The sequence below is a fragment of the Notolepis coatsorum genome, assembly GCF_963971535.1.
Source record: "Notolepis coatsorum genome assembly, chromosome: 6".
Lineage (NCBI taxonomy): Eukaryota > Metazoa > Chordata > Actinopteri > Aulopiformes > Paralepididae > Notolepis > Notolepis coatsorum.
Genome location: NC_140170.1, coordinates 175,883,436 through 176,027,614, shown reverse-complemented (window position 1 = coordinate 176,027,614; position 144,179 = coordinate 175,883,436). Strand labels below are relative to the sequence as shown.

General features: G+C 44.3%; 3 protein-coding genes across 6 annotated transcripts in view; all 3 read left to right on the top strand.

Moving 5' to 3' along the window:
• The window catches only part of pxk (PX domain containing serine/threonine kinase), a 71,481-nt gene extending 71,111 nt beyond the window's left edge, over positions 1–370 (top strand). For both annotated transcript variants that reach the window (XM_084316337.1, XM_084316338.1), the window contains exon 18: positions 1–370. This exon is cut by the window's left edge. The gene's annotated coding sequence lies outside the window, so the exon portion shown is untranslated.
• A 16,207-nt stretch (positions 371–16,577) lies between these two features.
• pdhb (pyruvate dehydrogenase E1 subunit beta) lies at positions 16,578–41,091 on the top strand. The gene is made up of 11 exons (XM_084316419.1): positions 16,578–16,634; positions 16,729–16,788; positions 19,051–19,158; positions 19,917–19,979; positions 20,118–20,153; positions 23,879–24,069; positions 27,172–27,266; positions 29,010–29,120; positions 30,579–30,670; positions 32,390–32,531; positions 39,505–41,091. The coding sequence occupies exons 1-11, from the start codon at positions 16,599–16,601 to the stop codon at positions 39,648–39,650; spliced, it is 1,080 nt and encodes a 359-aa protein (XP_084172545.1). The 5' UTR covers positions 16,578–16,598; the 3' UTR covers positions 39,651–41,091.
• Positions 41,092–63,543: 22,452 nt separating this feature from the next.
• kctd6a (potassium channel tetramerization domain containing 6a) lies at positions 63,544–132,849 on the top strand. Of its 3 annotated transcripts, none has more exons than XM_084316148.1 (6): positions 63,544–63,681; positions 64,063–64,189; positions 69,414–69,583; positions 96,300–96,552; positions 124,924–125,082; positions 132,015–132,849. In XM_084316148.1, exons 2-6 carry the CDS (start codon positions 64,187–64,189, stop codon positions 132,123–132,125), a joined length of 696 nt encoding a protein of 231 aa, XP_084172274.1. In that variant the 5' UTR covers positions 63,544–63,681; positions 64,063–64,186; the 3' UTR covers positions 132,126–132,849. The 3 variants fall into 3 exon arrangements, with proteins under 3 accessions (XP_084172274.1, XP_084172275.1, XP_084172273.1); XM_084316149.1 differs by having other exon boundaries at positions 64,063–64,206; positions 124,924–125,040; XM_084316147.1 differs by having other exon boundaries at positions 64,063–64,206.
• The last annotated feature ends 11,330 nt before the right edge of the window (positions 132,850–144,179 follow it).

The window sequence follows — 144,179 nt, the reverse complement described above, 5'->3', positions numbered from 1 at the left end:
GGGAGGGTTAAACGGAGGCCCAGGTGTCCAGCTGCTGGGGCGACTGGCTGCTGACTGGTTTATACAGGCCGGGCTGACTGGTTTATACAGGCCGGGCTGACTGGTTTATACTGGCCGGGCTGACTGGTTTATACAGGCCGGGCTGACTGGTTTATACAGGCCGGGCTGACTGGTTTATACAGGCCGGGCTGACTGGTTTATACAGGCCGGGCTGACTGGTTTATACAGGCCGGCACAAAGATGGATGGATGTATGGATGGACATGTTGATAAGCCACACCAGAAACTCTGCTCTGAATATAAATATTTTAGCTTTCCTGTGTTTTTAATGCCCTTGATGTTGCTGTACCAATCAAGAGACTGAGAGCAACGGGGGGTGAAGACTGACCCGCAGGGTCTGGGAGGGAGGGGGGGGGGGGGTGGGGGGCTGGCAGAAGATCACATCAGTGTCCACATGTCACCTCTCGTGTGACCCTCTGTTCTGTCCCTCTGTTCTGTTCTGTCCGTCTGGTGTCTTCATGCCGGTAACGTTGCAGAGTTGGAGGGACGAGGACGTCGGACTACAAGTCAACGGGTGGTCGCTAGCGGACAGATAAACGGTCGTACCGGTAGCCCCGACACACGGGAGAACGACCGGGTTCTTTAAACCCACAGAGGTCGAGCACCCTTTCCTCTGGCGTAGGAAGAGGGCCTGGATCCCAGGGAGTCACTTCACTTCTCAGTTTGAGTCCCGGGCAGAGAAGAGTTCAGAATGATGCTCCTGGACTGTAATGAGGCCGTCCCAGACTCTGAGCACTGAAGGATCTGGGCTGGACTTCTGTAGATTCTCTTTTAAAAGTATACTTTGTATACTATTTATGTATTCAGAAAGTATACAAAAGTTGTGTTAAATTGAAAACCACTTAAGTTGTACTTAGTGTGTTATTGCGTTGTACTTAAGATGTGCTTAAATTTATTGAAATTATACTTGTGTATTTTTGGTTACTTATGCTTACCAAAATAGTACACTTTTAAGTACAACTTAAGTTTGGTAAACATCTCAATTTTTTTTTTTTTTAATAAGTGTACTTAGATTACACTTACAACATATGAGTGACTACATGTGGTACTGTGCTACTTGCCATGTACCACCTGGACGTCAGTTGACCGGTCTGTGCTGCTTGCTATATGTACAGAAAATACTTTAGTGACCAGACTGTTGAGATGCATCAGTCGCATACTGTCCATCACGACTAAAACACACAAGTACGTTTCACATCCTGTCCAACCAACAAGCCCGACGGACTGCAGACTCCTTCCCAGTACCGTTGTGATGAGAGTATTAACTCTTTCAATACCACACTACAGAAGGTTAACCTTTCACTACCACACTACAGACGGTTAACCTTTCACTACCACACTACAGAAGGTTAACCGTCTGTAGTGTGGTAGTGAAAGGGTCAACATTCTCTAGTGTGGTAGTGAAAGGGTTAATGGTGCAGTCAGGCTCGGGCAGCTCAGATTAGTCACAGTCATTCGTTTTTACCAGTTTGGGAAATCTATTCTCGTGTCTGATATTGTCAAATCTGAAATCTATATTTGGGAAGCACTGCAGTACCCCCCCGCCCCCCAACCCCAGTACTATGATGTATATGTGATTGTTTTAATTCCGGCCGTTCTAATGTATTCTCTTCTTTGGTTGTTATTCTGTTGTGTTTTAGTGTTTGCGTTCTTCAAATTGAAGATCTTTCACGATACGTTCTGGACAGCCTGCGTGCCATTATGTATCTTTACGCGTGCCTAGACGTCAGAGGGAGAGCGATGGTCATACAGTATGTATCTACGTGTGCCTAGACGTCGGAGGAAGAGCGATGGTCATATGTATCTTTACGTGTGCCTAGACGTCAGAGGAAGAGAGATGGTCAGCGATTACGGCCATTATTGCTTGGGCGATGAACATGGAATTGTACATTTGAATGTTCAGAAGTGTTTCTGGTTTGCTTTGCAGTGCCACGCTTAAGATTTTTATTTCCTTTTCGTTTTTTGTGCAATCATTGTCAAATCAAATGCAATGGTGTTTTACATTTTTTTTTTTTTTTTTTTTAGAGTTCAAATGTGTCAAAGGATTTTGCCAGTTTCTCTGCAGCACTTTAAAGGAAAACCTTGACATTTAGATTAGACTCTTATTGTTTCTCCAACGGGCACTTGTGGTGAAAATGTTTGTATTGGTTTACTTCAGCCAATCAAACATCACTATAGCATTCGTCGTGCTCACAAGCTGTTTTTATTGTACATTTTGTTTAGTTTTTTTTGCCCCCAGAACCCAGATTGATAAAAAATATATATTCTCCTATTCTGGTCATATAGGGACCTAAAGGTAATGCATAACTAAATATCAAATGAAGAAACATTCACACAATATCATACACGATATGATACACATATGATACAAAAATCCAAAATGTCAAACCATCTCTTTAAGCTTTTAGACAGTTTGGGTGGCCTAGCGGAGATTGCGCTCGTCACCAATGCAAGAGACTCCGGTCTCGACTCCCGGTGTCAGCATTGCCTTCGGCTTGGGCCAGTCGTCATACTATCTCAATTGGCAGAGGTAGCGGGTGGAAGTCGATGGGTGCGGATTGGACGTTGTGGACAGCGACTCCTACAGGTCGGTTGGGTAACGCCTGTACAGCAGAGACAGGAAGTGTCGGGGGCAGCGTGAGCCTCCCACGCGCTACTCCTCGCCACTCAGTCTGCGCTGTCTGGTGAAAAGATGCGACAGGCTGCCTCCTCGTGTACCAGAGGGGACACGTGATGCAAGGCCTCTATCCTCACTACAACCGACCAGTGGGGGGCATAGTCTAGCAACGTTCAAGACGGGAGGGGAGAATTGGCAACACGAAATTGGGATGGGAGAAAAAATAGAAAATTAGGAGAAAAAGTGGATAAAAAAAAAAGCTTTTAGACAGTTTGAAGTGAGTAGTACCCTGAGAGAGAGAGGAGGGGGGGTACTGTAATCATGGCAGCCCCTGTTCAGCGTTTAGATGACGGTATTCATGGAAGCCACTGTTCAGCGTTTAGCTGACGGTATTCATGGAAGCTACTGTTCAGCGTTTAGCTGACGGTATTCATGGAAGCTACTGTTCAGCGTTTAGCTGACGGTATTCATGGAAGCTAATGTTCAGCGTTTAGCTGGCGGTATTCATGGAAGCTACTGTTCAGTTAGCGTTTAGCTGACAGTATTCTTGGAAGCTACTGTTCAGTTAGCGTTTAGCTGACAGTATTCATGGAAGCTAATGTTCAGCGTTTAGCTGACGGTATTCATGGAAGCTACTGTTCAGCATTTAGCTGACGGTATTCATGGAAGCTACTGTTCAGCATTTAGCTGACGGTATTCATGGAAGCTACTGTTCAGGTAGCTTTCAGTTGGCTCTACTCGCGAGCACACCTGCTTTTGCAGGGAAACACAGACGCAGTCCTGTAGATTGCTATTGTATTTGGTCGGCAAGACCCTTAACATTTTCAAAGACGTTTGTTTAGTTACTGCATCAAGTTATGTGAAGCAATTACACACAGTGCAGAATGACACGCAATGCTGATGGCACACAGTGCTGATTGACACGCAGTGCTGATTGACATACAGTGCTGATTGGCACACAGTGCTGATTGACATACAGTGCTGATTGACATACAGTGCTGATTGACATGCAGTGCTGATTGGCACGCAGTGCTGATTGGCACGCAGTGCTCTACTAACCCTTTAATACCTTCCCATCGGCTTCTGAAGACAACATTCTCAACAACAGATGGAAGGAACTAAACCCATTGGGGTCAATAAGAGTTCTATCTCTATTGACGTCCCCATAGTGCGTTTATAAAAGCAATGTTACAATCATCAGCCTCCTTTGCTTTGTAAGCTATATTTATAAAACTGCTCAGTTCATGGTCCCTCGGTCACTTCGGTTCTGGAAATGGCCTGAGAGCCATAAGGAAGAAACCTGTGTTTTATTTTTGAAGAATCATTTGTATTTCCATTTTATTTGCACACTCTTATCCAATTTTGCTTGACTTCTGTTTTTCATTAAAAGAACACCTTGCCATTCTGAACTTTAGTTAGCTTCTTCACAAGACACTTGCCACAGTGTGGGGGAGTTTTCCTGACTCCAAAATAGGGATTGTTAGCATTTCCCGCATAAGCCAATATACTAGTCGCAAGCTAGTCACAAGAATTAAGACAATTCTAGCCATGCTAAAAAAGAAAAATAATAATTGCCAATGCAGAATGTTTTTCCCCATATATGTGATAAGTGCTTTGTGAAGACGAAGAACAGAATGATTTCCTACAGAGTAAACGTTGTACTTTGTCTGTAAAAAGTGTTATTGGTGCCGTTCCGAAAGGAAGGAATACCTACAGACTGAATGTTATTCCAGTGAATTTTACCTGCACTACGTTCCCTGTAGACATTCCTCCCATTCTAGTCAGCAGGAATTGTAGCTGCAATTGACCCCAACATGTATACACTCAAATAATGTGTGTAGTAAAAAAAATCTATCTATAGACCCTTTTATTGTTTGTAAACAGTGCAGAGGGTTTGGGAAGTGTCCTGGGACGGTCTGGATGAAACCATGTGACCCGTCTGTGTTTTCATCCAGAATGTCTCTGGAGTCGACATTGGCAACAACAAAAAAAACTATAACCTTATTCAAGCTGCAATCAAAGATCAGGCCTTTAATGTAACCCTACACTGTTCCCATCTGTCCACTGCACCAATGTTTTTTGGGAGATGCATGCACTATCTTCTGAAGACAACAATACCAAACTAAGGTGGGTTGCACCAACAAGGATTCTCTTTTAAACTACATTAAATCCTGGTTTCTCACTTAATTCTGTTGCACCAAATTTTAAACTTGGTTTAAAACTAAGCAGTATTACATTTAAACCTCTTTTTAAATCTCAGTTTCGTTGTTTACTCTAAGCAAAGATTAATCTTACTTCTGTTCCTCCAAAACATTAGACTCTAATTTAAAAGTTGATCAGGGATTCACTTTAAAGTTTAAACCGATACTTGAGGTGGTTTAACTTTTGTAATGGCTGCAGAAAGATGAGACAGACTCGGCACAATTTAGTTTTACGATGGCGATGAGAATTTGTCATTTGGTGCAACCCACTGTAAGGTTCCTAATGGCACGGTGTCTCTATTGTGACTGACTGGCTGTAACTGACAGCTTGTTTGTTTGAAGCTCTGAGTTGATCTTAACCCTTTCACTGCTGCACTACCAAATGGTTAACCCTTTCACTGTGACGATACATAAGGTTAACCCTTTCACTGCCACACGACACAGGGTTAAACCGTCTGTAGTGTGATAGTAAACGGTTAACCTTCTGTACTGTGGTAGTGAAAGGGTTAACTAAATGTTCTGCTCCACTATGTTTGAAAACTCATGATGTACCTATATATAAATTTATTCCAATTACGAGATCATTGTGTCGTTTCTTTTTTTCCATCTATCTATTCCATTCTATGTCATGACAAACTTCACACTTTTGGAACACTGAAAATAAAGGAGGAAAGATATACATGGAACATGGAAAACAAGCAAAGGATCGGAAGCTTTCTGGTAAATTCCCTAAAACTTTCCATGAGAAGTTAAGCTCGGGAATTTGGAAATCTTGCCCAATTTCAATCAAAAAGCGTAGTTTATAATAATGACAGGGTTCCCACGGTACATGGAAAACATGGAATTTATTTTTTCATTTTCCAGGTATGGAAAAGTCATGGAAACTGAGCAAAAGTTACACTTACATGGAAATTGAAACAGTTGTCCTGGAAAATATTATTGGATGATGTGTAAAATAGTAATCAAATGAAACTATTGAGCACATAATTAAGATGAGTTTATAAAAACCCTTTACATGTGAACAGCTTTTAGAGCATGCTCTTGGCATCATATCTGGTACATTGGATGTTGGAATTGATGCAGGCAACCTGGTGATATGGACTTTAAAAGTATAGTTTCGGATTGGTGGACTTCCGGAATAATAACCGAGAACCGTTACTCGCGATCTCAATAGAACGGTCAAATACATGCATTTCCCAGCCAACACAGGAGCCTTGACATCTACAGTGAAACTTCTTATGCAAGTAGCTGTGTTTTAACTGTGTGGTAAACCTGGGTGTATCAACGTTAGTTAGTAAGCAGTGCAATCTTGCTAGCTAGCAGCTTACGCTAGAATTGTTGAGGTCATTTTTACCTTGCTTTTAAAATACTAGAACTATGTTTGATCCCCATATGTACTATTTCACTCATTGACTTTTCCTAAAACCGTGTTATTCACCACATTTAGGGGAGTTTGTTTTGAATTTGGATTCATTAATGATGGTTAGCAAACACATGCAGTACAATCTTGCTAGCCAACATTCAGCTTGCTAACTAACTAGCTAGTGTTGGCTAGCTTGCATTGCTAGCTAACTACCAATACATTTTCACATTAGGCTGTGACATTACTTCTATACTAGTTGACATGACCAGTCATAACCAAATATTAATAACCCTTTCCGGGATCTTCACAGAAAAAAAAAGAGTCAGGAAATAAATAATAACACTATTAATGAAATAAATAACACTTTATGAAATAAATATACAGTACCTACAGACCACCTAGCTCTAGCTCTGTACTATTTAAAAGCACAGTGCAGGACACACTCAAAGGTTATCGCACCTCAGAGATGGCAGTGGACATGTATGACAGGACAAAGGCCATATGTAATGGCCTTGGGATTGAGGAACATACTACCAGCCAAAGGAGGAAGCAGAAAAGGATGGACGAGTATGTAGTTGAGTCATCTTGTGGCACAAGCTCAGACCTCAGCTCAGGAGATCAGCTGAGACAGAGACTGTTCTATCCAGTCGTCGACAGAATGCTGCAAGAGCTTGAGAGCAGGTTCTCATGAGTTGGAGAACAACTTATGAGAGGCATACAGGCATGCATGTTATCCAGCGTCAGACCAGTTTCTCTCAGTGGAATTGCTGCAACCCCTCGCCACACATTACAATATCCAACTACTGCCAGAGGAGATCACAGTTGCAAAGTGTTTCCTGGCCAGGACAGGCAGAGATGCAGTCCCTACTATCCAAAGTGTCTTTCCCTCCTGGATGATAATAATAATAATGCATTTTATTTATAAGGCGCTTTTCAGGACACTAAAAAAAAAGTCCTCAAATCGGTGAATGAAAAATGTATAGGATCAAATGAAAACTACTACTTACTAAAAATGGATATTTAAAAGTACTAAAAACCAAAAAACATAAATCAAACGCTAACAAACATTCAGCACCGACAATGGGGATGCTGCCATCTTAAACAAAAAAAATCGTTATTTTTATAAAAGAAATGTAAAGCTCCGGGGCTCTAGGGGGCCGGGCCAAATGTGGAGGCGGGCCGGATTAGGCCTGCGGGCCGTAGTTTGGGGACCACTGATCTACAGCTTGTTGCATTATTTCATGCATTGATATTATCAATAAGACATCATCTCTAAGCATTTACAATGTAGCCTTGACTGGCACATCTTTTAAATCAAGTAAGTAGTCAGGTGTCCTAGGGGGTTGTGTGTGTGAGGGGAGGGGGCGCGGATGGGGGCGGAAAGCTTCAGGGGCCTATAGATCATCACTTAATATGGTACCTGGAAAATCAGGAGGTAGCATGGAAAATGTTTTCAAGGCAAGCGTGGGAACCCTGAATTAACTTGTTTTTTGGGGGGGACGGGGGGTAATCCTAATAATAGGCAATATTCTGGTTAAATATCCCCATTTAATGTTAATTCCAGCTCTACTGTGCATTCAATGTGCAGCACATTCTCCCATCACATGTACAGAGCGCACCTCTATCACATGTACAGAACCCTCTATCACATGGGAAGAACCCTCTATTACATGTGCAGAACCCTCTATTACATGTGCAGAACACTCCTCCATCACATGTGCAGAACCCTCTATCACCTGGGAGCCTTCCTAGGTCCTCTGGGTTGGTGTCTCTTCACCTGGGAGTCTTACTGAGTCCAGCAGGTTGGTGTCTCTCCACCTGAGAGCCTTCCTGAGTCCAGCAGGTTGGTGTCTCTTCACCTGGGAGTCTTACTGAGTCCAGCAGGTTGGTGTCTCTTCACCTGAGAGCCTTCCTGAGTCCAGCAGGTTGGTGTCTCTTCACCTGAGAGCCTTCCTGAGTCCAGCAGGTTGGTGTCTCTTCACCTGGGAGTCTTACTGAGTCCAGCAGGTTGGTGTCTCTTCACCTGGGAGCCTTCCTGAGTCCAGCAGGTTGGTGTCTCTTCACCTGAGAGCCTTCCTGAGTCCAGCAGGTTGGTGTCTCTTCACCTGAGAGCCTTCCTGAGTCCAGCAGGTTGGTGTCTCTCCACCTGGGAGCCTTCCTGAGTCCAGCAGGTTGGTGTCTCTCCACCTGGGAGCCTTCCTGAGTCCAGCAGGTTGGTGTCTCCACCTGGGAGCTTTCCTGGGAAGGATATCTTTTTATAAATGTTTTGGTAAATTGTAAAAAAAAAAAAAAATAATAATAATAATAATAAAAACATTCAGTCATACCAATTGATATATCAAGAAGAATAAAGGTAATTTTGGTGATAGGCTTCTTCAGACAAAAATAGTACATTATAGTACAAAAGAGTGCATTTGAATTTCTGACGTGCATGTTTTTTTATTATATATATTTATTTTTGCATTAACATTACAACATACATCCACATTCGCACACATTGAACCTGCAGTAAAAAAAAATTGTGATTATAAAGATGAAAGTGTATATTATATTTAAACAGTATTGTGATGAGGGATTCACCAGGCCATCGAGCCCCACAGCAGAGAGCTGGGGCGTGGCAATCAGCACCCACAGCTGGTGGCCAATCACCCACACCAGGAACTCATCAGGCCTCATCAGCAGCCACACAAAAGGAGGCTTCTGAGAGCACATGGGCAGTTAGTCTGACTCACCTCAAACCAGAGCTCACACGTTTGTCCTTTTGCCCTGCTTAGATGGAGAAGATTGACCGGATGCCCCACCAAGCGTGACGACCGCTGGGACACCACGCCTCTACCCTCCCGCCTGCACCGGCTGCTCCTCGCTCCCCCCACTCCCCCACACAGACTTCCTTGGGGTTCACCACGGGCCAGGCAGCCATGAGCCACCCCTATCACTCAGTCTTCTCCCTCCCTCTGGATTCCAACAAAGATGGTGTTTTCCCCTTAAATACGATGTCCGGCTTGTTGTGTTGCCCAAGCGGCGTTTCCCCAACGCCACAATATATATTATACACATATCTATGATGTTCAGCTCCCATTTGAGGTCATGGGAGATGATAGTTCCCAGGAAGCAGAAGGACTCCACAGTGTCCACTGGGGAGTCACACAGGGTGATGCGGTTTAGTGGGGCTGGGGTCCTTCTGTAATCCACAACCATCTCCAGTGTCTTGAGAGCGTTGAGCTCCAGATTGTTCTCGCTGCACCAGGTCACCAGATGGTCAATCTCCCACCTGTCGGCGGAGTCCAATGAGGGTGGTGTCGTCCGGGAACTTCAGGAGCTTGACGGACTGGTGACTGGAGGTGCAGCTGTTGGTGTAAAGGGAGAAGAGGAGGGGAAATAACACAGCCTTGGGGGGAACCTGTGCTGATGGTCTGGGAGTCTGAGGTGTGTTTTCCCAGTCTCACGTGCTGCTTCCTGTCAGACAGGAAGTCTGTGATCCACCTGCAGGTGGAGTCGGGCACGCCCAGCTGGGAGAGCTTGTCCTGTAGCAGGGCTGGGATTACTGTATTAACACTTTGGTTGCCACTGGTTAAGATGGTAAAACATGGTTGAATGCCACCACCCACTTCAATGATAGCGCTCTAAACGCATAATCTATGTCTTAAATTATGGGTATGTGTCTAATCTGCCCGTCGCTTATCAATGACTTGTTTGCAGTCAACATTGTCGAAACGGATTGTTTTTTAATCGGTTCATTTCCGTTTTATAGCATTTTGAAAAGCCCTCGTTTTCTTGAAAGTTTCAGGAAAATGTATAGATTCCGTGATAAACGGCATTTACTGGAATATTCTGGAATACACAAAAAACGTAATTTTTTTTTAGTTTTCAAATAAACGCTAGATTATCGATAGTATATGTGTACTTATGCACGCTAGAGAAGCGGGCCGAAAAATATATTCTCTCATTTCCTGATCAGCACACACACACACACACACACACACATGGGGCAAACGCTGATATATAGGTGAAAACAGATCCGATTACCCCAAGACTGGTAAAATAAATTGCTTACCTCAGATCAGATGTTCTCCAAAAAGATTATTCCAATTCCTGATCGCCATTCCAAATATCGATCGTGTTTATTGATTCAGCGCTGGGTACTGTAAATATGTATTCCACGTTGTTTTCCGGCTCGCCAATCACTTCGGTCTCTTCAGATGGCTCACCGGATAAGTAAAATCAGGAAACTGGACCCCCCCCCCCCCTCCCCATCAGTCTAATCCAATGGGGTGCAGTTACACAGGGAGAGACGATAGGGGGCGGTATTTTCCCAATGGAGCTCAGAGAGAGTCTGCAGCACTAGCGTGAGGCTCGATTGATGAAATATGAATTCAAATCGCTAATAAAAAAAAAAGACAAACAAACGCTATATAGCGTTGCTGGCATTCAACTGGCGGCATGAACTAACAACAAAAAGCGTCCGTGGCACTCAAAGTGTTAAAAGCAGAGCTGAAATCCACAAACAGGATCCTGGCCCGTAGGTTCCTGCAGAATCCAGGTGCTGGAGGACAAAGTGGAGTGCCATGTTCACGGTGTCGTCTACAGACCTGTTGGCTCTGTAGGCGAACTGCAGGGGGTCCAGGAGAGGGTCTGTGATAGATGTAAGGTGTGTAAGTGTGACCGATCGTATGCTACTCCTTCTGCGTTGTGTTAAATGTCGATGCCCCGAGGGAGTTTCGAAGCCATTGAGCCTGCGTAGCCCAAGGTTGGGTGCTATGTGGTGGTGAAGGAGGACATTTCCCCACCCTACATTGTGGGGAGCGCTTTGAGTGTCTATAAAGCGCTATATAAATGTAATGAATTATTATTATTATGATTTACCGGGCTCCAGCCCCAGCCATCTCGGCAGCATGCTGGCAACAAATTCCAGGTAAGCTATAGCCGCTTGATGCCTGAGTTAATTGCTGCTTCTGTGCTTTCAAGTGTGTTTTTTACCTTGTGTATACGGCTCTCAGCTTCGCCGATGCGTGTCGTGTTAGATGAAACCATGTTTTACTGCAGACGTGTGTCGATACCATCCGGCTTTATTCCGAAGTCTGTTCGAAGTGATTTTATCTTGTGAAGAACTTCAGCCATGCTAGCTATGTAGCCCACGTTAGCTTCCTTGTCTCTCGGTGGACTTGGCGAGGGTGTTGAAGCAATATTCTTGCGTCCCGAGAAAAAAGATCACGCGGTTTGTTTGCCTGAGGTTTCTACATAGTGGTGCTGTAGTTTTATCTAAGTAGTTAGCATTAAATATACAGGTTTTTTATTTAAATCGTTCACGGTTGTTGGGAGCCTTTTCACTAAGCTGCCATCTTGGTTTCGGCACCGTTGATCCCCACTGACATGCATTTCTTGTATGTATGCATATGTTGTACATCTTGTATGTACAGTATGTGTTTGTCCCCCAATATACCCAGACAATTAAAATAACCTCTCCCATGGTACTGTGTGAGGGAGAGAGGTCAGTTTTACTGTACAAAAGTACATTGCCCTTTACAGACAAATGTACTTTTGTACAGTAAAACTGAACAAGAGATTAACATTGGAGTCCATTCAGTTGGATTTGTGACACTGTTTTGATTCCACATAGTAGAAGGGGATGTTTTTGTGACCCTTTATTTTCCCAATGTGAGGTTGGACACGATGACATTGTGTGATTTGCTTTAGAAGTGCAAGGGACCCAGGGAATGATTTTTGAGTAATGGAACATTTAGCTCACCAATGTAGCCTACCTGTTGTACAATGTGTGTGTTGTTACGATGCATTGAGGTCCATCGTTTGGTTTCAATGCTTAAAAAACAGGGTACGTTGATCTGCGAGACAATACACTATCCAGAATAGATTATGTCTTTGCATCACAGAGACTATTTGATAATTATGAAGTGGAAATGATACCCAACGCACTATCAGATCACTGTTATTTACTCCTTAAAGGTACATTTGGTATACTATCCTCCCGAGCCCCAAGATGGCGATTTAACTCGTTGCTGCTTAATAACAAGGAATTCATTACACAACTCAAAGAAGCTCTTATAGTATTCCAACGGGAGAATGCAAACTCGGTGCAAGACCCCAGAATAATATGGATGTCGGTAAAGGGAATGATCAAAGATTTCACGGATAGCTTTTCCTCCAAAATGCGCAAGAATCAATGCACAAAACTGGCTGAGCTGGAAACGCTTTACTCAACGTTATTTAATTCTCTAAAATACAACAACTCAACTCGACTAGAGAATCAAGTTAACATACTAAAAATAGAGAACAATGCCATATACAGACAACAATCGGAAATACAAATACGCAGCACAAGACAACAGCAGTACTCCCATGGTTCCAAACCCAGCCACCTATTAGCCATGCGATTAAGAATTAATGCAAAATTTGCAGATATAACTACCATTAGAGCACAACAAGTACTTGTAACAGATCCTGTAAAAATAAACGATACATTCAAAGAATTCTACTCCGACTTATATAAATCAGAAACGACCTTCGATCAAAACAAAATGGACACATTTCTTAATCAAATTATTCTCCCTAAACTTTCAGAGGATGACGCTAAACAGTTAGAAACACCGATCACACTAGAGGAACTCAAGACGGCCATAACCGCAATGCAAAGTGGTAAGGCTCCTGGAAGAGACGGTTTCCCATCAGAAATGTACCTTTCTTGTTGGGACATAATTGGCCCCTTATTACTAAATATGATCTTATACTCAGTCAAGGAGGGTAACTTCCATAAGAATGACAATATTGCACTCATAACAGTCCTCCTTAAAAAAGACAAAGACCCCAACGAGTGCGGTAGTTATAGACCTTTAAGCCTCCTCGGAACCGATATCAAACTGTACTCTAAGGTATTAGCCATCAGATTACAAAAGCATATGACGTCTTTAGTTCACCCGGACCAAACTGGCTTCATAGGAGGCCGCCTGATCACTGAAAACATAAGACGAATACTGCACGTACTTTATGCCGACAAGGAGGACACCATACCTAAGGCGATGCTGTCCCTGGATGCTATGAAAGCCTTTGACAGGCTGGAATGGTCGTATCTATGGGCAGTACTAGAAAGGATGGGGTTAGGAAAAGGATTCATCGATATGATTAAAGTATTATACAAAGACCCATCGGCCATGATTACAACAGGCACAATCATCTCCAAAATCTTTCCGGTATCACGCTCTGCCAGACAGGGTTGTCCTCTTAGTCCCGGACTGTTCAATCTATCATTAGAGCCTTTAGCACAATATATAAGACAATCCCAATCCATAGAACCAATCGTAATCAAGGGCACACAACAAAAAATTAGTTTATATGCGGACGACGTAATATTGTTCATGCAAAACCCCAACACCACACTGCCTCATCTGCTCAAGTTGATTGAGGACTTTGGTGATTTATCAGGATTTAAGATAAATTGGCCGAAGTCGGCTTTCCTTCCACTTAACACCCCTGCAAAAAAAGATACAACCCTCCCAGGAGAGATACCGATGGTAAAACATTTCAGATGCTTGGGAGTGGAAATATTCCCCACCATAAGACAAACGGTGAAGCACAACTACACAAAAATCCAAAACAAAATCAAAGACGACATTGATAGATGGGCAAAACTTAAAAACACAGTACAAGCACGGATATCAATAGTTAAGATGGATGTACTACCTAGAATCAACTTCTTCAGTTCAATGCTACCGTTACCCCCTCCAGAGGGTTACTGGAAAAGATTACACTCCTCCACATACAAATTTATTTGGAATAACAAACCACCACGTATAAAAAGATCCACCGCACAGAGAAATAATGCAGATGGTGGCATGGCATTTCCAGATTTTTTCCTATATTTTAAGGCGTACACATTAAGTCCATTGACAACATGGTTTGACCCCCAAGCATTAGTATCCTGGAGAAAATTAGAAGAAAACATAGTAGCCCCACATAGACTGAAGGACATAGCATACACTAAACTACCAATCAAGCACTGTGAACGAAAATTTGGCCCCATAATTACTCATGCGATCCGGATATGGCGTGAATCACAAAAAGAAAATCCTAACCCACAAAAATGGCACAATCATACTCCCTTATTCAATAACAATGCACTCTTAATTGGAAAACGACCTATAAGATTCCCTATATGGGAAGAGCAAGGCATACACTCATTAGGGGATGTTTTTAACAAACAGGGTTTTTGTAGTGATAAAGAAATACGCAAAAAATGTAATCTCACCAAGTCCACATGGCTTTTTTACAAACAGTTACAGCTATGTTTGAAGTCTCACGGTGTTCCATTAGACAGACCAATTGAACACCACAGATACCACAAATTCTTCTACGAAAGAGAGACATCGAGAGGTTTTGTTTCAGAATTTGATCATCAATTACTAACGTCCTCGTATGAAACCCTCCAACTAGACTCTGTCTGGAGGAGGGATATACCAGACCTGGAAAATGACTTTGATTGGCAAGGAGCCTGGGCAAATGTCCGACTTACATCAAGGAACCCGGATCATCAACAAATCAATCTTAACTATATTCACAGGACATACTTGACTCCTATAAGACTGTGCCGAATGGGGCTTAAACAAGACTCCAAATGCTCCCAATGTACAAATGGGGACGAAGGGACATTTATGCACATGTATTGGGACTGCTCACCAGTTAAGGCATTCTGGAAAGATGTGACCCAACAAATATCAAAACTCGTATCTTGGAATATACCTGTACACCCCTCGGTATTACTATTGAATGATGTTTTTGAGTTTGCAGTGAATCCATAGCTAAAGAGATTGGTTATATCGGGTATCACAGTAGCTAAAAAGCTGATCGCATCACGCTGGTTTCAACCGGAAAAAAATGTGCCGTAAAGTTTGGTTTCTTACATATCTCGATGTAATTTACCAAGAAATATCTACAGCAAGAATTCTGGGTCTCAATGAATCCAAAATGTCAATGTGGTTAGAAGTGGTGGAGAGAATAAAAGCTAGCTTAGTGTCTGGTTAGGTGCGAGGGATAGTGGAGGTACTTCTCAAGGTGGGGTCCGGGAGGGGGGGGTTCGAGCTGGAGCATATGTGTGTAGGTTTTTTAGATAACAGGTATTAGGGGTATATCTTACTATAAGACAATTAACTAAAATGTGATCTCATTGGATGTGCCCTGACAATTAATGCTTGTATATCTTATCGTGTGTTGTCATGTTTGTTTATGTGTTTGTTTAAAAAATAATAAAAAAATAAAATACAAAAAAAAACAGGGTACGTTTAATTGAACCTTTATAAGAGTAAAGTTGCACACTACATTGTGTGAGTACTCATATTACTGAGTAATGTTACGTTTACAGAACATATTGCTGACGCTGTTGCGTCCCCGGCGAAGATGGACAGGAGTACCTGGATTGGTCCCTGGGCCCATGCCGCAGCCCATGTCTGCTCCCGGCTGCCCTTGAGGCCCTTGGGGGGCTGCAGGACGACGGGATGGGAAGTGCAGAGAACATTTCACCACGACTCAGTGCATGTGTGTGTGTTCCTGTGTGGGTCGCCCATCTCGCGAGTGTGTGTGTTAATCTGACATGACAATTAAAGACTTCTTAGTCTTATTTTTAAATTAAGTTATTCTTCTTCTTAAATTAAGCAGGTCAATATGGCCATCTGTTGTTGACTATTAGGCTTTGCCATGTTATGATTATTTGTAGCATATTTATTTTATGCTAAATGCAGTACCTGCTACCTTGAATGCTATTTGTAATTTTGATTATTTATTTTATTTATTTATCATATCTGCAATCATATTATCTGCCCACTCCCATGTTGATAAGAGTATTAAACACTTGAAATATATCCCTTTTTAGGTACATTTTGAACAGATAAGAAATGTACGATTAATATGTGATTAATCACAGTTAACTAATGGACAATCATGCGATTAATTGGAATTACATAATTTTTTATCGATTGACAGCCCTAATAATATATATATATATATATATATATTTTTTTTTTGCTAATTGTTGTCCATCCTACCCTGAGTAAGAAAATACAGATTTTTATTTCCCAACATGCAAAGGGACAGAGGTATTGAAGATAATAAATGGAATATGTGAATAACCCACATTAAACCAACAGTAATATACAGTAGTATTGATGCTGGCACTGGCTGCTTGCCCTTGGATGTTACAACTTGAGTTCTTCCGCCTCGCTCAACCAGTGAACCGTCGCGATTGGCTGTCCTCGATGACACGCATTGGGCAAAACACCAAACGTATTTCTGATTGGCTGAACCCCCCTTGGTCACTTGTAAGCCCCTCCCACTCAGCAGCAGAGGACAGGTCAAACATGGCGTCGCTGAGGTGTTTTGCTCGCTCTGGGAGGGTAAGTAAAAACACCAGTACAGCTTTACATTACAAATACAGCGTATTTACAGATGACATGCCAGCAATAACCGTGTCTCTATGTGTCTTTACAGAATGCTGTTTCGGCGGTTCTTCGGCGGGAGTTTCACAAAACGTCGCCGGCCTCCGCGCAGGTCTGTCCCAGGTCGCAGCTGACGTTAGCATGCTAACCGTAGCTAACTAGCCTCTTCACGTCCACAGCACGGTGTAAACTCATGCTACATTAGCAGGCTATGCTAACGTCATTTAGCTTAGCTGCTGTCATTCACACCAATGTTATGTCAAAGACGGCGTTTTTAACGCAATTTCATGAGCCAACTTCTACCTACTTCTCGCAGATAGATGCTATTGATTAGGCAGGTGTCACTGTACTGGGGATGTCATAAGTGCATTTATCTGGATGCAAGTTGTGAAGATGAGTACAGGATGGGTGGTGGTGACAGCTTGCTTGGCTAAAGGCAGTGTTGGACAGTGTCCAGGGCAGGCACTCGCCTCAGCCTTGTTACTTTAATCAGGACCAGGAATATGAAAATGGTGTTTTTCTATATTAGTCCATTGTTTATCAGAGGTGTCAATGTAAAGTTACCCATAATGCTAGAGCTGTGAGTATTATGGAAATGTGACTTGATGTCAGAGACGCACCAAAGCGTTGTGAAGCGCCTTCCTTGTGCCAAAGGGAGCCTGGCGCTTCACACCAGATGCCACCAGGTCAACAAGAGATTATGCTCCAGTCACATCATGTAGAGGTGCTTGTGGTTTGTGGATAGAATAGACCACGAAACTATGGTTGAAGATTGTGAGCTGGCCGCTGCACAGCTGGTCTCAACTGTACAGTCGGTTAACCCTTTCACTGCCGCACTACCAAACGGTTAACCCTTTCACTGCAACAATACACAGAAGGTTAACCCTTTGATTGATTGATTGAAAACTTTATTAACAGATTGCAGAATGGGTACAATACAGTACAGCTCAATACACACAATTGTTAAGGGGATGCAGACCAGAGAAAGACTTTCGTCTTGTTTACATCAGGGTCCCCCATTTTCAATTCATCAGGACCATTTCACTGCCACACGACAGCCGGTTAACCCATTTCCGTCGGTTGTGTGATAGTAAAGGGTTAACATGAGCGCTGAAAGAAAAACTGGCTGGTCTTCCTGGTGCTTCTGGAGCACTTTGTGGTGCCTCAGGGTGCCGTGCTTTGCAGTGTTTCAAGGTGTGTTTTGGGGTGCTTCCAGGTGGTTCTGCATGCTTTGGGATGCTATTGGTGTGCTTCAGGGTTCTTGGTGCCGCGTGCTTCATGGTGCTTCGGCATGCTTTGGGGTGCTTTGGTGTCTGGTGTGTTCCTGGCGTCAAGCCTCTTGAGGGACTATCTTCCTGGTTTGTCGTCATAACCATTTCAGAGCCAATTTAGTCCCTGAAAAGATTACATCATCTGCTCTGTTACCCTGATTGGCCCATCACTGTAGAGGTCAGTTGCCAGTAAAGGATATTGGCTCGCTAGTCCACAAACAAGTAATGCAACTGGTTTGCTACACTTTAGTTAATGTAAGTGGTTAAAAAACATCCACAGCAACTGTGACAATTTATTTATCACATGCTATCACAGCAGGTTAGACTATCTTAATCTCCCATACCAACCATTCACACTGGTCCCATGAATTTGTTTACATTTGAAAGCTTCATGTTATGATACTAACTTGACATCTTCCTGAGAGCCACGCCCCCCTCAACATACTGAGGGTTGGCTGTGCTCAGAGATGGTGCACTAAGCCACGCCCCCCTCAACATACTGAGGGTTGGCTGTGCTCAGAGAGGGTGCACTAAGCCACGCCCCCCTCAACATACTGAGGGTTGGCTGTGCTCAGAGACGGTGCACTAAGCCACGCCCCCCTCAACATACTGAGGGTTGGCTGTGCTCAGAGAGGGTGCACTAAGCCACGCCCCCCTCAACATACTGAGGGTTGGCTGTGCTCAGAGACGGTGCACTAAGCCACGCCCCCCTCAACATACTGAGGGTTGGCTGTGCTCAGAGAGGGTGCACTAAGCCACGCCCCCCTCAACATACTGAGGGTTGGCTGTGCTCAGAGAGGGTGACCCAAAACAGTTATAATTATAACAAATCAAATGATTTGTTACACCCGAAGCTGAAGAAATGACACTCCTGGCATTAATATTCCACTAAGCTTTTTCTGACTGCATTAACATTGTACAGGTTCTTTAAATATCATGTTGCACATTGGAACATCTTGTTGCAAGGAAACAATGGAATATATTATTGACCCTGTGTCTACGACGTTGCTGGGTGTGTTGCCCATTGACATTGCTTAATCTTTGTTTTGTTCTATGGTCAACTGTGGTATAATGTATGAATAATCATGTGTTGTTCCTCCCAGATCACTGTGCGTGATGCTCTGAACCAGGCCATGGACGAGGAACTGGAGAGAGATGACCGGGTGTACCTGCTGGGAGAGGAGGTGGCTCAGTACGATGGAGCATACAAGGTCAGTAGAATAAAATAGAATAGAGCCCCAGTAGAATAGAACAGACGTTTATTCTTTAAAATTATTAAGTCCAATGGGGGACTCTAGCTTCAAATCAAAAGGCCAAAAGAGACAACATAAAACATATGTGTTTGTTCACTGGGGGGAACTATTTATGGTCCACTATAGCAATGAGCACCCATTCTAGTTTAATAAGCACTAGAGAGGTCATTAATAAGCATGGATTAAAATCACAATTATTTATGAATTCATCACATATTACTACAAATTATGTTCAGCACAAAGGGAGCAATGTTACTTATAACAATTTTAAGTGATTGGGGTAAATGGAGCGGTTAAAAGTGTCTTTAATCATGATTTTCGCATAAATTACACATATATTTGCATAGAGTTCTTTAGTAAGCATTAGAGGTATTTCTGTATCAACACATTATTATCAGAAGTACAATGATTGGGTGGTTTTACCCCCCAAAAATGGTTTTACAGATTGGTTAGTTCTGGTTGGTTAGTCAATGAAATCAGTCGAGTTCAGTTGAATTAGCATTACTTCTTGCGATCGCAAAATGACAGTTTCCTGCAGGGACTGGTTTGTGTGTGACACTGTAATGACATAATGACCCACATCAACCGCTGTGCAGGTGAGCACAGGGTTTGTGCTGTTTTTAATGACATAATGAATGACCCACATCAACCGCTGTGCAGGTGAGCACAGGGTTTGTGCTGTTTTTTAACCATCTCTATTGTACACATTTCATTAGGTGAGCAGAGGTCTGTGGAAGAAATATGGAGACAAACGCATCATGGACACTCCAATCACAGAGGTGAGGCTTACTGGAGCTGTTCAGAAAAACATTTCAATGGGATTTCTTTTATTTCATGATTTTTATACCAGTTACTGTGGTCGTTCCTTTGGCTGCTAGGACTCGTTTGATTTCTCTCTCTCTCTTCTGTCCCTCTAGATGGGTTTCGCTGGAATTGCTGTGGGATCTGCCATGGTGAGTAGAAACACACATTTATGCACACGTAGAGTTAAAAAAAAAAACACAACAAAAGACCGGCGCAAAGGATAAATGTGGACGAGCTTGTATAGAAAAAAACATGAAGAATACTAAACACTACGTACATGACCAACAGCACACGGCTGAAAAACTGTGTGGCTTCCCAAAATGAAAGTCCTTTATTCCATACACCTGTGATCCCCTTTTGTCTGCGAGTACTACTGTGATTACCTGCCTACGCCCTCTAGTGTGCAGGTGGAGTAACAACAACAACAACATTCTTTAATTAAAAACCAAGCCAACACTGAATAACTAAACTAGACATATTAATCTTATCATAGGAAATGCTGTACCATCAAACTAAGTTCCGATCAAACTGTCAAACTAGGCATTGCAGATCAAATTATGAATCGAGATCCAGAATCATATCATATATATATCATATCAAACTTACCATTAACCCATTCCCTGCCACCACTTTGATCATCTTATACCATTCTCTGCCAGTACTGTAAGTCTATGGAGATGTTCACCTTCTTTGCAGGGCTATAACTTTTTAAATTGTATAGCTAAATTGACATTACTATGGCCCATTCAACATCGATTATATATAGTTCGATATATCGAGGGGGGGGGGGGGGTCGTTTATAATTCCGTGACCGACGTTAAATGATTTATGTAGTATGGGTGATATATAGATCAGAGCAGTTTGTATCGAAAATGATAAAGAAAAACACTGAAACTCACGGCAGCTTCCTCGTAGCGTTGGGCGATGAGAGTGGAGCAAACAGATCCCAGTTATGTGATGTGGATCGAGGCGATCCAGTTCCGGTTTGTATAATACTAATATACGCCCAAATCATGTGGATTATTGAGTTATGGCAAAGATCCATATCCAGGGTGTGTGTCTTGAGTCCAGGGACGATAAACGAGTGGCCGGACAGAATAGGGAGACGCACCGGGATCACAAGAGATCCACTTCCGGTTGCAACTCGCCGATCAGCCACCAGGTGGCAGTATTGAAGCGTTGCAGAGTTGTGCTGAGTCCCGCAGCATAGTTTCAAGTTCAAGTTTCTTTAATAGTTGTCATACAGAAGTACAGAATACTTTCATACAAAATGCTTCTTACTGTTACGCTCCAGAGACTGTGCTAGACAAGATAGTATCAAATAACATAGTATAGCATGTAATTTAGAAGAAGAAAATGAGGTCACAGTGTTCGGTATAGACCAGGGTTAGAAATTAACATTTTTTTTCAAGGGCTTTTTTTGCCCCCCTTAATTGATTTTCGGGGGCTTTTTTTTGTATTTCGGGGGCACAACATTTTTATAATGAAAATTAACATAAAGATTATAAAACATTGTTGACACTTTTTTTTACAGTCTTCGTCCCTATGTTTGATAACGTAATGTTAATGTCTCCATATATAGGGCTCTACGCTAACCTTTTTCCCAAGGAGCACATGTGCTCCTAAATAAAATGTTAATAAATAAAATCTAAATACAAATTTAGGAGCACACAGAAATTTAGGAGCACAGTGACAATTGTTCAAGTAACACACACACACACGATGTGTGACATCATGGCTTGGTTTCATGTTTTGAGGTACCTTCAATTATCTGTAAATAATACATACATACTCTTATCTAAATAGATTAAATATTATTGTCCCTGAGGGCAAGTTGTGTTGTTGTCTTGATATATCTACAAATAGCAGACGAATAACCGGTTGCCTCTGGATCAATGAATGTCTAATATTGAATAATATTATTAGATTTTTAACATCCCTAATTCCAACAGTCAAGAGGCTTGTTTCAAATTGATGAAAAACCCCACACACGCAACGTTTGTGAGTATAGGCTCTGGCCAGATCGATCAATGAAATACGTTGCGCGCTCAGCGCTGTGGAATGAAGGAAATGCGCATCGGGATCGGATTTGGATGTTACAAATTGGAGTTGTGTTACAAATGGAACGGTCTTTCCCCGCCGAACACAAGTTACTTAACGTTACACAGGTCGCGCTATGCAGATGCTTAGCTTGCTAACGTTAAGATAGCAGTGTAATGCTTGATGAGAGCAGAGCGCTCTGTCTGTGTTCGCAGCACCTCTCAAGTGCCTGGAAGCATCTCCCTGTAACACGCAGCGGGCCCCGCCTCCCTCCTCCTTGGAACAAACATTCCACCCAAAAACTGAATTTCAGTCCAGTTTCAATCTGAACTATTAACAGCGGAGCTGTTTTGTAATCTTCACAATCACTCGTCTGTCTCGCACACTGCAAGTAATTGATTTTTCCGGTTCGCACACACACATTTTATTAGGGGCAAATACGAAGAAATGCTCGCACTGTAGAGCATATATATAATTATATATATAATTAGTAAACTGTCGGGGGCTTTTTTTGCCCCCCTTAACTGATTATCGAGGGCATTTGGTCAATTTTCGAGGGCATTTAGCCCCAAGCCCCCGTTAATTTCGAACCCTGGTATAGACATATGTACAATGTTCTGAGTTACCATATAATATACAATACTATGCAGTGTACTAATGTACAGTACTATATAGTGCAAAGCAGAAATGGGATGAGGTACAATTTAGGTACAATTTACAGTAAGGTGTACGAGTTGTAGTGCAATCCTTCATCAATAAATATAAAGTGTGGGGAGTGGGTGCTACAGTGTGTTTGTTTAAAGTGGGTGTGTGCTATAAAGTGTGTGGAGTGGGTGCTACAGTGTGTTTGTTTAAAGTGAGTGTGTGCGTGTGGATGTGTGTGCTATGTGCGTTTGGTGGTTGTTGTTGTGTAGTGTTCATTGTTCGTTTAGCAGCCTGATGGCCTGGGGATAGAAGCTTCTTCTGAGTCTTTCTGTGCTCGCATTGAGACTCCGGTATCGCTTGCCTGACCGCAGCAGTTCAAAGAGGCAGTTGTTCGGGTGACTGGAGTCTTTAATGATTCTCTTAGCCTTGCCCTTGCAACGCTTGTTGTAAATGTTCTGGAGGGTGGGGAGCCCCCCTCCAATTGTGCGTTCGGCTGAACGTGTCACTCTTTGTAGTCTGCTTCGGTCTTGTGCAGTGCTATTCCCAAACCAGGAGGTGATGTTGCCGGTCAAGATGCTCTCTATTGTACATGAGTAGAAGTTCTTAAGGATCTTCTGACTGACTTGGAACTTCCTTAGGCGCCTGAGGAAGTAGAGGCGTTGTCGTGCCTTCTTCACAACACTGTCAATGTGTGTGGTCCATGTCAAGTCCTCGGATATGTAGGCTCCGAGGTACTTAAAGCTGTTGACTCTCTCAACCGGTGCCCCGTCGATGCTGAGGGGGCTGTAGTCCTTGACATATGACAAGGCTCCGTGAGTGAAATATGAATACCATGGCGAAAATATGAAATATTGATCAGAATCACGTCGTACGCCGTTATTGGCAGAATTCGCATGAACTTGAAACCCGTCGTACGACGTTATAGGCGTGAAAAGGGTTAAAAATGTTGTCAAACATATTTTAGGTTAAACTTTAGGTAGGAAAGCAGAAAGTTGACAACAACCTTGCCGCTATTTTCTTTTTGAAAACGTGAGCAGAGAACCAGGTACCGCCCACTAGCAGTGTGTTTATCCAATCAGGTGCATTCCCCCTGGGGAAATGCCACGTAGGGAAGGGGCTACATGGGCTGTCTGTCTGAGTGGGTCTGTGTTTCAGGTGTTTGATCTACCTGCTTCTCCTCTCCCCGCAGGCCGGCCTGAGGCCCATCTGTGAGTTCATGACCTGGAACTTCTCCTTGCAAGCCATCGACCAGGTCATCAACTCGGCAGCTAAGACCTACTACATGTCTGCCGGTCGCCAGAATGTCCCCATCGTCTTCCGCGGACCCAACGGGGCGTCAGCTGGGGTCGCTGCTCAACACTCCCAGTGCTTCGCTGCCTGGTATGAAACTGTTCCACCTGTTCAGACAGGACTAGTATTCCCTATTCAGACAGGACTACTATTCCCTATTCAGACAGGACTAGTATTACCTGTTCAGACAGGACTAGTATTCCCTATTCAGACAGGACTAGTATTACCTGTTCAGACAGGACTAGTATTCCCTATTCACACAGGACTAGTATTCCCTATTCACACAGGACTAGTATTCTCTATTCAGACAGGACTAGTATTCCCTATTCACACAGGACTAGTATTCCCTATTCACACAGGACTAGTATTCCCTATTCACACAGGACTAGTATTCCCTATTCAGACAGGACTAGTATTACCTATTCAGACAGGACTAGTATTACCTGTTCAGACAGGACTAGTATTCCCTATTCAGACAGGACTACTATTCCCTATTCAGACAGGACTACTATTCCCTATTCAGACAGGACTAGTATTCTCTATTCACACAGGACTAGTATTCTCTATTCACACAGGACTAGTATTCCCTATTCAGACAGGACTAGTATTCCCTATTCAGACAGGACTAGTATTCCCTATTCAGACAGGACTAGTATTCCCTATTCAGACAGGACTAGTATTCCCTATTCACACAGGACTAGTATTCCCTATTCACACAGGACTAGTATTCCCTATTCACACAGGACTACTATTCCCTATTCAGACAGGACTAGTATTACCTATTCAGACAGGACTAGTATTACCTATTCAGACAGGACTAGTATTCCCTATTCAGACAGGACTAGTATTCCCTATTCACACAGGACTAGTATTCCCTATTCACACAGGACTAGTATTCCCTATTCAGACAGGACTAGTATTCCCTATTCACACAGGACTAGTATTACCTATTCACACAGGACTACTATTCCCTATTCACACAGGACTAGTATTCCCTATTCAGACAGGACTAGTATTCCCTATTCACACAGGACTAGTATTACCTATTCACACAGGACTACTATTCCCTATTCACACAGGACTAGTATTCCCTATTCACACAGGACTACTATGGGGATACTGTGAATAATGTATATTTCAGTGGATACTGTGATACTGTGAACAATGTATATTTCAGTAGATAGTAAATTATAACACTACTTTATGCATACTGCACCTTATGTGACACAGGCTGCGGTTACATGGTGACTTTTAATTCCGAATTATAACTTCGGAATCAAATCATTCGGATGTAAAAAAAAATCATGCGAGTTTACATGTCAAATCTTAATTCCGACAAGGTGTTTACATGAAAGTCACTGTCTAATCGGGAGTTTTCGAGTCATCGTAAGGTTTGGGGCTGGGAAGGCTTCTGATTGGGTAAACGTAAACAGGATGTTAACGTCATTACGTTTACCAGAAGTAAACAAACAGCTGCGACCGGTATTCTCAGCTACTGTGCTAGCGTACCAAACAACATTAACCAGACTCTCGGTGTGTCTATTCTGCTAACGTTAAAGGCCTCTAAATGCTACAGCAACTTCAAAGCAACTGCACCACAACATCGACAAAGCAAAGGTGTTGCAGGCCTTTATGCTTCTGCAACATCGACGCACAGCCTATGTAACATTGTACCCCGTATGTAGCAACCCATTGATAACAAGCAGACAAATAAGCATAATTTTTACTTCCGGGCGGGGGGTTTCAAAATAAAAGAGCGACGTCTAAAAGCACCGTAAATACGTTTATTCTTTACAATATCTAATATATATATCTATACACGAACCTAAACTAATCTAAAGTTAGTTTAGGTTCGTGTTAACGTTAGATAATGTACAAAATAAACCTATTTACGGTGCTTTTAGACGTCGCTCTTTTATTTTGAAATCCCCCGACGGAAGTATTATAGTGTCTGTTGCTAGCAGCTTCACTTTTGCCGGCCGGTTCTGTGCTTTTTCTAGCTAACGTATCATCATTCGTTTCCAAAGGAGAGGAGAGAAAGACCGCGGCTCACATGCAGCTCAAACTACCTGTTGGAATAAATTAATTGATTGATGTTTAACTTGTCCCTGTGTGTGTCCAGTCATTTCGACTAGCAAACGTTGTATCTAACGTTACCTCAGGATACCATTGTATTTAGTTGGTTAGCTATGTAGCTATTTTGTGGATAGCATTTTGTGTAGCATCAATACTAGCTGGCTGGCTACAGCTTTATTTACTAAATTATGGAGGCTTTTTAATCGTCAAGGTAAGAGAGGATTTGTCATGATCAACTGAAGGCGTATGCTATGGAACAATATGTGCCCCTGTTCGCGATCATCTATGTGTACTGTAGCCTATGCGCGATCATGTGCAGAAAGACCGGGGGGAACTAATTCCGAAAAAGCGTTTACATGGACAGAAAAAGCTTTAATTCGGAATGATAAACGGAATAAACCGGCCACTTACATCGGAATGGATTTTATTTCGGAATGGCCATTTTCATTCGGAATTAAGTATTTTCAGATGTTTACATGATAACTTTAAATAGGATTTAACGTTAATTCCGAATGAAAAGGGGAATAAACTGTCCATGTAAACGCAGCCACTGTGAATACTGTGAATAATTTTCAGTTAGTTAGATAGTCAATTATATTGACCTATTTGTTTACACTGCTTGTGTTGTTTTTACTACCTGTACCCCCCCCCCCCCCGTCCCCCATGCTGCTATGATGCCTGAATTTCCCCAAGGGGATCAATAAAGGAATATCGTATCTTATCTTATCTATCTTTCCCTATTCAGACAGGACTAGTATTCCCTATTCCGACGGGACTAGTATTACTACATATCACCTTTACTAAGCTCTATTCACACAGGACTAGTATTACCTACATATAAGATTTACTAAGCTCTATTCACACAGGACTAGTATTACCTACATATCACCTTTACTAAGCTCTATTCACACAGGACTAGTATTACCTACATATCACCTTTACTAAGCTCTATTCACACAGGACTAGTATTACCTACATATCAGATTTACTAAGCTCTCTTTACACAGGACTAGTATTGCCTACATATCAGATTTACTAAGCTCTCTTCACACAGGACTAGTATTGCCTAATGCCTACATATCATCTGATCATAGGATGATAATGTCCTCTCTGCAGGTATGGCCACTGTCCTGGTCTGAAGGTTGTGAGTCCCTGGAATGCAGAGGACGCCAAGGGTCTGTTGAAGGCTGCTATCAGAGACGACAACCCTGGTGAGAGAACGCTGATATCTTTTCAAGTCAAGTCAAGAGTTTTATTTGTCACGGCATACAAGTATACAATGAAATGCGGGGGGTCTTGCCCGCAACGATTGTGCATGATACAATAGTAATATATATAATAAGAATCTTCAGCACGGCCCAAGGATTTGTCTCTCCACAAGGTTCAAGGGAGATATTCTATTGGGTCTATTTTGTGTTAGTTATATTTGAGGAGTTATTTTGAAATTACTTAATTTTATTAAGAGGAAACACATAAGACTAATGACAGTTTAGAAATGGCTAGTTACACATTTAGAAATTGTTCTAAATACAGTAGTTCCTTTTCAGTCACATCCTCTATTCACGGCCCTCTGTCGGGCCTCTAGGTCAAAAGGTCAACCAACAATAACATGCATTTCTTACCCTGTTGTCTGTGTTGGTCAAGTCTGTTTAAACAGTGTTATATCTCTATATCAGGGGTCGGCAACCCTAGGCCTGCGTGCCCGCATTGGCCCGCGGGAGCATTTTCATTGGCACGGGGGGCAGCATTAAATTATTATATATTTTTTTACTTTGCTTTGAAATACCGGTATTATAGTGAAATATTTTGCACTGTTGTCTCATTTATCTTGTTGAAATCCTCCCACCGGTTCTTTTTTGTAAGTCGACTGTTTTGCACACCCTGTAGTTTGCCGAACGTCTTATTCTTATTCTTATTACTTGTATTATTGCACAATCGCTGCGGGCATGACCACCCGCATTTCACTGTATGCTTGTATGCCGTGACAAATAAAACTCTTGACTTGACTTGATATATATGTTCTAATCTACAGTCTGTTTAAATAGTGTTATATTTCTATATAGTTCTAATCTACAGTCTGTTTAAATAGTGTTCTATCTCTGTGTTCCAGTTTATAATAAAACTAGGGCTGTCAAAATGAATCTCTGGAGATTAATTTAAATTATTTAAAGCGTTAATCTATGGAGTGAAAATTGTTCAATATAATATAAGAAAGCGATCTAGCTGAGTCAATGTTGATGGTTTTGTTGAACATTTGTATTTCACAGGAGAGAAACTGTATTCAAAGAAAGCTATTAAAATAGTCTTTGAATCTAAATATACTTTCTTTGTGTTGATTTTACATTAATTCCATGATTTTACTCAAGTAAATATCTGTTACAAGCTTCGGTCTTAAGTAGAAAAATGCAATTTTTAATCTAGATTAATTACAGAAAATTGTGAGATTAATTAGTAAAAACAAATGTAATCTATTGACGGCACTAAATAAAACACCAGATGCTTGTGCCCTAATGATGAGGATAGGTGCTCAATGAAGTGTTAACATGCCTGTAGATACTTGTGCCCTAATGATGAGGATAGGTGCTCAGTGAAGTGTTAACATGCCTGTAGATACTTGTGCCCTAATGATGAGGATAGGTGCTCAGTGAAGTGTTAACATGCCTATAGATGCTTGTGCCCTAATGATGAGGATAGGTGCTCAGTGAAGTGTTAACATGCCTGTAGATACTTGTGCCCTAATGATGAGGATAGGTGCTCAGTGAAGTGTTAACATGCCTATAGATACTTGTGCCCTAATGATGAGGATAGGTGCTCAGTGAAGTGTTAACATGCCTGTAGATACTTGTGCCCTAATGATGAGGATAGGTGCTCAGTGAAGTGTTAACATGCCTGTAGATACCTGTACTGTTGAACTGCAGCCTCCAAAAGACCCACGTTCTGTCTCTCTGCTCCAGTGATCTTCCTGGAGAACGAGCTGATGTACGGCGTCTCCTTTGAGATGTCAGAAGAGTTTCAGTCCAAAGACTTCATCGTCCCCATCGGCAAGGCCAAGGTGGAGAGGCAAGGTAAGGGTTAATTACAGACCTCTTGACCATCATTAGACCTCTTGACCAGTATTACAGACCTCTTGACCAGTATTACAGACCTCTTGACCAGTATTACAGACCTCTTGACCAGTATTACAGACCTCTTGACCAGTATTACAGACCTCTTGACCAGTATTACAGACCTCTTGACCACTATTACAGACCTCTTGACCAGTATTACAGACCTCTTGACCACTATTACAGACCTCTTGACCAGTATTACAGACCTCTTGACCAGTATTACTGACCTCTTGACCACTATTACAGACCTCTTGACCAGTATTACAGACCTCTTGACCATCATTAGACCTCTTGACCAGTATTACTGACCTCTTGACCACTATTACAGACCTCTTGACCAGTATTACTGACCTCTTGACCAGTATTACTGACCTCTTGACCAGTATTACAGACCTCTTGACCAGTATTACTGACCTCTTGACCAGTATTACTGACCTCTTGACCACTATTACTGTCTTGACCAGTATTGCAGACCTCTTGACCAGTATTACAGACAAAAGTCTTACATTTAATAATCAGGATTGTAGGCCTTAAAAAGTCTTATGATTTGTATGTCTTAAAAATGTATTGTATTAGGAAGTTACTTCTATGTTGTGATAACTTCTCTGTATCTTGTTTAAATGCTGCAAATTAAGCAGTATGATAATGGCCGTATCAATTCACAATTCATCTTGCATAGTAATTTTCCATTCATACTTTTTTGCTAGTCTGGCCTTGAAATAGGTATTACATTCTTTAAAAAGTCTTACATGTAACTTGTTGAAATCGGCAGGAACCCTGATGCAGGCACTTTGATGTAAATACTAGTGCTGTCAGGCGATTAAACATTTTTATCTAATTAATTACAGGATTTGTAATTAATTAATCTAATTAATCACATTTTAATCACATAACCATTTTATGCCTGATATTCTATATTCTATAATCATATTTCAAATTACATGTGTCCGGATGGCACAATTCAGTACTGTATCTACAAAACCTTCTGTTTAATCATCTTCCATCTATTAATTTGCTTAGATTTTTCAGGTCTGGTCAATTTGAGCATGGTGTTATTCACAGTCAAAGATAAAAACATTTTTATTCATATTCTCATTTGGTTCATTACAATTTACTCAAGCCTATAGTAACAGACACAGTATTTCTGACACTGGGAATACATTCCCTGAGATCCATAGATGTCCCTAGAATCAGATACCAAGAACATGCAGATGGACCATAAAAAAGTCTGTAAATGTGTATTCTACGTTCTTATGGAATAAATGAGATAAAAAAAAAAAAAATCTAATTAATTTTGAGTACATTTTCATAACGCGATAATTTGCTGTGTAATTAATTAATCTAATGCTATAAACTGACGGCCCTAGTAAATACATATTCAGTCAGTTTATGTTTTTCTGAATCTGTTGTTGTTAGGAACCAGTGTGACCATGGTGGCTCACTCTCGCATGGTGAGCTTCTGTCTGGAGGCGGCTGCCGTCCTGGCCAAGGAGGGGGTGGACTGTGAGGTAGGTCACATTACAGACCCTCCACGATGTAGACCGTCACATTACAGACCCTCCACCATGTAGACCGTCACATTACAGACCCTCCACCATGTACTGCCACACTACAGACCCTCCACCATGTAGACCGTCACACTACAGACCCTCCACGATGTAGACCGTCACACTACAGACCTCCACGATGTAGACCGTCACACTACAGACCTCCACGATGTAGACCGTCACACTACAGACCTCCACGATGTAGACGTCACACTACAGACCTCCACCATGTAGACCGTCACACTACAGACCCTCCACCATGTAGACCGTCACACTACAGACCCTCCACGATGTAGACCGTCACACTACAGACCTCCACCATGTAGACTGTCACATTACAGACCCTCCACGATGTAGACCGTCACACTACAGACCCTCCACGATGTAGACCGTCACACTACAGACTAGGGCTGGGCGATATGACCAAAAACGTTATCGCGATAAAATTATAAAATTATTTTCATATAATTCGATATCGATAATTATCGTCGATATAATGTCCGTCAAGTTTAATTAACTTCTTATGCTGCTGCGAATGTCTCAAGTCGAGTTGATGTCGTCATCAGTCTGCGCACGTTAGCCGACAAGCGGAGTATCTCATGACAATAAATATGACACTAAAATACTCTCTTCCGCCACAATATATTGAAACGAGGTCCACTGTATATCCCACACTACCATAAACGTGGCCTCAGAATTCAAAACACACACATACTCGGCACGTAAATATATAAAAACAGCGACGTGCAAGCTAGTTAACCTAGCCAGCCTGTTGGTTCTAAGCGGAGTATTCCATGACAATGTGCTAAATATGACACTAAAATACTCTCTTCCGCCACAATATATTGAAACGGCGTCCACTGTATATCCCACACTACCATAAACGTGGCCTCAGAATTCAAAACACACACATACTCGGCACGTAAATATATAAAACAATGCCGTGGAAGCTAATTAGCCTAGCAAGCCTTGTTGAGTGAGTCCTACCTCCTTCCGGGTCTCGGCCATCTCCTTCACTGATTGGTTGTTAGCTGTTGTGCGTAAGTACGTCATCACGTAACGCTGGTTGTTGTTAGTGAGTGTGTTGAGCCGAGGCTGAACGGAGGAGATACTATTGGAACGGAGCCAAGCTTGGAAAATCGATATATCGAAACTTTGCGACCACGTTTCATGTTTATTTCGAGGAAATAATTTATCGCGATAGTTATCGTTATCGTTTTATCGCCCAGCCCTACTACAGACCCCCACCATGTAGACTGTCACACTACAGACCCCCACCATGTAGACTGTCACACTACAGACCCTCCACGATGTAGACCGTCACATTACAGACCCTCCACGATGTAGACCGTCACATTACAGACCTCCACGATGTAGACCGTCACATTACAGACCTCCACGATGTAGACCGTCACATTACAGACCCTCCACGATGTAGACCGTCACATTACAGACCTCCACGATGTAGACCGTCACATTACAGACCTCACATTTGATATAGTCATAACATTCCGGGCTAGGAGGTGAGAGCGTGAGAGTTATCTTAGGGTTAGAGGTTATGGTTGGGTCAGGGTTACACACATGTAGTTGTTATAGTCGATGTTTGGGAATGAATGTAAGTCTATTGAATGTCCCCACAAAGCATGGATACACGGCATGTGTGTGTGTGTTTGTCTCCAGGTGATCAATCTGAGGACCATCCGACCTCTGGATGTGGACTGTATAGAGACCAGTGTGATGAAGACCAACCACCTGGTGACTGTAGAGGGAGGCTGGCCTCAGTACGGAGTAGGAGCTGAGATCTGCGCCAGAGTCATGGAAGGTACGAGCCTCTGCTGTCAGTATTACTACTGAGCACCGAGTACAAGTCCTCTTACTAGAGTCGGCTCCTCTCTAATCAGCTCCTCTCTAATGGTAGAGTCAGCTCCTCTCTAATCAGCTCCTCTCTAATGGTAGAGTCAGCTCCTCTCTAATCAGCTCCTCTCTAATGGTAGAGTCAGCTCCTCTCTAATCAGCTCCTCTCTAATGGTAGAGTCAGCTCCTCTCTAATCAGCTCCTCTCTAATGGTAGAGTCAGCTCCTCTCTAATCAGCTCCTCTCTAATGGCGCTTTTCCACTGCATAGTACCTACTCGACTCTACTCTACCCGCTTTAGGTACCTGGTACTTCGTTCCTTTTCCACTGCAGGTAGTACTCAGTTTGTCTCCGGGAGGCGGGGCCGCTGGTGTACAGCATGAAAGCTCTGTGAGCATAGCTATGTCCGTGAGGGCTTGGAGCAAGCCAGAGTTTAACACAGTATCAATCAATCAATCAATCAATAACAACATTAACCAGACTCTCGTGTCTATTCTGCTAAAGCTAACGTTACCTCTCATTGTGTCTATTCTACAAGCTTTAACGTTACCTCTCGTGTCTATCTGCTGACGTTAACGTTAGCATTAGCATTAGGCTAACAACAAGCTTTAACGTTACCTCTCGCGTCTATCTGCTAACGTTAGCATTGGGTAATAACCGGTTTAAAATGGATGGTGATTACCTCACGTTGTGTCTATTCTACTAGCATTAACGTTACTAGTACAAACAACCAATAGCGAGTTATATTGATCACGCTATGTTTGCTAGCCATGGTAAAACGGAAGCACATTAGCACCTAAGCTAACAACAAGCTTAACAAATGAGCGATCTTTTTGTGACACTAAACTCTCCGCTCGGTGGTAAATTGGGTTGATGTCGGTTTTGTTTCATCAATAAATGAGGCAGAATACACAGTGAATCTATCCTTTTTTGTTTATTGCACTTGTTCCTGCTGCAAACAAATAATGAATGAAATGAATCCTAAGCGAGGCATTAAAGATGGCGGCTTTCTGCTTTTGTGCAGACGCTCCAACGTGTGACGGAGACCCATCAGTGGTCTGCAGTGTTTCACGTGACTTTTCTGGTACCACTTCTACCCGCTTGGAATCTCGACAGAGCAGGGACTAAAAAAGTACCCAAAAAGTACCTGGTACCATGCCGAAAATGCCGAGTAGAGTCGAGTAGGTACTATGCAGTGGAAAAGCGCCATAATGGTAGAGTCAGCTCCTCTCTAATCAGCTCCTCTCTAATGGTAGAGTCAGCTCCTCTCTAATGGTAGAGTCAGCTCCTCTCTAAAGGCCCTCCCATAGTCGAGCAGACTGTACACAGAGCAGACTCCGCGGAGGTCCGCACGGACTCTTTGAGCTTTTGATCTCAGCGGACGTCCGACAGAAAATAGGAGCTTCGCACTTTGCACTCTGCTGTGGGTCTGCTTTGACTCCCTTTGAGTCTGCGCGGACCTCGCGGAGTTGCTCTGTGTACAGTCTGCTCGACTATGGGAGGGCCTTAATGGTAGAGTCAGCTCCGCTCTAATCAGCTCCTCTCTAATGGTAGTCGGCTCCTCTCTAATCAGCTCCGCTCTAATGGTAGAGTCAGCTCCGCTCTAATCAAGTTTCAAGTTTCTTTAATAGTTGTCATACAGAAGTACAGAATACTTTCATACAAAATGCTTCTTACTGTTACGCTCCAGAGACTGTGCTAGACAAGATAGTATCAAATAACATAGTATAGCATGTAATTTAGAAGTAGAAAATGAGGTCACAGTGTTCAGTATAGACATATGTACAATGTTCGATGCAGAATAGACGTAACTGAGTTACCATATAATATACAATACTATGCAGTGTACTAATGTACAGTACTATATAGTGCAAAGCAGAAATGGGATGAGGTACAATTTAGGTACAATTTACAGTAAGGTGTACGAGTTGTAGTGCAATCCTTCATCAATAAATATAAAGTGTGGGGAGTGGGTGCTACAGTGTGTTTGTTTAAAGTGAGTGTGTGCGTGTGGATGTGTGTGCCATGTGCGTTTGATGGTTGTTGTTGTGTAGTGTTCATTGTTCGTTTAGCAGCCTGATGGCCTGGGGATAGAAGCTTCTTCTGAGTCTTTCTGTGCTCGCCTTGAGACTCCGGTATCGCTTGCCTGACCGCAGCAGTTCAAAGAGGCAGTTGTTCGGGTGACTGGAGTCTTTAATGATTCTCTTAGCCTTGCCCCTGCAACGCTTGTTGTAAATGTTCTGGAGGGTGGGGAGCCCCCCTCCAATTGTGCGTTCGGCTGAACGTGTCACTCTTTGTAGTCTGCTTCGGTCTTGTGCAGTGCTATTCTCAAACCAGGAGGTGATGTCCTGGGGGACCCTGATGGAAACAAGACAAACGTCTTTCTCAGGTCTGCATCCCCTTAACAATTGTATGTATTGAGCCGTACTGTATTGTACCCATTCTGCAATCTGTTAAATAAAGTTTTCATTCATTCATTCATTCATGTTGCCAGTCATGATGCTCTCTATTGTACATGAGTAGAAGTTCTTAAGGATCTTCTGACTGACTTGGAACTTCCTTAGGCGCCTGAGGAAGTAGAGGCGTTGTCGTGCCTTCTTCACAACACTGTCAATGTGTGTGGTCCATGTCAAGTCCTCGGATATGTAGGCTCCGAGGTACTTAAAGCTGTTGACTCTCTCAACCGGTGCCCCGTCGATGCTGAGGGGGCTGTAGTCCTTGACCCCCGACCTCCTGAAGTCCACAATCATCTCCTTTGTTTTGCTGACGTTCAGGGAGAGGCTGTTTTCCTGGCACCATCCCGCCAGGACCTTGACCTCTTCCAGGTAGGCCCTCTCGTCGTTGGCAGAGATCAGGCCCACCACCACTGTGTCGTCAGCAAATTTGATGATTGTATTGCTACTCCGCTGAGCCACACAGTCGTGTGTGTACAGGGAGTAGAGGAGGGGACTCAGAACACAGCCCTGGGGGGCCCCTATGTTGAGGGTGATGGATGAGGAGGTGCAGTTGCCTGCTCTCACCACCTGGGGTCTGCCCGTCAGGAAGTCCAAGACCCACTGGCAGAGGTCATAGTTCAAGCCCAGGTCCCTGAGCTTGGCTATGAGTATGGAGGGGACTATGGTATTGAATGCCGAGCTGTAGTCGATGAATAGCATTCTCACATAGTTCCCCTGCCTCTTGTCCAGGTGTGATGCTGCTGTGTGCAGCACATGGGCTATGGCGTCCTCCGTGGACCTGTTGGGGCGGTATGCAAATTGCAGGGGGTCCATGTTGATGGGGAGGGAGGAGCAGATGTAGCCCTTTACTAGCTTCTCAAAGCACTTCATGGCTATGGAGGTGAGAGCTACAGGGCGGTAGTCGTTGAGGCAAGCAGGCTTGGATTTTTTGGGTACAGGGATGATAATGGACTTCTTCAGGCAGGTGGGGATGACAGCCTGTTCTAAGGACAGGTTAAATATGTCAGTGAATACCGGGGCCAGTTGGTCGGCACAGACTTTTAGGACGCGGCCGGGATGCCGTCCGGACCTGCTGCCTTCCTGATATTCACTTTTTTAAAGGTCCGCCTCACCTCATGCTCTGTTACCCTGAACACTGAGTCTCCATCAGCAGCAGACCCCCCCCCCCCCCCCATTGCCGTGGCTTGTGAGCTGGTGTTGTTATTACCAGCATCAAACCTCTCATAGAAGGTATTGAGGTCATTTGCTAAGGAGATGTCACTGTTCAGTTTGAGGGAGGCGCCTTTGTAGTCTGTCATCGTTTTGAGCCCCTGCCACATAGCTCTAGAGTCAGCCTGTTCAAACTGGAGTTCAATTTTATCCTTGTAGCGCCGTTTGGCCTCTGTCACTGTCCTCCTTACGTTGTATCGCGCCACCTTGTGGTCATTCATGTTGCCTGCCACTAGGCCGTCGTTGTATGCTTTGGTGCGCGCTCTCAGAGCTTCACGGACGGATTTGTCTACCCAGGGTTTTTGATTTGGGTAAACTCTCATTGTGGTAGTGGGGATTGTTTCTTCCACCAAAGTACGAACATAGTCCAGCACTGTCTCCGTGTAGACATGAATGTTATCTGTGTCGCGGAACACGCTCCAGTCTGTGCAGTCAAACGCAGCCTGGAGCGTCTCCTCTGACGTCAAATCCCATTTCTGCACCTCTCGCGAGACTACAGGAGTGCTTTTGATTCTCTGTTTGTACTTTGGTGAAAGAAAAATGGCCGCGTGATCTGACTTACCAAAGCCACTAGCAGAATGAGCCTTGTAGCCACCCTTGAATTGCGTGTAACAGTGATCTAGGATGTTACCGCCTCTGGTGTTACAAGTCACATGCTGATAGAAGTCAGGTAAGACCTTTCTCAGATTGGCGCTATTGAAATCACCCACCACTATAATGGCGGCGTTAACGTTCGCCGCTTGGATTCTATTTACCTCGTCGTGGAGTCTGGAGAGCGCGACATTATTGCTGGCTTGCGGTGGAATATACACTCCGACCAGGACGATCGCCGTTAACTCCCTCGGGAGGAAGAAAGGACGACACTTGATGGTTATATATTCCAGGTCTGGGCAGCAGTGGTTCGATAATTCCTTCACGTTAGCTGGATCGCTCCAATTGTTGTTAAACATGAAGGCGATACCTCCTCCACGCTGTTTGCCGGACTCTGCTGATCTGTCCTTGCGGTGGATGAAGAAGTGATCGGCCGGTTGTATGGCGTGGTCTGGGACGTCCGGCGTCAACCACGTCTCGGTGAAGCAGAGAACGTTACAGTCTCTAACGTCTCTTTGGTATTGAATCCTTGCTCGGATGTCGTCCAGTTTATTGTCAATTGATTGTACATTGGCTAGCAATATACTGGGTAGTATATCAGCTCCTCTCTAATGGTAAAGTCAGCTCCGCTCTAATCAGCTCCGCTCTAATGGTAGAGTCCGCTCTAATCAGCTCCTCTCTAATGGTAGAGTCAGCTCCGCTCTAATGGTAGAGTCAGCTCCGCTCTAATGGTAGAGTCAGCTCCTCTCTAATGGTAGAGTCAGCTCCGCTCTAATGGTAGAGTCAGCTCCGCTCTAATGGTAGAGTCAGCTCCGCTCTAATGGTAGAGTCAGCCCTGGTAACTACTTTATTCAAGCCCTGGCTGACCATGGAGCTAACGTTAGTATTGTTGCCCTGGTAACTACGTTATTCAAGCCCTGGCTGACCATGGAGCTAACGTTAGTGTTGTTGCCCTGGTAACTAACTACATTATTCAAGCCCTGGCTGACCATGGAGCTAACGTTAGTGTTGTTGCCATGGTAACTAACTATGTTATTCCTAGGCCTACGACAGTATTCACAAAATGAAAACATTCCCACATTTTTTATGAACAATGATATTTCAGTAGGTAAATAATAGGGGACTTTCATACCTCATTTTCATATTTGTTTTACAAGGAACATAAACGTTTCATAATCCTTGCTGTTTTACAGGAGGCTGTCAGTGGACCCTGTCGGTAGCACTGATGATAAAGCTAACGTTACACTAGTGCCCCTAACGTAAATCTATTGGCAAAGATTGCTGAGACATTTAAGTAACTAGTTAGCTATTTTAACAAACATTCTGTTGAATTATTATTCACTGATTTCCAACTGTAGAAGATTAGCGACAATAAGGCTGGCTAGCATAACGTTAGCTTCTAGCTAACAGCATGGCACTGACTAACGGTAGAGGCAGAAGCCAGCATGGGGAGTGTCTCAGCCAATCACAGCGCGATACAGAAGGCCACGGCAGTCCATCACGCTATGGGGCGGGGCTTTGCGCTAAACTCATGTGGGAATAGTTAGGGCGCGTCTCAATGGGCTTCACACGCCCACATTACAATGTAACATCCCTTGACCTTTAACCCACAGTGAAGATGAGGAAGAACTCTCTAAACTTAATAGGAGGTCTGTTGATATTGTCTGTTAACCCTTTCACAACCACACAGTTAACAGTCTGTAGTGTGGTTGTGAAAGGGTTAACACTTTGTCGTGTGGCAGTGAAAGGGTTAACCTTCTGTATTGTCGCAGTGAAAGGGTTAACCCTTTGGTAGTGTGGTAGTGAAAGAGTTAATGTTGATGCACCAAATGACCAAGACAAATGTGCAAGATTACTTGGCAATAAAGACCTTTTTGAGAAAGACTACGGTCGCTTTCACACAGTGGCTGTTTGGTCCGGACTATCGGACCAGAAGTCGATAGTCCGGTTTTTCGGGTTTGTGTGAATGCGCAGTCGAACTCGGTCCGCGGACCAAACACGCGAACTCGGGCCTCCAAAAAACATAGGTCTCGGTTCGCCTTCATCGGACCAAACGTAGTCAGTCACCTGATAAACTGCATCTTGGGTAGAAGGAACACCGCAGCTTATTATTATTATTATTATTAATACCGCAGTGCGCAGCACACTGCATCTATCTATCTATCTATATATCTAACTGTGCATCTTCTTGGGTAGAAGGAATAAGAAAAAAACACGGCTTATTATTAATACCGTGGCGCGCGGCATTACAAGCACACTGTGTAAACATGTCTCGTGGACAGACTTGGGTGATCCGCTGATCTGGAGTCAGACATGGCTCGCAGTCCACAGACACACACACGCGCGCACACGGGGGCTCGCAGCCACACACATTTCCACTCTCTATGCCACGCCTCTGCTACTATCACGCCTGCTCACGGCTACGCAGTTTGTGTATTTCCGCATTTCACTTTCTGAAGGGGAGGGATTTCCACTCTCCATTGTGTCCAATAGACGAGCGGCCTTTTCGACCGCGTGACATTGTTCAGAAAGTTCGGTGCGCTTGACAAATTGCTATGTGAATGCAGACGAACCAAATGAAGAATGCAACAATGTTGCAACTTCACCACCAGAACCGCACAGAGTCCACCAAAACTATATGTGAAAGCGACCTAAGGAGTGGTTTTTGTTTTGTGTCTCTTATCAGGTCCTGCCTTCAACTTCCTGGATGCCCCGGCCACCAGGGTGACGGGAGTAGACATCCCCATGCCCTACGCCAAGATCCTAGAAGACAACAGCACACCGCAGATCAAAGACATCATATTCGCCGTCAAAAAGACTCTCAACATCTGAGCTACTGTCTCTCTCTGTGGAACCACGACTGGGTTTAAACACGAACACAAAAGATCTGCTTTAGAACTCTCCAGTCTCGACCTTGTCTGGCTGGATGATGTTGTTTGTATATATACTCCTCTGATCTCCGCATCGGGCGTTAAAACGGATGGAAACCTATTCAATTCCACATGGTTTCTGTGTGTTTTAACGGCCTTCAGAAGATCAGAGGTCGGGTGCCAGGCGTTTTGTGTCTGTAGAGATCCAGTCGTCTACCGTCTCCAGTCTCTGATAATGAGACTTCTGTCTCCTGGTCTGTCTGACGGCCCATACTGCATACTAAAGACCAACTAGTCTCATGTTGGACCATGCGTAAAAAATACCAACTATCAACTACTGTCTGATGTAACATGTAATGCCAACATCTGAAAATCCGGTATGGTGCATTTTATACATGGTTGATCTAAGCTAGCATACTCTGAATCCCTACTAAATAGTAAGCAGTACGAGCTTTTCAGACGAGCCGTTGCGAGCGCTACGCTCTAAATGGTCCCTAAGAAGAATGTTCCAGAATGTAATGTTGCCTAGCAACTGAACAGTTCCAGGACGTCTCATACGCACAGCTGAGTTGACGGAACTCTTTTTTATTATCTGCTTCTGGCTTATACCCAGAGCCATACATGGGAGAGGGTTTGGGTGGCATGTTGAGGTGTTATCTGCACCCAGGTGTTTTTCTTTCATCCCGTTTGTCCGTTTAAAAGATCTGCTTGATATCATCTAACCTCATTCCACCCTTAACCCTTTCACTACCACACTACAGAAGGTTAACCTTTCACTACCGCACTACAAACGGTTAACCGTCTAGTGTGGTAGTGAAAGGTTAAACCGTCTGTAGTGTGGTAGTGAAAGGGCTAAAGAGGACGAGGTTCTGAATAAACCAACGAGAACTTCGTTAGAAGCTTTTTAATTGACCGGGTATCCAGTTTGGTGTGCACGGAATGCCGATTCATGAACAGCCAAACTCAGCTTCCTGGAACAACATGCCACTCAACTGAACGCATGGCTCTGGTTCTGTCCCCCTTTCCTTCACAAAGCGCTTGAGGAGGTCCTCTCTCTTTTCCCCTCGTCTACTTACTATCTATTTGTATTTCAACTTAACAGTAAATATCCACTACGTACGTACAAAATGAAATAGTAGTCGAGACTTGGGATACAGAGTTGATGACACGGTTTAAAAAAAGAAATTTAAATACTTGCACTCCGTTGTTCTCAAGATGGTGTTAAAAGAAAGGAATGATCCGATGTCGGAATCATTGACCCCGTTGGAAAAAGGCATATTGTAATATGACAACTCTGTAAGGGACTGTATTTATTGTAGTTGGAACAGTAATGACTCACATGAATTATTTTGTTGATGTAAATGAACTATGTTACGGAAATAAAGATGTGTTTTACCATCTGATCCGACTGCTGCGTTTATAGACTTTAAAGGAGCCAGCACACTGTAAACAAACTGTCCAAAAGATTAAAGACATTTCTTTCTTTTTCTATTTTGCAAAGAGTTAAAATATCTTCGTCAATAAGGCTGTACATTTTTGTTATAAAAACCAGCAGGAACATGAAGTCTTTATCAAGAGAAAAACACATGAACTCAACAGAAGGCAGGGTTTACTGGGGTCTGCCGGCAATGCACCTTCAATTCAGGTAACTTCACATGTAAACGGTAACGGATATGAAATCACCTCATTACAGTGTAAACCGGTTGGTGGTTTATATCCCTCAGGCACAGTACATGTAGACACTAGCTCTTTACCAGAGAGCTCGGATCATGTTGTTGGGATCAATGTGCCTCTTAACACCTGTGAGATTATGTGTCTCGGAGATCTGTGGAGAAACTGAAAATGGTGATCTATCCATCTTCATATCTATCGATGTAAATCAGGTGAATTGGTCACGTTGGGAAAAAAAGATCTGACTTAACAAAAGTGTCGACTCGCCACCACCACTATCTTCCTCTTCGTCTCCACTGCTCCCTCCTTCCTCTTCTCCCCCACCACCACTATCTTCCTCTTCGTCTCCACTGCTCCCTCCTTCCTCTTCTCCCCCACCACCACTATCTTTCTCTTCGTCTCCACTGCTCCCTCCTTCCTCTTCTCCCCCACCTCCACTTCTCTCTTTCCATCCTCCTTAACCTTTAGTCCTTCTCCCTCATCTCCATGTTCATCTCTCTTCCTCGTCTCCTTCCTCAGGTTTGCCTCCCTCTTCCTCCATTCTGTGAATGAAGAAGTACCTTGTTAGTTAGTCAGTTCTTAGCAGTCAGTCTGTTCCCAGCAGTCAGTATGTTGTTCCCAGCGGTCAGTATGTTCCCAGCAGTCAGTATGTTGTTCCCAGCAGTCAGTATGTTGTTCCCAGCTATCAGTCTGTTGTTCCCAGCAGTCAGTCTGTTGTTCCCAGCAGTCAGTATGTTGTTCCCAGCTATCAGTCTGTCGTTCCCAGCGGTCAGTATGTTGTTCCCAGCAGTCAGTATGTTGTTCCCAGCTATCAGTCTGTCGTTCCCAGCGGTCAGTCTGTTGTTCCCAGCTATCAGTCTGTCGTTCCCAGCTATCAGTATGTTGTTCCCAGCAGTCAGTATGTTGTTCCCAGCAGTCAGTATGTTGTTCCCAGCTGTCAGTATGTTGTTCCCAGCAGTCAGTCTGTTGTTCCCAGCAGTCAGTATGTTGTTCCCAGCGGTCAGTCTGTTCCCAGCAGTCAGTCTGTTGTTCCCAGCAGTCAGTATGTTGTTCCCAGCGGTCAGTCTGTTGTTCCCAGCAGTCAGTCTGTGGTTCCTCACCGTTGGTTCCTGGTCTTTTATTGTGTTGCTAATCTTCCTGACGGCGTCCTGTTTGACGGACAGCTCCAGAGGGCTGAGAGCGTTGATGCCGGCAGCACGACAGCCCTGTGTTCTCAGCTCCACCCCCACCGCCTGCTGCAGAAGACTGTTTCTAACGCTCCAGGTGAACAGAGGGATGGCCAGAGCCACGGCTGCCCTCTTACTCAGCAGCTGCTGCTGCTGCTCCTCCTCCTCCTCCTCCTCCTCCTCCTCCTCCTCCTCCTCCTCCTCCTCCTCCTCCTCCTCCTCCTCCTCCTCCTCCTCCTCCTCACACAGGTCCCTTCAGAACACAAACAGCAGCTCACTTTCAATTCATATGTTAGACAGAAAGTACTTGCAGTGTACTTCAGGGGTCAGACAGTAAAGGGTGAATCCCTTAATAACTCTTTGAACGCCACGCTCTTTCCCCATCTGTACTCAATGGCGCCAGTGTTATTTGACCATTTTAGCGATGTTTGCAGACCCATCGTGTGTTCTGTATTATAGCTATGGAGACAATAGTATGGCTCATTTGACAGGCATTGTTCATAGTCCATCACTGACTAATCAGTTCATTTCTACATACTGTAGTTTGTGCGCTATTACACGCTAAACATTGCCCCTTTCCAAAATAATCCAGTATTTTTTCATAGCTCGCGAGATATGACGCGTTACATGCAATATGCACAAATCGTTCTGGTTGATCGCCTGTAACCCAGAATACTTCCAAATCAAAGATATATACCATGTACAATACATATGTCTTCACAAAATCATCAGGGGGGGGGGGTCGTTTTAACTAGAAACTGCGATCGTGTTTGTTGAGCATGTTTTACGTCCGGTAAAACACGACACTGATCGGTGCAGAAGCATGTTTTACGTAAAAAAAGAAATCCAGCAGGTTACCTAAGATAGACCTTACCTCAGTCAGAAAGTACTCCAAAATGAATAAATCCCAGTCGATCCCATGGCGATCGCAATTACTCGTGTATATTGGGCATGGCCACCATACGGGAAAGAATAGCTCCGAGGCACCAAATCTTCCACCGATTGCTATGTCCTGATCCACTCTGAGGCGGAAGCAGCCAGAGGCGAACTCAGTACTGGGGACAAGTGATATCCCCAGTTCAAAGGGTAGGCGATACTGCCACCTGGTGAGATTCTATCGTCATTGCAATTCCAACGTAGGCAGATGAGCCAGGGAGACCTAGGGAGCTCCGGCTGAGTGTTTAGAACGGGGATCAAAGGATCTAAAAACTAGTATACTCGTTATTGGCGCTCAAGCGTTGGCGGCGGAACACGAGTATACTCGTTATTGGCGCTGAATGTGTTATCCTTCTACGTGGGCTGTCATGGCTCTCCTCCACCATCATACCTACAGCCTGTAGGTCTCACTATGGCATTCGGGGCTAGTGGCTTCACCCTGGTGAAGCATCACTACCCTCGGGCCAAGCATCACTATTATAATATTATATTATTTATAATCCATTAGAGAAATCTAAATGGAAGTATTCTCCTTGACTTTATTATTATTATTATTATTATTATTATTATTATTATTATTATTATTATTATTATTATTATTATTATGCCTTTTATTTAGGGATACAAAACGCACAATATATAATAGAAAAAATAATAATCACCTGTGCAAGTCTACAAATATAGGAGGTCTTGCCTTACCCATCTCTCAATATTACTACTGGGCCAATGCTAGAGCTCTGGTCTACTGTCAGGAGCCTGGAGAGACCAGCACCATCACCCCTGTGTGGTGTTACCCTGGTGAGACCAGCACCATCGACCCCTGTGTGGTGTTACCCTGGTGAGACCAGCACCATCACCCCTGTGTGGTGTTACCCTGATGAGACCAGCACCATCGCCCCTGTGTGGTGTTACCCTGGTGAGACCAGCACCATCACCCCTGTGTGGTGTTACCCTGGTGAGACCAGCACCATCGCCCCTGTGTGGTGTTACCCTGGAGAGACCAGCACCATCGCCCCTGTGTGGTGTTACCCTGGAGAGACCAGCACCATCGCCCCTGTGTGGTGTTACCCTGGTGAGACCAGCACCATCGCCCCTGTGTGGTGTTACCCTGATGAGACCAGCACCATCGCCCCTGTGTGGTGTTACCCTGGAGAGACCAGCACCATCGCCCCTGTGTGGTGTTACCCTGGTGAGACCAGCACCATCGCCCCTGTGTGGTGTTACCCTGGTGAGACCAGCACCATCGCCCCTGTGTGGTGTTACCCTGGTGAGACAAGCACCATCGCCCCTGTGTGGTGTTACCCTGGTGAGACCAGCACCATCGCCCCTGTGTGGCAGAAAGGGCCCTTGAGGTTGTTGTTACAAGAGACAACTTCATGATGAACAATGATTGACAATATAGAACCAGATTAGAAAGGTTTTTCAATGACCAGAGACCTCTGTCTGTACTGTCTGTCATACCCCCCCCCCCCCTCATACTACACTTCTTTTATGTGGCGGAAAGGGGGAATAGTAACAGAAAAGTAACAGATTAGATTAGAATGTATTGTCTTCATACAGCACAAGTACAGTACAACAGAAATAAGTTTGGCATCCAACCAGAGTGCAAATGTAACAGTAAAGTGTGATAGTAATATACAAGTGATATACAGGTGGTATAGAATATATAAATTAGTACTACTGAGTAATAGTGCTAAGCAGATGTATGTACAGAGTTGTAGTATTAATATGTACAGTGATACAGGTATAAAGACACCTTGGTAGTAAGTCGTACTGGCCTACGTACTGCGTAACTACTAAGAGTAGGTAAGGGATATGTACAGATGTAGATGTGTAACAAGGGTTATATGCAGGTATATACAGACAGATGTGGATAAACATGTATACGGTAAGAAGATATATCTATGCGGTACATACTGTAGATGGTCATTTTGTCTAGTTTTGGGTCACCTCTTTTGGTTTTGCCTGAAGCTCCACAGGTTCTGGGGTGAGGTGTTCCAATGTTACTCAAATATTTATAGCCATGACCCATGATGGCACATTTGAAATGCCCTATCGCTGCGTAGCTTTTCGATTTCCCTGGCTTCCTCCTCTGTTTGTCCACCTAGAATCACAATCAGAAACATACTGGAAAACCAGACCTCACACACAATGTAGAGCACAACAAACATCACTCTTGATGAAATATGACACATAAATATAGCAGACACATTCCTCGACACAAAGGGATCTCTCTCTTCCTCTCCCCCATGCCCCATACAGATACACACTCTGACCTTCTGACACGCTCACACTCACACACACAAGGCCCCAAACCTCTCCCTCCCCCTCTCTCTCTCTCCCTCCCTCACTCCCTCTACACCAAACGCCACAGCGGTTTGCCAGATGGCCACATCACAGATCATTATCAATGGCACCTCCACAAAACTAACCATCAATTTAACTCATTGACACAAGATGCCAAAAGTCGCTGAATATATGACTGTATAATGCCCCGGCCAGATGCAGGCTGAGTACCTCACTCTCTATCAATCACAGATCGTTATCGATAAGACAGACGGACGCACTCATGCACGGCGGACATACAGGCTGACCAATACACAAAGACACACAACGTGCACTCAGGACAAAGACACATACACACTGGACTATGGGGTCACTAATAAAACACTCTGACAGGGAAGGAGGGGCACTTCTCTGCTTTTACTTCTTCTGGACACTGCTGGACTGATTGGACGGACTGATGGGACACTGACTTGAGTGCATTTCTTTTCTACACGACCGGCCGGTTGTACCAACTTGATTTCAATTGTACCTTGCTTATTCACTTTTTATAATAAATACCCTCAAGAGTGTTTCATCTATTTTATCCTTAAATATCTTATTACAACTCTCACGTATCCAAGTTTAAAATACGTGACACTCTCCATGCATTTAGTAGCCTTTTAGGGGTGTAATGATGATACCAGGCCTACAACTGTTTTGATAATCGATGAATCTGTCAACTATTACTTGGATTAATTGAATAAAAAGAAAAAAAGCTCAAATGTATGCAAACAAAATTACGTTATTCCTCGTCTTATACAATGCTCTTTCTAACAACTTGCAAATTGACAGTTATGTATGCTGTACATCAATAATGTAAAGAATTATAGTTTTTCTTTTGTTTTTAAACAAAAAACATTTTAAGTCTCCAGTTTGAAAGGAGCTGAATTGTTTCAATAATACTAAAGAAAAACATAAAACACAAACTAACAGGCTTTGCTAGACATCAAATGGTTTCAACAACAGGCCATGGAGGTGGTGCATCCTAACACCTAACAACTAATCCATTATAGAAATAGTTGCCAATTATTTATTTTTCTTTTCGATTAGTTGTTGCAGCCCTAGCTTTGAATTGATGAGCTTTGTATGTATTACATATATAAAACATGCAATTATATATATAGTGTTTGTTTAACATCTACATGTAGGTCCCATAGTTATAATATTAAAGGTGCTATAGATAACAGTTTTATGTAGAGTAATAACTTTAAAAACATCCAAGGTGCAGACTAAAAGTATTGATTTCCCCCCCCCCAAACATTTTAGATTAATGAATTTATTATTAGAAAAAATGTTGCAGGTCCAAAATCACCCATTTCTCCACGTGGAATGCACCTGATTGGATAAATGATGTACTGGTGCTCTAGTGTGACATCTTGTGGCTGAATGTTATCTATAGCACCTTTAAGTATCATGCTTACAAACCTCCACCTCTGCTCTCCACTTCTTTGGAAGGGTATCCTGGCCTTTCCTCAGTCTGTCTACGTGGCCCAATGTAGACGGCACAGACTGGCAGATCCCCAGACTGTTAAGTTATCAGAACATCTTCTGTGAGGAGCCCTGCCTCCACATCTCCACTCCTATACAGGCTTGTATGAAACACATTTTGTGTGTGTTTGCTGTATAAAGTATTTGAGACAAGACCATTCCTGTCCTCCGGTCGAGAGTGGTCTTTGCCTCTTCCTCATTTATGCCCCTGAGGAAAACAAATGCAGAAACTTTTAACAATGAAATTAATTACTCAAGGTCATTTACAGTGCTGCTTGAAAGTTTGTGAAACCTTTTGGAATAGTCTTTATTTTACATGTAAAAAATGGAAACAATTTGAAACTGCATTTAGGACAATAAGTGGACAATACGTGTTAGGAAGTAGATTTCATACATCCTGTGGCCAAATTCTTTACATTGTGTTCACAGTACAAACACAACCTTAAAATGAGCACAAGGCCTGATTCTGCCTGCATGTGTGACTCCCCCCTATGCATCTATAGTAATATGACTCTTTGTCTGTGCTAGTTATAAGGAACCGCCATCTTCTTGCTCACTCTCTCCTCTGGCCTAGCTGCTCCTGCTCCCTCTCCTCCTCTCCCCCTCTTCTCTCTCCATCCCCCTCTCCTCTCTCTCTACCTTTCTGCACTCCTCCTAACACACCCTCCCTCTTGAGCTCACTTTATACCACAATTATAACTATTTGTATGTTACTAACTGGATCCATGTTGTAATAAACGATCGTACTGAACTTATAGAATTGTCTCCTTTATATTTCTGATAATAAGTCATATTATAATTCATAATGGTCAGTGAATACCATGACCACAACACCAGAGCGAGTTCCACAAATCATGTTCAACCCAGATTCGGCTCAAACAAGGGACTAAACACGTTTCGCAATTATGCCACATCAATGTGGAACGCCCTACCCACAGCCGTAAACAATTTTTAATCCCTACCCACCTTCAAAACCGCTCTCAAAGACCACCTACGGGAGGCTGCAATTCGAAACTGGCCCCCGTAAATGTCCAAACCACCCCCCTCCCTATGCTTGCACCTCTTTCTCTGGTCTGCATCCCCTTAAAGGGGAACTATTTTACTATTTCTTTCACTATTTGGGCACTTTTACACAATTCCTGTGAGTCTATGGAACACCTCTGTAATATATATATTTTTTTTATTCATTGTTTTGTATTTCTAATCAAGTCCTCAAAAACAGCATTTTTCTACCTCAAGATCTCGAGCTGTTTTGAGCCTGGGCTGCAGGGCGGCACCTAAACCACTGAGCATTGTCGTGTTCACCTGAACATTAACATGCAGCAGTGACTATATGACATCACATATAGGGCACATTTTCAAACGACTCAGTTCAGTGAGGGTGAATATTGTGAGAGGAGAATTGGAAGAATGCGCCAATATGAGAATTTTGAGACATAGATCATATTAATATAAGTTCACATAGCTAGGAAACAATGCTAAACACTCAAAAATGCCATTTATAAGATAGTTCCCCTTTAACAATTGTGTGTATTGAGCCGTACTGTATTGTACCCATTCTGCAATCTGTTAATAAAGTTTTCAATCAATCGATCAATCAATCAATCCTTAATCGAATACTGCTCATGTTATCAAACTGTAAGGGGGTACGTATTGACCTTCGAACCGGATGGAGACAGTAATCAATGGAACGACAAGTTTTTAGCAAAGCTGGCTGTTTGTAAGAACATTTTATTTTGTACTGTATATAATATTTTTTTCTTAAATATTTCAATATGTACGCTATGTTGAGGACGTCTTGGTTTTGTTGTAACCGAGCAGGTCCCTCCGTTGGTTTTGGCTCCTGCTTATCAACAGAACCTTAACCCTTTCACTACCACACTATCAAATGGTTAACCCTTTCCCTGTGACAATACAGAAGGTTAACCCTTTCACTACCACACTATCAAATGGTTAACCCTTTCCCTGTGACAATACAGAAGGTTAACCCTTTCACTGCCACACAGCAAACGGTTAACCTTTTCACTACCATATTACAGAAGGCTAACCCTTTCACTACCACACTACAGAAGGTTAACCGTAGCCGTAGGAGTGTGTAAAGTTATTTCATTAGATGAGATTAGATTCAAATGTATTGTCATCGTACAGCACAAGTACAGTACAACAAGAATAAGTTGTAAAATAAATGTAACAGTAAAGTGCGTTAACAATATGTATAGTGTGATTAAATGTAAAGTGATTAACTGGAATGTATACAGTCAGGTCCATAAATATTTGGACATTGACACAATTGTGAAAACTGAACTATACACTACCACAATGTACTTAAAATGAAACAATCAAGATATGCTTTAAGTGCAGACTTTCAGCCTCAATTTGAGGGTATTTACGTCCAAATCAGGTGAACAGTGTAGGAATGACACAGTTTCTGCATGTTTTTAAGAGACCAAAAGTAATTGGACAAACTAACAATCATAAATCATTGTCATTTTTTATTTGGTTGCAAGTCCTTTGCAGTCAATAACAGCCTGAAGTCTGGAACCCATAGACATCACCTGTGTTTCGTCCCTGGTGATGCTCTGCCAGGCCTCTACTGCAACTGTCTTCAGTTCCTGCTTGTTCTTGGGGCATTTTCCCTTCTGTTTTGTCTTCAGCAAGTGAAATGCGTGCTCAATTGGATTCAGGTCAGGTGATTGACTTGGCCATTGCATAACATTCCACTTAGTAAAAAACCTCTTTGCAGTATGCATGCTGTGAAGCGCCGTCCAATGAGTTCTGAAGCATTTTGGCTGAATATGAACAGATAATATTTCCCAAAACACTTCAGAATTCATCCTGCTGCTTTTGTCAGCAGTCACATCATCAATACATACAAGGAACCAGTTCCATACTCACTGATGCGGTGGTATGCTTTGGATCATGAGCAGTTCCTTCCCTTCTCCATACTCTTCTCTTCCCATCATTCTGGTACACGTTGATCTTCGTCTCATCTGTCCATAGGATGTTATTCCAGAACTGTACAGGCTTTTTTTTTTTTATGTTTCTTTTGTCAAACTTTAATCTGGTCTTCCTGTTTTTGAGGCTCAGCAATGGTTTACATCTGTATTTACTCTGGTGAAGTCTTCTCTTGATTGTTGACTTTGACACAGATACACCTACCTCCTGGAGAGTGTTCTTGATTTGGCCAACTGTTCTAGCTCTTTAGGCCTCATATTGAGAGTTGACAGCAACAGATTCAAAATGCAAATACCAGGCTTGAAATGACCTAGACCTTTTATCTGCTCCTTGTAAGTGAAATAATGAGGGAATCACATACACATGGCCATAGAACAGCTGAGCAGCCAATTGTGCAATTAGACAAATGACTTTACACCTTAAAAAGGGATAGGTACATATAGAAATTGTTGTAATTCTTACACTGTTAACCCGATTCGGATGTAAATACCCTCAAATTAAAGCGGAGAGTCCGCACATCTTGATTGTTTAATTTCAATTCCATTGTGGTGGTGTACAGAGCCAAAATTACAAAATTGACAATTGTGTTGATGTCCAAATAGTTATGGACCTGACTGTAAAATAAATGGGAAATCTGTTTACTCCAGAGTCAGACAAGAAGAAGACAAGACAAATGTCCTCTCTGTGTGTTCAGTAGAAAGCTATCCGGCTACAAGCTAGCCTAGCTTAGCACAAATTAATAGAAGCGGATATGGATCAGCTAGGCTATAGCTTTCTACTGAACGCACAGAGAGGAAATTGGCACGGTCTATCTTCTTGTCTGACTGTGGAGAAGACGTAAACACATCTCCATTAATGTCGGTGTGTTCCTTTAACCACATCTTCTAATCTCCTTGCTTGCTTTCATTTAGCTTGAACAATTCAGTTCAACTACCCCCCCCCCCCCCCCTCCCACACCATGGCGAGTAACATTAAGAAACGTCAAGAGAAGACCAGCAGAAGAAGAAAGGCAGAGGAGGAGGATGAAGCTGCCTTATTTATAGGAACACGCCAACATTTTGGGAAATTAGCTTATCGTCTTCTCCAGAGGGAGACATCTGGCTGCACGTTAGCCTAGCTTAGCACAATGAATGGAAGCGGACAGTGCCGGTTAGCCTTCGGGAGAGGTTTTAGTTGGACAATGCCTAGGCTAACCGGCACTGTCCGCTTCCATTCATTGTGCTAAGCTAGGCTAACGTGCAACCAGATAGCTTTCTACGACTACGCCAAGACTGGCTGCGTCTTCAAGGAGGTGCCGCAGAATGGGACGGCGGTGGCCTCAAGGAGTCGAATAACTGTTTAACTACATGTGTTTTTTCCACCAAATTGGTCAATAAACTACTGAATGTGGCTAAGCAGAACACTTGTACCTCATTGAAAATTCAAGTATATATGAATATGCTAATTAAATATTCAAATTATGAAAAATCATTAATTGGATGTGTGTTCATTGTACATATGTCTATACTGAACACTGTGACCTCATTTTCTACTTCTAATTTACATGCTATACTATGTTATTTGATACTTATCTTGTCTAGCACAGTCTCTGGAGCGTAACAGTAAGAAGAATTTTGTATAAAAGTATTCTGTACTTCTGTATGACAACTATTAAAGAAACTTGAAACTTGAGATTATGTGCAAAATATATCTGCATTGTTTTTCGGGGAAGTAAGTAAGTCGTCCACTGTTTCATGTATACAGGTGTCCACAGGATTAAAGGAACTACTGTAAATTATAATGATCTCTCTCTGTCTGATTGATTGATTGATTGATTGATTGATTGAACACTTTATTAACATATTGTAGAATGGGTACAGTACAGCTCAATACATACATTTGTTAAGGGATGAATGAATGAATGAATGAAAACTTTATTTAACAGATTGCAGAATTGGTACAATACAGTACGGCTCAATATACACAATTGTTAAGGGGATGCAGACCAGAGAAAGACGTTTGTCTTGTTTACATCAGGGTCCCCCATTTTCAATTCATATTGACATTTATGACATACACAACATACATGACATTTATGGCATAGGGACATACAGGTATTTAGTACTGATACATTTGTGACATAAACGGTATTCAAATATACAGTACTGTTACCCATAGATCCTGACAGAGTATATACATATGATGGGGAGGGGACTGTACATTAGGAGGGGGTGGGTGGGAGAGAAATATACATACGGTGGGGAGGAGACTGTACATTTGGAGGGGGTGGGTGGGAGAGAAATATACATACGGTGGGGAGAAGACTGTCTATTAGGAGGGGGTGGGGGGTTTGGACATTTACGGTGGCCAGTTTCGAATTGCAGCCTCCCGTAGGTGCTCTTTAAGAGCGGTTTTGAATGTGGGTAGGGATTCACATTCCTTTACAGCTTTGGGTAGGGCGTTCCACATTTATGTGGCATAATTGCTAAACGTGTTTAGTCCCTTGTTTGAGCCGAATCTGGGTTTAACATGATTTGTTGAGTTTCCTCTGGTGTTGTGGTCGTGGTATTCACTGACCTTTGGGAAGTATTTTGACATGTACATGGGTACCTTAGTCGTATAGTGTATCTTGTAGACCAGGCCCATTGCAAGTTGCTGTACTCTGTCGTCTACTCTAAGCCATCCTAGGTTGTCAAAGTGGGCAGGGGTGAGGTGGGTTCTAGGGGTAAGGTCAAGTAGTAGTTTGACCAGTTTGTTTTGTGATGTTTGTAATCTTGTTTTTAGCGCCTTTGAGGTGCTTTGGTACCATGAGGTGCAAGCATAGTCGTAGTACCCTTGAATGAGTGCTCTTGCCAGAGTCTTCAGGGTATTCTTGTTTACCAGAGAGGAGATCCGGTACACGAATCTAGTTCGTTGGTTGACTTTTTTTATTACATTGGATGCCATTTTGTCACAGGAAAGATTTGCCTCTAGGATGGAACCCAGGTAGGTAATTTCATCTTTCCTTGTGACAATATTGTCACCCACTGTAACTGAGAAGCCGTCGGTCTTGCTGAGTTTGTTATTTGAACCGAAGAGAATGGACTCTGTTTTGCCCATGTGTAATGATAGTTTGTTATCAGCGAGCCATATGCAGATTTTGCCTAGTTCCGAGCTGAGGGTTTTTTCAACCTGCAACTTGTTCTTGTCAGAGACCAGCAGGGCTGAGTCGTCCGCAAACAGGAACAAGTTGCAGTCACAGGCTGACAACATGTCATTTGCATAAATTAGGAACAGTAGCGGTCCTAGTATGCTTCCTTGTGGAACACCACAGCTCACTGTAAGGGGGGGGGGGGGGGGGGGTAGAGTACCGTTTACCTCCACCATCTGTTCTCTCCCCTCCAGGTAGGATTGCATCCAGCTCACTGATAAACTATCAAAACCAATTGCTTTTTAGCTTGTCAATCAGAATGGAGTGATTGACAGTGTCGAAGGCCTTTTGTAGGTCCAGCATGACCATGCCGCAGTATTTGCCCGCGTCCACCTCTTGTTTGATGTGGTCGTTCAAATAGAGAAGGCATGTGTCAGTGGAGTGGGATGTTCTGAAGCCAGATTGGAATTCGTAGATTAGATTTTTTTCCGCAAGGTACTTTTCGACCTGTTCGTAGACTATTATCTCCATGACTTTCGAGATGGAGGTAAGAATAGAAACAGGGCGGTAGTTGCCTGGGTCTAATTTGCTGCCCTTTTTGTGCAGAGGGGTCACTCTCGCAATTTTGAAGTCCTTGGGGACGTGTCCCTGTTTTATGGAGAGGTTTATTATGTGTGTGATGACTGGGGTGATGGTGGCTGCTGAGTCTCTGAGGAGGGGATGCAGACCAGAGAAAGACTTTCGTCTTGTTTACATCAGGGTCCCCCATTTTCAATTCATCATAACATGACATAGTCACATACACAACATACAGGTAGACAGTAGCCTACTGCTACATACATTTATCACATACCAGATTTGCAAATACAGTACTGTTTGTGATACAAAAAGAGTCCAGAAAAGATACATTTGACATAGAAACGGTCTCCCCCCGTCCCTCTCTCTCTCTCTCTCTCTCTCTCTCTCTCTCTCTCTCTCTCTCTCTCTCTCTCTCTCTCTCTCTGTGTCTCTGCACATATCTGGAACGCGCACGTGTATCGGCGCGCACACACATTGTTGACGTAAAACCGCGCTCTTTCAGCCTCCTGTGTTGACATGAGTGACTTGAAAATGGGGGACCCTGATGTGAACAAGTCGAAAGTCTTTCTCTGGTCTGCATCCCCTTAACAATTGTATGTATTGAGCTGTACTGTACTGTACCCATTCTGCAATCTGTTAATAAACTTGTCAATCAATCAATCAATCAAAACTGTGACGTTGCAGCTGGTTGGAGTAGGGTCCAGCTGCGGCGCCGGAGAATCCTCTCAAGGGGCAAGCCTGTGGCAGCCACGAACAGTGTAGTGGTGCAGTCGTAATATGGGAACTGCCCAAACGCCACGTGCACGCGCGCTCCCGCGGGCGCGTGCGCGTGCATACATGTTCCCTCGGTTGCGCACAAAACAGATGATTATTATGCATAACAATGTTTTAAATGTAATTGTAGTTACAATTTCTTTAATTGAATTAACTTAAACTAGAAAAGTAAATACAAACTAAATTAACAATGTAACTTAGAGTTAGTTTACAGAAGGACAGTTTCCTTCAGACTGAAGCACAACTTAATGTCTCATCCTTCCAGTCGGGACCACAGATCAAGCAACCCCCCACCAATTGGTACAGGGCTTGTATTTTGGTTTGGCTCTTCTCGTTGTTATGCTATCGGTATCCTATTATTATGCAAAGTCTAGGTGATAAGTGCCGGCCGGGTACTTGCCGCATGGCGCGACGAGTCCAGTGACAATTGTGAACGCATTTTTGTGTGCGCGCGTGCACATCTGCACGCACTTCTGCCTCAGTGATCTACTACAACGGCGTGTAACCGCGTCCTACCACCACTGCATCGCTGGCCACGAACCTGCGCTGTTTTAAGTGAGCGTGTGTTATTGGATTGATTGATTGATTGAACATTTTATTAATGTCCGTCTTGTTTCAAACTGGTTATGCTTAGGCCCTCTTTCGAAGTCGGTTATGCTTAGAGTTTATCTTTAGAGCAGGGCGATAGACCACCAGCCCTGATTCCAAACTCTAAGCATAACATACGGTTATCCTATAACCATAGTTATATGAGTATAGCGAGCACTCTGCACTCTGGTGGAACCCTATCCCTTATTAATCTAATACTGAATAAATGTCTTCACATGTACACACCCATCCACCTGGCCACACCCACATCCGCTCCTCTACATAAGCGGGGACGTGGCCATACTAACAGCTCCTTCCCAAGTCTTTCACCACCGAAGGCGAAGACCACGGGGTCCCAGTGAGTCAGTGCAGAGCGCTTGCTATACTCATATAACTATGGTTATAGGATAACCGTATGTTATATTTCGTATTAGCTTACGCTCTGCACTCTGGTGGAACACAGGAGCTGAGCAGAGCGGAAGCTCAACAAATGTACCGACTGAGGCCCCCCACAACCATCAGAACCGGGGAGGACCCGAGCCACCGGACCCCCCTAGAGGGGGACGGGAGGGAATCGGATCCGACTGTGCGAAGAGGGTTTAGCAACTCAACGCACAGGGTGAGCAGATCGTGGGACTTACCTTCACACAGAAGGACCCGCGACTACACAGGCGCGCATCCCACATGCCACCAGGGAACGAACGGGAAGGGAAAAAAAACGTTACAGCCCCTAACATCACAGGGTCAAGGGTCAAGAACCCAACCCCTGTGGCAAGGCCATAGCAGCGGAGCGTGGAGGAGGACCCAGCCCCAGGAACAGCCTGAGGGTCAGGAACCCCTGGAAAGGGGGTCTGGTGAGGCCAACGATGCCGTAGCATCGAGACCCCACCAGACGGTCACTAGTGACACCACCCCCCACATCGCCAGCGTATCGGACAGGGCCCAATCCAAGAGCAGGCCCTTTCCCCCTACAGCACGCCGCCCTGAAGCACTCTACAGAGGCTACACCCCCACAACACTGTGGGGCCAGTCGGCGCACCGGGGAGACAACCCCCAAAGAGGTTGATCCCTCAATCCAGGTAACAGGCCCCAAGAGCATAACTCGACCTGTACCTGGAGCACTGCGGACTAGACAGGCGCCTAAGGGGTCTACTGTGATCAGCACCCCGGCGGAAGGGGCGTTCGGTATGCTGTGCACCATGTCGCAGCCTCCACAAAACCCGACCCCCTAGAGAGGCCGAGGTAGAGAAGGCTGACACGATTGGCAGACGTCATGAAAGGTGCGGGGGCACACTCGCAGGCAGACGGGGTCAAGCCCGGCCTAAACCCGAGAGTCGACTCCGCTACCAACATACCGGGGAACCAACCACCCCCCTATGTTTAGTCGTTGTTCCCTTAACCCCCCCAAGAAAAAACTCTGAAACACCAACTGCGCGTATACAACGGCTATACAGGCAGTACAAGTGTTTCAGTTTTCAAGAAGGGGTTAACCCAGGCCAACAGGTCGACGAGAACGAGTCCGGACCTGGGCCCGGCGGACCGGGACGTACACAGGGATGCCAGAGGGGTACAATAGAACCACCTCGACAGCCCCCTCCCAGCCCCACCAAGCAGGGGAAGGGAGGGGCGAAAAAGAATGGAGAAGGACCAGGCTCTTTAGCACAGCGCAAGGTACAACACAATATGGACCAAGCAACTGCGAAGGATAACTCGTAGTGACGTAATCACGAACACACCTCCATAACATCAAACCCTGCGACACCCGGGCCAACGTGGCATTTTCCCCCTGAAAAAGCACAAAGTCCTTCAGGGTACCAGAACAGCACAATTTTCAATCAATCAATCAATCAATCAATCAATCAATCAATCAATCAATCAATCAATCAATCAATCAATCAATCCAATAACAGATGCTCACTTAAAACAGCGCAGGTTTGTGGCGCGTGTATCGGATTTAGTCGGATTTCGGTTTCCGGGTTGGCCTGATTGGCCGCGACGGCCACGTGACCCACGCCGCTATACGCCCCTCTCTGCCTCTGCCGCTGCCTGTGTGTTGTCGCGCGCGCGGACATCACTGCCGCTTTCCCACTTCAACGCCAGAGCAATATTGTCGCGCCATCTTCTGAGTGCAGACGCGCTGCTGTTTAATCACTTTTCCCACTTCAATGACAGAGCTGCTGTTTAATGCTCACTTTTCCCACTTCAATGACAGAGCTGCTGTTTAATAATATTGTCGCGTTGTGGAAAGCAGGATGAGAGAGCGTAGATTTCAGTGTGTATCATTTAATCATTTATCATTTAACATTTGAAAGGCATACATTGTTGTCATACAGAAGTACAGAATACTTTTATCCAAAATGCTTCTTACTGTTACTGTTAGAGACTGTGCTAGACAAGATAAGTACCGTCCAGCAATTCCATCCATCTTTCTGGCGAATGCACGTTCGTTGGAGGAAAGGATGGACGACTTGAGAGCGAGGGTCCGATTCCAACGGGAGATGAGAGACGTTAACATCATGTGTTTCACTGAGACATGGCTCAAGCCAGCAACATCGGACAATTTCACCGTACTGAGAGCAGATCGCACGGCAGCCTCTGGGAAGAGCATCGGAGGTGGGGTCTGCATCCTCACAAACAATCTCTGGGTTAATCCCAAGGAAGTACATGTCCTCTCAAGTTCATGCTCCCCAGATATGGAACATCTCCAAATCCTGTGCCGACCGTACCACCTACCCCGTGAGTTTACCGCGGTCATTATATCCGTCGTGTATATTCACCCACAGGCAAATACTGGCAAAGCGCTGGTGGAATTACACGACCACATCAACAAACAGCAGATCAAGCACCCGGAAGCCGCGACGATAGTGACTGGTGACTTCAATCAGGCAATTCTGAAAAAAGTGATGCCGACCTTTTTTCAGCACATCGCCTGCTCCACAAGAGGGGGGAACACACTCGACCACTGCTACACCCCGTTCAGAGCTGCCTACAAGGCTGTAGCGGCTCCGCCACTGATGGGCTCTGCAAGCGCGAGCGATCACGACTCCATTTTTTTAATCCCAGCATACAAACAAAGATCGCGTGACGTCGTCGTGTCACGTGAGACAAAAAAGTGGTCTGACGAATCAGAGACCGAGCTCCGTGACGCGTTCGAGGATACAGACTGGGACATGTTTAAAGGAAGCGCCAGTGACGTCAGCGAGTACGCTGATACCGTTGTTTGTTACATAGCAACAGTGGTAGACGGCATTGTCCTCACAAAGAAGGCACGGGTTTTCCCAAACCAGAAACCTTGGGTGGACAGCACTATAAGAACAGCCCTAAACTCACGCACCACGGCTTATAACCTGGGCAGAGAGTCAGGAAATATGGAAGAGTACAAGGCTTCAGTCTACACTCTGCGCAAGGCTGTTAAACTTGCTAAGAGGACATATGCTGAGAAACTGGAGACACAAATGGCACAAGAGGCTTGTGGAGGGGACTGAAGACAATAACTGACTACAAAGTCAGCGCCCCCTCAATGGGGAGCGACGACGCCTCTCTAGCGGACAAACTCAACTCCTTCTACGCTCGGTTCGGTGTAGACAGTGTCGCCGCTAGCCCTCTGGCTAGTGACGTCACTGGCGCACCGGCTGTTGTGGAGGGGGGGGGGCAACCGCGGGGGGGCGGGGGCGCTCTCTCGTTGTCGGAACACAGTGTGAGAAGAGCATTTATGCAGGTGAACACCAGGAAGGCTGCAGGCCCAGATGGTATAACAGGACGCATACTTAAGTCCTGTGCAAACCAGCTTGCCCCGGTGTTCACCGCCATATTTAATCAATCCCTGGCGGAGTCAGTAGTCCCTGCCTGCTTCAAGATGTCTACCATCATCCCTGTACCGAAGAAACCCTCCCCAACATGTCCAAATGATTACAGACCGGTGGCACTCACCTCTGTGGTCATGAAATGTTTCGAGAGGCTGGTCAAGGACCACATTTGTGCCTCTCTCCCCAGTGATATGGACCCTATGCAATTTGCATACAGGACAAACAGGTCCACTGATGACGCGGTCTCCCAGGTACTGCACAGCACTCTCTCCCACCTTGACCGTCAGAAGGGGGGCTATGTGAGACTGTTGTTCATTGACTACAGCTCAGCGTTCAACACCATAGTCCCCACCAGACTGGTGGACAAGCTGATCGAGCTAGGCCTGAGCTCCGCCCTGAGCGCCTGGGTACTGGACTTTCTGAGTGAAAGACCCCAGGCGGTCAGGGTGGGGGGTCAGACCTCCAACACCATCACCCTGAGCATCGGGTCCCCCCAGGGCTGTGTTCTAAGCCCCCTGCTGTACTCACTCTACACACACGACTGTGCGGCCAAGTTCAGCTCCAACTCCATTGTGAAGTTCGCCGACGACACGGTGGTGGTGGGGCTGATCTCGGACAACGACGAGAAGGCCTACCGAGAGGAGGTTGAGGTACTGGAACGTTGGTGCCAGGACAACAGCCTGCTCCTGAACATTGGTAAAACCAAGGAGCTGATCGTGGATTATAGGAGAGGACAGCAGGAGACACACACACCACTGACGATTAACGGGGCTACCGTGGACAGGGTGAGCAGCTTCAAGTACCTGGGGGTCCACATCTCAGAGGACCTGACATGGTCAACACACATAGACACAGTAGTAAAGAAAGCGAAGCAGCGCCTCTACCACCTGAGACAGTTAAGGAAGTTCAGAGTATCGGGGAAGATACTCCAGTCCTTCTACTCAGGAGCTGTAGAGAGCATCTTGACCGGAAACATCACTGCCTGGTATGGGAACAGCACGGCACAGGACAAGAAGGCCCTACAGAGAGTGGTGCGCTCAGCCGAGCGTACCACGGGTATTGCGCTACCTCCCCTGCAGGCTCTATACAACAAGAGGTGCAAATCCAGAGCCTGCAGGATAATGAAAGACCCCCACCACCCCAATAACAGCCTGTTCCAGCTGCTGAGGTCAGGCAGACGCCTGCGAACTCCAGCTACTAGGACGGAGAGGCTTAGGCTAAGCTTCTTCCCCCAGGCCATCAGAGCCTTGAACAATGAACATTGAGAGACACAGAAACTGAACTATCCACACACAAGCACATACACGAGTCAACACGACACGCACGCTGAGCACGCTCACACACTAGCAGCCACTTTAACACTCATGCCGCACACACGCACACTTATGGCCAGAGGAAAGGCCACTTAAAGTAGTATAACATCAGGAACAGTGTATTGCACTACTAAAGCTACCTAGCATGTCCTATATGCTCTGTAAATACTAATGTACAGATACCGAGATGGCACACCATGTACCTGTTTATTGCACTGTTTTATTGGATTCTATTAATATGTTGTACCACTGTATTTTATTGGATTCTATTATATGTTGTACCACTGTATTGCACATCGTCGCGGGCAAGACCAGCCGCATTTCATTGTATACCTGTATGCCGTGACAATTAAAACTCTTGACTTGACTTGATTTGAAGTATGAAATAAAATAGTATAGCATGTAAAATAGAAGTAAAAATAGAGGTCACGCTGTTCAGTATAGACATATGTACAATGTTCGATGCAGAATAGAAGTAACTGAGTTACCATACAATATACAATATACTATGCAATGTACTAATATACAATACGGCTCACTTTTCCCACTTCAATGACAGAGCTGCTGTTTAATAATATTGTCGCGTTGTGGAAAGCAGGATGAGAGAGCGTAGATTTCAGTGTGTATCATTTAATCATTTATCATTTAACATTTGAAAGGCATACATTGTTGTCATACAGAATAGTACAGAATATTTTTATCCAAAATGCTTCTTACTGTTACTGTTAGAGACTGTGCTAGACAAGATAAGTATGAAATAAAAGTCTTTCTCTGGTCTGCATCGAAGCAGGCACCACTGCTGTTGTAATTGTCTGGTAATAGCTGTTTGAGTGTTTATTATTACTGCCTTCCTATACCCAGTTAAAATTGTCTTCATATCTCTATATACAACAGCAGTGGTGCCTGCTTCAAATGTCACATATTATAGGCTATAAGCCTGTGTAGATCTATTCGGAATAATAAACATATACAAAACATGACACAATGTCATCCTATCTCCGATAGAGCGGCTGGTCTGAGTTGAACGAACACATCGGGAGGAGAATGAATGAATGAATGAACCTGATTCTCGAAGTCAACTTCCTGCCTGTTGTTGCTACGCAACTGCAGTGTGGGGGGAAACTGCCCAGCCTGGTACATTGTGTACGGTTCATTTAGTGCAGGAACGGATCGTTAAAGACAATCAAGCGGAATTTTCTTCAGTCCTTCACAATGCCAAAGAGCTGCTGTGTTACGCGTTGTACTAATGACAAAAACAGAAATCCAAATCGCAAGTTTTATACCATCACGGAGGAAAAAGTGACTGTGGCTAACGTTCGGCTAACTCGCTCTGCTGTTGTGGTAGCTACATGCTAAGCTAACGTTAATCACATCATATCGAACCGATAGGAGCTTATGTTATCTAATCTTACATGGATGTTTGATCGGGTAGTGGCACACGTGGTACCACCACGTAAGATTAGATAAGATAAGCTCCTATCGGTTCGATATGATGTGATTAGCGTTAGCTTAGCATGTAGCTACCACGACCACAACACCAGAGCTAGTTAGCCGAACGTTAGCCGCCAGCCACTTTTTCCTCCGTGATGGTATAAAACTTGCTATTTGGATTTCTGTGTTTGTTTTGTTATTAGTACAAAACGTAACATAGCAGCTTCAATTTGAGTATTCGAGAGATGGCCATGTCTGTATGTGTTTTGTATGGACATTATGTCAAGTCAATCAGGGGGAGCTTCTTTGAATAATATCTCGCCTTAGAATCACCAGAAAGGCTTTCGAAATAGTGAAATGCCATGTTGGCCTCAATATTTTCAAAACAAATCGTATGAAAATGTTATGAAATGAACAAGAATGTGATAAAACATGTAATAAAAACGGACCTCAACGCATGCATTTGATGGTATAAATCCGTATGGCCCCCCTATACCAAGATGGCGGCGGTCTCGTGACAACAGAGTGTCTTCGAGAATGTAAACAAGACAAAAGTCTTTCTCTGGTCTGCATCGAAGCAGGCACCACTGCTGTTGGAATTGTCTGGTAATAGATCAAATCAAATCAAATTTATTTATAAGGCCCGACAACACACGTTAATGTCCCCATGGGCCGTACAGGTCTTCTTTAAACAAGTCAAGAAGAAAACATAACAATAAGTCAAGAACAGAACAAGAACACTATAAGGTCCAAAAAATTTAAGATAAATGCAAATAAATGAAAGAATGCAAGCTGTTTCGAGTGTTGATTATTGGGTTGTTGTCGTCGCAGACTCACTGCATGTTCAATTTGCGGCTCTGTCTTCATATCTCACGGCCGGCAGTCAAGTCCATGCCTTGCGCGCGTCAACACACAGGGCAGCGGCAGCAGCAGCGGTGGATAGGGGGGCGGGTCACGTGGCCGTCGCGGCCAATCAGGCGAACCCGGAAACCGAAATCCGACTAAATCCGTTGCGGAAGTGATACACGCGTTCGTGGCTGCCACCATAGATATATATAGAACACTAGATAGCTTAAGGCGGAGTCACCAGCATCTCTAAACCGCCGCCATCTTGCTCGAGTCAGCCTTGAGTGAGGGTGAGTGATCTGCACAGACAAAAATACTCATAACTCGCTGAAATATTGACGGATTTACAAACGGTTTGGTTTATTACAAGCATTATTAACATGGCTATGATTCAAGTGGTTTGTAAAAAAGAATATTAAAAAAAACATTTTTATAAGTATGCAGTATCATAACTACATATTTGATGTTTATAGCAAACCAACCAGTTTGAAAATCGGTAAAGAATTGAGCAATCTATGGTTATTTAAATAGTGTTATCAGTAGCTGAGCTGCCCTGGCAAGATGGCCGCCCTACGATGGTGTCACTCTCCATTGGCCGGCAGCACAGGTAAGCTATCTAGTGTTCTATATATATCTATGGCTGCCACAGGCTTGCCCAGTGAGAGGATTCTCCGGCGCTGCAGCTGGACCCTATTGGCTGGTTGTACCTCCATCACCCGGAAGCGACGCATCTAAACGGATCAGACCCTGGTAGGTAAGAACACGTACAACCATATGGTCTGCAGAATGATCTGTTATAAAAACACGTATAGGCTAGTAGTAAGGCTACACAATACACATGACGACAAGCTAGCTAGCTAACGTTAATGTTTACTGCAGTTAGCTTGCAGGGTTTAGCTGCAACCTCATGATGATAATGGTTCAATGTATTCTATCGTCACCATCATCATTCATCATCAACAACAACACCACGTCACCCTCATCAACAACAACATCCCATCAAACTGTAATGTATTGTTATCATACAGCACAAGTACAGTGCAACGAAAATACGTTTCTAAATGCTAAACTATTAAGACCAAACCCATCTACTGGCTAAATAGATGAATGAATGGAAAAAAATCCTTTGAATATCAACAAAGTCCTATGATTCTTAGTTGAGTAAGAGTTTATTTGTGGAGGAAACAGCCATAAGTCCCTGGATATGTAAGGACATTGAGCAATGCAGGGAATGGAACCCCTAACCCTGGCAGTGTTGGTGCCTTGCTCTACACATTGAGCTACACAGGGAATGGAACCCTTAACCCTGGCAGTGTTAGTGCCTTGCTCTAGCCACGTGTGGTTGTTGATGTTTCAGCTCATGTTTGATCTTCCTCTGATGTTGCAGATCTTTCTGGAGAAGGAGATTCTTGCTGTGAAGGAAGGAAGGAGGATGACATCTGGATAATAAGAAGCAGACGGGAGAGCGACTAGAGGAGAGCTATCAGGAAGCCTGCAAGAGACTGTGGAGAATGGTGACAGGGGATACATGGTCAGTGTGTGTGTGAGTGATTTCTAGACTAAGTAATATGTAACCAAAATCTTCTCAGATGCGGGTCCCTGGAAAATAAATCTTTCAAATATATTTTATATATACATACATACAGTATATATTAGGGCTGGCAATCGATTGAAATATTTAATTGCATGATTGTCCATAGTTAACTGTGATTAATCACATATTAATTGCACATTTATTTGATCTGTAAACAATGTTTAATACTCTTATTATCAACATTGGAGTGGGCAGATATGCTTGCTTTATGCAAATGTATGATTATTGAATGGAAAGGAATTATTAACCAAAATCCGTTGTTGCCCAATAGTCAACAACAGATGGCCATATTGACCTGCTGAAGGTCACATTACTCAGTAATATGAGTACTCACACAATGTAGTGTTTTTTAAGCATTAAAACAAAACGATGGACCTCAACGCATCGCAACTACCGGCACATTGTACAACAGGTAGCGGCACGGTGGTGTAGTGGTTAAACACTGTCGCCTCACAGCAAGAAGGTCCAGGGTTCGATTCCCGCTTGGGGACCAGGTTTCCATGATGCCAGTTACCCAGGTGGGGTATCTCCCAGGCCTTTCTGTGTGGAGTTTCAAATCAAATTTTTTTATTATTATTTACATGAAACAAGACAACACAATAACCACAATAACAATACACAGAACTCCACAGGAAAATAACAGAAACAATAATAATACAGAAATAACAAATTATAAAGACAAAAAAGAAAAAGAAAACAGAGTTCAACCTCTTAAATTTCAAGGGGTACTATCTAATAAATAAATGGCCTTTCCCAGTATTCAGCACCGTTTCCCGGCCGTGTGGCCCTATATTAATAAAACTTATATCTCTAATTTTCAAAAAGGCCCACTCTTCCAATTCACCTCACAACAATCACCCTCACCGAGCTGAGTCATCACAAAATGTGCATATCAGTGATGTCAGAGATTTCCCAGCTGCATAACAATGTGGCAGATGCCACCGGGTCACACAGTGGATGGAGCCCAGCCTCAAAACGGCCTAAGGTCCTGAGGTAGAAAAACGCCACTTTTGATCACACAACCAGAAAACAAAACAATGAACCTTCTTGAAAAACAAAAACCTACAGAGGTGTTCCATAGACTCACAGGAACCGTGTAAAAGTGTCCAAATAGTGAAGAAATAGCTAAATAGCCCCCCCCCAATAAAATCCCAAGTTAAAGTCAAGAGGACAACACAAAAGACAAGACAGACAAGACATTTCCTCCTCCCCCTCCCACGAGACCGCCGGACTCCCCCGAACAAGCACCCCAACCCCGCTCAGCCGCACACGGCGGTCCTGACCTTCTCAGCTGCTGCGAACCACAGGTCAATCCCAGCCTGCCCCACCCCAATCACCCGCGCCGTGGATATCTCAAGATAAATCACATCCAACAGTGTTAGGGACCAGTTAATCACTGTGAGCTTCTCAGGCTCCTTCCATCTCAATGCTATAAGCTTCTTCGCTGCTGTGACGCCCGCTAGGACAACCCTTTTTAGTTGTACGGACGCGGGTAGTGTTGTTATATCGTTCAGGAGTAGCGTAACAGCTGTGAATGGGATAGTTAAGCCACACAGATCTGAAAGTTTGTCCGTTATTGACCTCCAGAAGCGGGCCACTGGTGGGCAATCCCAATACATATGCATATAAGTGCCAGTGGCCCTTTGAGAGCACAAAGTGCACCGAGAGTCGGTTACCAGTCCCATAGCAAATAGCTTCCTAGGTGTAAGATAGGTCCTATGAATATAATTAAAATTAATTTGCTGGTGATTGGGGTTGCGGGAAGACAATGCCACATTTGCCCAAACATCATCCCAGTCAAACTCGGGGTCCAACTCCAGGATATCCACACACCAGATTGTATCCAATGATACATTTTTATACGTGGATTGAATTAAGAGCGTATAAAAGTCTGAGACAAACCCTCTGGAGGTCGTCCTGTCCACTATGAGCCTGAGAAAGGGGTGTGGTTGCAAAGCTTGAGCCCACGGCACGCCATGCGCCCTCAGCGCTGACCTTAGTTGAAGGTAAAGAAAGAAAGACTCGCCGGGAAGATCATAAAATTCTTTTAAGTCCTGAAACGCCCGAAGGCCGTTCTTTTTTTTAAACTTACATTTTTATTTTCATTTTTTCAACAACATACATAGACAACATTCATAGACAATACACAGTACATAAATTAAAACAAATAGACAAAAAATGAGTATAGAAAAAGTGTGACATGGGTCCTTCGGTCCATTCTACATTTGCATTATTTATTTACATTTTTATTCATTTCCTTGTATCCTTTTCAAACCTCTGTGATGTCGTTACTTCCCCTCCTGTATTCTTCCCATTTTCCCCATTTCCATTCAAACTTTTCTTCCTGCAGCCTCAGCAGATGTGTGATTCTCTCCATTTCCTGTATCCCCTCTACCAACTCTATCCATTGATCCTTTGTCGGCACTTCTACCTTGTACCACAGTTTAGTTAAAGCTTTCTTGGCTGCCACTATCAATATCTTAATCAAATATTTGTCTTCCCCTTGGATTCCTTCCTGTGACAGATTCCCCAAATACAACACTTGGCCTCCCTGGGGTATTTCGTATCCTATTATTTCATTTATTATCCCTCCTATCTCTTCCCAGTAGTGCCTTATCTTCTGACATCCCCAGAATATGTGTGTATGGTTCGCCCCTTCCTGTCCACACTCCCTCCAACATGTTTTCTTTGCCGGTGTGTAATTGCCCTGTATTTCTGGTGTTATAAAGTATCTAATTATATTTTTCCACCCAAACTCCCTCCATATCCTTGATCCTGTGGTTGTTTGTTGTGTCTTACATGTGTCATACCATTCCTCCTCTGTTATCTCTATTTCCAACTCTCTTTCCCACTTTTCTTTCACATACAATGTTGTATTTCCCTTACTGTCCATTATTGCCTGATATAGTGCTGATATCACCCTCCCCTTCCGTCCTTCGTATGACTTTACCATTATCTTAATTACCCCATTCTGTTCTTTGTCTCTATCTTGCTTTATTTCCTTGTTATAGTAGTCCCTAATCTGTAAATATCTAAAGTGGTCCCTATTCTCTAGTCCGTATCTTTCTTTCAATTTTTGTAGAGTCTGCATCTCCCCTCCTTCTATCATTGTACATATTGCTGTTATCCCCCCCCCCCCCCCCCCCCGTTCCCACCTCTTGAACCCATGGTCTTCTATCCCTGGTCTGAATTTGTTGTCGTGTGCTATCCATCTCAGTATCTTAGATTCTTTTTCTAGCTTGTATTTCTTTCGAAGGCCGTTCTTATCATAAATATCCTCCAGAGTATGAACTCCCCTCCTTTGCCATTGAGGAATACTAACTGGCTTGTGCCCAACAAGTAGTTGCTGGTTATTAAAAATTGGAGAGTCCAGGTGCCATGGGCATTTAACCGCACACGACTTCTGTACATTACGCCATGTTTGGATCACGTGAGTTATGATTGGTCCATACCTCAGTCGGCATTTCGAAATAGGGACAGTGGAGTACACTACATGTTTTCAAGGAAAATATAAAGATTCCGTGATGAACGGCATTTACTGGAATATTCTGGCATACACAAACACGTTGTAATTTTTCGGCCTATTTATGAATCGTTTTCAAATAAACGCTAGATTATCGATAGTATATGTGTACTTATGCACGCTATAGAGGCGATCTGAAAAATCGATTCTCTCATTTCCTCATCAGCGATCACAGCCACACACACACACACACACACACACACACGCATAGGGCAAACGCTGAGATATAGGTGAAAATAGCTCTGATTATCCTAAGACTGGTAAAATAAATTCCTTACCTCAGATCAGATGTTATCCAAAAAGATTATTCCAATTCCTGATCGCCATTCCAAATATCGATCACGCTTATTGATTACAGTGTTGGGTACTGTAAATACATAATCCACGCGTTTTCCGGGCCGGCGAGCACAATGGATTCTTCAGTTGGCCTTGACGGAAAAGTAAAATGAGGAAACTGACCCCCCCCCCCCCTTCGTCAGTCTAAAGTAATGGGGTGGAGTTACACAGGGAGAGACGATAGGGGGCGGTATCTTCCCAATTGAGCTCAGAGAGACTCTGCAACACTAGCGTGAGGCTCGATTGATGAAATATGAATTCAAATCGCCAATAAAAAAAAATACGACAAACAAACGCTATATAGCGTTGGCGGGCACTCAAAGGTTGGCATGAACTAACGACAAAAAGCGTGGCTGGCATTCAAAGTGTTAACAGACTAATATACTTTTGTATAGTTCTCTCTCTCCCCCTCTCACACAGTACCATGTGAGAGGTTATGGCTTTAATACGCATTTGCGTTAACACGTTATTAATGCGCTAGCTTTGACAGCCCTAACATTTGATCAGATATTTCATTACCCTAAATCCTATACACTGCATCTTAAAAACCTTTTGATGAGGGTTGTGTTTTTTTTATGGCTGTCAAAGGTAATGCGTCATTAACTCAATCAGCGCCTGGGGTCGGGGTGCCAGGGGGCGCTAGAACGCCATCACTTTAATCAATGGGGAGACTGCGAAATTTGCGAGTGCTTAAAATATATCTTCTATTATAGCTATGGGTCTAATACACCCGTCGATTGTCAGTGAGTTGCTTCCAGTCAACATGCACAAAACAGATTGTTTTTTCATCCGTACATTTCCGTTTTATACCGTTTTGAATACGAGTATAGTTTTACTTTTGGTGATTCTTAGTAATCCTAGGAAAAGACGCGATAATAGCGTTTTAGTGGAATACACTTATCACGTTGTAATTTTTCGCCTGATTATCGAATCTTCCTGAAATCAACGCTAGATTATCATTATTATGTCTCCTCGTGCATACATGAAATGGCCCTCGCCATTCTTTTAAGTTATTTTGTGCATCACTCTGTTTTGAATTTGATGCAAATTTGCAATGCATGAGGGTCATCCTTTTGTGTTAAATGGCTGCATAAAGCAAGCATTTGTTGACTCATGTTGATAAGAGTATTACAACTTGAAAAAGATCCGTTTAAGGTAGATTTAGAAAAGGGGAAAAAAATGCGATGAATCGATTGACAGCACTAGTTTTCTTTAACCTAAATGATGGAACCAGTGACGACCTTCAAAACATCTTGACAAGTGACTGACTGTTGTTGTCGTCCAGATGACGGAGCCAGTGACGCTAAACGTTGGAGGGTGTGTCTACACCACCTCCCTCTCCACCCTGAAACGCTACCCAGACTCCATGTTGGGAGCCATGTTCGACGGAGACTTCCCCACCATGAGAGACGCCCATGGAAACTATTTCATAGACCGAGACGGACCGCTGTTCAGGTGACGATACAGTCTTCCTCCATTCCTTTTTATTTCCGTCTAAAGAAGGCCTTTGTTTTCTCCTTGTTGGAGCCAGATTCAGTCCTTATTATTTATTTAGTTAAATATTTTTTTTAGTTTTTATCCACTTTTTCTCCCATTTTCTATATTTTCTCCCATCCCAATTTCATATCATCCAATTCAACCCTCCCCTGTCACGAACGCTGTTTCTTGCCTCCCACAAGCCGGCTGCAATGTGGACTAAGTCATACATAGGACGAGTCCCCTCCGGTACTTGAGGTAACAGCAGTCGCATCTTTTCACCTGCGCAGCTCGATCTCTCAGTGGCGAGGAGTAACGCGTGGGAGGCTCACGCTGCCCCCGACACTTCCTGATTCTACTGCGCAGGCGCACCAACCGACCTGTAGGAGTCGCTGTCCACAACGCCCGATCCCCACCCATCAGTTTCCCACCCCCTAATACGGCCAATGTGTATTAGTATGGACGACCAGCTAAACTGAAAGCAATGTGGAGCGCTGGGCTCGAACAGGCAAGCCCAGCGTCTCCGTCATTTGTGGCGAGCGCCTTGCCCACTACGCCACGTAGCCGCCCTTATTTAGTTAAATGAACTTGATTGATAACATCTTTTATTTGTTATGATTCGGATGCGTGTTGCTTCGACAACGTGGAGGCGTGTCTGGTCCAGCCCATTTTGAACCGGTGATTGCAGCACCTGAGCGTGTGAACACACTTTTATCAATGGGACTGGTGCGCTAGTAAAACACGACACTGGAAATGCAAGGCACGCAGCCCAGACGGTTTTTGACCGTTGCAAGCGCTACGGATTTGAAACTTTAGAAATTGGAAACCAGGACACCATGCAACGGGAATAAGCCAGCACACCTCCACGTCGTATGGTAAGAACCCATCCACGCTAAACAAAGCTTCAAGTAAATGACAATAAATACCCTTTTCTATAAACCAAACAAATTAATCTCCGCTGTTTTCTTACGGAAAAGCGCATGCTGTGAATTTCACACTCCTCCTGGACTGAGTAGATAATTCACGAGTTGAATGAGAACAAGAAAACAACTCTCCAATTTATAGACTGCAGCATCAGCCCTCACACCTCTCTGGACTACTCACTATCAAGTGTCAAGTCAAGTGTTCCTTTATTAAACCCCTTGGGGAAATTCAGGTGTCATAGCAGCAGGGGGGGGGGGGGGGGGGTACAGGTAGAATAGGTAAAAAAGAATAACAGCAGAGAACATAGAACAAAGTACAAAGTAATAATGATGATAGTGATAATATCTATGATAACAGTAGTGAACAGTAGTGAGTGGCAGGATAAAATTCAATCAGACAGTAGTAATAGTGATGATAGTATACATGGTCCAAACCGTAGTAACACACTGCACCAGAGTCCGTGCAGTGTTTATTATCAAGAGTCAGACAGTCCTAACAGTTCTCAAGTTCACCAGCCATTAGTTCTCCAGCAATTGGCAGCAGTCCATCCCCACAGTTGTGGAGGCTGATGGCTACTGGCAAGAAGGACTGGCTGAGGCGGTTTGTGGTGTGTTGTGGGGGGGATAAATCTGTGGCTGAACATGCTCCTCATCCTGGCTAGCTCCTCATAGAGGGGGTGGGAGGGGTTTTCCAGTATAGCATCCAACTTTTCCCTCGTCCTCCTCTCTGCCACCACCTGCCATCACATAAATGTATAATTTCAATAACATAAATCCGCTTCTTGCTTCTGACACTGCAAAATGCTTTTCACTGCTGCTCCTGCTATTTTCTTTACATAAATGCTACACAAATGCTGCTCAACTGCTTCTTTAATGTCCTTTAACCACATAACGTGCACCGGGACATAATACGTCCCGACGCGGAACGCACAAAAGTCACGGCACTTTGCGAGCGTCTAGCAGCTCGGGCTGCATTTTTCGTCGAACATATAAATCACTGTTAGAAATATCTATTTGTTGCCGTTCGAACGCCACCTCACTCGACCAAATCCATGCCTCGGGTCCCCGAGTTAGATGACGATATGTTAGGCGAGCGTCTTTTTACACGCTGTGCGTCAGATGACCACCCCAGACTCCCGACGCTATTTCATTAGCACTAAAAGTGATTTTCCTTTTTTGCATTAGTAACTTCAGAATGTTATCTTTCAAAAGAGACCAGGCTCATGCATGTGCTATAAGTATAAAGTGTAAAGCTAAGCTTTGCAAAAAAGTATGCAGTCCTCAAGTTCAAGTAAAAATAATTGCCACTTTTCTGCCTGCCTGTTAACACTTTCTCCGGCAAAAACGCTGTACAGCGTTATTGGCCGCCATGTGTTGAGCGCCAGACCTCGCTGTACAGCGTTATTGAGATCAATACAATAATTTGTTTCGCCATGGCATTCATAATTCATATATACACCCGCGACGCTGCAGCTGGACCCTATAGGTGACGGCAACGATGGCTCAATACCGCCGCCTGGTGGATGGTCGGGCGAGTTACACTCACCTACAGGATATGGGGGCTGTGCGTCGATTAAACTCATCCGGCCGTCAGATATCGTTGCATGACTCCCGACAGACACAATGTACATAATGGATCGCTTTCTAAACTTAATAATCTATATGATTTCGGCGTTTATTGCGACATACAAACCGGAAATGGACCTAGGCGATCGGCGTCGTATACCTGGGATCTTTCACCGCCAGTCTCTTTGACCCACGGTAAGAGGAATATAACGTTATTTTCAACCCAATTGTGAGTTTCCTTGTGAGCAAAGCGATCTGATCAATATATCACCCAACCTACACAAAGCATTTACTGATGATCGGGGAATTATAAAAGACCCCCCCCCCCTTTCCTCCACGCATGATGAAGCATAACGTATACCAGGGCTATTCAACTAAATTGTTCAGGGGGCCACATTGTCAGAAACCCAAGGGGCCAGGGGCCGGACTGCCACGGCGCCTCCCCGTGCTATGAATATATGTACATTTTACATTTACATTTAGTCATTTAGCTGACGCTTTTATCCAAAGCGACTTACAAGTTCTGTACGACAAGACAGCAAGAAGGGTACAACTCTATCAGCTGAGTAACAATGTTCATCAAGTGTTGCGTGTTACAGTGTAGGTTAGTTTATTAGGACAAGTGCATGACAGTAAGGTTAGTCAGGGTTAGATTTTTTTTTTTTTTTTTTTTTTTTTTTAAATCATTTCAGATAATGGTTGAAGAAGTGAGTCTTTAGTCGACGGCGAAAGATTGGACGGGATTCGGCTGTCCTAACTGGGATGGGTAGTTCATTCCACCATATGTACACTTGACACAACACGCAACCACATTTTCACAACTTTTATTTAACTACATTGCAAAAGTAGTATACTTTTCAAAAAAAGTGCTTCATTTATGTGCCACATCTGCAACATATCCTGCAGAAAGTGCTTCATTTATGACTGTGCAACAACTGCAACATCTCCTCTTCAACATTTCAATATAAAAATAAAATAAAAAACAAACAAGTGCATGATGTGCATCTGAACATTCTAACATCAACACTTGAACAAAAAAACACATTTATAGTAGGGCTGGGCGATATGACCAAAAACGTTATCGCGATAAAATTATAAAATTATTTTCATATAATTCGATATCGATAATTATCGTCGATATAATGTCCGTCAAGTTTAATTAACTTCTTATGCTGCTGCGAATGTCTCAAGTCGAGTTGATGTCGTCATCAGTCCGCGCACGTTACACGTTAAGCAAGCGGAGTATCTCATGACAATAAATATGACACTAAAATACTCTCTTCCGCCACAATATATTGAAACGAACTGTATACCCCACACTGCTATAAACGTGGCCTCAGAATTCAAAACACACACATACTCGGCACGTAAATATATAAAACGTCGGCGTGCAAGCTAATTAGCCTAGCAAGCCTGTAGTATCTAAGCGCTGTATTCCATGACAATGTGCTAAATATTACACTAAAATACTCTCTTCCGCCACAATATATTGAAACGACGTCCACTGTATATCCCCACTACTATAAACGTGGCCTCAGAATTCACGTCACACACATACTCGGCACGTAAATATATAAAACATCGGCGTGCAAGCTAATTAGCCTAGCAAGCCTTGTTGAGTGAGTCCTACCTCCTTCCGGGTATATTTCGCTCTCGGCCATCTCCTTCACTGATTGGTTGTTAGCTGTTGTGCGTAAACACGTCATCGCGTAACGTTGGTTGTTGTTAGTAAGTGAGCTGAGCCGAGGCTGAACGGAGCCAAGCTTGGAAAATCGATATATCGAAACTTTGCGACCACGTTTCATGTTTATTTCGAGGAAATAATTTATCGCGATAGTTATCGTTATCGTTTTATCGCCCAGCCCTGATTTATAGTGCAGCTGAGCTTATGAAAAAGTGCTTCATGTCTGTGCAACAACAGCAAATCACAGCATCTAATTTGAGGTCTAATGTCTTTCTCTGTGTGTTTCGACATGGACAGTCGCATTATTCTCAGCTCCCAACAACGACGTCAAAGTAAATCAACAACAAGGTTTACTATACACTTTCTACTCACCCTACTTTGGATTACGGATCAGTACCTTAATTCAACATGGAAATACCACCAGACAGGAGTGGATAAGGTAAAAAAAGAGTCCCATTGCGACTTTTACCTTCTAAATGGCTCGGAGAGGAAACATCCATCCATGGGGACTGCAGCAATACACAGCGTGTTAACGTCGAATCCGGGACGAAAGAGTTTACCCCCATCGGGCAGGTTTGATAGAAGATCAATGATCTTCTTATACCTGCTTCTTTCGGGAGACATTCCGCTGAACCCAGGTCCAGTTATCACTCGGTACCAAGCGAGACAACTCGGACTACAGACGCAAACAGCGACGACCACCGTTGCGACCAATGCATCATCCAACATCAACAACCCTCCACCGCCCACTACTGGATCACCGGCGCAACTACAACGGAACGCCCGAGGGACCAGAACTAGACGGGATGAACCAGAGGCTACAACACCGGTGCAAATCACAAGAAATCCAACCGGCAACCCCACGGACAAATCGCCTGATAAATTAGCCAACCTAGCCAGGCTGGCTATGTTTACCAGCCCAGGAGAACAAAGGGTTGCCGCCAGAAAAGACAGGACAAAGGATCCCCCCTCCCCACACATCAGCACACAGACCTCACGGAGACAACAACAAAGCCCCCCCCCTCCCTCCCCCACAGCAGCACCAGAAAACCATTACCTGGAACTTGAAGACATCAATAACACAGCTAATAAAAACGGACTACACATCTTTCACCTTAATGTGAACAGCATTAAGCATAAGCTGGACGAAATAAGAAACCTGTTTATGAGCGGTAAGGTAGACTTATTATGCTTTACTGAAACTAAACTTGATCCATCTGTAGCAGACCCTGAAATAGAAATAGAGAACTATACTATAGTCCGTAATGACAGAAACCAGTATGGAGGTGGTGTTTGTATGTACATACATAAGGACACCAAATTCATTACCCGTACTGACCTTCATCATGAGACAATTGAAACCGTATGGGTGGAAATTTTATTTGAAAGGGCAAAATCTGTTCTAGTCGGCACAATATACAGACCGCCAGATCAAACTGGCTTTTATGATACTATGGATGTGTGCTTAGCTGGAGCTGAGGATGCGGAAAAAATTCTTATTGGGGATTGGAACACGGATATGCAACAAAAAGATGCACCCGTCTTCAAATCCTTCAATAGGTTTTGTGATCTGCACGGCCTCAGCCAACTAATCACCCAACCCACAAGGATATGTGAATCAACTCAGACTACCATTGACCTCATACTGACCTCTGACAAGTCCAAGATATCCAATAAAGGGGTTATAGCATGCGGGTTAAGTGATCATTATATGATATTCTGTACCCGCAAAAAGCTAAAACTAAAGGCTGGCTGTCACAAAACAGTCACATCTAGAGACCTCAAAACCTACTCTAGCGAGGCCTTTAACCTTGAACTGGAGAGTCTGGACTGGTCAGATGAACTCAATGGTACACTGGTTGAAGAAACTTGGCTTGGCTTCAAAACCAAATTTTCATCAATACTAAACAACATGGCCCCCCTAAGAACCACCAGGGTAAAAAATCGCGCTGAGCCATGGATGCACACTGAAATACTGACCGCTATTAAAGCCAGAGACAAAAAATGCTCTGAGTTTCGTAAAAGTCAGTCAAACCTTACCAAAAGCACGAGCAGTGAACTCCAAGACCACGTGACTGAACTCAAACTAGAAAGAAACAGACTAAGAAATGACGTAAACTCCATGATCAAAACTGCTAAAAAAAATTTCATCAATGACAAAACCGAGGAAAACAAAAATAAACCACGTGAACTTTGGAAATTACTCAACAATCAACTAGGCTGCAGTAAAAAACTCAAAACCAGGTTCTCAAACATAAACATAAAGACGGACAACACGCTCATCACAGACAAGCTGGATGTAGCCAATTACTTAAACACTTTCTTCACAAACATAGCCACAACACTGGTAAACAAACTACCCTCCCACTCAGGGCAGTATGGGGTAGAACACATAGTAGCATACTACAAGAACCTAGGCGTCCACAAAGACGACTTCAAACTGGAAATAGTAACTACAGATGAGGTACTCAAAAAACTGAGCGCCCTCCAACCAAACAAGGCCACTGGCCATGACAACATCCCCTCCAAATTCCTCAGAGACTCAGCAGCAGCCATCACCCCAGTCATCACACACATAATAAACCTCTCCATAAAACAGGGACACGTCCCCAAGGACTTCAAAATTGCGAGAGTAACACCCCTGCACAAAAAGGGCAGCAAATTAGACCCGGGTAACTACCGCCCTGTTTCTATCCTTACATCCATCTCGAAAGTCATGGAAAAAATAGTATACGAACAGATCGAAAAGTACCTCGCGGAAAAAAATCTAATCTACGAATTCCAATCTGGCTTCAGAACATCCCACTCCACTGACACATGCCTTCTCTACTTGAACGACCACATCAAACAAGAGGTGGACGCGGGCAAATACTGCGGCATGGTCATGCTGGACCTACAAAAGGCCTTCGACACTGTCAATCACACCATTCTGATTGACAAGCTAAAAGCAATTGGTTTTGATAGTTTATCAGTGAGCTGGATACAATCCTACCTGGAGGGGAGGGAACAGATGGTGGAAGTAAACGGTACACTATCCCCCCCCCTCACAGTGAGCTGTGGTGTTCCACAAGGAAGCATACTAGGACCGCTACTATTCCTAATTTATGCAAATGACATGTCGTCAGCTTGTGACTGCAACTTGTTCCTGTTTGCGGACGACTCAGCCCTGCTGGTCTCTGACAAGAACAAGTTACAGGTTGAAAAAGCCCTCAGCTCGGAACTAGGCAAAATCTGCATATGGCTCGCCGACAACAAACTATCATTACACATGGGCAAAACAGAGTCCATTCTCTTCGGTTCAAATAACAAACTCAGCAAGACCGACGGCTTCTCGGTTACAGTGGGTGACAATATTATCACAAGGAAAGATGAAATTACCTACCTGGGTTCCATCCTAGAGGCTAATCTTTCCTGTGACAAAATGGCATCCAATGTAATAAAAAAAGTCAACCAACGAACGCGATTCTTGTACCGGATCTCCGCTCTGGTAAACAAGAATACCCTGAGGACTCTAGCAGGAGCACTCATTCAAGGGTACTACGACTATGCTTGCACCTCATGGTACCAAAGCACCTCAAAGGCACTAAAAAACAAATTACAAACATCTCAAAACAAGCTAGTCAGACTACTACTTGACCTGACTCCTAGAACCCACCTCACCCCTGCCCACTTTGACAACCTAGGATGGCTTAGAGTAGACGACAGAGTACAGCAACTTGCAATGGGCCTGGTCTACAAGATACACTACGCGACCAAGGTACCCATGTACATGTCAAAATACTTCCCAAAGGTCAGTGAATACCACGATCACAACACCAGAGGGAGCTCCACAAATCATGTAAAACCCAGATTCGGATCAAACAAGGGACTAAACACGTTTCGCAATTATGCCACATCAATATGGAACGCCCTGCCTAAAGCTGTAAAGGAATGTGAATCACTACCCACCTTCAAAAACACTCTCAAAAAACACCTACGTGAGACTGCAATTCGAAACTGGCCCCTACAAATGTCCTAACCTAGTTGTACAGTAAATGACCAAGTAAGGCTTTGTCAATATTCCAATGTACAGTGTAAAATGTGTGTGTGTCCCCTTCCCAACCCCCCCCCCCCCCCCCCCCCCACCTCCAATGTACAGCCCTCACCCAACCCACCCAACCCCACACCACCCAACCAACCTCCTCCAATGTACAGTTTCTATGCCAAATGTATATACACTCCTTTTCTGGACACTTTTGTATCACAAACAGTACTGTATTTGCAAATCTGATATGTCATAAATGTATAGATGTAGCAGTACTGTCTATCTGTATGTCATGTATGTCATATATGTTATGATGAATTGAAAATGGGGGACCCTGATGTAAACAAGTCGAAAGTCTTTCTCTGGTCTGCATCCCCTTAACAATTGTATGTATTGAGCTGTACTGTACTGTACCCATTCTGCAATCTGTTAATAAACTTTTCAATCAATCAATCAATCAATCAATCTTATTAGCACTTATTGTCCACTCTTAACTCTAAAACATCAGGGGGGGTGGGGGGCAGACAGGCCTAGCCTACATACACACATCTAATGAGAGCGATTGCACTTCTTTGACTGGGCAATGGCAGAGAAAGAGGGTTCATAGGAAGTGAGGGCTACCCGCAAACAGTGATGCAAATGCTCATTTGTCAAGGAGGCACGTTGCTTGTTTTAATGGCATTCATGTGAGAGAAATTGGATTCACAGGTGTATGTTGAGCCAAACATTGTTAGCACAGATATTGCCAGCGTTTTTATTTTGGGGAATGTCTTGACATGAATACACTTTATCCAAAATGTTGTGGTGGATTCATTCTCAAGTGCCTGCTTCAGAGCAGATGATGCTTGCATGTCAATTATTTCAAGTTGCAGGAGACCTTCATCAATGTGAAGTGATGCAAGGAACTCTTGTCCTTTTGTGGAAATAGCAGCTACATTGGCAAATGGGTTGCTCACAAAATGCATCAATTCTCTGGACATGTCAAATTCATCAAATCGACTTGCAAAGTTTTCCCCACAATTTATCAATGAAATCTGTCATTAATTGAGTGACTTTTGGCTCAATTGTGCGTGTTAACGTTGACATGAAAAGAAAAAAGTAATTTTTTTTTTTCTTTTTTAATTTTTTTTTATTATTATCATGTAATCTTTGGCGGGCCGGTCAGAATCATCGCCAGTTGAATAGCCCTGACGTATACCGATCATATACAGTTGAATTTTTTAATATAGCGTGAATAGGGAAGAAACGCCAATCGATAAACTATATATGCGTTTAGGCCTATAACTCACGTTCTAGGAATTACTGCAGAAAACGATAAAAACATACTTATATTCTAGAACAGGGGTGGGCAATTATTTTTCCCGGGGGGCCGAATGAGCAACTGAAAATATGTTGGAGGGCCGGGCCAAAATTCCAAGCTCAATTATGCATAATAGAAATTTTATTTCTATATAAAAAGCAGTAAATGGCATTGTTTTGACCCCTGGTAAGAGTGTATGTTATTATTTGGCAATTAAAAGGTGAGGTTAGCTTTCAAAAATATAATTTATTCAAATAGAATTTATTTCCAAAATGATAAACAAAATGTGAAACATTAATAACAAAGGGCATGTATGAAAAAGTGCTATACAAATAAAGTTATTATTTTGAGTTTCATATACTATTGAAACAAGGATTTTCTTAGCTTTCTAAAGACATCACATCATCTTATAGCCAAAATAAACAAGACATGTCACTGAACTGTGTAAAGAAAAGTGTCCCAGTAGCCTTTTTTACTTTACATGCCTATATTAAACATTTAATGTTTTCAGAACTGTGCAATTCAGTGTGATAAATCCAGTCTCTGTTGAGCTTTAACAAGTCCATCAAAGTCAGGTTGCATGTCTGAGGTGGAGATGCGAAGCACAGCTGCCAGATGTTCATCAGTGAGAGAGGATCTGTACCTGGACTTGGTAAACGTCATGACTGAGAATGTCTGTTCACATATAGGTGGATCCAAAGAGAACCAACATCTTCTGAGCATGTCTCCTCATGTTTGGAAAGTTCTCCTCCTTGAGAGCAGAGTAGAACTCTAGCAGTGATGCTGACTTAAAGTGCTCTTTCAGTAGTGAATCAGACTGCAGGTCAATGAGTTCAAGCTGAACATCAGTGGGTGCACTATCATCAACACTGCAGGTAAAGGGAGAGGAAACCAGCTGCATTTCATCCTCAACCTTTTTGAAATCTTGAAAACGCCTTGAAAATTCATCATGCAGTGCTCCCAACATGGATGAGTACCTGTGCCGGTGATCAGCTGATGGTTTGACTTCTTTCAGGGTTTTCATGTGTTTGAGATTGTTGCTGCCTAGTTGCCTTGAAATTAATTGCAACTTTGTCATGAAGGCTTTCACATGGCTATGCATTTCATGAGCAAAAATGCCCTTGCCCTGCAGTTGTGTGTTCAGTAGGGATGGGTACCGTTCACATTTGAACCGATACGGTACCGGTACCTGTGAATCGATACCGGTACCCAACGGTACCCTTTTTCTGTACTTTAGTCTGAAAAAATTTAATCTACCTACAGTACCTCAGTTGTGAAAAAAGAAATCCAAACTTCAAATAACCACACTTTCGACCGGTTTCGGCTTGCCCCGACTGCTTTGTTACATCAAGTCAAATCCTAGGTAAGCGTATATTGTGCGTGTGAATGTTGACATGAAAAAAAAAAAAAAAAAAAAAAAATATATATATATATATATATAAAAAAAAAAAAAATTTAATTTTTTTCTTTTTTTTTATTATTATCATGTGATCTTTCGCGGGCCGGTCAGAATCATCCCGCGGGCCGTACAATGCCCAGGTCTGTTCTAGAAGGTATTTTTGTATGAATGAAAAAGTATAACGTTCCCACATCCTGAACGATAGATAATCGATGTTGAATGGGCCATAGTAATGTCAATATAGCAATACAATTTTAAAAGTTATAGCCCTGCAAAGAAGGTAAACATCTCCATAGGCTTACAGTGGTGGCAGACTGGGTATATTGATGGGTATAACCAATGGCGGGGAATGTGTTAAGAGGTTAACGTGTAAGACTCGCTACGCTAGCTTATAGTTCCTACGACACCTTCCTGGAACTTTTAACCCCTTAACACATTGACGACCACAGTCTTTGCGGCGATTTATGCCTCAGAGGACAGAGGATTGTTTACAAACCGATGTACTTTCTAAGAGCTATATATATCATTTATAGTATTGCTATCTGTCCATTCTCATTGTCACTTGAGTGCATAAACCGTGCCTTCATAATGGCTTAAAGAAAATAAAAATCCATCGGTTGGTTGTCATTTTATAGCGCCGTGAATATAAGGTTTATCGCGCTTTTCGTCTCTTCTTTTTTTCAGGAAGCTAGAAAATAGGCTAAACGTTGGCGCCGTTATATCAAACACCATTTCTGCTGTATATATACGAATGAAATAAAACAAACTGCGTAGCATCCGGACTATTACAGAGCATCTATGGATGAAATGGGGGCGGCGGGGAACGCCGATTAGTATTATTGATTAGCAATAGAGTGTGCGTTCAGGTAGCCAATGTCAGTACGTTAGGTTTTAAAACAATGTCCAATTCAGCTGTAATTTGGGGTAATAGTATCCTACCGTCAGGCCATGTGATCGCCGGCAGCATTTCTTCATTAGTCATCGGATTCTGGTCGATCGATATGTCCATTGGCTAATCATAAATCCCATTATTCCAGGTTGAAAAATACGTTCGGTAACTGGATCAAAGATGGAGGGCCTTCGTTTGGAATCGAGGCTCATATGATCCACAGGACGTAAAAGAATAATTTTTTTTAAATCCCCTCAATGATACTGCAGTGGAGTGATGGCGCCCCTAAGCGGATCTGGCCGGTATTGCATGTTTCGAAAATCAAATATGCGGGTAGGTCATGGATCTCGATCGCGGACGTTAATAGCATTATAAATATGGAATAAAACAATAACAACTTGCCACGAGTATATACGTGGCTCTGGTCTACAACGCATGACACCGAAACACGTATATACTCGTGTCTGGTCCTTAAAGTGTTAACACATTGACCGCCACAGCAGGGGGCGCTAATACCCCATTCATTGCCAGGTCTTTATTCAATGGATATAGTTTTAGACTGTGGCATTTGCGAGTGCTTAAAATATATCTTATATTATATCTATGGGTCTAATAACGCTGTCGGGTCTCAGTGAGCTGCTTCTAGTCAACATTGCCGAGACAGATTGTTTTTTCATTTGTACGTTTCCGTTTTATACCGTTTTGAATAGAGTATGGTTTGGGTGTTTTTCGGTAATTCCAGGGAAAGGCGAGACATTTTATTTTATTTTTTTTACTAAATTTTTTATTTTTATTTTTTCAACAACATAGACAATACAGTTCAACATACAAAATTATAAAGACATAGTATAAAAAATAAAATAAAAAATAAAAAAAATAGACAGAAATGAGAAAAGAAAAAAGGGTGACATGTGTCCTTCGGTCCATTCTATATTTACATTGTTTATTTACATTTCCATTTATTTTCTTGTTTCCTTTTCATTCTTCTGTGATGTCGTTCTTTTTCTTCCTATATTCCTCCCACTTTTCCCATTTTGACTAAAATGTCTCCTCTTGCAGCCTCAGCATATGTGTGATTCTCTCCATTTCCTGTATACCCTCTATTATCTCTGTCCATTGTTCCTTCGTCTGTGCTTCTACTCTGTACCACTGTTTAGTCAAAGCTTTCTTGGCTGCTACTAATAGTATCTTAATCAAGTATTTGTCTTCCCCCTGAATTCCTTCCTGTGATAGGTTCCCCAGATACAATACTTGGCCTGCCTGGGGTATTTCGTATCCTATTATTTCATTTATTATCTCTCCTATCTCTTCCCAATAGTTTCTTATTTTCTGACATCCCCAGAATGTGTGTGTGATTCGCTACTACTTGTCCACATTTTCTCCAACATGGTTTCTGTGCTGGTGTGTAATTGCCCTGTATTTCTGGTGTTATAAATAATCTAATTATGTTTTTCCACCCAAACTCCCTCCATATCCTTGATCCTGTGGTTGATTGTTGTATCTTACATAGGGCTGCAACGATTAGTCGACATAATCGACAACGTTGATCATAAAAACTCGTCGATGCAGACTTTTTGCGTAGATTAGTCGTTAAATTTTTTATTTTTTTTTGCACTACCTATCTTTGTGAAAGTGGCTTCTCAGCTCTGGTCCAGCTGAAGACTTCTTAGCTTAACATAACAGGCCGACAGTAAGTTTGGGGGAACTAATGGGATAACTGGGGTTGCAACAAAAGTGCAACTAGGGCTAAAAACACAATTAAATAAAATAGTAATAATAATAATAATAATAAATAATATATCCTTCTTAGCAGACTTCTTAGCTTAACATCCCAGGGAACTAATGGGATAACTGGGGATGTTGTTTGCTCCTGACAAGAGTCTTAAAGTCTGGGGTGATAATAATAATAACTTTATTTGTATAGCACTTTTCATACAGAGGTTGCAGTTCAAAGTGCTTCACAACAGTAAAAAAATACAGGCATGAGCAAGCATAGCAAGGTATGGTAAATCACAGTGTTTCACATTAGGATCTAGCATCCTAATAGGCTCTCTATTCAGTAATACAATTAATAAAATAGTTTAAAATGATTAAGTTTAAAAATAGTCAAAAAATTATAAAATAGAACGGACATACAACAACAGTAAAAAATACATGCATAAGCGAGCATAAAATAAAAAATGTAAATAGCAAGGTTACAGTAAAAAGTGTGATAAGATTGTTCAATCAGATGAAAATGGCCCAGTTAGGAGAATCAACCTTGGCTAGGCGGTGAGGTTCACGATGTACCTAACTGGAATGGTAAACAACTTTGCTAGATTTAGGTCAAAAGTTATCTTCTCCTCACAACAGAGCATCACTCCAACATCATAGAATCGACATGAATTTCATTGGAAGTGTATGAAAGTAGGTAGGGTAAGAATATAGCAAGGTATGGTAAATCACAGTGTTTCACATTAGGATCTAGCATCCCAATAGGCTCTCTGTTTACAGTTTGATTCAGTAATAAAAAAAATAAATAAAAAAAAATTATGGTAGACAAAGCAACTCTGAGGTCATGCTCAATGTCCTATCTGTTCCTCTGCTTTGTCTGGACCAGAGCTGAGAAGCCACTTTCACAAAGATAGCTAGTGCAAAAAAAAATTAAAATATTTAAATAAAAAAAAAGATTTTATTTTTTTAATAATTCTTTTTCCGATTAGTCGACTAATCGAAAAAATTATTGACAGATTAGTCGACTACCAAAATAATCGTTAGTTGCAGCCCTAATCTTACATGTGTTATACCATTCCTATGTTATCTCTATTTCTAACTCTTTCTCCCACTTTTCTTTTATATACAAGGTTGTAATTCCCGTACTGTCCATTATTGCCTGATAGTGCTGATATAACCCTCCCCTTCCTTCCTTCATATGATTTTACCAATATCTTAATTACCCCATTCTGTTCTTTGTCGCTGTCTTGTTTTATTTCTTTGTTATAGTAATCTCTAATCTGTAAATATCTAAAGTGGTCTCTATTCTCTAGTCAGAATCTTTCTTTCAATTTTTGTAGAGTCTGCATCTCCCCTCCTTCTATCATTGTACATATTGCTGTTATCCCCCCCACCCGTTCCCATCTTTTGAACCCATGGTCGTCTATCCCTGGTTTGAATTTGTTGTCGTGTGTTATCCATCTCAGTATCTTGGATTCTTTTTCTAGCTTGTATTTCTTTACTAGTCATACAGGTCCAAAGTTGATAAAAATCCACAGATTAGTTTTTTTGTGTTTTACAAAGGTTTTTGTAATGTGTACCAGTAAAGTGCATATGTCCCCCTGCAAAGACTGCTGTGGACATCTACAGATGATTGCTGTACTTGTGACGAATATATTCAACCTGTAAGAGAATGAGACCATTAATAATTTAAAACAATGAATAAAGTGTGCATTACAATATACAATATACCGGATGAAATAAAAAACAGCAGGAGTATTTTTAAGTTTAAAAAGATGTTTAAAAACAGGGTGCTAGAATCTTATAGTAAAATGTAACCTACAATATTATTTTCTTCTTTTTTTTCTACCATGAAACTCTGGTATTGCAGATGAATTTTAGATTTTCCTATGTTGGCTTATGTTCTTTTCAGGGTCGTTTTTTGTTGATTGTTGATTTTTAATTTTTAATTTTTATCTTGCAAACTTATTTATTTGTAAACATTCGAAATAAAATAATTCATTCATTCATGCATGAAATAATAGGGGAAAGAAAAAGTTAGGAACTTGTTACATTCACCCACACAAGGGCTGATGAATCACCCTCTCTCTCTCTCTCTCTCTCTCTCTCTCTCTCTCTCTCTCTCTCTCTCTCTCTCTCTCTCTCACACACACACTCTCCCAGATCTCTTTCTCTCTTGCCCCTTCCTCATCTCTCTCACACACCCCCCTCTCTCTCGCTGAACTTGCCATTCAAAATATTATATTTTTTGTCCATTATACTAGTGCAGGGGTTTGTTTATATTTGCGGCATCGACGTCAGTGCATTGCTTCCTGATTTCCCAAACTACAGAGTGGCCCGAGGTTCAAACATCACAGGCCATCATTGTAAATAAGAATTTGTTCTTAATTGATTTGCAGAAAAAAAAGAAACAGCCCATTAATCTCGCGTAAAAAAAGAAAAATGGTGCCGTTAAAAGCATTTTGCGTTAACTTTGACAGCCTTAATTATTATTATTATTATTATATAAATGTTTAAATATCAACATTTATCCTCAGTAAATATTTATCAAACTCCTCTGACCTCATCTGGTCTTTCCAGAGAGACCCAAGAGACAGGACAGTAATATATATATCATTGAGGAAAAGGCTCCCTCTTGTCTAGCATATTACACTCTTATACTAAATGTAAAGGTACTGAAATTTGGTACCGATTGATCTAGCGGCAATCGGTACTCGGTAGTACCGATGTAATTCGGTCGGTACCCTTAAAAGTAACAAGTTCAGTACCCAACTCTAGTGACCTTGCTACAACAGGCCTTGCCTCCCATGACAACATTCTGAATGTTGCCAAAAGCACTTCCAAGAACCACCTGCTCAAAGCAGCCTAGCTATCTGTCTGTTCCAATAACAAACCATGCTGTTCCTTTTTTGACTACTACCAGACTAAAGAAGCAGTACTCAACACGCTCTGTAACACTCAGTAACCTCAGACCTATCAGCCAAGGCCGACCTCACTCCCCATCACAGAATCACTAATGTCAGATCGTTGGCCAACAAATCTTTTTTTAATACACTCTGCCGCTTGGACTCATTGCACCCAGACTGTGATTGTTGTAGATGAGACATTTTTTATTGCACTGCACTATTGCACTATTTTACCTGCATCTGCATCGAACATTGTACATATGTCTATACTGAACACTGTGACCTCATTTTTTTTACTTCTAATTTACATATTACTATACTATGTTATTTTATTTCATACTTATCTTATCTTGTCTTGCACAGTCTCTGGAGCGTAACAGTAAGAAGCATTTTGTATAAAAGTATTCTGTACTTCTGTATGACAACTATTAAAGAAACTTGAACTTGAACTTGAACCTTTTTCTATTTTATGCAAATGTGTGTATTTTATTGCAATTTATGTATTTTATCTGCACTTTTTGCACTGCTCTTATTCTGTCTATTTGTATACTCATTCCATGTCTGCACTTTATGCATTGCTTTTATTTTGTCAGAAACCTGCTAATAGTCTTTTATACATTTTAATGTCAGAAATCTATCATAATCAATAAGAAATCTATTCCAATATTATTTTTTATAGATTTGACGATTTTGACGATTGCATACCCACATTTATTTGTGATTTATTATACTTTATACTTATAGCAGAAACGATAGGTTATGACTATAACCAAGTTCTGTTAATTAGGGGTGACGCTTGGCATCACTCATGCACTCCTTCGCGTACGTGCACGCGCACTGAATAAATTCCACAAATGTACCTTTAATACCAGTATTAGTCTGACCACACCCCTCATCAGCTTACCTTCATAAGCAGGTGTGTGGTCACCTGCTCTCCTCCTACCCAAGCTTTCACCACAAGGTGAGGTCAAGGGCTGCAGCGGCGTCGGATGCCAAGCGTCACCCCTAATTAACAGAACTTGGTTATAGTCATAACCTATCGTTCTGTATCATTAAGGGGTTCCGCTTGGCATCACTCATGCACAAAGGGAGGCCAAGCGGAGCCACTGGCCGACAAATACACCCCGCTGAAGGCCCCCCACAACCAACAGAACAGGGAGGGCCGAGCCCCCCCGACCCCCCCTAATGGAGGGCACCCCCCCTATTAGAGGTTTACCGGGAGGGCGACGGACCCGACCGTGCGAAGAGGCACTCAAGCAACTCAACGCACAGGGTGAGCAGACCGTGGCTTGACCCCACGACTACACACACGCACAACCCACATGCCACCCGGGAACGAACGGAGGGAAACAACCTTGTTACTGCCCCCAGAATCACGGGGTCAAGGGCAAACCCAACCCCGTGGCAAGGCCGTAGCAGCGGAGCGCGAAGGAAGACCCAGACCCACCAAAGGGACTGGACCCTGTGGAACGGGGGCCCGGAGAAGTCCATGATGCCAGCATCAATACCCCACCAGGTGGGCACGTAGTGCCCCGCCCCCCACATCGCCAGCGTATTCGGACAAAGGCCCCTCAGCCGAGCGGGCCCCGTCCTCCCCGATAGTACACTGCCTGGCACACTGACCCTGCAACAGGCAGTCGGCATGGCCGTAAGCACACAAAAAAGGTTAACCAACGGAAGCAGGCAGCGCACCGAGGAAAACCAGGCAACAGGCTGTGAACCCTAGCCTGGAGACTGCGGACGAGACAGGCGCCAGAAAGGACAGCTGAACACAGCTGCCCCGGCGGAAGGGGAGTATGCTGGCGTAGTTGCATGACCAAGGCTCCATCTAAAAAAAAACCACCCAGAGGGGTCGAGGCAGAGAAGACTGACACGATTGGCAGACGTCATGAACGTGCACGGGCACCCTCAAACCGGTTAACCCGGGAGTTGACACCGCAGCAATACACCAGAGAACCAACCACCCAGGTGTTACCCCATGCGGTGGTTGGTCCCATAACCCCTCAGGAAAAAACCCCAAAACACACCTGCGCTGTCGCAGCCCGTGTTCCAGTTTCCAACAGGGTTATCCCGGGCCTACAGGTCAACGAAACATTACTTCGGACCGGGTCCGGTGATACGGGGAGCACAGGGTCCCCCGAGGAGGTCAAGACCACCCCAACAGGCCCCTCTTCGTCATGCGTAAGAGAAGAGCGTAAGAATGGAAAACCAGCCCCAGCACCGTACTTGGTATTCCCAGGAGGTCACCCAACCAAGTACTAACCAAGACCAACCTGTATGGCGGCCGAGATCCGACGAGATCGGACGCGTACAGGCTGGCACAGCCGTAAGCCATTACGACAGAGTAGAATACAATGTACCCAACAAGGGTTCCATAGCGCTCAACCCTGTGACACCCGGACCGACCTAGCATTTTTCCCCCTGAAAAAACCCAAGTCCCTCAGGGTACCAGAACAGCAGATCTGCATCCCCGGTGGACAACGGGTTTAACTGATCCAGACCAGCGTGACCAGAACCAGTCCCGTGCCCTAACCACGCCGACATGCCAACTCCAGGAGAAGGGGCAGATATGCGTGTTGATCTTAAACATAAAAAGAAGGCGCCACTCAGACGTTCCGGTGCGAACCGCGCCCAGCAGCCCACCCCCAGGGCGTGAGACCCTTCCACATATGTTCAGATCCATTCCGTTATCATCCCCTGATATGAACGAGAACCCGTCGACAACCACACAGGGCGTCGGAAGAGGAAAAACCCCCATCCCGATTGCTTTATAAAAACGCTGTTTTAACCCCAAGCAATCAAGGCGCGCCAGTCAGTTACCTAATGTCCAACAGAACATCCTGAGTCAGCACTATGTGTGCGTTGGGCATATCCACGTCAATAATAGGCTATTTAGACCATCTTATTGAATCCCCAAGACGCCCAGGGGAACGACAAGAGGGCGGGATGCAACCAACTCCATGAATGAATGAATGAAAACTTTAACCAACAGATTGCAGAAAGGGTACAACATAGTACGGCTCAAAACACACAATCGGTAAGGGGAGGCAGACCTGAGAAAGACGTTAGTCTTGTTTCCATCAGGGGCCCCCATTTCCAATTCATCTAGACACATCCAACTCTTTATAATAATAAAGAAGAAGCATCACCCGTATGAACCCAACTGCACAGCTGGGAGTAAAAAAGCCGTTTTCACATGATTTTACATCCAGTCACTCTTCTTTAATCAGAGAGTAAAGACTAGACCCTCCCAGAAAACCTTCCCACACGAGTGGTAGTCATGAGAAAGACATGCAAACTGTGAGTCACGTGACCAACTGACTCAAGTTTACATAAATCGAGCGCAGCAGACCCGTGAGCCCTACGCTCTAACTCGACACCTTAAGACACCGCAACTCATGGAAGGTGTCGCCATAGCAACACCGCTATGACGGGGGGAAATTCTGCCTTTTTGACTCCTCTCTGTAATAGGAGTTGGCAGGATAACCCTCCCCCCCCCCCCCCCCCCCTGCCAAGACGTCTCACCGGTTCGGCCCTGACTGGCTCAGCAGAAGAGATAAAAATCCCCTAAACCAATCAAGTGGGAAGGAGGGGTTTATTCGACACCCCCTCACAAAAAACCCTTCGTTCCCTACACACAGAAAACAACCGTAGCCATTTTGAAAACCTCCGGTAGAATGCTAATGTATAGCGTAAGCTAATACAATGCCCGCTACCCACAAAATGTGAACAGGATTTACAACAAAAACAAGTCGCATGTGTGTGAATCCTACACCCGTTGACTATGTCGTACATAGCAAAAAACGCTGACCGAGAGTAACGGCTAGGCCGTGGAACGTGTGTGTACGAGTATTACTGCAACTAACAACACAGCATTGTGAGACACATATACTTAGTTCAAGCAATGGAATAACACCAGTTTCTACCTGCATGTGGAGCGTCAAGCTAATATAACCTATTACTGAGTGTATGTTGCAGACCTTGCTTAATCTCGTAACACAACACGACTCATCTCACAATGTAAAAGTGCAGATTCATATTTACACAACCCCACCATATGAATTGTTGAAGAAACACACAGTTTGTTCGGCCAAAACATAGTCCCCCTTATGTCGGGGAACTTCTTTATTATCATAATGTTTTTAAGGCACAAAATCATAGAGGGGCCGGGGAGGGTGTAAAGGAGAGGGGACACAGAGGGGAAAAGTCACTCTCAGCGGCGTCTGCCACCTCGCGGCGCTCGAGTCTTGCCACCCCGAGGAGCCCCGGAGGGACGGTAGGTTACTGTCTGCTGGTCACGACGTTCCCTACCGTCTCCTCCGGTCGTGGATGGGCCGGCGGTAGCAGAAGCGCCGTCTCTTCTCCTGGCCTTCTTGGAGGGGCCAGCAGCGGCGGCGGAGGCAGTGGTAGGGGCGACGGAGACAGCTCGACGTCGCGGAAGCCTTCTGACTCCACCGGCAAGGACGGGAGGCGGAAAATGGGGTTGGAGGATGGATCTCTCCTCTGCCATCTCTCTGCATGTTGAGGTCATCAACCGCAGGGCCTTCCCGAACAGACCAGCGTCGGAGAGGGCGGCCGTCAGAAGAGGGGCTCTCTTCCGTTCCGGCACACGGGCCTGCTCCAGCCAAAGATGACGCTGGCCCAGGGTAGCCAGGGCGCGCACTTTCCCCATGGCTATGGCCAGCACCTGGGAAAGGTGCAGGACAGCTCCTGCCGCCTGGGTGATCTGATCGCATTTGACCTCGTTCAGATCCGTGCCGCCCGTCATAATCCCCGATACAAATCTAGCCGGGTGGGCGATGTTAGACGCCGCAGCCAGCGATTGTGTACCAGCGATGAATGACTGGTCACCCCAATATGCCAATCGCCTAGCCGATTTCCCCTGGAGGACCGGCTTGCATAAGGGTTCCCACACCATATCCGGACAGAGGAGAGCGGCCATCGGACTGTCAAGCCGAGGCACGCCCTCCCCCATACCTTTGACTAACCCCGACACCCGCGTAACTGGTACGTAGGAGGGGGCAGGGGAGGAAACTAACTTTTTGGCTTACCAGCCAACTGGCGAGTATCTGATTTTTTTTACCAGCCAAAAAGATTTTTTACCAGACAAAAAAAATCGCTAATTGTGATAATTACTTCTTTGTATGTCAAGCCGCGTCAATGTTGTGTATGCATCTGGGTAGGCACACTGTGCCTTTAAGACAGCACGGTGGTCTTACGACAGTGCTGTGAACTTAAGTACCGTCAAGTGTTGTGGTAACGTCAGTTGGGTTGGTGTGCTGTTGACGTTGTGTGCACAGTGCACTGGTTGAGCTAGCCCCTTTCGTGACTGCGATGTGCAAGCCAGGGGCTTTTGAGCATGAAATAAAATGTCTAACCTTACGTTGTAGTCCGGTGCGTTTTTGGAAACATTATAGTCATAACAGATACACCTAGCTGGCTGCTTTGAGCACACGGGGCTAACGTTAGCTAGCAAGCACCTATATCTAAAACGCTAACTAGAAGCTAACCACAGTTCCAGTAGACAACATTACACCTCTGATTTAAATGTGTCCTTAGTAACTTATACTCGATGGTTGTACTAGGGTTGGATGCAGTTCCCCGTTGGTCAGTCTGTCTGTTTTCCATATTCTGCTGTGTTTAACGTTATCTGTTTGCGAGTGCTCCTGATGGCTAGCCTAGTAGTACCGCAGGACTTTTATTATTATTATATGTCCGCGGGTTGGCCAGTACTGCGCAAACGTTTATTAAACATTATATGTCCGCGGGTGGTCTTGTGCAGTGCTCTCGTGGCACTGTCAACTAAAGCGAAGTGCGAACACTCAGAAGACGCGCACCGTTTGCCAGTGCAGTGATTGCAGAATGTTTTATTTTTTTGTATACTCGCCAGACTGGCGAGTGGTCTTCATGAATCACTCGCCAAACGTAAAAAATACTCGCATTTGGCGAGTAAAGTGGCCTAATTTCCTCCCCTGGGAGGGGGTTAGTCCCATGATGTTGGCAACCGCCTGACCCCGACGAACATAGGCCCCCATTGATGGGAAAAATGGGTAGACAACATCCACCCCTCTCACTGGGCGACGCTGCCAGCGATGACCTATGAGATCATCAGGGACAGGTGCAGGCAATGGCAGCGGCAGCGGCACGCCGTTTGCGGCGGCGGCTACCGCCATGAGCTCGGGAAACAAAGCCCACAGTTCCCCCTGCGGACCTTCCTCCACCGAACCTGCATCCCTCACATGCAGCAGGCTGCAACTGGTCAAGGAGCCACAGTCTGATGTGGCCGACAGTAGGGCATCCTGCTGATGAGGCCAAGGTGGTTCCTCGACATCTTCGAACAGGGAGCCCCATGGAGCCATTTCTCCCCCCTCCGGTGTTTCCTGAGGAGGGATACTCTCCTCCACGGGACCATCATACAAGAATCCGTCCGCCTCTTCCATGAAGTCCTCAGTTTCCATCGGAAATCCAGAGCCGGACGCATCCTCGCTGGTCTCCAGCAGTTCCCCAAACCCAGGCCGTTCGCGCCTGCATGCTACCATCTTGCGACGTGAACGGGCAGACGCGAAAAGTTTGCGTCGCAAATCCTCCGGCTCCAAAACAACCGACCGTTCACCAATCCATCGGCTGTCTCCTGGGCTGGGTCGGCAACCACGAAAGTGGCAACAGCCCAGCACCAGAACGCACGACGGAGGCGGGAATGGAGAACCGCTGGTGAAGAGTAGGTCTAGCGGGTCTACTCTCCGCAGAATACATTATGACCCAAACTTTTTCTTTACAACAGATATGAGAGAAGAAAAAATTAAGCACAATGTAGACTTGTCACAACTCTTTTCAACTAATCAACACGTCAAGTGGGGTACTACCGAGGCACTTCCTTGTGGTGAAAGCGAGAAGGAGGAGAGCAGGTGACCACACACCTGCTTATGAAGGTAAGCTGATGAGGGGTGTGGTCAGACTAATACTGGTATTAAAGGTACATTTGTGGAATTTATTCAGTGCGCGTGCACGTACGCGAGGGAGTGCATGAGTGATGCCAAGCGGAACCCCTTAATGATACAGAACATGAGTCTGGTCTCTTTTGAAAGGTAACATTCTGAAGTCCCTTACACAATAAAGAAAAATCACATTGAGTGCTAATGAAATAGAGTAACAGAGGTTTGAACACACTGTATAGTGAACTCACTATCCTCTTTTGTTTTGGGTCTCCCTCCAGCCACTTATCAAGCCACCTATCCGGTTGAAGTACAGGAAAAGAAGCAAAATATTTCTTTACAAAACCCTGCACCTGTAAATATCTGAAGAAATGTGAGCGGGAAATGTCATACCTGCCTACCAACTGTTCAAAGGACATAAACAGCCCTTCTTTAAAAAGGTCCTTCACCTTCTTTAGCCCCTTTCCGGCCCATGTTTTGAATGCTGCATCCATGAGTGAAGGCGTAAAAAGTGCATTAGATGCAATTGGGAGACAGGGTGAGGCTTGTTTATATTTGTATAAGTGAGTCCTAAACTGTGCCCATATACGGAGTGAGCCAATCACCATGGGGTTATTTGTGAGGCGCTTTTTACTGAGTGGCAGTGGAGCACACACTAGTGAGGATAGTGATACCGGGTGGGCGGAGTGTTGTTCCATGTCAACCCACACCATTCCGTCTCCCCATGTGATGCAGCCATCCAATATGTCAGTTTATGGATGTTTGCCGCCCAATAGAATTGCAAAAAATTTGGGAGCTGTGCCAAAATGATTCAGAGCGCTCCGGGCGAGTCTGTAGAGCAGGGATCAAAGGAAAAAGATCAAACGATCCAATAACGAGTTTAATCGTTGTTGGCGCAGATTGAGTTAAGGATAGTTTATTTACATAAACAAAGGTTCTAATACAGATTTAATTTAATTGAAAGTCTTTAGAGGTCCAAGGAAAGCTAAGAAAATATCCATCTATCTGTCCCGCTATCCTCCCCCCCCCCCCCCTCTCTCACTCTCCAGCAGGGGGGTTGCCCCTGTCTCCCTGATGTGGTCTGTCTCGCTATCCAGACTCAACTGAACTCCCACTGGAGTCTCTCTCTCTCTCTCTCTCTCTCTCTCTCTCTCTCTCTCTCTCTCGCTCTCTCTCTCTCTCCCTGTCTGTCTGTGAACGGAGTGTCTGACGACTGCTCTGTCTGTCTACTGAGCGAATGTTATCTCTAAAAGAATGTGGCCTTAAAGCTGCCTCTGTCTTAGCCAGGCATCTATTCAACTCTCTCTGTCTCGTCATCTGCTAGCTCTGTCTCGTTATCTATTATTATTATCTGTGTTGCTACGGCGACCACATTTCCCCTAGAGACGTTGCTACGGCGACCACATCTTCCCTAGAAGAGACACCTTTCTTAGCTATTGTCACGACGCCGCATCACAGGCCTTGCATGGGGGACACATACCTCGCCTGAGAGGTCAACCCTTTTACACGAAACACTAAAAGGTGTTATAGTGCTATAGTTTACATAGTACTTATTCCGTTATAATCACAACGAAAACCAGCCATATCTTTCAGGCAGCAACAATTAATCAATTGTAAAAATAGTTGGCAACTATTTGATATACATGTTTTTCGACGTTCTACTGGATTTCTTGTCGGAACTGTACTTTTGTCCAATCAATGTGTTTTTTTTCTTTTCATATATATATATGTCTATTGTAAACAGGTCCTCATGAAAAAGAGATCTGGGTCTCATTAAAGTAATCCCAAGCCAAATAGATCACACCTGAGGCTGAGACACACCCTCTCTGATGAGGTGCCCCAGGTGTGGCCAATGCCTCGTTAGCTCACCTGGCATTGGGAGTCACACGTCTCACCAAGTAGCTGCCTGCCTGCTGATCTCTCTTGGCTCTTCCACAACGTTTTCTAAACCAAGCAGTGTTCTTTTTCACTCACTTTTATAGTCATGGGATTTGATTTGTAAAAAAAAAGGATATGAACCCTGTTTTAATCACCAGGTTCTTGTCACAAGTACACAAAATGTTCTGTCTTCTGGTTCTCGTTCTGTCTTCTGGTTCTTCAGTGAACCAAAGGTTCTCTCTTCTGGTTCTGGTTCTCTCTTCTGGTTCTTCAGTGAACCAAAGGTTCTCTCTTCTGGTTCTGGTACTCTCTTCTGGTTCTTCAGTGAACCAAAGGTTCTCTCTTCTGGTTCTTCAGTGAACCAAAGGTTCTCTCTTCTGTTTCTTCAGTGAACCAAAGGTTCTCTCTTCTGGTTCTTCAGTGAACCAAAGGTTCTGTCTTCTGGTTCTCATTCTCTCTTCTGGTTCTTCAGTGAACCAAAGGTTTTCTCTTCTGGTTCTGGTTCTCTCTTCTGGTTCTTCAGTGAACCAAAGGTTCTCTCTTCTGGTTCTGGTACTCTCTTCTGGTTCTTCAGTGAACCAAAGGTTCTCTCTTCTGGTTCTTCAGTGAACCAAAGGTTCTCTCTTCTGGTTCTTCAGTGAACCAAAGGTTCTCTCTTCTGGTTCTGGTTCTCTCTTCTGGTTCTTCAGTGAACCAAAGGTTCTCTCTTCTGGTTCTGGTTCTCTCTTCTGGTTCTTCAGTGAACCAAAGGTTCTCTCTTCCTCTCTTCTGGTTCTGGTTCTCTCTTCTGGTTCTTCAGTGAACCAAAGGTTCTCTCTTCTGGTTCTTCAGTGAACCAAAGGTTCTGTCTTCTGGTTCTTCAGTGAACCAAAGGTTCTGTCTTCTGGTTCTGGTTCTCTCTTCTGGTTCTTCAGTGAACCAAAAGGTACTGTCTTCTGGGACATCAGTTAACCAAAACGGTTCTGTCTTCTGGTTCTTCAGTGAACCAAAAGGTTCTGTCTCATCTTTCTTCAGTGAAACAAAATTATCAGTTGAAAGCCTCAGACGAAGGCTAAAGGTCCTTCTACTCCTCAGTCTAAGTAAACCTATTAGTCGCCAACTCAATCCAACTAAAGTCTCAACCAGTTTCAACTCCCCCTCATTCTCTCTCTTGTGTAGCGTGCTTAAACACAGCGACGTTTTTAACAAGTGTCACCAATGTACAGTTTCTTCCCCTTCGGATGTATATCTTTTTTGTGATCTCTTTTTACTACACAGTTCTGTATGTCTTGTATGTCATAAATGTCCTGGTGAATTGAAAATGGGGGACCCTGATGTAAACAAGACGAAAGTATTTTTCTGGTCTTCATCCTCTTAGCAGTTGTTTTGTATTGAGCCGTACTGTATTGTACCCATTCTGCAATCTGTTAATAAAGTTTTCAATCAATCAAACCATCTGATCATAAACATCATGTCTCATTTGGTCTGTGTTTCTCATCTAGGTACATCCTCAACTTCCTGCGCACCTCGGTGCTCACGCTGCCCTTCAACTTCAAGGAGAAGGAACTGCTGCGGAAAGAGGCAGACTTCTACCAGATTGAACCCCTGCTCCAGTGCCTGGGAGACCCCAAGCCTCTGCTGCCCTACCCCACAGACACCTACGACGAGGTGGCGGAGCTCTCTAGCACCAGGAAACTGTCCAAATACTCCAACCCTGTAGCCGTTATCATCACCCAGCTCACTATTACTACCAAGGTGAGTTATTATTACTACCAATTGAGTTATTATTACTACCAAGCCAGGTGAGTTATTATTACCAAGGTCAGTTAGTATCACTTCCTGCTTCTGCTATGCAAGCTGCTTTTCACTGTCGCTCCGTGTTTTTCTACCTATCGCTACCTTAATGATTTATTATAGCCCTTTCAACTCTAAATATTCTGTACGTTAACTCCCAGTTCCTATGGTACTTCTCCAGAACTGTGAATTTATTTATTTAGATTTATGACCGCAGTACTTCGCCGAAAGGACGAGTAGCGAGATCTCTCCGTGGGAGGACCAGCGAGATGAAGAAGTCTCTGTCTTATCAGCTACACACAAAGGACTATGTCGGGAACTGCTGAAGGCGAGGCTATTTATGAAAGGCGAGAATACTTCATAAAGACCCCGGCTGAAAGAAAACAAGACCCACCATCACCAGCTAAGTACCTAGCTTAGCTTCAGTTTAGCCTAACCTGAAAAGACAATAAATAAGGGAAGATGCCGGGACTCGGCTCTCCCACAGAATGTACTAGCTGCCTGAGGATGAGTAAGAGGATTGTAGAGCTGGAGGCTCGAGTTTCTATCCTGCACCAAATCCAACAGGATGAGCGACTCATTGACTCTATTTTTGAAGCTACTACAAATATAGCCAACGATACCATGATTGAGACCTGGCCTAGGCTAGCTACAGAACAGCACCACCCAAAAGACGGTCCCTGGCACAAGCAAGGAGCTAGACCAAAGCAGTGGACCACCGTCAAGGATAAAAGGAGAAATAAACGAACCAGGAACACGACTATTACCTCACCCCCGGTACCGCCAGGAAATAGTTTCAACCTACTCTCGGAAACACGCATATCAACACCCAAAGCAAAGAAACTTAGAAGCGTGGCTAACGACGCTAGCGAAGCAAACAGCGAGCGGAACGGAGCTCACGCTAACGACGCTAATAGCAGGAATAACGGAGCACACGCTAACGACGAGACAACGAGGAAAACAGAGCCACGAGCGACACGGCTAGCAAACACGACCCAGACTGAGCTAACGGCTAACAGCGAAGAGACTACCATGCGCAGAGGAGAACGTTGCGGTAGCCGACGCCGAAGGTACGAGACCAACGTTAACATGCCGGCTATTGAGAAGGCTAGTGGTACAGCTAGCGAGGCTTCACCAAGGCCACAGGACTGTGGTAAGAACCGGCAGACTACAAAAACAAACAGCCCCAAAACTGTTGAAAAGAAAAATGCCAACCTCACACAGAAAACAGACTGCATACTGATTGGAGATTCCACAACAAGGTATGTGGAGATGGCAAACACAGAAAATATATGTCTAGACAACACATCTGTGAAAGAGCTGGCTGAAATACTTCCAACACTCATCAGACCGACCATAAAAAAAATTGTCATTCACTCTGGATCGTTTGACATCTTGCGAAAGAAGACGGGCACAGAGACATTGAAAGAGGATTTCACACGTTTAATGAACGCACTAGACAAACATCAGTCTGTGTACATAGACACTGATGTGTCCATCAGTGGACCAATTGCATGCTTTCGCAGAGGACAAGAAGCCTTTAGTCGACTCCTAATTTTTAATTCATGGTTAGGGTCTGCCTGTCTTATACACGGCCTGAAATTCATTGACAATTTCAATGTTTTCTGGAATAACCCAGAACGCTTTCAAAGAAATGGCTTCTTCCCAAATCGCTTAGGTTCGAGGCTTCTAGCAGCAAACATGCATCATGCCTTAATGGCCTCCAAGGATATCAAACTCATACCAGCACGAGAGATAATCACGAAGGACACAATCTCGCCACGAGGTGCAGCAGCAGCACAAGGCGTCCCCCCCCCCCCCCCCCCCCCATATCACACAAGGCCATCTCGTCTGATCAAATGTCCCCAAAAGCACTAGAGTGCAGTACAGTATAGTACAACTGCCATGCCATCTCTCAAAACATACCGGTAATCATAACCAGCCAATGGCATGGTCAAAACGATATGCCATCAATGCGTTTACCTGCTATTAACCTCAGGGCCATCAAGGTCAAGCCAAAGCAGACCTCCTCTAACGAAGTCCAACAAATAAAATTAGCCCTCCTAAATGTCAGATCACTGAATAATAAAACATTTTTAGTAAATGATCTGATTAAAGAAAATAACTTAGATTGCATCTGCCTAGTATAGACATGGCTAAATAATGACACAGCTACATCAATAATGATAGAAGCTTGTCCACCAGACTATAATTTTCTTCAAATACCCAGAAAAAATAGAAGGGGGGGAGGAGTTGCAGCAATTTTCTCCTCAAAACTCTTGTTTAGAATCACAGAACTAGGCGAGTTCATGTCGATGGAATATCTTGCCATTGAGCTCAAAACAGAATCAACGATTATCGTCACAATATACCGCCCGCCTAGACACTCACCAATATTTATACAGGAGCTCTCTGAACTGATCTCACTATGTGTTACCGGATATGATAAGGTGATCCTAAATGGAGACTTGAACATCCATTTTAATAAGAAAACAAACTCCAAAACTATAGAACAAAAAAATCTACTCGATAGCTTTGACCTAACACAGCATATAACAGATGCAACTCACAGGCTTGGGAATACATTAGACTTAGTTATAACAACAACTGGGCTAAGCATAAAAAATATCTCAATAACTGAATTACCTCTCTCCGACCATCACTGTATATTTTTTGATACTCAAATAACCCTTACTAAAACAAAAAAAGAAATCATAGTTCAAAAGAGGCTCCTAAACGACAAGGCTGAATCAAAGTTCATTGATCTTATCAGACTATATGAACCACACAATCATGACAGCTCTCTAAATGAAATGGTAGAAAATCTCAATGATGCACTGTCATCTATATTAAATTCTGTCGCCCCACTAAAAACGAAAAAGAAGAAAACCAGAGCCTCGCCCTGGTTGAACTATAATACGGTCAACAAAGAAAAAAGGAAATGTCGTGCAGCGGAGCGAAAATGGAGAAAAACAAAAACCACCATATGCTGTGATATATACAAAGATGCTTTAACTGCTTATAATAAAACCATCCGCTTAGCAAGGAAAGACTACTTCTCTAAAATCATTACAGAAAATGCTGGAAACTCCAGAATCCTTTTTTCCACTATTAATGTACTACTCAACACTGCCCCTACACCTCCTCAGTCATCAACGGTTAAGTGTGAAGAACTTGCAATATTCTTTAACAACAAAATAACCTTGATCAGGGCCAGCATTACTCATGATGGAAATAAAGCTGATTGCAGCAAACCACGCAATGTAACCATGAGAAGATTCACATGCATCACATTAGATGTACTCTGCAAAACTGTCTCAGAATGTAACTCCTCCACCTCAGACATTGACCCTATACCTACAGCTTTCTTCAAACGGGTGTTTAATAGTGTTTCAAGCCTTGTGCTAGATATCATAAACACTTCCCTTAGAACTGGTATTTTTCCAGATGCCTTTAAAACAGCAGTTGTAAAGCCATTACTAAAAAAACCTAACTTGGATAGTAATGAAATGGAAAATTATCGTCCAATATCCAACCTACCATTCATTAGTAAAGTACTTGAAAAGATAGTTTCAGTTCAAATAAATTCCTTTCTTGAAGAAAACAACATCTTAGAGGAATTTCAGTCGGGATTCAGAAAATATCATAGCACTGAAACTGCCCTCACCAAAATAATCAGTGACCTTAGGCTAAACTCTGACGAGAATAAGATCTCCATCCTTATCCTGCTAGATCTCAGTGCAGCATTTGATACAATCGATCACGATATTCTAATCGATCGTCTTGAAAACCATGTCGGTTTCTCAGAACATGTGCTAGGCTGGTTTAAAACATACATCAGAGGGAGGAAATTCTATGTTAAACTAGGAGATCACATGTCTGATATATACGACAACAGTTATGGAGTTGCACAAGGGAGTTGCTTAGGTCCTTTACTCTTCTCCCTTTACATGTTACCGCTGGGTGATATCATCAGAGAACATAATGTAGATTTCCATAGCTATGCGGATGATACACAACTGTACATATCTGCTGAACCAAATGATACAGCGATTAGCTCCATTACAGACTGCTTACTGGCAATAAATAAATGGATGAGTAAGAACTTCCTGAAACTAAACAAGAACAAAACTGAAATTCTAATTATCGGCCCCAAAACTAAAAAAGAAACATTAATAAAGAACCTGGGAGGACTAACCCATTGGATCAAATCTGAGGTCACTAGTCTCGGGGTTATCATAGATTCAGAACTGAACTTCAATTCTCATATTAGCAAAGTGACGAAAACATCGTTCTTCCATCTCAGAAATATAGCAAAAGTACGACCATTTATTAATCAGAACGATGCTGAGAAGCTAATTCATGCATTCATATCTAGCCAATTAGACTACTGTAATGCACTTTTCACAGGTCTCCCTAAGAAAACCACACAGAGGCTTCAGCTAATCCAAAACTCTGCAGCCCGACTGCTAACTAGAACCAAAAGGAGAGAGCACATTAGTCCAGTCTTACAGTAGCTGCTTTACACTGGCTTCCTGTAACATTTAGAATTGACTTTAAGGTCCTTCTCCTTACATACAAAGCTCTAAATGGACAGGGACCTAGCTACATCGCCAACACTCTAATAAATTACACACCAGCAAGAACACTGCGATCATCAGCTGCTGGACTACTAGAGGCTCCCAGAAGCAGTCAAAAGAGGATCGGTAATGCAGCCTTTATCAACTATGCCCCAAAACTGTGGAACAAACTACCCCAAAACATCAGAGAAGACCTCCTCCACCGTCACACGCCCACCCGTCGCCTTAGGTCTGCAGATGCCAACCTCCTGACACCTCCCACGACCAGGCTCCGGACCTGGGGCGACAGGGCCTTTGCTGCTGCTGCCCCCTCCCTCTGGAATGCCCTCCCCAGCCATATCCGTGATGCACACACCCTGACATCTTTTAAATCAGCCCTCAAAACTCACCTTTTCAATCTTGCTTTTGACCTCTAATTCTGTCGGTGTTATTTTATTTTTGTCATGTATTATTTTTGTTCTGTTTTTTGTTTTGCCATAGTTTGTCTCTCCTGCCCATGTAAAGCGTCTTTGAGCACCTGGAAAAGCGCTATATAAAATAGATGTATTATTATTATTAACTCGCTAGACATCTTTAAAAGACAGCTTATCTCTTTGCTCAGGCATTTCACTGTGGGGTAATGCAGGCAAATATTTGATGCTCTGTTGTGAGGAGAAGATTACTTTTGACCTAAATCTTATCAAAGTTGTTTAACATTCCAGTTAGGTACATCGTGAACATCACCGCCTAGCCAAGGTTGATTCTCCTAACTGGGCCATTTTCATCTGATTGAACAATCTTATCACACCTTTTACTGTAACCTTGCTATTTACATTTTAAATTTTTATGCTCGCTTATGCCTGTATTTTTTTGCTGTTGTATGTCCGTTCTATTTTATAATTTTTAGACAATTTTTAAACTTAATCATTTTAAACTATTTTATTATTTGTATTACTGAATTAAACTGTAAACAGCCTATTAGGATGCTAGATCCTAATGTGAAACACTGATTCACCATACCTTGCTATGCTCGCTCATGCCTGTATTTTTTACTGTTGTGAAGCACTTTGAACGTAAGGTTATGTATATAACCAAGTTCTATGAATTATGGTGACGCTCAGCATCATTCTGCACGCACTTCACTTCGTGCACGAGCACTGAATAAAAATTCCACAATGTACCTTTACATCCCAACATTCGTCTGGCCACACCCCTATCCGCTTACCTTCATAAGCAGGTGTGTGGTCACCTACTCGCCTCCTTCCCAAACTTTCACCACAAGGCGAGATCAAGGGCCGCAGCGGCATCCTGATGCTGAGCGTCACCATAATTCATAGAACTTTGTTATATACATAACCTTACGTTCTATTTCATTATGGCTTCCGCTCAGCATCATTCTGCACAAGAGGAGCTGAGCGGGAGCCAAAGCTCGACAAATGTACCCCGCTGAGGCCCCCCACAACCATCAGACCGGGGAGGACCGAGCCCCCCGACGCTCCCTAATGGAGGATACCCTCCCTATTGGAGGCTTACGGGAGGGAGACGGATCCGACCGTGCGAAGAGGAACTCAAGCAACTCAACGCACAGGGTGAGCAGACCGTGGCTTGACCCCACGACTACGCACACGCACAACCCGCATGCCACCAGGGAACGAACGGAAGGAACAACCCTCGTTACTGCTCCCAAAATCATGGGGTCAAGAGCAAACCCAACCCCGTGGCAAGGCCGTAGCAGCGGAGCATGAAGGAAGACCCAGACCCACTGAAGGGACTGGATCCCCTGGAAAAAAGGGGGCCCGGAGAGGTCAATGGCGCCAGGCATCAAGACCCCACCAGGCGGTCACTTAGTGACACCGCCCCCCACATCGCCAGCGTATTCGGATAGAGCCCCTCCAAGAGCGGGCCCTTACCCCCCAATAGTACACCGCCTGGCACACTGACCCTGCAGAACAGGCAGTCAGCATGGCCGTAAAGCACTCAAAAACGGTTAACCAACGGAAGCAGGCAGCGCACCGGGGAAACCAGGCAGCAGGCTGGAGACCTGAGCCTGGAGCACTGCGGACGAGACAGGCGCCAAAGGAGTCAACTGAAAAACAGCCCCCCCCGGCGGAAGGGGCGTATGCTGGCGTTGTTGAGCACCATGACAAAGCCTCCATTAAAAAAAACCCACCCAGAGGGGTCGAGGCAGAGAAGGCTGACACGATTGGCAGACGTCATGAACGTGCAGGGGCACACTCAACCGGGTAACCCGGGAGTTGACTCTGCTCCAACACACCAGGGAATCAACCACCCTCTCGGTACACAGACGGTGGTTGTTCCTATAACCCCTCAAGAAAAAACTCAAACACACCTGCGGGTATACACTGACTATACCGCAGCACAAGTGTTTCAGTTTCCAAAAAAGGGTTATTCCAGGCCTACGGATCGACGAAACATTACTTCGGACCGGGCCCGGTGGCTGGGGAAGCACACAGGGTTACCAGAGGAGGTCCAAAAGACCACCCCAACAGCCCCCTCTTCGCCACGCGTGAGAGAGGAGCGAAAAGAGAACCAGCCCTAAGCTCACTGCACTTGGTATTCCCAGGCGGTCTCCCATCCAAGTACTAACCAGGACCGAACCTGCTTAGCTTCCGAGATCGGACGAGATCGGGCGCGTTCAGGTTGGTATGGCCGTAAGCCATTACGATAGAGCAGAGTACAACATGTACCCAATAAAGGGTCTCCATAACGCCTAACCCTGTGACACCCGGGCCGACCCGGCATTTTTCCCCCCCGAAAAAAGCACAAGTCCCTCAGGGTACCAGAACAGCAGATCCGCATCCCCGGCGGACAACGGGTTAACTGACCTGGACCAGCGTGACCAGAACCAGTCCCGTGCCCTAACCACACCGACATGCCCACTCCAGAAGAGGGGGTAGGTATGCGTGTCGATCTAAAACATGAAAAGAGGGCGCCACCCAGACGGTCCCATTTGTACCGCGCTCAGTGGCCCACCCCAAGGGCGTGAGACCCCTCTACCTATGTTCTGATCTATTCCGTTAACATCCCCCAGATATGAACGAGAATTCATCGAGACAACCTAGTAAACTGGCGCTCGGAAGAGACAAAACTCTATCCCAGTTGCCCTATAAAAACGCTGTTTTAATAACGAGCAACCAAGGCGCACTTAGCCCCGGCGTGATTCTTAACAGAACACCCCGAGCCAGCAATATGTACGCGTCGAGACCCAAACACATCAATGGATAGTCTAGCAAGACACCAGACATTGTTCCTCCAAGTCATCTGGGAGAACGACACGGAGCCATCGTGCTTTATGTTCCTTCCTCTTTTTATTTAAAAAAGAAAGAAACACAGACTGACATGAATCCCACGTGACGCAGCTGAGGGTAAAAATTGTTTACATTTTTACATCCCGCCACCCTCGCCACAGGGAGGAGACGGAAATCCCCAGAGAGACTTCCCACGCGAGCTGTACAGATTGAAAATAATATATTGCAACATTGAGTTAGGACTCTCCGAGGAGGAGGCACTGAACCAATACACACTCAATAATCGAATTGAATCGAATACACACAATAGAGCAGAACTCCTTTTTTGAAGTTCTACTCATCTTGACAATCTGAGGAGGAGGCTCTGTACTCTGAGGAGGCTCCCTCACTGGGAAGGAGAGTCCGAACTCACAGAAGGCACTTCTCTCTGAGGAGGAGCTTCGTGAGGAGGAGCTCTGACAACTCCCTGAAACAGATCCATAACATGGACCTGAACAACCCACGGAAGTCTTACCACTAGAGACGCGCTCAGTGACGTACTCTATGGTGGGGGAATTTCCGCGGTGCACACGCCCAATCTTCCAGGGCGTGGGACCAGGAAACTCCCTCCCCCCCCCCCCTTACCCTGTAACATGCCGAACAGCAACGTGACAGGAACCTTGAAGGACAGGTGGTTTTAACCCCTGACCAACAGAAAAAGGAAGAGGAAAGGATTACCAGTTCACCCCTTTACGACCCCTCACCCATGATACGATGTAATGACAAATAGAGCATGACACAGTCATAGCCTGCTACATGAAGCATCTAACAGCCTCACATAGCTCATGCGCTAACCTGCTACCTGAGTTTTACTAAGGAAAAAACACAGAACAGAGAGGGCCCCTTTAAGAGCCCCGGTTCAGACTTACACATGTGCTTCTGTGGGCCAAACCTAACCCAGTTGTAGATCACAAGACACACACAACCCTTCATCACAACAAAAAATGGCAAAAGTACACTCTTGCTACAGAGGAACGCCGTTTTTCATAACGAGAGAAGACAGAAGTCCTCGATTATGTATTGGCCACAGGCCTTGCTAAGCACATATGATAAGTGACCAACAACCTTTTCTCTAGGAAAAAATAGTTTCTCAAGCAGAAAGCACAACCCCAGCAATTAAGCTGAGGGTTACATCGTATCCCCACAAACACAGTGACACAATATATTGTAACCAAACATGTCTGAGAGGAGGGGGGGAAGCCCCAGGGAACCGGGGGGACACCCCTCCCATCTTACCCTTGATACGACCAAGGCGAACAGGCACCTCTGTTAATGTGTGAACATACTGTTCATTGTCATCACAGGCTGAGAAAAAGATTCATTACTCAATCACATGTCACTAAGCATAGCTTTACAGGTTTAAATAACCCTCTTAGTTGTGAGTTCACTAGGGATGGGTACCGAATTCGGTACTTTTGAGTTACCGAACCGAAACACGTCGGTACTACCGAGTATCGAATCAAGTGAGATACCGATTTTTATTTTTATTTTTTTTAACTTTTTTCTTTTCATGTCAACGTTCACACGCACAATATATGCTTACCTAGGATTTGACTTGATTCAACAACAAAGCAGTCGGAGCAATGGCAAGCCGAAAACTGTCGAAATTGTAGTTATTTGAAGTTTGGATTTTTTTTTCACGACTGAGGTAGGTAAATAAAATTTCTTGAGACTAAAGTACAGAAAAAAGGTACCATTGGGTACCGGTATCGATTCACAGGTACCGGTACCGGTATCAGTTCAAATGTGAAAGGTACCCATCCCTAGAGTTCACCCACGGTACAAGTACAACGCTACATGAACACACATGTTCTCATCACAACCAAACCAGTTCATTTTACACACGTAAAAAACAATGCCGATTTACTACAGAGAGAAGCTATACCAGTGACAAGACAATTCACACACAACACGCGTCGTATCCTCAATGTATTGCAGCAACACATGTTTTGGAAACATCGTTATTACAAAACATTTAGAAGGGAAGAAAAGAAGAAGTGTTTAAAGTCCGGTCGGGACTCCTACCTTCACCCAGAACGCCGGCCGAAAGAACAGCAACACTGGTTAACGGGACACCGAGTTGAACCCAGCACCTCCTGCGCCGGTGACGAGGGTATGTCCGCAACGCCACCCAGCCGCCGTTCTCCATATTGACGAAGTCCTCGCTGGCACTGGCAACCGGGTGTAGGGTCGACTAACATCCTCTGTCAAATATGACGTCGTAGTCAGAGTGTTTTAAGGCATGTTATAGTCACAGTATCGTTTCAACAGTGTAGCATTAAGCTAACAGCCGTCCGACTGATAGCAACAAGCTAACGTTTACTAGCCTGGTAAACACAGCGAGCTAGCACCGCAGCTAACAGCTGACTGGCTAACACAGTAGGCCACAAACTAGCACGCCAGCTAAGCAGCTATCACCTGAACTGTACACAACGACATAACAAGCCACACTTCCGACAGGCCGCTGTCCAAGTCCCTCCCCATCCTAAGAGGGAAGAGAAAAAGAATGTCAAACACAGTTTTCAACTGTGATATACCAGACATACAGCGGAGCCAGCACAATTCCCATTTCGGGCTGCAGCCGACTTTGAGCATGGAACTCCCGATAAAGAAGATCCTATGCCCACATTTCCTCGTTAGGGTGTACTTTCACTTTTATGTGAAAGATGGGGCCTGCACGGGACAGAGAAGCATCCGCTCGTCCAGAGAATCCTGGGTTCACCAGGTCCTAGTCGCGGCCCACTAGATTGACCATCATGGGCATCGGACCAAGATCCTCCGACCGCCGTTTAAGAAGCCGAGCAGAGGACCCCAGTCTGGAGTCGGCGTTTCGTAAAATTGTCAGCTAACCCCCACAGCATCAACAACAACCAGAGCTCGCAAGCAAAACAGTACGTACCCCACCCTGGAAGCAACCGCTTTATCACAACAGTCGGTGCTTCCCACAGTCCAGCTGTATGGCCGGAGGGCCAAACCCATCCAGCCGCAGCAAGGAGGACTGTAGTTGGGGAGCATGTTAGCGTCGTGAGCTCCTAATACGAAAAAGCCGTTGAAGGTCAGAATGATCATCATCTTCCAGACATTCCAGTGACGAAGACAATATCGCCGTATTTTCTCGAAATAGTGAGAGAGAAAATAAAGATATGATGTCAACGTATCTTCCCGTTCTTTTGTTTTCCAACTTTCTTCTACTAACAACCTCGTCAAGTGGGGATCTACCGAAGGCACTTCCTTGTGGTGAAAGTGAAGAAGGAGGCGAGTAGGTGACCACACACCTGCTTATGAAGGTAAGCGGATAGGGGTGTGGCCAGACGAATGTTGGGATGTAAAGGTACATTGTGGAATTTTTATTCAGTGCTCGTGCACGAAGTGAAGTGCGTGCAGAATGATGCTGAGCGGAAGCCATAATGAAATAGAACTGCAACCTCTGTATGAAAAGTGCTATACAAATAAAGATATTATTATTATTATTTATTATTATTATTATTATTATTATTATTATTATTATTATTATTATTATTATTATTATTATTATTATTATTATTATTATTATTATTATTATTATTACCAAGGTCAGTTATTATTACCAAGGTCAGTTACTATTACCATGGTGAGTTACTATTACTACCAAGGTCAGTTATTATTACTACCAAGCTGAGTTATTGTTACCAAGGTGAGTTACTATTACCAAGGTGTGTTATTATTACTACCAAGGTGAGTTATTATTACCAAGGTCAGTTATTATTACCAAGGTGAGTTATTATTACCAAGGTGAGTTATTATTACCAAGGTGAGTTATTACTACAAGGTGTGTTATTATTACTACCAAGGTGAGTTATTACTACAAGGTGTGTTATCATTACTACCAAGGTGAGTTATTATTACTACCAAGATCAGTTATTATGACTACCAAGGTGAGTTATTATTACCAAGGTGAGTTATTATTACCAAGGTCAGTTATTATTACTACCAAGATCAGTTATTATGACTACCAAGGTGAGTTATTATTACCAAGGTGAGTTATTATTACCAAGGTCAGTTATTATTACTACCAAGATCAGTTATTATGACTACCAAGGTCAGTTATTATTACCAAGGTGAGTTATTATTACCAAGGGGAGTTATTACTACAAGGTGTGTTATCATTACTACCAAGGTGAGTTATTACTACAAGGTGTGTTATCATTACTACCAAGGTGAGTTATTATTACCAAGGGGAGTTATTACTACAAGGTGTGTTATCATTACTACCAAGGTGAGTTATTATTACCCAGGTCAGTTATTATTACTACCAAAGTCCGAACCCAGGGGGCAGCACCTACGACGGCTACATTGAAAGGAGAGAGGTTAATTAACCTGACCAGCAACACCTGCGTCAATTAACCTCCACGACTGCTGCTTCAGCGAGTCTCTCCAGACTTCACCTCTACAGCCGACACCAGAACCCCCCCCCCCCTCCTCCCACACAGACACAGTGAACCCCCCCCCCTCCTCCCACACAGACACAGCTGACACCAGAACCCCCCCCTCCTCCCACACAGACACAGTGAACCCCCCCCCCCCTCCTCCCACACAGACACAGCTGACACCAGAACCCCCCCCTCCTCCCACACAGACACAGTGATTACCACTTTGCATTCAAATCACCCACTTATGTTAAAAGATTAAGATGAGGAGGGGTGCAGATGAGGACAGTGCCTACCCTCATGTGTCTTCAAAACAATATGGAATAAATGCATGTGGATGTAGCAATTATGTGAGATCATCATGGGGTACATGATGGAACGATCCAGTGCCTGTCCTCATGTTATTCTGAGAAACAACTGGCCTAACTTCTTATGAAAATGCAAACAGATGTTGACACACGTCAGAGACTACTGTAGTTGTGATGAGCACAATGTTGCTGGTTATGAAGCGTGATGTTGGTGGATGAAAGTGTTCCTCACGCCTGAGCGAATCAACCAGAAATATAGACCGCTACAGCAGCTCAGAAAAGTACAAGGCAATGTATAATGGTAGACAAATATTATTCCCATTATGTGAATCGACGCCGTCTAACCTGCCTTGTTAACCCCTTAAGCATACCCCACATTTTGCATAAAACGCCTGACGATTGCATACCCAAAGTTATTTGTGATTTATTATACTTTACTTTACTTATAGCACATACATGAGTCTGGTCTCTTTTGAAAGGTAACATTCAGAAGTTTTTTTTACCTACTTTTTCTCCCCATTTTTATTTATTTTTTGATCCACTTTTTCTCCTTATTTTTCTCCCATCCAATTTCGCCTCGCCAATCCTCCCTTCAATTCTTCCCTCCCCTGTCTTGAACGTTGCTAGACTATGCCTCCCACTGGTCGGCTGCAGTGAGGACCAAGCCTTGCATCACGTGTCCCCTCCGGTACACGAGGAGGCAGCTGTCGCATCTTTTCACCTGCACAGCGCGATCTCTCAGTGGCGAGGAGTAACGCGTGGGAGGCTCACGCTGCCCCCGTTGCTTCCTGATTCTGCTGTACAGGCGCACCAACCGACCTGTAGGAGTCGCTGTCCACAACGTCTAATCCCCACCCACCGGCTTTCCCACCCCTAACACTGCCAATTATGTTAGTATGAACGACCAGCCAAGCCGGTAGCAACGCAGAGAGCTGGGCTTGAACCCAGCATCTCCTGCGTTAGTGGCAAGCGCCTTGCCCACTGTCACTTAGCCGCCCTTCTCCCCCTTTTTCTGTGATTTTTCTCCCATCCCAATTTTCTCTCGTGCCAATTCTCCCTTCCCTCCCCTGATCGTTGCTCGCCGGTCGTAGGGAGGATAGAAGCCCATCACATGTCCCCTCCGATACATGTGGAGGCAGCCAGTCACATCTTTTCACCTGCCAGCACGGACTCTCATTGGCGAGGAGTAACGTGTAGGAGGCTCACACTGCCCCCGCCATTTTCCTGTCTTTGCTGTGCAGGCGCCCTGACCGACCTGTAGGAGTCGCTGTTTACAACGAGCTGACTCCCACCCTTCGACTCCCCTCCCGCTGGCTCTGCCAATTGAGTCAGTATGACGGCCGGCGGTGTCTCTTGCGTTGGTGACGAGCGCAATGTCCGCTGCGCCACCCAGCCGCCCTAACATTCTGAAGTTTGAGTGCTAATTTAATAGAGAAACAGAGGTTTGAACACACTGAAATAAAATATTTGCTCCTTACTTTTGTGTTGACTTGTTGCCAGATGCCTGTTTTTGGGTTCCAGCTGAGAGGTAGGAGCTGTAAAACATAACTGTTCCATAGCCTTAAGTCATACCGATACAAAGTTTATAAAAATCGCACGTAAAATTTGTGTTTTACAAAGGTTTTTGTAATGTGTGTATTATCGATTATCCAAAATGGCCGTCGGCTTCCATTCATTCAGACACACGAGTCAAAACAAAGAACTTCTTGGTCTTCTGCCCCCTTCTCTTTGCAATCAGTGCTTGTCTGGGATCGCTTTCGGAGTAGACACTCCTTGGCTACAATGGTGGTCAATCATTTTCGCCATCAGCAGTGACTGGTCAGTTCAGGACAGTTTACAACCGGACGTGGTCACTCGTCCGTCGGAGCGGCTTGTCAAATGATGCTCGCCGGTAACTCGAGACCCCGAAGCACGCAATAGGTTGAGTGTGGTGACAATCGAAAGGTGGCAAATTAAACTTTCCAACAATATATTGGTTGCACGGCAAAAGATGCAGCCTGGAGCCGACGCACGGGTGTGACGTACCGTATACGGCAATGTTCCCTCTAATTTTTTTTCGGTCTGAGCAAACACTCAAACCTCCTGAGCAGATATCAGCAACTGAGCAACATACATCACCTGCAGATTAACCGGTTGGTTGATAAGTGGCGGTTTGTAAAAAATCTGAGAATCTTAATTTCCCTCAATGTCTAACATAAAAATATATACATTTTGCTGATACACAGAGAAATAATACAAAAATGCATATTATATTCCTTAATTAAATATTTATTTGACCACTGATTGACGATACAGAGCAAAGTCCTTACTTTGGTGTGAGTCGTGTCACTAACTTTTGTCTTTTTAGGAGGCTGACTCGTCATTATTTTATTAAGTGAATTATCATGCGACTTCAAGGGTGACCATATTGTGATTTCTTTTAAAGAGGACACTCTGCCTTCAGCCTCAAGATACTTAATGATACTCAAAGTTTACTCAAAGATGCCTTATCATTATAATATATTTAAAGTATGCCTCCTCTGTATTGATATAAAATTATTGTTTATATAATTTTATAATACAAAATAATATTTCTCTATAACCAAAGTTACTCAACATGCTGTATTATGCCTAAAGTAATCTATCTGACAAATCTCAAGAAAATAACAATCAACCTATGACAAAATAATATATATTTTCAAGTCTTACTGGACAAAATAAATAACAAGAAAAATATGAAGTAATGTTCTAAATAATACCTCTTCTGTATTAGAAAATCCAGCATTAAAAAATATATCTTTGTATCTTTTCAATGTAATGTATATTATAAAACAGTAATCTCACAAAGATACTAATTTAAAAGTGCACTATGCAGTTTCAGATTTGTTGCAATTAGTGTACTAAACTAATTTATTACACACATAATCCTTAGAATGATTGTATCATAAGCATCTTATCAAACCAAAACATCATTTTGAGGCATCAAAATAGTTTTCAATTATTTTCTTTCTCTCTCTGTATAGCTGCATTCTTCAATCAATTCGGTCAACTTTGCCATCAAACTCTCGCCTCGCACTGCTTTGTTTGTAATGTTTTTCTGTGTCCATGTGGGCTTTGAGGTCGCCAGCACCTTTATTAGACACAGAAACATATGGTCAAGCTTTGCACTCATTGCACTCCGCTTCCAATTAGTCTCGCCCGGGACGATAAATTGGAAATTTTCTCTGCAGTTCATCTGTAATGTACATTTTCGCGTTTGCATTGTGAGGAGCCAGCGATGCTGGTCGGATCTGTGCTTCCTGCTCTGTTGTGTGTGTCTGTGTGAGCGCGCAGTAGCGCCGCCCACAAAGCACTGAAAGCGAGGTTTCTCTTGGTAACGTAACGTCAATGCGCCAGTCAATTTAACTACATGCATATTTTACACAAACGTTTCTGTGCGCAACAGATTTCAGATGTGCGCGGGAGCGTTTTGCCATGTGTGCACGGGCGCACCTTAGGGGGAACATTGGTATACGGTAGGCCGAATGTTAAGAGGTTAAGGAGCTCACGGTTCCTCAGAAAATGGCAACATTTTGTGTAATTCAGAAATACGTCGAAATTCTGTTACTATGCTTGAGTAAATTGTAATGAACCAAAGGAGAATATAAATTATTATTATAATTTTTTTTCATCTTTGACGGTGAATAACACCATGCTAACATTGACCAGACATGAACAATTCTGAGTACATTCAGCACCTTCTTGAGATCAAGTGTACTAAAAATCTAAGCAAATGAATAAAGGGCAGATGATTTACAGTTTTCTTTGTAGATACAGTACTGAATTTTGCCATCCAGACACATGCAATTTGAAATATGAATATAGAATATAGAATATCAGGCCTATAAATTACCTTATTATGGCCAAGTCACACATCTATGGATCGGCCAAATAAATGTTTCCAATGGCAGAGTTCAATCTGGATTTAGTAGTACCACCAGGCGCCCCTGACAGGGCAGCAAAAAACGTGAATGAAATCTACTGTAAGTACAGTTACTTTTTTGTTACTTTAATGTAAATAGCTCTGCCATTTTTCATCTGATTGAGCCATGTTTTTTTTCAGACGTTCATAGAAAGGTAAAAAAAACGAACTACGTTCTATTTTATTGCAATAATGTTCAGGTTTGTTCGACCCGTGAGATATGATCCAGAAAATAATGTTGAAAAAAGATTTCACGTCAGACGGCTCCAAGTTTGACAGGGGCTGGTGTGAGCTGGGTAGTGTAGTTTTATGTAATTCGAAAGCCCATCGAAAGCCCTGGGTCTCCTCTCTCATAAGACTACACTCACTTTTGGCTGCGCCATTTCCTTGCGTCAATATCTGCCGGTTTGCGACTCAATGCACTGAGATTTCTATAAACTCATATGTATTCATATAACACTTAAAATCATTGGTAAACAAACAGTGCTGAAAATATACACTTTGACTGCTGTTTTGATAGGGTTAGGGTCTTTACTCTTGGCTACATTTGAGGGAAAAAATGCTACATTAATTAATACAGACTGTATTGATCTATTGCGTGAAATTATTGTCAGTCCGGTACTGCTCAGGCTTAAGGGGTTAATACGACTTGTAAATATGTTAATTATTGTCAGTTAGTCTGGCTGTATTATTTCCCACGCTGTGTGAAAGAACTACAGTTTTGTCGGAGGGGAGTGGCTAAGTACTTTTGGTCTCAAGTTTCGATGACGGAGATGGGCAGAAATGACAGCTGGCACCAAATCCATTCCGAAGAGACAACGAACATGGACCCAGTACTTTGTTGGCGGTTTGAAAATATGCTGACAAACATTAAATATCTTATAAATAGTATTTGAATAGGTAGATTATCTTCTCTCCGTCAAAATTGAAAGTGTATCTCTTCGTCGCATAAAGGCTGGCTGGCAGTGTGCATAGATAAGGCATAGAATAAAGGCATAGATTATTGAAATTAGTTTTCTCTAAATCTATTTCTATATTTCCTATTGTTTCTTTATCTACTCCAGTCCACTCCGCAAGTCAGACAGATACGTGATGCTCGCACTGCTTGCGCTGCTCGTGTGTGTGGTGGGGGAGGGTAAATTGCAGGAAGATATTGGTCCAAATATGAAGGCAACATCAACATTCATTTATTCTCTCTCCCCCTCTCCCTCTGTGTGTGTGAGAGAGAGAGCTTTTATAGTTGAAACGTATTTAGTTTTTGATTTAACGTTCCGCTGTGATCACATACAGAATTATCACCTATTTTGTCATTGTCAGCTCTTTGTTGTATGTTTTTACAGTGTGAGTTACATAAATTGGGTTTTTTTGTGATACAAAAGCCTCTGTTCCTCTCCTTCCTTTGAGTTAAGCGCTTTTTACAAGGTGCGTTTTGACTCCACAATGGGACCCGGTATGGAGATGGTAGCAGTGCTATTCTGAGGCCTAACCCTCAAGAGCATTAAGAGCTCCTTCCACTCCAGAGATATTGTTCATGAGGTGTTATATCTTCCTTCCCACTCTGATGAGGGAAAGGAGTATGCATCTGTTATGTCCTATCCACACTCTCACTTATCTATGTGAAAAGCACGGCCGACTTCAGATCCACCCAACAGCTGTTGGCTCTGTCTTAATGCTTCTTTTCCATTGCATAGTACCTACTCGACTCTACCCTACTCTACTCTACTCGCTTTAGATACCTGGTACTTCGTTCCTTTTCCACTGCAGGTAGTACTCCGTTTGTCTCCGGCGGGGCCGCTGGCGTACAGCGAGCTCCGTGAGCATAGCTATGTCCGTGGGGGCTTGGAGCAAGCCAGAGTAAACACAGTTTTCAATCAATCAATCAATAACAACATTAACCAGACTCTCGGTGTGTCTATTCCGCTAACGTTAACGCTACCTCTCGTGTCTATTCTGCTAACGTTAACTCTACCTTGTGTCTATTCTGATAACGTTAACGCTACCTCTCGTGTCTATTCTGCTAACGTTAACGCTACCTCTCGTGTCTATTCTACTAACGTTAACGTTAGCATTAGGTAATAACCGGTTTAAAATGGATGATGATGATTACCTCACGTTGTGTCTATTCTACTAGCATTAACGTTACTAGTACAAACAACCAATAGCGAGTTATATTGATCACGCTATGTATGTTAGCCAAATGCTAACGGTAAAGCGTAATCACATAAGCTAACAAATCAGCGATCTTTTTGTGAGAGTAAACTCTCCGCTTGGTGGTAAATTGTGTTGATGTTGATTTTGTTTCATCAATAAATGAGGCAGAATACACAGTGAATGTATCCTTTTTTGTTTATTGCACTTGTTCCTGCTGCAAACATAATGAAATCCTACGCGAGGCATTAAAGATGGCGGCTTTCTGTTTTTGTGCAGACGCTCCAACGTGTGACGCTTCTCTCTTCTGACCAATCAGTGGTCTGCAGTGTTTCACGTCACTTTCTGGTACCACTTCTACCGGCTTGGAACCTCGACAGAGCAGGGACTAAAAAAGTTGCCAAAAAAGTACCTGGTGCCAGGTATTTTGGCAATGGAAAACCGAAAAGGCAGAGTAGAGTAGAGTCGAGTAGGTACCATGCAGTGGAAAAGGGGCATAAACAACGTCTGTGACATTGGCTGTGCCAGGGCATTGCCCTCTGCTACACCCAAGTAGGACAGAGTTCTCCTACCACCTGTCCTTCTCAGGGGGATCTCAGTGGAGGACATCTGCGCAGCAGCCTTGTGGTCTTCCTCGTCCCCTTTCATCAGGTCTTATCTGTTGGACACATGTCTTACGCCGGGACCACACAGGACCCAAAGCGCTGCGGTAAATTCTCGTGAGAGCAGTAGCCTGGTTGTTCACACCAGCAGCGCATTTCTCCCATGCACCAGTCTGCCTCGCTGCTCTTTTAGAATCGCATTTAGAGCTGATCTTTACAGCAACAACCTCATCAATCAAGTAAATCAAGTAACAACTCATCAATTTATAATGGTATTTTTTACAGCATGCATACATAACTATATATAATATAAATATAATATTGATATATATATATATATACACACACACTAATAATATATATAGTGCTGTCAATAGATTAAAATTGTTTAACTAATTAATCTCACAATTTTCTGTAATTAATCTAGATTAATCTAGATTAAAAATAGCATTTTTCTACTTAAGACCGAAGTAACAGATATTTACTTGAGTAAAATCATGGAATTAATATAAAATCAACACAAAGAAAGTATATTTAGATTCAAAGACTATTTTAATAGCTTTCTTTGAATACAGTTTCTCTCCTGTGAAATACAAATGTTCACCAAAACCATCAACATTGACTCGGCTAGACCTCTTATATCCGTGGCGCTAAGAATGAAGATTTTTCACTCCATAGATTAATCTAGATTAATTTATTTTAATGCTTTAAATCATTTAAATTCATCTCCAAAGTTAAAGCATTCATTTTGACAGCCCTAAATATAAGTATTATTATTCTGCTCTTTATACTAGTTTATAGCAGTTATCATTGCATCCTGTATGAAAAAGTTGTGTGGTCTTCTCTGTCTGAGAGACATGACGTGTATTTGTTTATCTACAAGGCCCTTGTTAAAAAACGGACATCTTGCATCACATCTATGCTAATGACTGCAGGACCTCTGGACCGTACTGCACAGGGTCTAATGACTGCAGGACCTCTGGACCGTACTGCACAGGGTCTAATGACTGCAGGACCTCTGGACCGTACTGCACAGGGTCTAATGACTGCAGGACCTCTGGTCCGTACTGCACAGGGTCTAATGACTGCAGGACCTCTGGACCGTACTGCACAGGGTCTAATGACTGCAGGACCCTCTTCTGGACCGTACTGCACAGGGTCTAATGACTGCAGGACCTCTGGACCGTACTGCACAGGGTCTAATGACTGCAGGACCCTCCTCTGGACCGTTCTGCACAGGGTCTAATGACTGCAGGACCCTCCTCTGGACCGTACTCCACAGGGTCTAATGACTGCAGGTCCCTCGTGGGAAGATCTGCCTTTAGTTTCTGTGCTCCAACCACTTGGAGCATTTCATTATAATAATGGTAATAGATAGTGATGGAATACCTCTGTGGATCTGCAATGTTCCATGTTTCTGTTTAATAACAGTCATTTGTGAGAGCAATGTAAATCTAAAGAGGGGGGGGGGGGGGTAGGCCATGTCACAATAAGCATAAGCATAGACTGTGAACACTGCAGCATAACGTTGGATTGTATGAAATGTGTAGACAATTAGATGCTCATGAAAGTAATGCCTTCCCATCTGTTGATGTCAATCACTGTCTACTGATGAGCAGACATGATGCTCTCAGCTGCAGTAATGGATGTTTTCAAATGCTAACCCAATGCTAACTCACTGTTAAACTTCAATTCCACGCATGTGCTTGCGTACTGCAATCAATAATGGTTGAGTGTGGGCAGTGGCTACAACCATAGAGGGGGCGTTAGGTATGCAGATGAGAATTCTTACACGTCAGAGGTACGCGTAAATTCAGAATGGCTTAGTTCAGTGGGGGAGGATCTCGTGACATCTGAACTGGACGAATGCGCCAAAATGAGAATTAGAGACATAGACAGTGTTGGTACAACCCCACATTGCTAGAAAACAATGCAAACCCCTGGAAAAGGCTATTTATAAGATAGTTCCCCTTTAAGTAAAGGAACTGTGTACTTCTTCCATCACTGATTTTAACACACAACGTTGTTCTTACAACGTGACACAAAGACAACATCAAATCAAGAGTGACGGAAGTGCATCAGAGCGGCTAACGTTAGCTGACAGTTAGCTAAGCTAATCCCTTTAGTTAACTTAGCTAATTAATTTGTCTAACGGCAAAAACGTAATGTTAACATAATGATAGTAGGGGCGCGGCGCCCGAGTGGCGAACCACGTAATGCGCTGCGTGGCAACACGGCCGACCCGGGTTCGATTCCCGGACCCGCCGTTCTTTGCCGAATGTCTTCCCCTGCTCTGTCTCCCATTCCTCCTCTCTCTCTCTAGCGGACTGCCCCGTAGTAAAAACCCAATAAAAAAATCTACAAAAACATAACTTGTCCGAAAGGACAAGTAACATTTAACATAATGATAGTAATGTTACATAGTGTTGGCAAAGTTAGCTATCATTATGTGGATGTCAACTACCTAACTCATTCAGCGCCGGGGCTTAATCCGCGAGATGGCGCTAGTACGCCACCGCTGTAAATCACAGCGAGATTTGCGAGTGCTTAAAATATATCTTAAATTATAGCCATGGGTCTAATACACCCGTCGATTATCAGTGAGTTGCTTCCAGTCAACATGTACAAAACGGATTGTTTTTTCATCATTTCCGTTTTATACCGTTTTGAATATGAGTATAACTTCGGGTGCTTCTGAGTAATTCCAGAGAAAGACGCGATAATAGCGTTTTAGTGGAATACACTAAACACGTTGTAATTTTTTGCCTGATTAGATAGGTACTTTATTGATCCCCTTGGGGAAATTCCAGTGACATACACATACAGCTCATCGTCTCATTAACAACATCATATCACAATCATTAAATTTTTACAGGCCCTCTGGGAGATAAGAGTGGCGAGCGGCTTCCCACACCCCCAATCCCTAGTCCCCCCCCCCCTTCCTCTGCATTGGCGCTGCACTGTCGGCTGCCTCGTGTGAGGGAGACCTCCCCCACCCAGGACTTGGCTTGTGCACTCCCCCCCACCTCCCCCCCCCCTCTCCCACTCCCCCCCCCCCTACAGCCCTGTAACAACCCCAACCCACTCCCCCCTCCTTCCGTAAATGGCGCTGCCCATGACGGCTGCCAGTCTGTTTGCGGTGGTGAATATGCATATGTTTGTCTCAAGGCTCTGTACCATTATTACTATCTAAAATGTAATAATTGTGGAATATTACTGTAATGAGCTGTATGTGTATGATCCAAGCGTCCTATGATCCTCATAGGAGCATAACAGAAAAAAGCATTCCATGTGAAGGTATTCTGTATCTTTGCATGTCAACTAATAAAGAAACTTGAAACTTGAACTTAACAACGGCACAACATAAATTCAAACAGGCATGTACATTTGTTGACACATGTCGACTACAGAATGCCTGAGACACCACACCGTATGCGATTGTCGGCTGCAGCAACACCGGGGTGTCGTTGCGCCAGGCGGGAGGGAGGGAGGAAAGATTGTCCAGCAACGGGAGGGGCAGGGACAGGGGGATAGGACTTTGGTGATGAGACAGTCTTATGCTCCCCCCCTCCAGCATGCATACTAGTCGGCTGCCGTCATAGGCGCCAGGCGTACACGCGGGAGAGGGGATTGGGGGTGGGGGGGGGGCACTTGCCACTCTTATCTCCCAGAGGGCCTTCGACTCCAGCAGCTCCCTGGTTCGACCTTGGTCCAGGAATTTGTTTTGGCTGAACTGACTGGCAACAATTTCTCCCAGCCACGTCACTTTAAATTTGATTTGAGTAGAGTGAAATATAACTCTATTGATTTGAGTGGAGTGAGTTTTAACAACTCCGTCCAAATGACTGAATGCATTAGTCCAAGTGTCCAAGTGTCTTAATCAGTTCATTTTGGTAGGTCCTGTGCGCGGTAAACAGATCCAAAATCTTCTTATTGCAGTCCAAAAGCTTTGATAATCCAAAAATGACCACGTCTTCAAGTTGGTAGCCCGATTATGATGTCCCAAGAGGCAGAGAGGGTTAGCCTTATTCTGCTTCTTGACGAAAGTATGCAATCCACTGATTAGATCCATTTCGAGTTGATTTGAGTATAGTCCGGCAACCGGCACGAAACAGAGCATAGCAGCCTCGGGCTTCATGGAGCAGTAGAGGCGGCGGTAGGAACGGCCTTGAGGAGCCTGGGGAGAGGAGAGAAATGCGACTGTCTCTGGGAAGGGCTGGGAATCTAATCTTCCTGAAATCAACGCTAGATCATCATTATTATCCTTCCTCATGCAAAAATGAAAAGAGCCCTGGACCGCGGGGCTCCGCCGCCGCCTCCTCCCACTCAACGGCACACAGCCACACATACACATACACACACACACACAGCCGCGATCGGGGTAGAAAGACATATCAGATCAACTATCAAATTTATATATAGTGTTCTTACCTTGTATCTGATGTAATGCAAAAGAAATAATCCAATTATCTGATCGCCATTTGAAGTACTGAGTGTGGAGGTCCATGCCACGTTCAACAGCATTGCATATTGAGGGGGGGGGGGCAGCCTTGCAGATGTATCGTTGAAACAGGTTACCTCGCCTGAGTATTTAAACCACGCCCGCACGGCTTGGATCGTCCCAGAAAAGAAACTACACCATTCCCAGTGGAGTGCAATACCAGCTGGAAGGCGTAGGCGGCGGTATTTGCCCTTTTGCAAGCTCAGACCCATTCCCAACGATAACATCAGGCTGGATGGATGAAAATGAATGGATATCGCTAATAAAAGAAATAACAATTAAAACCCAACTATACTCGTGATTGGCGCTCAAGCGATGACGAGTTAACCCGACTATCATCGTGACTGGCGCTGAATGAGGTAATGGTAACTAACATCATTACCATAGCAACCCATGATGTCTGAACACACAAATCCAATTTGATCACTTGCAAATAAACAGTGCTGACAGTTTAAGGTCTGATTTGTTTCTCAAATCGCCTGCAGTCTGAACAAAGAAATGGAGAAGGATATGAAACATGAATTCCACTGAAAATGGATAGCTCGGAAAATAACAGTTTAGCTTGGAGGTACAGATTTCAATAACAACACCCCTGTCAGATATCAATAACAAGACCCTTGTCAGATACTAACCTCTTAACAGGCAGGCAGAAAAGTGGCAATTTTTCTTTACTTGAACTTGAGGACTGCATACTTTTTTTGCAAAGCTTAGCTTTATACTTTATACTTATAGCACATGCATGCGCCTGGTCTCTTTTGAAAGATAACATTCTGAAGTTACTAATGCAAAAAAAAAGGATAATCACTTTTAGTGCTAATGAAATAGAGTAACAGAGGTTTGAACTTGAGTTGAACTTGAACTTGTGTACTCACATTTCTCTTTAGTGGTTGCAAGATTCCAGATTCCATTATTCATAGCATAGAGGTATGAGCTGGAAAACACAGCGGTTCCATAGCCTGAAGTCTTATGTAGTACTGTTCCAAATTAAATTAAGTAAAAATCCGTTCAGAAATGAGTGTTTGAGAGAGGTTTTAGTAAACCTACGGCAGAAAAAAATATAAGTAGCTAAGTGTTGTGTGATGTGCTCTCCTACAGTAACGTTAACTAGCTAAGTGTTGTGTGATGTTTTCTCGTACAGTAACGTTAACTAGCTAAGTGTTGTGTGATGTGCTCTAATACAGTAACGTTACTAGTTAAGTGTTGTTTAATGTTCTCTCGTACAGTAACATTAACTAGCTAAGTGTTGTGTGATGTGCTCTCGTATAGTAATGTTAACTAGCATCGCAATCTTCTACACAAATTCTCCCTGGCCTGGGCATTGCCAGTGAATCTAACCAAGACGAAGGTTATGATATTCCAAAAAAAGACCCAGTCTACAGCACCACAAACACAAATTCCTCCTAGATACGATTGCCCTAGAACACACAAAAAAACGATACCTATCTCGGCCTAAACATCAGCGCCACAGGGAACTTCAACCAAGCTGTGAATGACCTGGGAGATAAATCAAGCTAGACATTCCAATCCAAATCTGGCTCAAAAGATTAGACTCTGTCATATAACCCATTTCCCTGTATAATTGCGAGGTCTGGGGCCCACTTGCTAACCACGATTTAGCAAAATGGGACAAACACCAAATTGAGACTCTGCATGCAGCATTTTGTAAATCCATTCTCTGCACCCAAATAATGCATGCAGAGCACAATTAGGAAGATACCCACTAATCATCAAAATCCTAAAGAGAGCATTTACATTTTCTAACCACCTAAAATAAAGTGACCCAGACACACTCCATAATAAAGCCCTCACCTACAGAGAGACCCTAGAGAGATGGCCGCTCAGCCAGCTGGTTCTCTGCTCAGAAACACAAGCAGAGTCACCAGACAGAAACCACACTAAACCAATTTATAAGAAAACAAAAACAAAACTATCTGACACATTGGAAAGAATCAACCCAAAACCAGAGCAAATTGGAATGCTATTTGGCCCTAAACAGAGAGTACACAGTGGCAGAATACCTGCACTGTGACTAAGGAGATCCTTGAATAGGTACAGACTCAGTGAGCACAGCCTCGCCATCAAGAAAAGCCGCCATATGCAGACCTGGCTCTCAAGAGAGGACAGACTGTGCACCCACTGCACACAAGACGAGGAGGAAACCGAGCTGCACTTTCTAACAACCTGCCCACTGTATCAAGACATCAGAGACATATACTTCCCACACATTGCAAACACCCAAAGAGAGTTTGCAAACATGGCAAATAACGTAAAACTCCCATACCCACTGGGTGAAGTACAACAATGTGCAAACACAGCAGCAAGATGTGTGAGCTGTTTTGACAAGAAAAGGACATCCAATGGAATACAACAACCATAAAGGCTGTCAAGCATACAAGTATTCCTGCAATATCTGTACTGTACTGATCTCTCTACATAGACATTTCTTTATTCTAGTCGTTTTAGTTTTGATAAGTGCTTACGTTTAATACGTTTTGATTGTTTTGATTGTTTTAATCAAAACTGTCTGGCTGGCTTTGGCAATGTAAACGTATGTCAATAAAGCCCTTTTTAATTGAAATGGTGAGATTTGCACTCTACTGAGCACTCCTTTCTAGTTACTGTTTTTAAATGGTAGGTGCAGAGTTTTGGAGCCCTAGCCCCTTTTCTACCCTACTGACCAATGCTGTTGATAGATTCCGTTCTCAACACAATCCATGCTGTTCCTCTGCTACCGATGGACAGCATTGTTGGTTAATAGGAAGTAGGGCCAGGAGTCCAACAACATTCTCAACTTACTTAACTCATTGGACGCCACGGATTAGCCTCATCCTGTAGTAGCTACCGCCACCGCTGTAAATGGTGGGAGTCGCTCACCTTGTTTGCAGGGCTATAACTATTTAAATATTATAGCTATATATGCAACACTATGGCCCATTTGACATTGAGTATCTATCGTTCAAGATGTGGAAAAGGAATATCTTTCCATCCATACATTCCTGTTTTATACCGTGGTGAATATAAGTATGGTTTTAGAGCGGCTTAGGGTAATTCCTGGTAGGCTAGTATTAGGCCGCGACGCATATTATACTTAATCCATTGGCATTTCGTCCCTATACACGCTACAATAAAAAATTCAAATGCATATGATCGGTATATTATGTTCCATCATGCATGCATGAAAGGGGGGGGGGGGGTAGTTTCTGATTAATTGATTGTCAATAACGGCATTCATTAGTACAACAGCATACGCTGATCAGGGCGATGGCTATGTAAACAATGCACAACCAAGCTGAAATTGACATTAAATTGCTCTTACCTCTGGCCGATGAGATTCCAAAAAGAATATTCCAATTATTTGATTGCCATCTGCTAGATCGTATGTCCATTTGGCCCACGACATAACCCCCCACAGCATAATTAATTGGGCGTCCTGAAAGCGATTCAATGCGATCGCGTATACCCCTCGGTTCAGGCTACTCGAAAACTCTGCCCGGAGGAATTTCAATGATACACAGAGTCATACACAGAGTCACAAAGGAAGTGCGACATCGGCCGCATACCACCAGGCGGCGGTATTGGACCTTTGTGATCTCAGACACATTGCATATGGTACCACAGCCATCCTGGATGATTTATGAATGGAAATAGCGAATAAAAGAAATAACGATCCAATAACGTATATATACGTGGTTGGCGTTATTCGATTGGCAGACAAATGCGTGTATATGCGTGAACGGCGCTGAATGAGTTAATGACTTCTGACATTTAAATGTACATTTTTGTTAAATATTATTCTAGATGTTTTGTTTTTGTCTTCTTTGTGAGCAAGCACAACGCCAGATTCCTTGTATGTGTAAATGTACTTGGCGAATAAAAAAAACTGATTCTGATTTGTACCGTAGCAGTATAGTAGCAGTGGTATTGACCTTCTCTCTCTCTCTCTCCCAACTCTCTCTCTCTCTCTCTCTCTCTCTCCCAACTCTCTCTCTCTCTCTCTCTCTCTCTCTCTCTCTCTCTCTCTCTCTCTCTCTCTCTCTCTCTCTCTCTCTCTCTCTCTATATATATATATATATATATATATATATATATATATATATATATATATATATCTCCCTCTCTCTCCCAACACTCTCTCTCTCTATATATGTCTCTCTCTCTCCCCCAACACTCTATATCGTTCCCTCTCTCCCAACACTCTATATATATATATATATATATGTGTCTCTCTCCCTCCCCCTCTGTCTCTTCTCTCATATCTATCTGTGTCTCTATCTCTCTGCGTCTCTGTGTCTGTATCTCTCTGGGTGTGTCTCTCTCTTGCTGTCTGTCTTTCTCTCTGTCTCTCTCTTTCTTTCTCTCTCTATGTCTCTCTTTCTCTCTCTGTCTGTCTCTTTCTCTCTTTCCATGTCTCTGTCTCTCTCTATCTGTCTCTCCCTGTCTCTCTATCTGTGTGTCTCTCTCTCTCTCTGTGTCTCTCTCTCTATCTGTCTCTCTCCCTGTCTCTCTCTCTATCTGTGTCTCTCTCTTTGTGTGTCTCTCTCTCTGTCTCTGTGTGTCTAGGTCCATCTTCTGCTAAAGTCCATCTCCAACAGTTTCACTAAGTGGAACAAACACATGATGGACAGTAGGGACTTCCAGGTGTCCTATACGTTTGGACCATGTGACTACCACCAGGAGGTGAGCCTGAGGGTTCATCTGGTGGAGTTCATCTCCAAGGCGGTACGTTTGGTCCACGACTTCAGCGCTGCCGCTATGACGAAGGAAGACAACCTTAGATAACCTTACATAACCATAGATAAACGTAGATAACCTTAGATAACATTAGATAACCTTAGATAACCATATATAACCTTAGATAACCGTAGATAACGTTAGATAACCATAGATAACCTTAGATAACCTTACATAACCATAGATAACCTTAGATAATGTTAGATAACCATAGATAACCTTAGATAACCTTACGTAACCATAGATAACCATAGATAACCTTAGATAACGTTAGATAACCATAGATAACCTTACATAACCTTAGATAACCATAGATAACCATAGATAACCTTAGATAACCATAGATAACCTTATATAACCTTAGATAACCATATATAACGAAAGGTTATCCTATAACCTAGTTATATGAATACTGAATGAGCGTCTCGCTCTTCGCCATAATGAGATAACTCTTATCTCCTAGCACCTACTGTGCTCATGAACAAACTATTTGCACCCATGCACCTGACCAGGCCACGCCCCAGCGTCCTCCTATAAGACGCCGGACATGGTCACACTCTACCTTCCTCGGAAAAAAAAGTTTCCAACATTGAAAACCCAACCAAGGGACCTCAGGGCGCTAAGAGCGAGACGCTCAGCCAGTATTCATATAACTAGGTTATAGGATAACCTTTCGTTATATTATCATACTGGCCAATCGCGTCTCGCTCTTCGCCATAATGAGATATGGGGCAGAGCAGACGCGTGGCCCGACAAGTGTACCCCCTGAGGGCCCGCAAGCCCTACTACCAGGGGGGAGGGGAGTCCCGTCCACCCGCCTGTCCTAGCGAAGGGGGGGAGGCAGTCAACTCCACCAAAGTGCAAAAAAGAGGGAACCAGGGACCCCTAAAAACGCACAGTACAGGCGGGACCACGTGTGACACAGCACCCCGTGGCACACACCCACACACCCCTGCTAGCCCACCGACTGGCGGGACGCAGGGGAGGTCCCAGACCTCAGAACCGCCTGGGAGACAGAATCCCCAGTCATGTCCATGAGGTAAAACTTAACGAAGGGACCCGGGGAGGACCAGGAGGCCGCAGCACAGATGTCCTCCACCGAGGCCCCCCCTAACAGGGCGGCAGAAGCCACCACTCCCAGGGGGACCTGTCCAGCCAACGTGTAGCAAAGGGCAATGCCCTCGCACAACCAATGTGACAGGCGTTGCTTGGACAGTGCCTTACCTGCGCGAGGGCCACCGTAACAAACAACAGTTGCTCGGCAGCCCTGAGATCCTGCGTCCGACTGAGGCAAACCACCAAGCGCGGACAGGACACGACAGATGAAGGCTTGCCTCTAACCCACTAGCGTGAGGAGGCGGATGAAACGCCTGAATCACAATATCCCTGGAGCGAAAAGAGCTCCGGATATTCTTTGGCACGAAGACTGGATTAGGCCTCAGAGTCGCACCGCTATTGGCCCGAATAGACAGGCACTCAGGCCGCATCGAGAGAGCACACAGCTCACCCACGCGTTTAGCGGAGGTGATGGCCAAAAAGAACACGGTCTTCAAGACAGCAGATCCAATGGCGCCTGCTCAAGAGGCTCAAACGGGGCCTCCGACAACCGGCCCAGGACCAGTTGGAGGTCCCACTCGGAGACAGAGAACGTTCCACAGGCTTGAGACGCAGAGCGCCAGGCAGGAACGTCCCACGAGAGGGTGGCTGAACAATGTTCCACCCCCACACTCGACCATACGCCACTCCCCAGCGTAAGCCGCGGTAGAGGACGGAGCGCGCGCATACCGGATAGCGCTAACCACAGAATAGTCAAGACGCATCCCCACCAGATTCACACTGTCAGCAGCCAAGCCTAGAGGCTGCCCCAGAACAGGAAGGCAGAACAGAGTTCTGCGTGCCTGAGAGAGGGCCTGCGGTGACCACGGAACAGGCCACGGCGGGGCCACCAAGAGCTGAATCGGGGCCGAGGACCACACAGCTGAGCCCCGGCCCGGCATGACCACGACCAAGTCCCGCGCTCCCGACGTACCCGCCCCAACAGCTGAGCTATCAGGTGTAAGGGGGGGAAAGCGTACAGAATCCCGGATGGCCACGGAATCGGTCCCAGACCTGCCCGACTATGTCTGGACGTAGTCCCCACTCGTCAGGGTGAGAACCGCCCTGCGACATCACACCTGCATCCACATTTACCCTGCCGGGGATGTGGAGAGCCCTCAGGCAGAGCAGATGGAGAACGGCCATAGCCAGAGCCCGGTGCAGACGGGGGGAGCGCACTCCTCCCTGTCTGACAATATACGACGCTGACGTCGTGTTGTCCGTCCTGACCAAAACACGCTTGCCCACCATAAGGTGGTCGAGCCGTTTGAGGACCAGAAAGACTGCCTTCAATCCCAACACATTGAATGTAGCACAGACCAGGCAGCATGGCAGCTGCCCCCTACTGCGTTGGTCCGACACGTCCCCCCCCATCCCATGAGGGAGGCGTCGGTGAAGACCGTGATGTGTGACAGCCTGCTGCCCAAGGGGACCCCGCAGGTGAGGGCACCAGACCCTCCCCAGAAGACGAGGTCCCCCCAGTACTGACATGGGAACCTTCAGCCGCTTCCATATGTCTCACACCGGGTCCATTTCCATACTGGAAAAAACCACCTCTGCATCCTCCTCATGAAGAGGAGGCCAAGAGGGACCCCAGCAGCAGGCGCATCACGGACCGCGCCGTAACCGTCCTAGGACGGAACCTCCCGAGCGAGCAGAGAACCCAACCACTCGTCGCCGCTCCGAGAGGGATGCCCTTATATAGACTTTGAGCTTAGAAAAAGCCCAAGTACTCCACCCGTTGACTGGGAAGAGGAGAACTCTACTTCCAGTCTACAGCAAAACCCAGGCTGGTGAGACACCACCTGCCTGGTATGAGACCTGGCGATCTACCCTGACCGGCCAAGGGCCAGAACGTCGTCCAGGGCAGAATACAATTTGTAACGCCCGACGACGCAGAGGCCCCAGCGCGGTCTACACGCACTTGGTGAAGATGCGGGGAGCCAGAGAGTAGCCGAACGGCAGCCTCTGGTACTCGTACGCTAAGCCCTGCAAAGGAAGCGTAGGTAAGCCCTAGGATGGAAGATCGGGATGCAAACGCATCCTACAGGTCTATGGAGGAGAACCAGGCCCCCACCTGACAGCGTCTAACAGGTGGGAGACGGTCAACACTCTGAAACCTTCCATGGGACGGGTCCAGTATGGGTCTGACACCCCCCCCTCCGATTTCTCGGGCACCAGAGAATAACGGGAGGAAACGCCACGCATCGCGTCCTCCTTTGGGACCACGACGATGGCTAGCTTCGCCCACAGAGATTGGATCTCGTCGGCCAGAGCTGTCACTGCTGTTGACCCCGACAATAGGGTCTGTACCAAACCCGAAAACGGGTGGGGTTGTGTAAACACAAATCCCCGCCATCAGCGTTCTCTCCATCCACCTCGACATATGGCACTGCTGTAGCCATGTGTGATGATAATCCCAAGCGCACCCGCCGCCACTTGGTGCTGGTCCACCAGAAAACCGTAGATAGGCGGCCCGGTCCCACCCGCTGTGCGCTGCCAACCCTGTACTCGCCAACCGCGCGAGCAGGGCGTCTCGTGGAGCTGGGACACCGCACCCTGACACTACCAACGAGGCAATCGCACCCAAGGGGGGACCCCGACATAACGGGTCGGTTTGATACGGGGGAAGCTGACATCACACTGGGTGACCAAAGCTCCCCCACTGAACACCTCCCCGGCATGGATTGCTGAGGAACTGTTCTACAGCTGGACATGCAAGACGTGAGGTCCCCACACTGCCCGATAGGGTGGGTTCCTACACACCGTAGCCCTGCAGTGATATTACCACCACCCAAATCATGCGCGCCTGCCAGACCACCGCCGGTCTTCCGGCCGTGGGAGGCACTAACATGATACCCGGCCTGGCGAGGGCGGGGCTGGGGGAACTCGCGCTGCGACCCCAAGGGCCTCGAGCTCCCCCACTGACAACCTTTGTTGTTGACAGACACAACACCAGGCTCACCAAACACAGACACAGAACGTGTGGCGTGGGAGCCACTTGACAGCACAACATTGTCACAGACAGACCCAGGCCTAGCCAGCAACTGGGTGTCAGCCCCTGTCCCCATGAGAAGCGAAACATGGGGCCGCTTGCGCTTCATTGAAGGCACGCAGCCCGCAGCCAAAGGAAACAAATCAGAGCCCTTATCCCGCTGGTGTTGGGGGGGGGTGAGTGACCGGAGAGCGAGCTAGACACAGCTAGACAGCGACGGGTTTTTAGGGCGTGCTCATCTAATGTAGCCGATCCCTCGGCCGCCAAGGCTGTCGGCCTTGCGATCACCTGTTGTCTTTGTGTCCAGGGTACCTCAGGCGGGGGAAACATGGCCGCTGGTTGAGGGCCTCGCCACAGCCGCTGGCGAGGCCGCACCCTCACCTCTGGCTGCGCAGTGTGAGGCGGTGTGGGGCTAGGTCAAATACCGCCCGCGCTCCTGCGGAAAGACCAAAGTCCCTCTGCGGAGAGGGGAGCCCTGAGGAGGGAAAAAACATCTCTCCTCCTCAAGGGGAGACTGATCCAACCAAGATGTCTGTAAACAAGCGTTGACAGCATCCTAGCCCTCCCTGCGGTTATAGCTTGCGGCTAGGTCAAAGCTAATAACCTCAAAACCTTGCGCGATGTTTCGACGCCGGCTGGCCCTAAGGCCCCACCACCAGACACCATTTTTGACAGAAAAAACAGCAATTCGAACAATGTTGCTAGTCGCTGCTAATTCTATACCGTGGCGGTATAGGCTTAACAGCCCACCAGCCACCTGCCGGGCCGACTCGCCTTATGGCGTCGGCCGGGCGGGACACCGTTCCACCATGTCAGAGGCAAAGGACTGATGCCACCTGCTTCACAAGCATGGAGCACCAGTGGTGGCTGCAACAAAAAACTACTACCAGTGAAGCACTGCCTCACTAGTAGGCATGCAGCAACCTCCACTGTGGTGTGCACCCATGAAGGGGTAAATGAATAAATGAACGAAAACTCCACTAACTAGCCCATACACACAAATGTTAAGGGGATGCAGACCAGAGAAACACTAGTCCCGCACACAATTCATAGATTCACAAAAAGCACACCAGCCCTAGGCCTTAGCCCATCCACCCATGGTAAACAAGCCCCCGTCAAAACTCCCAACAGTAGACATCGATTGACCGTCAGCATGAATGGTTAAGAGGAGGCAAGACCTTTTAGAAAAGACAGCCCTCGGCGGGGAACAAGAACGGAGACCCAGCATTGTAGCATTAGCATTAGCCGCGCGCACTAGGATAGCTGGGAAAACACCCAAAACAGAGTCATGACGACCATGTTTTCCCAAATATCCTGCCCCTCGCGCCAATACACAACTCGGCTGTCTCACGGGACAACGAGCAGTATCACAAATGCTAGCATTAATGCCTGGCAGCGCAGGCCCTACCTGTGCGCGACCTAGCCCGACAGCTAGCCGCCGTGCGACGTCCCTCGGTCCGCTGTCACGAGACGAGGAAACCCCAGGACAGGCCCGATGCGCTGTTAGGATGTGCCGAGAAGATTCCAGGGGCTGGTGAATCTCCGGCGAAAACCCAACATTGTGTAATTTCTCTCAGCATTTCATAACAACTAGTTCATGGAGTGCACTGCAGCGTCCATGTTGGAAACAAAAAAAGAGGAAGGTAGAGTGTGACCATGTCCGGTGTCTTATAGGAGGACGCTGGGGCGTGGCCTGGTCAGGTGCATGGGTGCAAATTGTTTGTTCATGAGCACAGTAGGTGCTAGGAGATAAGAGTTATCTCATTATGGCGAAGAGCGACACGCGATTGGCCAGTATGATAATATAACCGTAGATAACCTTAGATAACGTTAGATAAACATAGATAACCTTATATAACCATAGATAACCGTATATAACCGTAGATAACCTTAGATAACGTTAGATAACCATAGATAACCTTATATAACCTTAGATAACCATATATAACCGTAGATAACCTTAGATAACGTTAGATAAACATAGATCATTTTACATAACCTTAGATAACCTTAGACAACCTTGGTCCGCACCAGAGTTCGACTGAGCATTCACACCACCCCAAAAAAAGCAGACTATCCGAGGAAACAAACTCTGGTCCGATAGTCCGGACCAAACAGCTCTGGTGTGAAAGCACCCTAAGCCTTTCAAAACCTTATGTCACCATGTATACCGGCCTTGAGAAAGACTAGTCTCATACAGCCAGACATAAGATGCCTTAAAGTTGCCGTCTCTGAACACAGTGAACACGACAACAAATTAATCATTTCAATTAGTGGAAAAAGTGGAGTTATCATGGAGGAAGGTAGTTCCTGAGGTCATGACGGAACAGCAGTGAAGGGAGGTTCCCACTTGATAACCCTGTGATCCCCAGACATGGATCTGCTCTCCCTCCCCCACACCTGCCTCCAGTCCTTTGGGGGCAGAGCCCCCCCCCCCCCCCACCTCCCGCCCCTGCCCCCCCCCCCCCCCCCCCCCCCCCACCCTCTGGAACTCTAGTCGTCTCCCTGTCCGTTATTATTTATTCCTTTGGTTTCTTGAAAGGCTCTATATAATTCCAAGTTATTATTATTATTATCATTATTCACATTCACGTGTGTGTGTGTGTGTGTGTGTGTGTGTGTGTGTGTGTGTGTGTGTGCGTGCACTAGTATGTGCATATGTGTGCGTTTCAGTACCTTTACAATAGAGAATCTGGGATACGACATTGTCAACTCCATACCTCTCTCTCTCTCTCTCTCTCTCTCTCTCTCTCTCTCTCTCTCTCTCTCCTCTCTCCTCTCTCCTCTCTCTCTCTCTCTCTCTCTCTCTCTCTCTCTCTCTCTCTCTCAGGGCTTCATAATACGGAACACCCGTGTGCACCACATGAGTGAACGAGCCAATGAGAACACAGTTGAGCATCACTGGACATTCTGCAGGCGTGCGCACAAAGTAGATGACTGACGGAGGGTCGGATTGATGGATGGATAGATGGATGGATGGAGAGTCAGACAGATGTCCTGACAGATGGACAGACCGATGGAGCGATTCTGTTTCAGACACCAGTCTAGCAGGATCAGGATTGTCTGGCCGTTGGCTGGTGACCAAGCTACCCCTGCATTCTGGACTCATAATGCATGCATTGTTATTACATTGGATGTACTGTATAACGATTTACTTCAAGGGGACATATTTGTGTCCTTTTCAACAAGTTAATATAGGTCTTAAACATGTCTAAGGTTTTTTGCTGAAAAATAAAACCACTTAGATTATGCATTCTAGCAGCCCCTATACCTCTCTGTTTCAGTCCTGTTCTCAACGGGCTGTTTCTGTGCCTGGAACGAGCGAGCCGCTTTTATCCTACAAATACGATAATTACCGTGCATGGTTTGCACCATATCGTACGGTGCACAAGCCTGTACCATCTAATGCAATTCAGATCAAACTTTCAGACTGAACGTTGCAGATCAAATATGACTCAAACTGGGTTTAGATATTAAGGGTGTGGGTGACTAGGTTGAGTAGTACATAGGGACAGAGTTTAGATAGTAAGGGTGTGGGTGACTAGGTCGAGTAGTACATAGGGACACAGTTTAGATAGTAAGGGTGTGGGTCGGTGACTAGGTTGAGTAGTACATAGGGACCCAGTTTAGATAGTAATGGTGTGGGTGACTAGGTTGAGTAGTACATAGGGACACAGTTTAGATAGTAAGGGTGTGGGTGGGTGACTAGGTTGAGTAGTACATAGGGACCCAGTTTAGATAGTAAGGGTGTGGGTGACTAGGTTGAGTAGTACATAGGGACCCAGTTTAGATAGTAAGGGTGTGGGTGGGTGACTAGGTTGAGTAGTACAGATGAAGATGAAAGATGAAATTACCTACCTGGGTTCCATCCTAGAGGCTAATCTTTCCTGTGACAAAATGGCATCCAATGTAATAAAAAAAGTCAACCAACGAACGCGATTCTTGTACCGGATCTCCTCTCTGGTAAACAAGAATACCCTGAAGACTCTAGCAGGAGCACTCATTCAAGGGTACTACGACTATGCTTGCACCTCATGGTACCAAAGCACCTCAAAAGCACTAAAAAACAAATTACAAACATCTCAAAACAAGCTAGTCAGACTACTACTTGACCTGACTCCTAGAACCCACCTCACCCCTGCCCACTTTGACAACCTAGGATGGCTTAGAGTAGACGACAGAGTACAGCAACTTGCAATGGGCCTGGTCTACAAGATACACTACGCGACCAAGGTACCCATGTACATGTCAAAATACTTCCCAAAGGTCAGTGAATACCACGATCACAACACCAGAGGGAGCTCCACAAATCATGTAAAACCCAGATTCGGCTCAAACAAGGGACTAAACACGTTTCGCAATTATGCCACATCAATGTGGAACGCCCTGCCTAAAGCTGTAAAGGAATGTGAATCACTACCCACCTTCAAAAACACTCTCAAAAAACACCTACGTGAGACTGCAATTCGAAACTGGCCCCTACAAATGTCCTAACCTAGTTGTACAGTAAATGACCAAGTAAGGCTTTGTCAACATTCCAATGTACAGTGTAAAATGTGTGTGTGTCCCCTACCCAACCCCCCCCCCCCCCCCCCACCTCCAATGTACAGCCCTCACCCAACCCACCCAACCCCACCCCACCAACCTCCTCCAATGTACAGTTTCTACGCCAAATGTATATACACTCCTTTTCTGGACACTTTTGTATCACAAACAGTACTGTATTTGCAAATCTGATATGTCATAAATGTATAGATGTAGCAGTACTGTCTATCTGTATGTCATGTATGTCATATATGTTATGATGAATTGAAAATGGGGGACCCTGGTGGAAACAAGACGAAAGTCTTTCTCTGGTCTGCATCCCCTTAACAATTGTATGTATTGAGATGTACTGTACTGTACCCATTCTGCAATCTGTTAATAAACTTTTCAATCAATCAATCAATCACATAGGGACCCAGTTTAGATATTAAAGGTGTGGGTGACTAGGTTGAGTAGTACATAGGGACAGAGTTTAGATAGTAAGGGTGTGGGTGACTAGGTTGAGTAGTACATAGGGACCCAGTTTAGATAGTAAGGGTGTGGGTGACTAGGTTGAGTAGTACATAGGGACCCAGTTTAGATATTAAGGGTGTGGGTGGGTGACTAGGTCGAGTAGTACATAGGGACCCAGTTTAGATATTAAGGGTGTGGGTGGGTGACTAGGTTGAGTAGTACATATTTACCCAGTTTAAATATTAAGGGTGTGGGTGGATGACTAGGTTGAGTAGTACATAGGGACCCAGTTTATATATGAAAGGTGTGGGTGGATGCGTGGGCAGTGCAGAGCATAGTCATGTCATTAAAGGTGCTATAGATAACATTCAGCCACTAGATGTTGCACTAGTATAGAGCACCAGCATGTCATTTATCCAATCAGGTGTATTCCACGTGGGGAAATGGGAAGTAGGGAGGGGATACATGTACGCAATATGTAAACAACAACATACATTTTGGACCTGCCAAAATCTTTTTAATAAATTAATTGATCAATAATTGTTTGGGAGGGGGGGGGGGAGCAATACTTTTATTACGCACGGTTCTAAAAGCTCTGGATGTGTTTAATTTTTTTTATGTTTAAAAAAATAAGTATTACTCTACATATAAATGTTATCTATAGCACATTTAAGGTTCTCAAGTGTTTTCCCATAAAGGATGTTTAGAGTCTGGATAATGTTTCAAAAACCATTTTAAGTATAAAGCACTGCCGTAGCACATTAACCACCATGTAGTATTTCAAGAACGAAAAGATGTTTGTAGCAGAATGTAACTGTTCTTTGTAGAGAAATTAGTTGTCGTGTATTCCAGAATAGACTGAGTCATAGTCATACTGCAAGTCTATGAAAGGCCACGACCGCATTATGACATCATCATCTGAACATTCCATCATTTGTGACTACACTGTACGAGATGAACACCAAAAGTTACAAGTATGAAACGGTTGAACACAAGTACACAGTAGGCCAAAGTATAGGTTATTTCAGAATTAAAGTTGAAAGGAACTACAGTACTATACCCTGCTAATAAACTGCTGTCTGGTAAAATTTTCTATTTAATTAATTAAAAGCAAGTTGACTCCACCCCTGTCTATCTGTGTACAGCCTGACAACGCTACTTAAACATTGTACACGCTAGTATTACTACCTTATAGCCTGACAATACTACTTAAACCTTGTACACATTGGTATTTATACCTTATAGTCTGACAATACCACTTATACATTGTACACACTAGCATTACTACCTTATAGTCTGACAATACAACTTAAACCTTGTACACATTGGTATTTATACCTTATAGTCTGACAATACCACTTATACATTGTACACACTAGCATTACTACCTTATAGTCTGACAATACTACTTAAACCTTGTACACATTAGTACTATTTATACCTTATAGTCTGACAATACCACTTATACATTGTACACACTAGTATTACTACCTTATATAGCCTGACAATACTACTTAAACCTTGTACACATTGGTATTTATACCTTATAGTCTGACAATACTACTTAAACCTTGTACACATTAGTACTATTTATACCTTATAGTCTGACAATGCCACTTATACATTGTACACACTAGTATTACTACCTTATAGCCTGACAATACTACTTAAACCTTGTACACATTGGTATTTATATACAATACTACTTAAACCTTGTACACATTAGTACTATTTATACCTTATAGCCTGACAATACTACTTAGACATTGTACACACTAGTATTACTACCTTATAGTCTGACAATACAACTTAGACCTTGTACACATTAGTACTATTTATACCTTATAGCCTGACAACACTACTTAATGTAATAATAATAATACATCTATTTTATATAGCGCTTTTCCAGGTGCTCAAAGACGCTTTACAAGAGACAAAACTATGGCAAAACTAAAACAGAACAAAAATAATACATGACAAAATAAAACGGACAGAATTAGAGGTCAAAAGCAAGATTGAAAAGGTGGGTTTTGAGGTCTGATTTAAAAGATGTCAGGGTGTTTGCATCACAGATATGGCTGGGGAGGGCATTCCAGAGGGAGGGGGCAGCAGCAAAGGCCCTGTCGCCCCAGGTCAGGAGCTTGGTCGTGGGAGGTGTTAGGAGGTTGGCATCAGCAGACCTAAGGCGACGGGTGAGCGTGTGGCGGTGGAGGAGGTCGGACAGGTAGGGAGGGGCAAGGTTGTTGAGGGCTTTAAATGTGATTAGAAGTATTTTAAATTGTATCCTGTATTTGATCGGAAGCCAATGGAGGTCGTCGAGGACAGGGGTGATGTGATCAGAGCGACGGGTGGAGGTGAGCATGCGGGCAGCAGAGTTTTGGACATATTGGAGTTTATTGAGGATAGTGTTAGATCTTGTACACACTAGTATTACTACTGTATAGCCTGACAATACTACTTAGACCTTGTACACATTAGTATTTATACCTTATAGCCTGACAATACTACTTAGACCTTGTACACATTAGTATTACTACCTTATAGTCTTATAACGCTACTCTAATAACGCGACCTTGTACACACTAATATTACATACTAGTATTACTACCTTATCTGACAACACTGCTTAGACCTTGTACATACTAGTATTACTACTTTGTACATATTACAATTACTGTACAATTACTCAACAACCAACTAGGCTGCAGTAAGAAACTGAAAACCAGATTTACAAACATCAACATTAACTCATTCGGTGCCAGCTATTAGTTATGGCCCGCTGTAGCTAGATAACAGAATGTGTACAAGTATAATGTGTTTCTGGGTTAGGGTTAGGGTTAGGGTTAATTAATTATAATTCAAATATATGTATTATGAAATGAATACCTCAAATTGGGTTGTTAGATGATTTGGGTCTCTGACTGGAGAACAAAGGAAAGTATAGAGTTGGCTGTATAAGCCAAACCCCTATTTTCAAATCCAAACTTAGCAGGCCTGGCATTGGAGGAAAGGATTTGATGATGTCATTTTTGATGACATCACGCAGAAGGCTCTAGGTTTGGGATATAAGCTGGGGTGGGGTGACGGTGAGGGGACACTCTGAGAACCCAAATCACCAAGGAGGAACCACACCCATCTCTACACACCAACGCGGGCAGAGGAAGGATCAACGGACAAAGAACATCACTTTTGGAGGGAGAATAGACTGCTTTGTTCACTAGCAAGGGAACAGAGCTCATCAACGACTTATCAACTCTACTGTAATATTAGTCTGGTTGAGATCACAGACGGCATAGTGTCTTGATCACAACTATAGCATTATTTACTTTTAATTGAAACAGATCATTTTTGTATAACTTTGTGGATTTAATAAACCACTCCGTTTGAAATAACTACCCTCTTCTCCTCATTCCTCCTGCTGCACCGCTGATCGTCATAACAAAGACCCTCAAGTCTTTGTTTAAAGTATTTTCCAGGGCTTTGAAGGCTGACAATCACAACGCAGAGCAGATTAGAGCAGGTTCTGATACATATCAGAACCATATAGCTTGGGAAAATACTACATTTTGGTGCCGTGGCCCTTGAACAAGTGGCGGCCGTGGAAACAAGAATTTTTTTCTTCATTCATCGACCTCATCGGCGGACAACGAAGGCCGCAGCTGCGTGAGCTTCGATCCTGTGAGAGAGGTGAGTGATGACGGAGAATTGGCTGCTCAGTTCGAACAAGGGGTGGGGAAAGTTAAAGCCTCATATAGGAGTATATGAAGAAAAGTTAAAGCCTCATATAGTAATATATGAAGAAGTTGGAAACCTCATATTGTATTAAATATGTAGGCGTTGGGGGGAGCACAACTATCTGGTTTATGGTGTTGGTCGAGGCGTCGGACTGCGACAGATGAAATGCTTAACTGATCATGAGGCTCGGTATATCTGATTTGGCATTCGACAGATGCGTATCCTGGGTTATGGAGACCTAATACATTTCTCGGGAGATGGGCGCTATAATGTTGGTAATTTTTGCGTGTCTGAACAGTGGGGGAGCCGTGTGTTTGCGCCGGGGAGGTGAGACGGGTCTCGTCGGAGTGGCGCGTACTCAAATCGGCACCGGGGCAAGATGTGTTTCACCGAGACGTGGATGCGGTGGCTCAAACGCTGTTTGGATTATGTAATCGGGTATGGTAGAAATGAAGGGGGATCGGTATAAATCAGAAGACCTGTTGTGCGGTTACAGGCCTAACACGACACGATTAATATAAGCGGGGCTGGCTAGTGTTTACGAGGCTGTAACATAGTGTTCTGGGACTAACGTGATGACCGGCAATACGACGGGACGTGATATCTGCGGGGACTATCGGCCGAATTAAATGGAGAATTATGATCGTTTTTAGGACATATTCAATTGGATCAAGACGGCGAGGGGGTTGTCGGCAAGGTGAGTTTGCGGATTAAAGTAACCCGAAAGCCTAAGGAGGTCCTATTTGATACGTTAACACGCCGGCATATTAATTGATTACGTGCGCTGTAATATGGTGCTTGAAAACATTTCGGTTGAAAGACTGACTTAGTACTTAGTGGCGATTCGATTACAAAGCTGTTGTAAACTTAAACATTCAGTATAGTGAAGTGTACGATGGCACTTGGTCTCGTTTTTAATAGTCGCGCGGAAGTTATTGAATAGAGTGAAACGGAATGTGAGAACTGCCGCGCGGACGTTCGAGGGACAATAGTATGTGGATCTGAATGGATGTTTGTGTTTTTATTTGTGGTTAGGAGTGGCAGTATGATTGAATGTTTGGATGATGGCTATGGTTAGGTATGATTGATGAAGCGTATGAGTTTATTGTTGTATTATTATGTAATTTAAGTCACCGGATGGCCGTGGGGATATGTAATGGTATAACGCCGGTTTTTCGAGGGCCGTTGGAACGCAGCGGCGGTTAGCTGCTGTGTTAGCCTGGGGGCGACCGGAGGATGCTAGTGACAAAGCGGCGTAGGTTCGGATGTATAAGGTCGATGGTTAGTGTCTTGGGATTACGGGGATGTGTAAGGCACTTTAAAATTTTCATATTCGACGCGGATGAAGTAGTTGTTTAATGTTTTAGGGGATCGGGATGGTATGAGAAGTTGTCCCGGAAGTCGTCCTGAGCACACCGGAAGTGAAGGCGGCGGGGTCAAGCTAGTTTTTGTGAGGGCCTCTATGATGTTATGTTTTTATTTTTTGATTAAGTCACTACACTGGCGTTTTGAGAGGATTAGGGTTATGTTGTGGGGAATGTGATGTTGTGTTAACATTGCGAGGTGTCGGCCCGCGCGGCGAAACGGGACAATGGGTCGTTGGGGTACGTTTTTATGGTATCGTGGGAGAAGCTAAGCTAATGCTAACTAGCCGCGCTAACGGCTAAAGCGGTCGCCGGTTGTGACGTCATAAGGGTGCGTGGAGCGAAGGGCGGTCTGGCGACCTGCGCGCGCTGGGTTGAAGCTAACGAAGCTAATATGCTAAGCTAACTGTGCTGACGACATAGCATGACGAGGCTCTCGGGATGTCTCGCGATGAGGCGGCCATCTTGGTAGGGGCGCCGGGCGTCCATTGTTGAGGGGAAGGTGGAGTTTATTTAGGAATACGGTAGGGGGCAGCAGAGGACATGGTGAGTTTCCTTTTTAAACTGTTTTTGGGTTCTGCACACAGAACGATTTCATTTAGAGGTTAGTGTAATAATAGGGGTTGGATTAGATTGTTATGCTTTGATCTGGTAGTGGAATGTGGGGCCCTGGCCCCCCCTCCCCCTCCCCCTCTCACCTCCCCCCTCTCTCTCTCTCCCTCTCCCCCCCCCCCCCCCCTCTCTCTCTCTCTCTCTTGCTCTCTCTCTCTCCTTCCCTCTCTCTCTGCTTCTTCCCTCCCTCTCTCTCTCCCTCTCACCCCCCCCCCTCTCTCGCTCTCTCTCTCTCCTTCCCTCTCTCTCCCTTTCCTCCCTCCCTCTCTCTCTCCCTCTCACCTCCCCCCCCTCTCTCTCTCTCCCTCTCACCCCCCCCCCTCTCTCTCTCTCTCGCTCTCTCTCTCTCCTTCCCTCTCTCTCCGCTTCCTCCCTCCCTCTCTCTCTCCCTCTCACCTCCCCCCCTCTCTCTCTCTCTCTCTTACCCCCCCCTCTCTCTCTCTCTCTCTCGCTCTCTCTCTCTCCTTCCCTCTCTCTCCCTTTCCTCCCCCCCTCTCTCTCTCTCTCCCTCTCGCTCCCTCCCTCCCCCTCACTCCCCGCATGGGTTTGTGGCACAGGCTATATTCTAATGAGGTGTTATATGAACGAGGAATCTCGTTCCTCCACCACCTCTCTTCCTTTCTCTCTTCCCCCCTCGGCCCCCCCCGGAACGCTCTCTCTTTCTCTCCTAGTTTGGACTTGTATGTTGTTTATGGTTGTTCTGTATAGGTTTCGGACGCGGTGTATTGCTAGATTTATTGTTTATTGCTGTCTACTGTAGGATTCAGAGGCAGTTGGTTGAATTTGGGACTTGTTTGATGTATGTTGTTGTTCAATATTCAGTTTTACTGTTATTTTTAGGGAATTTCTAGTGCTGGTAGTGGTATTGGCCGGCGTTAGGGCAATGATGTCGTACTCGACCGGCGATGGGGCCGTACTCTCTGGCTCTCTCCAGGTATCCGGCCGCCTTCCGGTCTCTTGATTTAATGGAGAAGTGTAGCGCGGCTGACACGGGGCGACACGGTAGGCTCCGTGTCAGTGTCTTTTGTGTGGCGTTCATGTTGGTGGGCCGTAAGTCGGAGCATATTTTGAGGACAGGTTGGGGACTCTCCACGCAGATGGACCTGCGTGTGGGGGTTACTCTGCTCGGCTGCACCTGGGTAGACGGATCGTCGTAGCTCACTGTCTGCCTCCACGCATTGACGGGGATGCGCTATGTGTGCGACTCGTCGATGCTCGCTGCCACACTGCGCACATTTTCATTTTAACGGGGGTACGGGGACTGCTAGACGTCGTGGCGGGGGTGGGCTCGCTGTCTGCCACCGCGCATTAGCAAGGGTGCGCTATGCGTGCACTCGTCGGATGCTCGCTGCCACGCTACGCGCATTGGGTTATATTGTGTGTGGGTATTTGGGTGACGGTGGTTACGGTGGTTGATTGGTGTCGGAGGTGCTGTGTGTGAGTAGCAGTGGTTGAGAGTGATATGAACTTTGGATATCCTTGAGTGGGAAGCCCGGGGTGTCGCGCTCCAGGTTTGCAAACTGGAGGGGGACACCGTGGGCTGCAAGTTGGGCTGGCCAGTGAGATGTCATTGGTCTGCAGGGATTTCAATGTGGGGGTAGTTTCGGCACCTGTGGTTTAATGAACAGGTTGTATGACACTGTTCTAATGGCACGAGAATTCAGTATCATAAGGCACTGAAAATTGGTTTCTATTTCTCGTGAGAAGTGGGTTGAACACCTAAGTGGTTAGGTGTTACGGGGGAATGTGTAGTAATTGTGTGCAAAATTGTGTGTGAAATATGTGTATTACTGGTATGTAAAATGTAATATGAGCGGAATACATGTTTAGGCTTTCACGGATAGAAATAAATAAAGTTACACAGAAGGAAAGATTAGGATTAAACATACACATAGCCATTTGCAAAGAGAAATAAGAGTTAACGTGTTTTTATTCACCTGAATTATAAGAGATAAAGTGATTTTAGTCACCTAGATTACCATATCCAGCACAGATGTTTAGAAATGATAGGCTGTAAATAACAAATTTCTGATTGACCAACAGAAGGGAAAAGGCTGATGCGATATAGGGTTCCCCGGAGTTGTGAGAAGGAACATGACAATGGGATTGGGAGATCCAGTTCTCCGATGGAGACAACTGAAAAACGATTAAGGCTGTGTCGTTGATAATTCAAACGAAAATTGCACAAATGCTCTCAAGTGATTTTAGTATAGGAGATGCCCGACATTCCATGCTTAAAGATAAATGATGGATTGTGAACGGGAAATGCCACTGATAATTAAGTGTATGCTTTTTCTTCTCTCTTCACAGCTGCTCCAGGGCGGACAGGCCGGTGCTGACAATTCCGAAATCCAGACAGGGAAATCAAATGGGCTGTTGAAGATAGTGACACTTGAAAAAGGCCACAGGCCGAAATGTTGCGTTGCGTCCTTTCCCCTTGGCTCTTCTCCCTCTACACCAATCAATTCACCCCCCTGGACAGTTCAGTCAAGGCCTTCAAATACGCCGACGACACCACCATCCTGGGCCTCATCTCCAACAACGACGAGTCCATTTACCGGCAGGAGGTGGACAGAGCAGTGAGGTGGTGCTCATCTAACAACCTCCTGCTCAACACCTCCAAAGCCATGGAAATTGCCATAGACTTCAGGACTTCAAAAAAAAACACCCATACTCCCAATAACCATCTCAGACCAACCCATAACCCTAACTGATTCATTCAAGTTCCTCGGCACCCACATCAGCAATAAACTCAAATGGGACATTAACACCACTGCCGTCATCAAAAAGGCCCAGCAGCGCCTGTACTTCCTCGGGCAACTGAACAGAAAAGCCTAGACGAAAAGTGTGTTATACCTTATATTCACGACGCTATAAAATGACAACCAACCGATGAATTTTTATTTTCTTTAAGCCATTATGAAGGCACGGTTTATGCACTCAAGTGACAATGAGAATGGACAGATAGCAATACTATAAATGATATATAAAGCTCTTAGAAAGTACACCGGTTTGTTTACTTTCTGCTGTCCTCTGAGGCCTAAATCCGCGGGCCGCGCCGGTCGTCATAGTGTTAACACATTGGGCGCCAGCCATTACCCTTATCCTTGTAGCTAATGCGCCAGGTTTCCATAGCCTGTTTTCACTGTGCGTCACTATGTTTGGAGAGCTATATCTATATTCTATATTATAGCTATGGAGACAATACTATGGTCATTTGAGAGTCACTTTCTTCCGTCGAACATGCAAAAAAGAGATAATTTTATTCATGTATACGTTTGCGCGTTATCCCGTGGTGAATTGTATAGTTTAGGAGTGATCCAGGCTAATTCCTGAAAAGCTGAGTTATAGGGCGCTACGCGAATTCTGCTATAAGCGTTGGCGTTTCTTGCCTGGACACGCTACTATTTCCAAATTAAATGTATATAATAGGTATTATGTTTCATCATGAATGCATGAAAGGGGGGGGGGGGGGTAGTTTTTCGATGCTTTGATCGCCAGTAATGGCATTCGTTTTGAACACCACACACACTGATCAGCTGGATCGATATGAAATCATTGTAGGATCAAGGTGGAATTGGAATCAGATATTCCTTACCTTTGATCAGGGTTATTCCAAAAAGAATATTCCAATTGTCTGATCGCGATTTCCAGTATTGATGTCCATCTGGTCCCGGACATAATTTAACACAACTTATGGATAGAGTGTGCTAGATGCGTTTCAAAGTGGTCAGATGAAGCGATTTACTTGGCTCCGTCTAAATTCTGCACCTGGAGGGGTTTAGATGTAACACACGGTGATAAATAAGGTTTCAAAGGGTGGGCGATACTGGTACCTAGCAGGATGCGGCTGGTATTGCACTTTGGGGATCTCAGAATGATTTCCTATGGGAACACCGAGGTCTGTGAACCTGAAATGAATACAAATATTGAATAAAAGAAAAAACGACCGAAACCTGAGAAATCTCAGGTCTGGCGCTCAACCGCTGGCGATTTAACCCGGGATATCTCGGGTCTGGTGCCGAATGTGTTAAGGGTAGAACCTTTAACACTTTCTGCGCCACGCTTAGTCCCTATATCTACTGCTAGATGGCCAGCTTAAAATAGTCTGTATTATAGCTGTGGAGACAATGGTGTGGCTCATTTGACAGACACTACTTGTCTTACGTCCGGTGAAACACATAACGTATCTTCTCTGGCACTCTGTACTTGCGTTGTTGTCAAACCAAATGTAGTATTCTTGTTAAGAATGGATGTCCACACATTCGCTCAAAGTCTTCTTTTCT

Excerpts from the sequence above, each read along its gene's own strand:
- pdhb (XM_084316419.1), top strand. The coding sequence starts at position 16,599 with ATGGCGTCGCTGAGGTGTTTTGCTCGCTCTGGGAGG. Across the intron at positions 19,980-20,117 it reads TGGACACTCCAATCACAGAG|ATGGGTTTCGCTGGAATTGC; the intron begins GTGAGGCTTACT and ends CTGTCCCTCTAG. Across the intron at positions 27,267-29,009 it reads TATCAGAGACGACAACCCTG|TGATCTTCCTGGAGAACGAG; the intron begins GTGAGAGAACGC and ends TCTCTGCTCCAG.
- kctd6a (XM_084316148.1), top strand. Across the intron at positions 96,553-124,923 it reads AGCTCACTATTACTACCAAG|GTCCATCTTCTGCTAAAGTC; the intron begins GTGAGTTATTAT and ends CTGTGTGTCTAG. Across the intron at positions 125,083-132,014 it reads TGGAGTTCATCTCCAAGGCG|GGCTTCATAATACGGAACAC; the intron begins GTACGTTTGGTC and ends TCTCTCTCTCAG.